At 41.3% G+C, this 144,179-nt stretch overlaps 1 protein-coding gene across 5 annotated transcripts; it reads right to left on the reverse strand.

Annotated features, from left to right (window-relative positions):
- Positions 1-7,961: 7,961 nt before the first annotated feature.
- On the reverse strand, positions 7,962-84,538 carry TAB2 (TGF-beta activated kinase 1 (MAP3K7) binding protein 2). 5 transcript variants are annotated; one of them, XM_056125978.1, is made up of 9 exons: positions 84,146-84,538; positions 61,961-62,109; positions 47,761-47,859; positions 41,471-41,661; positions 33,790-35,284; positions 16,326-16,486; positions 16,060-16,153; positions 14,415-14,495; positions 7,962-9,980 (listed from the first exon to the last, which is right to left on the reverse strand). In XM_056125978.1, exons 4-9 carry the CDS (start codon positions 41,570-41,572, stop codon positions 9,838-9,840), a joined length of 2,076 nt encoding a protein of 691 aa, XP_055981953.1. In that variant the 5' UTR covers positions 41,573-41,661; positions 47,761-47,859; positions 61,961-62,109; positions 84,146-84,538; the 3' UTR covers positions 7,962-9,837. The 5 variants fall into 5 exon arrangements, with proteins under 5 accessions (XP_055981953.1, XP_055981952.1, XP_055981955.1 ...); XM_056125977.1 differs by lacking the exon at positions 47,761-47,859; XM_056125980.1 differs by lacking the exons at positions 47,761-47,859; positions 61,961-62,109.
- Positions 84,539-144,179: the final 59,641 nt, after the last annotated feature.

Consider the following 144,179-nt stretch of genomic DNA (forward strand, 5'->3'; position numbering starts at 1 on the left):
CCTGGCGCCATGTAATCCCATCAACAGCCAAGACCCAGAGACTATAAAAACCAGCTCCCGGAACTGCGCGACCGCATTTGAGGCCACGCAACATCTTATTATGACATCTTATTATCTCATTCCTACTTTGGACAAACTGGCAGGCTATCGAATGTAGCCTGCCCACACGGCAGAGTCTGGCAAACTCCCCGTGACGTACCCAATATGCCAAATACCAGTAACAATGATGGGTCTCATTCTCCTAAAGAGCCTTGAATATAATCTCAGGGCTAGGATGAAGGAGATGTTACTGGGGCCTGCTCGAGGCAATCGACGAATAACAGGATGATTTGTGATTTGTGAATCAGGAGCATTGTCTGCCGGGGCTGGAGCATGGTTCTGCCAACATTGCCCATCTTTCGTCTCCAACTTAACAGGCACACCCAGCTCTGGCTCCCTTGGGTCTCCTCCAGAGCCCTCGTGGTTGTCTGCTTCTGGAACACGCTGATCACTTCCAGCCTCCCCTTAGAACTGAAGGGTATTATTATTATCATTATTATTTAAAATTTCCATATAGCCTGCCCCACCAAGACCACGAGTTGTCCCCCACTAGCAGCTCTCCAGCATGGCCATGGCCTCAGAGGCACACGGACCTAATTCGGAACCCAGCAGCTTTTGGCAGAAATGTGAATGGACTATGCATTAAGCTATGGTGCCGTGCCGCCCCCCACCCCCGCCCCCGGGAGGGAGAGGGTGTTTGTCTCTTCTGCCTATTTCCCCCCTGTCGGCACAGTGGCCACTGCCTCAGAGCTTACTGAACAGCCAGATATGAGCCGGTGCTGAGAGGACAACTTCGGCCTCATGGGATGGAGACGGCGGAACCAGCACATCCTTCCTGCCCTGCTGAGACCACGAGTTGTACCCCACGACCCCACGAGTGGCTCTCCGGCACGGCCAAGGACCCAAAAGCACACAAACCAATCTCAGAACTATGTGGTTTTTGGCAGAAATCCCTCCAGACTTAACTAGTAAAATATCTGAAATCCAAAATCGTGCGGCCGCAATAGCGACTGTGCGACATCATATGGTCTTCATAACCAGCAATAGAAAACAAATTATTTCTTGATGCCTTTTCAGCAGGTCTGATTGTTGGGGTAAAATTCCAAATAATAATGGTGCATCTTTTGTCGAAATAATGAATGTAATCAAAGTAGAGAGAGTTAAGTGGAAATCATCTGCCACACAGGCATGGGGAGGGGTGAGATGGGGGGTATTTTGGGGTTCTTGGTGGTGGAAAATATGCACTGGTGAAGGGATGGGTGTTTGATCATTGTATGACCGAGACTTAAATCTGAGAGCTTTGTAACTGTTCTCATGGTGATTCAATAAATAAATTTAAAAAAGTACTCATTTAACAACAACAACAACAACAAAAAAGAAAATATCAGAAATAGCTGTAAGCAAAATCGAGCTAATCAAAATCTAAAGGCAATAAATTCTTGATTGTTCTGAAAAAAATTTTTTTCCATATAAGTTTATCTTTTATGGAGAGCTAAGGGTATTATTCAGCACCACCTTGGAGCCGGCTCACTGTTGAATTCTGGCCCAGGGTCTGGTTCCTCCATGACCAGGGTGAGTCAGAAACTCTCTGGGCCTCCGTTTCTGGCCTGTAAAAATGGGGCTAGATCACTGACCTCTGGGGCTGGCTATGGCGGGTCACGTGACTTTGTGCTCGGGAAACACTGAAGCACCCACTCAGGAATCCCACATGCCAAACCTATTTCAGAAGCCTCACAGCAGCCATTGATCTGCCTAGAAAATGCATCTTGGGAAACGATGTCGATTGTTTTGAGAGGTGCTGGCAGGTGCTGCCTTTCCTTCCGGCCAGGTCGGTGTGGCCCCGGCCATGTAGGTGAATGCTCCCGGTGTGGATGCCCCAAGACCTTGTGCTTTGTTGTTTGGTTTTCTGTTCTTTTTGTTTGCGGGCCCCACCCAACGGTGTTCAGGGATTACTCCTGGCTCTTTGCTCAGGAGTCACTCCTAGTGGTGCTTGAGAGACTGATCCTCTGCAGTGCTGGGCAACGAACCTGGGTTGAGCACATCAAGGCAAGAGCCTCACCCTTTGCTCTATCTCTGGTCCCATTGATTCGTTTTCACAACAGGAATAAAACATGCAGGCTGCGTTCTCGGGGACCCATATCCTGCCCTCTGACCCCCCGGGCCCACGGGACTGATTCACAGTTGACTCTGAGGCTGTGAAGCAACCCCCACCCTTCAGTTCTCTCCATGAGTCACATACAACCTACAGAGAAATCCTGACACCTAGCGAGTTTGGGCTGCTAAGGTGGGGAAAGGCAGGTCCGAGTACCTGAGAAGATGCAGAACACTGCTGCAAATGCAGCATGAGCCCAATAGCTCTGAGTCAAAGCGTGGGTGGGCTGAAGACCACCAGAGCAAGCTCAGAGGAACAGGCCTTGTGGGGCCCGGGAGGCTCCTCTGAAAAACGCAGGTGAAGTACTGGACCTGAATGTCAAGGGGGGAACTGCCACTGTGTTCCCAGCACCTAACTGGACACACAGACATGGGAGCACCCGAGGAGAGGCACTTAGCCCCGTTGCTCAGTGGCCCGGGACGCTGAAGATCATGCACGGGTCCTGTGGTAATTCTCCGGGGGGAGGAGCCTAGATCGTAGGTGGACAGACAGACACCACGTCTAGAGGATAGGAATCAGCCATTGCGTTCCTTGAGGGTGAGAGTCAAGTTCCTTTTTCTGGATGGGTGCGTAGGAAACTCTGATTTGTTAGAGTAATGAAACCCTGTGAGGAGAAGCAGAAAGCCTTATACAAGTTGGAAGATCCTCAAAGATTTCCGCCCTGAACCAAATGAAGAAGTTAGAGCACATTGTCTCTGAAAGACAAACAAAAACCCTACAGAAACAACAGTTGGGGGCTGGAGCAATAGCACAGCGGGTAGGGCATTTGCCTTGCACGAGGCTGACAGGGTTCGATTCCCATATGGTCCCCTGAGCACCGCCAGGAGTAATTCCTGAGTGCAGAGCCAGGAGTAACCCCTGAGCATTGCTGGGTAGCACTGTCCTTCCGTTGCTCATCGATTTGCTGGAGCGGGCCCAGTAACGTCTCCATTTTGAAACTTGTTGTTACTGTGTTTGGCATATTGAATACGTCACGGGTAGCTTGCAGGCTTGCCGTGCGGGTGAGCTACCTTTTGGCAGCTTGCCGGGCTCTCCGAGAGGGGTGGAGGAATCGAACCTGGCTCAGTGGGGCCAGCCGGGCGCAAGGCAAATGCCCTACTGCTGTGCTATTGCTCCAGCCCAGCTGGGTGTGACTCAAAAAGAAAAAAAAAGAGAGAGCAACAAGAGTTGAGTTTTTAAACGAGGCCTGCTTATTTGTCTTTGAGTGTGTGTGTACAGTTCTCAGGCGATGTGGAACCAGGGAAGTGAACTGTAGACTAGGAAAGACCATGCCCAGTAGAGATGGTGATAATGATAACGGAGGGTGAAGATGGGTGCAGCTGGACAGCTATAAAAACTGCTGCCGCCATTTAACAGCAGTCAGATTACTTTGGAATACCGCACAATCATACCCGAACTTGGCTCTTCTCTCCGGGATGAGCCTACACACAGGCTTCCCTGGTCTTAAGCTCAACAAAGCTTGCTGGCCTGGACAAGTGAATGAAGTGTTCTAAGAATGCTCATATTCTATTGTTAAAAGAACCTGGCTAAGGTGTTTGTGAAATAATCCTATTAAAAACCAAAAGATGTCAAGCCAAGTCACACAAGAAAATCCAGCCTAGCTTCAAGGCACCCATCCTATGGCAGTTCCTGGTTCTCTCCCATCCCAGTACTAACCAGGTCTGACCCTGCTCAGTTTCCAAGATGAGACGAGAACGGGCGCGTTCAGGCTGGAACGGCCATGAACAGTTCCTGGTTCGCTCACTTAATTCGTGGCACTTAATTCATGGACACGCTCCCACTTTCTGCTGTTACTGCTTTGGTGCCTTTCTCCTTGGGAAATGGGAGGAAAGTTGTTACACATTTGCCTTTTTTTTTTCCTCTTGACTAGTTTTCTCAAGAAAAATGATCTTCCCACAGTCCTTCTCTATTTCATTTAGCTGAAAAATGAGTTTCCGCATGTAAGAACTAGAAGCCAAACACCAGCTAAGAAAATGAACATTTTAAGCTTTGAAAACTGGAAATAGGGCCAGAGTCATAGCGCAGAGGGTGAGGTATTTGCTTTGCATGCCAGGTTTGTCCTCCGGCTCCCAGTGTGATGCCGAGTGCAGACAGGAGTTAAGACCTGGGGGCCAGAGCAATAGTACAGCGGGTAGGGCATTTGCCTTGCCAACCCAGGTTCGATCCCCAGCATCCCACATTGTCCTCTGAGCACCACCAGGAGTACTTACTGAGTGCAGAGCCAGGAGTAACCCCTGATCATCCAAAAAGCAAAAACAAACAAAAAACCAAGACCTGAGTACCTCTGGGCATGCCCCCCCCCCCCCCCCCAAAAGGGATCAAACCAGGGATCTCAATTTCAACTGCCCATTTATTTTTATTTTTTGGGCCATGCAGGGTGATGCTCAGGGTTCCTCCTGGCTCTGCACTCAGGAGTTACTCCTGACTGTGCTCGAGGAACCACAAGGGATGACGGGGATTGAAGCTGGGCCGGTCATGTATAAGGCTAATGCCCCACCCACTGTACTATCGCTCTGGCCCCACAAGTGCCAATTTCTGAATTTTCTAGAATATCCAAAGATCTCTAGCTTTTTCATTTTCTTCCTGAATCATACAACAGAACTGAAACATTCTTAATTATTTACAAATTCCAAAGGACTTTTAAATGAAAAGCAGAGGACTTAATACAGAAACCCAGTAGCTTGGAGCAGAAAAGCGAATGGACTATGCATTAATCCGCGCCATCTTGCCTGCTCGGAGGGGAAAGGGTGTTGCTCCCTTCCGCCTTCTCCTCTCTGGAAAGAAAGATGGCGGCCGCATGGGAGCCTGGTGGAGAGCAGGTCTGAGCCGGGGGTGGGGGCGCGATGGGTACGTCATGGGACGGGGGGGGGCGCTCCGGCCCGTCCTTCATGCCCGACCGAGGTCACCAGTTGCCCCCCACGAGCGGCTCTCCGGCATGGCCACGGCCCCAGAAGCACAGAGACCAATCTCTTATTTTTCTGACTCTCAGTAGAAATACTTGCAGGGTTAATAAATAAAATAGCAGAAATCCAAAACCAAGACATCATTCAGTTCTTGAACCCAGCTGTAGAAAGCAGATCATTTCACAATGCTTTTACAGCATGGCTGAGTTTGGGGGGGGGGGGTAAAGTCTAAATAATAATGGTGCAACTTTTATCAAAACAATGAAGCTAGTCAAAGTAGACAGAGTGTTAACTAGAATTCATCCACCCCACAGACATTGGGGAGGGGCTGAGGGGTGGGGGTTTATTGGGGTTCTTCGTGGTGAAAAATAAGTATTGGTAAAGGGAATTGTGATTGATATTTGCATGACTGAGACCTAAACTTGAAAGCTTTGTAATTTTTCCCACAGCGATTCAATAAATAAATAAATAAATAAATAAAAAAGAAAAGCAGAGGAAGCTAATTAGCAGGCTAGCCTGAGAACTAGTCCAGTGGGAACAGATGAAATTCAAACTTTTGTCTCCACTGCTTAGATTGGAATTGGTACAAATTCGGCCATCACATCTTCAGCAATAACTCGGGGGCCAACCTATCAATAAATAAATGGAGATCAAAGTAGTCATGAATGCCAAGTGGGCAGCAAACATAGCAAGTATTCAGAGGTGCAATTTGGGAAGACTTTTTATTACCTTGAACATTTACCTTGAATGTTTAAACACTTCAGAGATGAAGTGTTTAACCTACGTAGGAGGGGAAATGAGATGGACAAAAACATATTAGTGCCGAAGTACAAGATCTGTAAAGGAAATACTGCAGTATTTGCTCACTGTGCTGATTAATAGGGTCTTTTTGGGGAGGCGTAGACTAGCTGCTTTCAACCTTTTTATGCTTGTGAACTAGCGTTATTCTGTAGTTTTCAACCATCAACACAGAGCTTTAAAATAGATCTTTATGGCTTAGTTATCACTGGAGGGGGAGGATGTACTCCTGGTCCATGGCGGGAGAAGAGCGGGGTCGAGAGGTTGGGAGTGGGATTAAAAAATAAGGGGATCTGTATACAGAGGCCAGGATGCAGTGTATCTTGCATCGATTTTAGGCTTAAAACATCAATATCCATGTGCACACCAGTCATTTGAAGATGTGTTAATTGTCCTGGAGAGATGTTAGACTTCATCATAAAATGTACTTTCTTTAGGACATGCAACAGAAATATCAACACACTTGATCTTCAGGTCAGCCTTTGGTAAGCTTACAATCGTTATATGAAGAATTTGTCACTAAAAAGGATTAAGAATTACAGGGATTGAAATGGCAAATTCTGATCAACCTTGATGTCCCTAGATGAATTCAGAGAAACCGCAAACTTCCTTCTGCCCATTATCATCGTAGAAAAAAAGAAGCACTCGTAGAAAAATGTCCCAGTGTTTTTAATTTGGGGGTCAGAGTATGGTGGTTAGGGTACTTGACTTGCGTGTGGTCAACCCGGGTTCAGTCTCCGGCCTGGCACTACATATGGTTCCTTGAGCACCACACGAGTGGTCCCCGAGTGCAGAGCCAGGAGTAAGTCTTGAGCATCAGAACTCACACTCCTAACCATAGATGCACCTAGTGAAGGACGAGTAAATTACTTAAAACAATTGATAATATACTTGAAGAAATGGAAGAGTGGGGTTTAGTTATATATACGTAATGGCTCTTCGTCCCCCTAAAGCAGAATACACATTTCTTATCGAATGCACATGGGACATTCTCCAAGATAGATTCCATGCTGGAACATATCTCACAAAGATGATAAAAATCATATCAACTATCTTCTCAAACGTGAGGCATTAAAAGTTGAACAAACAGAAATGGAGAAATAACTCAAACACCATTGTTTTTCAGGGTCAGAGAGAAAATAAATAAAAGACTCCGGGAAATAAATAGGAATGAGGACGCTGCTTACCAGAACATGTGGGACACAGCAGAAGCTGTGCTGAGAGGAAAATCGATAGCGATGCATGCATTCATGAGGAAGGAAGGGTCCAACTTAAGAAACTGGAAAATGACCAACAAAAGGAGCCCAAAGCAGGCAAAAAGAAGGAAATACATAAAACAAAAGAGCAAAAATTAATGAACTAGAATGGAAATAAACAAAAAACCCCGAAAGATCAATGAAACCAAGAGCGGATCCTTTGAAAAACTAAACAATATTGAAAAACCATGAGCAAGCGGGTGACATCCTCAGCACATTCCAGCATGGTGCAGAGCCGAACATATTTAACTTCATGACTGCTCAGACTAATGATCTAAGGAATTTGTATTTCAGACAATGGCATAAAAGTTAAAAAAACAAAAACAAAAAAATAACACTGTCCTCCTGTTGTTCACCAAATTGCTCGAGTGGGCCCAGTAACGTCTCCATTTTGAGACTTGTTGTTACTGTTTTTGGCATATTGAATACGTCATGGGTAGCTTGCCAAGCTTTGCCATGCGGGCGAGATACTCTAGGTAGCTTGCCGGGCTCTCCAAGAGGGGCGGAAGAATCGAACCCGGCTTGGCGGGGCTGGCTGTGCGCAAGGCAAACGTCCTACCGCAACCCACCAAAATAAATACAAGGAAAAAGTATTTTTGAAAAACAGAAATACTCATTTTCTGGCTTTCTACTTAAACGTAGCTTAGGGAAATTTATAAACAATAGATGAAGAAAGCAGTTGGATGTAACACCGTGAAAAAAAAAATAAAAAGAGAATGAGTTTCGTCTGATCTCAATTAACCACTATATGAGCTACTGGAATATAAATAATCTCCTGTCCCACATATTTAAAAATAAGTCACAAAATCCAAATTAGAATATAAGTTTTTTAATTTTTATAAATAACTTATCTGTTACAAAGATAGTTTACCCAGCTAAAATCACAAAACCATCAACTCAAGATATCCAAATTACGTTTTATTAATAAAACAAGTAAAAACTGATTTATCAATCTTCACATAGAACTGCAGATGAAGCTGAAAAACAAGGCCTATTTTTTAAAACAAAATGCATCGAATGTAAGGGCTCTGGGTCTAATGTCTAATTAACTAGGATTGTCATATTTCTTCTCATATACAAAATACAAAGCCAGAAGTCAAGGCTTTGATATTCATCTAAATCACCTGTAATAATCCCTGTTTATTTAAAAAATATCCATTTGCAAACATTTACAGTGGGTGACAGTCTACATTCTCTTCCATCTTTTGCTACACGTCAGCACTTCCCTTCGCCCCATTCTAGGCACTGATAGAGTTTCACAATTTTGTCTTTTATTTTCCTTGATTTCATTTAGTTATATACATTCCTGATCATCTGAATATTTCATTTCCTTATAAAAATATATCATCAAAATACAGAGATGCTTGAGGTTGCTTCAGTGTTCAAGTTTACTTGCTTTTCTTTTTTTCCCCTGCTTTTCTTCAGTTGCCCTAAATATGACTAGCCTTGTTTTATAAACACCAATGATACTGCCACCCAGTCAGGTTTAGAGACAGACGGATTGCCCCGACAGTGAAGCACTTAAACTTCTTTCCAAAAAAAAGGGCTGCAGGTTCTGCTGCTGTTGCTGGTTTGGAAACTGCACTTTCCCCGTAGCAAGCTCTGGCGACAGTCCTGCGGGACAGCAGGCAGACGAAGCGAGCCTGATCTGCTCTGTCTGCGAGTTACAGCTACCTGATGTTCAAACCTTGCCTGCTGAAAACACTGTTTTCTGTCACCCACTGCTTAAGTCAGTACATAGTGTGACCTATCGACACAGGGCTGGAAATCTCTCTGCAATCTCATGAAGCATCTGTATGTCTTCACATAACCTTGGCACTCATGAGGGCAAAGTACAGAGTAAGTAGATGAAAGTTATTTGTGCATAGTTTCATTAATGCTCTTTTTTTTTTTCATTTTAAGGCATTGCTTCGCTCAGATAAGGCTTAAAAAGGCACATGACCGTGCTTAATCACTAAAAGGAAAAAAGAAAATTAGTTAACAAAAAGACTATTACACTATACATATAGAAATATAAGAAAATAATAAAGCAGAGAAATCACTTAAGCAGACTTGAGAGATCTGTACAGGAGGAGAAGCGCTGGGATATTTCACTGCGTGTGTGTACAGACGAGGATGCTGCTTTCCTTTGCTTGAGACCCGAGATGCTGGCTTCACAGAATGGAGACATTTTCAGGGAAGACAAAGACAAGGTCAAGAGTACCACAGACGTGTGACGTTCTTCCCCTACCCATTGGCACTATGCGGCAGCAAACACTTTTTAAATAGTTAAACCTTGTTCCTTTTCTTCATGTTCGTAGTGTTTCACCGAAAGCTTAAAAGAAAAAAAAAGCCATCGTTTTATTCCTTCCTCCTGTCAAAATTCAGTAGTGACACGAGGGGAAAAAGGTACTGGGAACACCTCGATAGATGAGTTATCCGCAACGGGCTCCTGGTAACACTGTACACGGTCAGGCAGCGGGCAACCGAGTCTCTCTGCAGATTACCTTCCGCACGACGAATTTCAACTGCCCAGGATATGAGACTGAGGTAATACTAGCTCTGCGGTTGATACTTAGCATTAGTACACCACCATCTTGTCACGCCTTCGATCTGACAAAATTCTATGTAGCAGTGAAACTTTTCCCTTGACGACAGACTCGATCTGGAACTTCAGATGGGGCCTTCGAGAAGACAGAGGGCCTCTGGCTCAGAAATGCCTTGGCATCTCACACTGTTCACAGCGGATTAAGGCTGGATGGTTCAAGAAAGTACAGGCAGTACAGTTCCACTGAGCCCCCTCATCATCTTCCGTGTCCTGAGTCTTTGGTGTTTTGATGGCGGACCTTTGATCTGTAAGGAGGAAGCAGAAAAATTCTTTGAAGAAAAATTATAGTCATAAGTTGTTGTCGACTGGAATACTACTTGTCCCTAACAGCATGAAACGCCTTGCTAATTTGATCACATGAAGCGTCTAACTGAAACCAACACACGTGCTTGGTCCACATCAAACGATCAAGCTGGAACTTCTCTGCTGGGGAACAGCAACACAGACACAATAGAATCACTCAGAAATCTAAAACGTTGGGCCTGGAGTGTTAACGTGTCAATGTACTAGAGTGCATGTGTTCATGCAGGAGGCCTGGATTCGAACCCTGGCACTACTCCTAAGCACCAAGTCCTAAGCAGTTTCTGAGCCCTGCTGGGTGTGGCCCAATGATCCTCCCCCCAAGCCCCCCCATCTCCTTAAATGGGAAATAGCATAATTTTCTACAACAGCAGGAAAAAAACAGAAATCAATTCACCAGGTAACTAATGCAGAGACTTCTACAATGGCACCTAACTCAGGAACAAGGTATCCCTCTACAATATACTACTGACTAATTTTATTGCTATTTTAGAAGACAAATTAAAGAGGCTGGAGAGATAGTGTACAGAGTGAGGGTAAGGTGCTTGCCTGGCAGATTTGATTCCTGGCATCCCATATGGTCCCTTGAGCACTGCCAGGAGTAATTCCTGAGTGCAGAGTCAGAAACAAACCCAAAATGACAAATTATCATAAGTAATAATAAAAACACAGGAAGTTAATTTTGTAAACAAACTTAAAAAAATTAAATGCTCTCTGGCACCCTGTACCTTCTTACTAGCACTTTATTTCTTGATTTGTCTCCAAAGAACAGCTTATCAGAAAATTTACAACAGTTACTTGCTGAAACTTTTAGCTTTTGTTAACTGCTGACACATGCATGAGCAACTTGAGATTATCTCCAGCAATTCCCTTAAATTTAAAAATAAGTATATAATCAAACCTTTATTTAACTACAAAAAATGAAAATATTCAAGGTCTGCCAATCTTAGTAAACTTCCCAATACTTTAAATATAATTAGAAAAAATATGGCTTTTTAAGTAGCACTGTAGCACTGTCTCACTGTCCTCCCCTTGTTCATAGATTTGTTCGAGTGGGCACCAGTAACGTCTCCATTTTGAGACCCGAGTCATTGTTTTTGGCAGATGAATACGCCTCTGGGAGTTTGCCAGGCTCTGTCATGTGGGCGGGATACTCTCGGTAGTTTGCTGGGCTCTCTGAGAGGGACAGAGGAATTGAACCCAGGTCGGCCTCGTGCAAGGCAAACGCCCTACCAGCGGTGCTATCGTTCCAGCCCAGCTTTTTCCTTTTTTTTTTTTTTAATGTAGGAGTATTGCTAATTATTCAGCCACTGATTAGGCTGGTTGAACTGGGCATGAACTCCACCAGCCCAGCTTTTTAAGTAGCACTGTACTGCACCCGTCGTTCATCGATTTGCTCGAGCGAGCACCAGTAACGTCTCCAGTGTGAGACTTGTTGTTACTGTTTTTGGCATATCGAATACATCATGGGGAGCTTGCTGGGCTCTGCTGTGCGGGCGGGATACTCTCAGTAGCTTGCCGGACTCTCCGTGAGGTACGGAGGAATTAAACCCGGGTTGGCATCGTGCAAGGCAAACGCCCTACTCACTGCAACAGCTTTTTAAGTAGCACTGTAGCACTGTCCTCCCACTGTTCATCGATTTGCTTGAGCGGGCACCAGTAACGTCTCACAACAAATGGTGAGACTTGTTGTTACTGTGTTTGCCATATCGAATATATCATGGGGAGCTTGCCAGGCTTTGCCATGCAGGTGAGATATTTCATTACTTGGGAAACTTTTAATAGAATGGTTGTTTTAATCATAAAATCCATCCTATTTATTAGAATTTTAGTCTTAATGTAGATATTAGAAAATATTCCCACTTGGTACATTTTTAGTAAAACACCATTATTTATTTCTTTATTTGCTTTTTGGGTCACACCCGGCGATGCTCAGGGGTTACTCCTGGCTTTGCACTCAGAAATCACTCCTGGTGGTGCTTGGGGGACCATATGGGATGCTGGGAATCGAATCCGTGTCAGCCATGTGCAAGGCAAATGCCCTACCCGCTGTGCTATTGCTCCAGCCCCTAAAACACCATTCTTTAAATTAAATTCCAAAGCTGTTTTTTAGGAAGGTTAAACCATCCATTTTTTATTACTACCTCAATTTATTATTAAATGCCAGCATCTTCATCACTTCAGCAACATCTAAAGTAGTCAATAGGAAACTTACAATTTCTAGAAAAAGAAAAATCTGCAATGCTTTTCTTATATCTGTACAATTTTATTTGGTATCCGGAGTTACATTTTTATTAGCTCTGATTTCACCAGAATTGATGAAATAGGAAACCAGACTGCAAAGTACAACTTGTAATTTCCACATTTAATTTTCAGATGCAGTGCGGGGCTGGGGCATGTGCCTTATACACGGGAGGCCTGGGTTTTGATCCCCTGAACCGCACGACGCCTAGAGAATCATTGGGAGTGGCCCCCAGTTTAAAACCTGTGTGCAATTCCTAGCTAGTGAACAACAAAAAAAGGGGAGGAAAGGGGGAAAAAAAGAGATCAAAGTAAATCTCTGTAAACTGAAACTCCCCATTTTTTTTTTTTTAGCCTTAGCACAAAGAAGATCATTTCTCCGAAAGTCACTACACAAGCTCTAGCTTTTGTGAAAAGACTTTCGGTCTGTTTTTGGTGTGGGGATTTAATCCGTGCTCTCATAGACATAAGGGATACTTTCTATACCACCGAGTTACAACCCTTGGCCATAAAAAAGTTTTAAACAATGCATTTACTTTCTGTTCATCCTGGAAAATTTAAAACAAAGATAAAAAGAGAAAACAGTAATAAAAATTCTCAAGTACTTATTCTGCTTCAACAATTATTATAGTCAACCTTATCTACATTCCACCTTCCGCCTACGCCTAAAAAATGGGATCATGCCGAAACTGAACAGGAATCTTTCCATAAGAAAACTCTAGGTTTTGAAAGATAGTAAAGAAAGATTAGGGCGGTTCACCCAGTCGAAAATCCCCTTGCTTTGCTCATTTCAATCACGCCGATGTTACACCCAAATAGCACTGGCATCTTAACACTCGCTTCCTTGTCAATCCCCCTACTCCCATTTTCGCTTCTCCGTAATAACAGTTGCTTTTATTTCAGCAAACTGTTTAAAAACACTTAAAATATACAGCTGTGCCTCATTAAATCACACTTGACGACAGAATATAGAGTAGAAAGGAAGAAAACACTGAATAAAAACATAAAAATTCTTCAAACTTATTCAAGAACCGAAAGAGCAATATGTTCTTTCTTATTCCTGTTTCTGTATCTATGTTAATGACTAGAGTAAAAAAGTCACATGCATAGTTTCATCTCCTAGTTTGTGTACCATTTAGTCTGTGAGAATCAATGGTATAAATGATATGTACGATTGTCAAAAACCATTCAATTCGAATTCAAAGTTTTTGATGCTATAAACAACAAAATGAATAGATGGCGTTGTACAATGTTCTTCCCATTCTACAATGTTGTTCATCGATTTGCTCAAGCAGGCACCAGTAACGTCTCCACTGTGAGACTTATCACTGTTCTTGGCATTCGAATATGCCACGGGAAGCTTGCCAGGCTCTGCCGTGCGGGCGGTAGCTTGCCTGGCTCTCTGAGAGGGACGAAGGAATCGAACCCGGGCCAGCCGCGTGTAAGGCGTGTAACGCCCTACCCACTGTTCTACTGCTCCAGCCTAACTGAGTAGATATCCATGAAAAATAAACTTCTCTAATATGTCTGTATTCCTGAACTGGTCTAAAATTTTAAACACGATTTTAACTTTTTCCTCAAGCTTTTTATTTCCTTCTTGAGTATATATGAAACTTAATGATGAGTACTTTCCTTTTATTCTTTGGGGGGTGGGTGGGAAGCGTGTTTGGGCAACACCAGACTGATGTGGATCAGGAGGTCAGATGTGGTGCTAAAGAACTGGATACAAACTATGGTCAGCAGCACGTAAGGCAAGCCCCTTACATCTGGAACTCTCCCCTGCCTCTATATGTTATTTATTTTTTTTGGTTTGTTTTTTGAGTCACCCCCAGAGTGCTCTGGGCTTACTTCTTGGCTCTGTGTTCAGGGATTACTATAGGGTTGATTGTGCTCAAGGCAAGTTCCTCTGCTGTACTACCTTTCTGGCCCTACTTTTAAAGAATTAAGAACATTACACTGTTTTGTATCCTCCTCAATCCCAAGCATGTAAGTGAAAATAGACAAAGTATCTTCTTAATGAATCAACCAAGAATGCCAAACTCTCAAACAGTTTTAGAGTGGAAGGTTTTGCTAAAAATAATATTTAAACTCTTACTTTTCAAAATATAACAATTTTCATACTTAATGGTTACACTAACCTTTGGGTTTTGGTGGCACAGGACCTACAAATCCAATATTGTCATAAAAGTTATGAATAGCGCTGGGATTAAAATGTGGTCCTGAAACATATAAAAAGTAAATATATCAATGTTTATAGCTCAAAAATATCCAAGCTTATTTTTTAAGAAAGCAAATATTTTCCTTCTAAAAAATATTAGCTTATAAATAGGAAAAATACTTTTATTTGATACCTCTATATGTAAGAAATTCCAAATAGCTAAGATTGTACTCAGAACAAAGGTCTAAGCAGTAAATTGGGAAAGAAGTAAAATTAATGCTGGTAAGACAGTAATAGAACTAGAACTAGATCTAGATCCTTGTGCCAGGAGATAAGTTAAAACAACTCAAAATTTAACAATTTAAAATATAATTGAAAAAACTATTAAAACTGCTCTTAAGTACTAAATAGCTTGGAACTAATTATAGAAACTTTGCACTGTGTATATGATGATCTAGAGTTTAAACAAAAAAAAATTCAAGGATAACAGTTTATAGACTAGTACTAATTTTCTTTTTCTCTCCAAAATTAAATTATGACATTTTCTTTTTCTTTTTTTTGCTTTTTGGGTCACACGCGGTGATGCTCAGGGGATACTCCTGGCTCTGCACTCAGGAATTACTCCTGGTGGTACTCAGGAGACCATATGGGATGCTGGGAATTGAACCTGGGTCGGCTGCATGCGAGGCAAACACCCTACCGGCTGTGCTATCGCTCCAGCCCCAATTATGACATTTTCTATGAATATTTTAAGAGAAACAGCTTGCTAACATTTTAAGAGAAAAGAAAGCAAATCATTTTTCCTTTTGATGGATTTTGGACACATTCCAAAGTGTGATTAAAGACTTCATTTGGTTTTTCCTTCCCTCTCCTGTCTTTTTTGTTTGAAATATTTCCACAATTTTCCTAATCTTGAAATCAGGTAATGATAAAATTCCCTTTTAGCCATCTATGGAGCCTAACTGTAAACTTTCACTGATTTTTTAAAATTTTATTTATTTTTTAATTTTTATTAGTGAAACACCATGAGGTACAGCTGTAGACTTACAAATTTTTGTGCTTGGTTTTTTTTTTTTAACACAGTAGCCAATTATTTTTCATCACTAATGGTTTACGTTAAAAAAAATCCTCAAATGTATAAGCCACTGTTTTTATTCTCCTGTTTAATTAAGATATTATAATATCATCATGATGATGTTGTCTTTTAAATTGTTCTCAAAAAGCAATTCTTGAACGATGAAAAGTAAAACAAAAAATGCATGCTTCTACATTAAAAAAATCTAATTAAATTTTATGTAACAGATTTTACCAATGTTTAAAAATCAACACTGACAATACAGACACACTAATGACTGTTTTCCCTAACACACAGCTAAAAGAGAATCTCAAAGTTATAACATGTATCAAACCACATTCCTCAACTAATTTTTTTCTTAAAAAAATAAAATTGGGACTGAGAAAAACCCAATAGTTTTTTTTTTTTATTTTTTAGCATTATATACAAACTCAAACAAACTCAAATCTGATACGGTAAAATAAATGATTTAAAAGATTATTTGTAGTCATAGGAAAATAATTGGCAAATTAATAAAATAAATTAGAACTGAGTATGCACTGAACTTTACCTCGGGCTTGAAAAAGATCAATTTCTTTGGTTAAGCAGTCAATGTCAATCTGGAGTTGTCTATTACAACTTCTCAGCTGTTGCATTTCTTCAAGCTGCAAAATAATGCCATGTGAGAAAAATCTACATTGAATTCTTATGCGTTAGTTAGGAAGATAAAGCTAGGAAAGCGTGTATAAAAAAAGAACACTTAAGTTTTATGCACACGAAAGATGGCATATTCTCATGTTCAAATCACAGAGGTTATGAGTTACGGATAAGACTTACTGAAGGTATTTGGGATATGGAATTTGATCTCTTTAGACGCCTTCGAGTTAGATTATTTTCCATTTCATTGACCTCAGATTTTAGTTTATCCAGCTTTTTCTTTTGAATTTCAAGTTCTCTTTGAAGTCGTTCCATTCTGGCCTTCTGGTGTACCAAGAGAGCTGCAATACATATTAGTAAACATGAGGACCCACCCACTTAAGTCAATTCACCTTTTTAAAGCAGCCTTTCCAAAACAAAACAAATACTCTGTGACAAGAGTTTGCCAAGAATTCCAAAGATAAATCGAAACGAAATACTGTGTCTAACTTTTTAAAATTACAAAATCTTTAAAAATTATTTTCATTACTTATGTAGAAAAGTGTCTCCCAATTAATTTTCCTTAGGGCCCGGATAATCCATTTAAACGCTGAAGTGACGTGTGTGTGTGTGTGTGTGTGTGTGTGCCTGCATACACGTCTGAGTGAGATATGCTCCCAAATAGTGCTCAGGGGGGTCTGACAATCACCCATAGCGATGCTGAGTTAACTGCTCAAAGACAAAGGGTGGTGGCTCAAAGACAGAGCCAGAAGATGCAGTGCCTATGGAGTGTCATAAGACATATGCTCGTGTCCTATGGTGGTGGACCACCCAGGATGACCCACATGTGGGGTGATACCTGGCAATGACCAGAAAGCCATTGCAATGCCAGGGATCGTGCCCGGATCAGGCTGATGTTAGGCATAACATCCTAACAGCTGTTCTGTTTCTTGGCTCCTAATGACAGCATTAAAGACTTCAATACAGTCCATTTTTTATACTTTTCATTTATTAATGTTTAACATTTTTAATTGAATCACCGTAAGATACAGTTACAAGGTTGATCTAGTCAATTAACCTACATACTACATTTAATTCATTTCCGAATATCTGAAAGGGACAAGTCCTTTTACTCCTGAAAATTTGACAGGCTTAGACTGTACATAAGAAATTACAATATGAACAATTTCTAAGTATTATACAAGGGAATGAGGGCAAGACCATCTCTGATATACACTGTAAATATAAAAGATTTATTTTCAGTCCACAGAGAATGCTAACACTGAATTGTTAAAATTACAAAGTAAAAATGATACTTTTTGTAAAATTATTTTACTGTTTTTCTGGGTGGAGGTTGAGCCTCCCAAGTCAGTGCTTGGGGGATGCTCTGGTCAGTGCTTAGGGGATCATGTGGTGCTAGGAACTGATTGAGGGCCAATATCACACAAAGAATACACTCCTGCCTACTGACTCATCCTGCAGTAAGAATGACTGAATGATTGGAAACTGCATGGGCATCTGCTTTCTTGACTCAGTTGCCCTTAGTTCCTAGCACCCCAAAAGCAAGGTCCCAATGAGGGACCCAGGGCAAGCTGTGAGCTACCATAGGATCAAAATGGGCCAGGCCAAGCACCCTAACACTTAACTATAAGTTAAGAGCACTTTCATGGACAAACTCTGTCATGACCCAAAAGAAGTAACTGAATAAGGACCCTGTTGTGGTTAGGAAGACTAACCTAGCCTGAGGACTGTGGGTCTGGAATATATAGTGAAATTCCTCAGGAAGAACCAAACTTTAAGCTTGATATATCTCTTACTGTGCTCATACAGAATGGCATTGCTAGAAATAGTAGAAATAAATTTACTACAACTATTTAAGTGGATTACTAGCTGAGGAAAGAAGAAAGCCACACACCCTGGATGGAATTGTGCCCTTGAGTGGATCTCCTAGTGATCCGGAGTAATCTCCTTAGATGAGATTTTGTCAGTGAGTTAATCTCCTGGAGGAGTGGCCTTACCTCTTTGTAGATCTGTTAATGTTCAACCCCACCTTTGTATCACGAACCTACATGATTGCTGTATAAACTAGACTGTAAGAGTGGAGGGGAATCCCGATCCAGTCAGGGGAAGTGGAGAAAGAGAGCCAGGAAGCAGTTGGAGCCAGAAACGAGAGAGAATCCAGAGAATTCAGACTGAGAAGCAGAGGAGAGTCAAGAGACAGAAGGAGAGACGGTTACAGAGACAGCAGTGAGAGAGAGAGAGAGGGAGGGAGGAGAGGAGAGAGATACAGCGGGAAGAAAGAATTACGCGGTCAGACAGACACACACACAGAGAGGGTTGGAGAGAGCTGGGAGAGAAAGAGAGAGATTGAATGAACGGCAACTAATCAGCAACCAGCTTGGTCCTTGTCCTTCCTCAGCTTGCCCATCGCCAAGAGCCGGTAAGACCCAGTGAAGACTCAAGAGCACCAAACAAAGGCAGTGAGAGAGAGCCGGCCCCAGAGAGCCCTCCAACATACTTTATTGTGTAATCCCCGATCGCGTGGGGATTTCACAGTCCCAAGTGGCCCCGACCGGTACTTACACAAGTTTGGATGAATAAAAGACATTTTCAGAAAAGTTTAGTGGAATTTACCAATCATCAGCCACCAACACAGGAAATATTGTTTTGTTTCTGGTAAAGGGAGACTAGTAAGGAATAAGTAAAATTATACAAGGAAAGCTGTTAGATATGTAGTTAACTTTCCTACTAGGGAATAGTTACAGACCTTGACTAGACTGTCAGCCCCTAGCATGGAATGTATGTTCTGAGATGCATTCATTGGAAAATAAATTAGAATATTCTCTCATGGTTTTTAATATGCTACAGAGTTATTTGCTAACTTTCTGCCACTTAATTTTTAAAATTAAGAACTTCTATCTCTTAGGTCGCAACAGTAGAAGATGGTCTTCAATAATATGCAAAAATAGATTAAGTAAGAATTTAGGAGAAATGCAGCCATAGTTGCTGAATTGCTATGAGGATGTTTTTGAAATTAAAGCAAAATATTGTGAATTCACTATATTCTTAAGACTTTGACATATTTATTTCCAGTGAAAACAAAATCTGAGAACAGAGTTATGATGACTATGTTTCTTAGAAATGACAAAACTAGTTAGCAGACTGGCTGGACTTTTGTGTATTTAGCTCACATTTTATTTGTGGTTTAGGATTTTGAGACGTGAATGTAAGAAAGATGAATTACAAAGAAAATAAAGGTGTCAAAATGGGCTTAAGAAAATCACTATAATATTCAACTGAATTTCTTTTCTCCAGCTGTGGGTTTTGTTTGCATCTTAATCTTCTCTGTACAAAATATTACACAACACTACCAATTAAGGCAGCTTTTCAGATTCATTATAAAGATGAGTAATCTGAGAAGTTATGCCATCACTAGATGAAAAGGGGTGGGGCATTGACTGGAGGTAGGGGGGGCATCTGGAATGATAACAAGGAAAGCTTTAACAAAGGCTGCAATGGTGGAGTGAAGTGAGAAAATTTTACCTCTGTATGGGCAATGACTGTGAATGAGAAAAATAAAACCCTAGAATGGCTTTTTAATGTTTCTTTCTTTGTTTTGGCATGTGAAGAAACTATTCTTTGTTTTGTCTTTGGGCCACAACTGGTGGTGCTCAGGGCTTACATCTGCTCTGTACTCCGAGGATCACTCCCGGCAGGTTTGGGGGAGACCATACGGTGCTGGGGGTTGAATCCAGGTCGGCTGTGTGCCGGGCAAGCACCTTACCCACTGTACTATCATCCCGGGCTTCTATCAAAGAAGAATCTATTACAAATAAAATTATACTAACCAAGATAAATTAGGCTCATGCACAATCCAGCAGTATATGCTTATACAGGAAGAGGAATGATTCATTAAAGTCTTAAGTGGGAAAATCCCCTGCATGCTTATCATTTATTTACATTATAAATTAATGAGGACTTACAAAGCCAAAGCATAAAGAAGTGATTTAAAGATAACTGGCTGAACACTGTGTACTACATAATCTTCCTCCCGAGGCTTCATAAAAAATGACTATTTTTCTGGGCTACGCCTGGCTCTGCACTCAGGGATCACTCTTGAGGGACAATACGTGCTGTTTGGAATCACAGCCAGGTTGGCCCCATGCAAGGCAAGCACCCTCCCCGCAGTACTACTGCTCTGGTCCTTAAATGACAGTATTGAAATGGCTACAATCCAACAATAATAAAGCAGGAAAAAGGAAATGAACAGATAAGAGATTTCAATAAATTTCTAAAAGACAAAGTTGATAAAATGGCACAAACCAATGAAGGAGGGTGAAGAAAACCTATCTATTGCCACACAGGCCAGAGGGCACTGCAAACAGATGCAATTAATTTGCCCCACAGAACCCAAGAAGCTTGAGAATACTGGTAACAGGAAGCAGAAGCAAAGAATGGGGCCATACGTGGCACACCCAGGGTTCACTGCTGGTGGTGCTTAGGCACCAAGTGCAGTGTCAGGGACTGAAATGGGGTTGATTGCACGAAAACCAAGTGCCTAATCCCCCTGCACTCTTTTTCCAGCCCCTTAAGGCCCTTCCAAACATGTACGGGGGCTAGAAAAATAGTGCAGGGGGTCTCAAGTTAATACCTAACCACAAGGATGGGGCGGGGGTGGGGGTGAGGGTTGAGCCTGGTACTGGCTAGCTTCTCACAAAGGAATCTGTCAAGGGAAAAGTCATTTTCTCTCTGGGGAGGAGTTTGGGGTCATACCTAGTGGTGTTTGGGGATACTCCCACCTCTGTCTGGGACTTGTGTGGCTCTAGGGGATCAAACTGGGGTTGGTTGATGCCAGATATATGACTTAGCCCCTATACGAACTCTCAGGCCTTCTACAAGTTTTGGGATGCCTTCATACCAAACAGGACTCAAAAGTCAAGGATTAACACAAGCCTGAGGAACATCTGACAAGTGAAAGATCTTACAGGTAAACAGAGAAAGACTAAACCCAGAGTTACTGGAAATAATTCAGGGGAATTTAAACTCCTAATTAACATCATTAAGAAACTCAAGACAATAAAATGCTAACAAACAACCTGTGATTTTAAAGCAATCAGAGAAAGAATTACTTATAAAAAAATCACTGCTGAATGGAAAATTTTATAATGAACAAAACTTAAAAAAATTTTTATTATATATTTAAATTTGGTCTAGGATGAAGAGCCGAGTAAGAGAAATTACAAGGAGAAATACAGAAACCGGGAATTTCTATATTAAAAGGGACTTTCAGAACTTAAGGGAGAAACTAGGGTGTTTTCTGCCATACCTGGCTATGCTCAAGGCTTACTCCTGCCTGTGCTGAGAGATCTCTCCTGGTGGGGCTCAGGGGTGTTGGGATTGAACCCAGGTCAGCCATATGCAAGGCAAATGCCCTATCCGCTTGATCTCTCTAGTCTTGTGTGAGAAACTAGTTCTAAAGCTAAAGGTTCTGGGACTGGAGGGACAATAGAGCAAACTGGGGTACAGCCTATGATCCCCGAGTGACCTGAGCTCAGAGTCAGGAGTAAGCCCTGAGACCACTCGATGGAGTCCCAAAACAAACAGCAAGAACAAAATGGGAGGCCCTACTGAATGTGAAGCTAAGATGATAAGAAAAGAGTCCTAGAATTCTGTCTACACACAGAAGCATTATATAGATTACAGATACAGAAAATATAAACATGTATGTATACAAACAAGCAAGGAACTAACCCTTATTAATAAGGCATGGGTCAAGATTGTGTGGCAGCCTGTGATATTTGCATTGGAATAGTTTATCCAGCCAAAAAAAATACATTAAACTTTTATGGCTCTGGTATCTAAGGCCACCTGAATAGTAATGGAGTGTCAATGCCTCTTTTGCAAACCACAACACCCAAAAGGAGAGAGAGAACAAAAGGGCATATCCTGCCACAGAGGTAGGGTGGGATGGGGGGGGGGGGGGGTAAGGATGGGAGGGATATTGGGACCCGTGGTGGTGGATAATGGGCACTGGTGGAGGGATGGGTGTTTGATCATTGTACAACTGAAACCCAAGCACAAAAATTTGTAAATCTACAACTGTACCTCATGGTGTTTCACTAACAAAAATTAAAAAAAAAAAGTAAATGATGGAGAATGGGTGTAAATGGTGGAGGGATGGGTACTGGATCATTGTATAACTGAAACCCAAGCACAAAAATCTGTAAGTCTACAACTGTACCTCATGGTGTTTCACTAATCACTAACAAAAAAAAAAAACACTAATAATGACACACACACAAAATAGTAATGGAGTGTAAGTTAATTTTTGTACTACCTATTCAAAGAGCATTAAATAAATTTTATACCATGAATGACACATGAATGAAGAAACAAAGGCACTTACATATTTTTGAGAGCTTATGTACTATTACTACTATATATTTATAAATCATTATTACCCTAAAGGAGAATTTTTTTTAGTTAGATAAATCCAATTCACAGTTGAACATCTTAAATAATCATTTTAGAATTTTCAAGCTCTCCACTAAATCTCAACATCTCTGAAGGCAATAATGAAAATTAATTTAGTACCACTTAGTATCTAATACCAAGAAATTTCATGAGTTTCAGTCATGAAAGTCACAGGCATTTGATACACATGTATTAGTGCAAAATGACATAAATTAGACCTCAAAAGGATATAGCAGAGCAAAACACTGATTTTAAAGTCCAAGGAACAGAAACACCAATGAAATGAAACCTTAAGCTTGACTTTATTTTTGCTTTTTTGAACTGGCAGTGCTCAGCGGTTGCCTGGGTCTGTGTTCAGGGATCATTCCTGGTGGGGATCGTGGGGCACTTGTCTCTCTCTTTTTAATTTACATTAAAGTCGGTTTGGAATGTCTAGGTTTTTTTTTTCCCCTTTGTTTGTCCTTTGCTTTGGTTTTTGTGCCATACCCAGTAGTGCGCAGGGCTTACTCCTGACGCTGCGCTCAGGAATCACTCTTGGTAGGGCTTGGAGGCTTATGGGGCAGCAGGGATTGAACCCGGATCAGTCATCTGCAAGGCAAGGGCCTGTACTCTCTGGCCTGGAATGCAATTTAATATGTTTGGAAATAAGGCAGGCCTTTAAGTTACTGTGACTGCATAGATCTCTTTTTTTATATTCTACTTCTACAAAATGTAACGACATGTTAATGACTTAATCATCTAACAACCAACACCTTTAGTTTTCTAATCTTATCGACCTTATCCTCTAAACCACAGACCAAAACTCAAAACCAACACTCCACCACCAAGAAAACAAAAACCATTCGGTACTTTTTAAAAATTCTCTTTCAGACAAATTAGTATTTTATGATCTTTTTGCAAAGCACGATAGTTTTTTTTTATTGAAACATCTGTGAGGAGAGAGAAAGGGGGAAGTGTGTGTTCAAGAGAGGACACAGGCTTCTCCAGAGCGGAACGAGGCAAGAAACAGAGACAAGCGCGAGATGTGTGTTCAAGGGAGAACACGAGCAAATCAAAATTGTAATGGCGAAGGTAATCTAAGCATGCAACTCCCTCTTGTGGTTGATAAAATAACTATTATGGAATTTAAATCGGGAGCTTAAACTTCAAGAGGCATTCTAGAAGTTTATTGTAGCAATTTCAGGAGCAGTCTTTACCCAATTATTATTTTCAGTGAGTAATAGAAAACAACTAGCCAACTTTGCATTAGGAAAACACATTTGAAGTTCCAGGTGATATAAGTGATACCAATTCTTGGTTTTCTATAATGTAAATTAACGTACAGCTTTTTCATGAGTTAAAAAAGTGGAATAGATGCATATTAAAAATACTACTGGGCCCGCTCGAGCAAATCGATGATCAACGGGAGGGCCTTTACCTTTTACCTTATTGCTGGAAAATATTATCATGTATTTTTAATACTTTTTATTTTAATAAATCACTGTGAGATAATGTTTTTATTAATAGATACAGAAATCTTCGGCTTAAAGAGAAATTTTTCCACTAAAATAGTTATTTCTAGTATTTTTTAATATTTTTTGTATATCATGACTATTTAAATTTTTTTTTTTTTTTGAGCTTCCTGAGGTGCTGGAGGCCAGTGACCCCTCAGGCCCTCCACATGAAAGGAGGTATCTGGCTCTGCCACTAAACCCACATCCTTGGTCCTCATGATAATTTCATAAGCCTAAATCACTATACTTAAGAAGTGGTATCTAAAACATCTAAAACAGCATCTAAAATAAGGTTTTTCTGTTTACTGTTCATAACCAGTGTCTTATAAACCCTGTGTGATTAAAGTCACCTATTTGGTGATCTAGACACAAAAGATTCAGATGCCAATTATTACTATTATTTTGTTTTGGGGACAACACGTGGCAGTGCTCCGGGCTTTCTCCTGGTGGGCTCAAAGGGGTCATATGTGGTGCTGGGAATTGAACCCAGGTCAGCTGTGTGCAAGGCAAGTGCCTTCCCCACTATATTAATCCTTCAGCCCTATCATGACACTTTAAAGACAGTTTAAAATCAGATCTTCCAGGGGCTGGAGTGATAGCGCAGAGGGTAGGGTGTTTGCCTTGCACGTGGCCGACCTGGGTTTGATTCCCAACATCTCATATGGTCCCCTGAGCACTGCCAGGAGTAACTCCTGAGTGCAGAGACAGGAGTAAATCCCCGTGCATTGCCAGGTGTGACCCAAAAAGAAAAAAAAAAATCAGATCTTCCAACTGTGTTGTAACTAACCCATTAATTTGGGCAACAGATATAATAGATGTGATCGGTCTCTGCTAGATAACACTTCACTGACATTTATTTATATCTAAGATCCTGTACTTAATCTTATGTTACTAACATAGGCATTGTCTAAAATTTTTTGCTTAAGAGAAAAAGAAAACTGATCGAGGAACACTGAAAAAGCCGCAAATAACACTGGATAAAACATTATACGTACTGGGGATATTTACATAAGTTAGAACAAGTTATGCTTTGAAAGGGGGGATGTCAGCTACTTTCAAGTCTTTGAAGAGATACCATGAGAGAACTGTGCAGTATAAAAAAATCTCTAAGGAAATGTTACTTTTTTTTTTCTCCCTAAATCTTGAAATGAAGAACTTTCTAGATATGACAAAACACAGAAAGGGGTGGGGGTTGGTGAAAAGACTGGTGAGTTTAAATATATAAAAGTTAAAAAATTTGTACACGAAACAAAATTTACTGACCAAATTCAAAGTTAGAAAAGACCAGATGGGGCATCTTATAAAAATAAGTCCAGTGGTCAAAGAACTCCACCGCCTGAGTATACGCCCTGTTAGTAGGAGGCCTGGGTTTCAGACCCATTATCATTAGGTGTGACGCAAAAAAAAAAAATACCCCAAACAAACCGCACCATGAAACTACAGCACAAAGTAAGAAACACAAATAGCTTGAAGATACTGAACCTCACTCATATTTAAAGAAGTAAATTGAAAACAAAACAAAACAAAAAACAACCCACATTTTTCTACCAAACTGACAAAGATGTACCCACCCCCCCCACCCCAATCACCTACATATGGGTGGAGGGGAAAAAAGAGCATTTATAAAATACTGCTTACAATGTTACCCATCTGTAAATATGGGGTTCTAAACTGGCAGAACCTGCTTAATAGTCTCAAAACTGAAACTGATAATGTATGCTGTGGCAGGTATCAGCACCCTTAAAATATTTTTGACTCTGCCTTTCAGGTATATGGCAGTATTCTACCTTGATTGAGATGTGGCTCTGTGACCTATTTTAGCTAATAAGTAACATGCTTCAAGGTAAACGCTTCAGAGTTGGTGCTGGTTCGTATACTTCCACGGACTTGCAGGAATAATCATGGATACATAAAAATGAGGTCTTTCCTCTGGGGCTATGAATGACAATGCAGAACCAAGCCTACCACCTTATCTATTACAGCAAAGTAGTACGAACTATAAATTAAAAACATTATTTGTTTGCCTGTTTACTTGGTTACCAAGAGCTGGGGGGAATGTTGGAGTGGGGAGTCAGTGTGTAGTATTTTTGTTCTGTGGTGCTGGGGGGTGGCCGAGTGACGTAAGACATGAGCTCTACCTAGCCCCCAAGCCTTTGTTGTTCTGTAGATAACTAGTCTAGCACTGTCAAAGCTAGATGATACATCCATCAATAGTAACACATGTCCTCAGAAAGAGCAATCTCTTAGTAATCGAGCAGCACGTATTTGCACACAAACACACAATGTACTTATTAAAGATCAGCAACTACTTTAAGATACATTAAAAAGGACTAGTTATATTGTAATCCATGTAGTCATTGGAATAAAACAAAACAAAACATCCACCCAGATCTGTACTTGCTGATAATGAATACGCTCAAAGGAATAAAGAAAAAAACGATAGTCAAAAAGCACAGCACTACCTTCCATTTGTATTAAAAAAGAGGTATATATCTGAAATTGTGCTTGATACAATTGATACAATTTCATTCGCTAGGAAGAATCTAAAATGAACTCTGAAAGGGCTATACATATAAAAAAAAATCACTGGTGTTACATTTAGGAATTATTTTTCTAGATAAGTGTCTACATGACACACAGAAGGAAATCTTGGAGAAACCAAAACTGTATGCTTAATGGAATAAATTATTTGAAATTCAAAAAAAAAATAAAATGAACTCTGGACTCTTGTCTAACAGAGCTACTTGTCTGGTTGGTGAATTTTTTATTACATACTTTTTCAAATCGTTTTTTTGTGTGTTGGGGGTTATAAAAGCAATCTTTCTCTAAGGAGAAGAGAAACAGAAACTAAACCAGCAAAATTAAAAAAATATGTTTCAAAGGATACTATCAAGAAAGTGAAAAAACTCAGAATGGGAAAAAAAAAAGGTGTCAGCTAAGGGATTTAAATCCAAAATATACAAGGAATTCATATTACACAGTAATAAAAGACAAAAGAATCCTATTCTTAAAGGGAAATAAAAATAAGTAAAAGGAGATCAGCCATCCCCCATGCCGTGGGTTAGCAGCCATCTCCATATCACTGTATCACAATAAAACGAAATAGTCAAAAGACACACATAAAAGACATACACACACACACACACACACACACACACACAAAATACACACACATTTATCACAATAAAACGAAATAGTCAAAAGACACACATAGGCATTTCTCCAAAGAAAATATGCAAATGGAAAACAATCAAGTGAAATGATCCTTGATATCATTAGTCACCAGAGAAATGCAAATAAAATCACAATGCATCCTCAGAGCCACTAGGATGCCAAGAATCAGCCTGTCTGGGGGCCTTTTGGGAATGGGAAGCGGATTCTCCTCCCTTCAGAGTCCCGGCAGCCTCCGTGCATGTCGCCTGGCCACCTTGGCAGGTCCACACCCACAACTCAGACCCTCTGCTTGCGCACTACACGTTCCAGGCCCAGGTCCACACCCTGCGTCCATAACTGCTGGCTCTCGCTTGTACCCTGAACTCCCCTGTACCCTGAACTGCGTAAGCGGCCATGTGACGGCTCTAATCACTGCACATCAAACTGTAAATAATTATACCTCCTGTCACTGGGTAAGGACCAGCAGGGATGCAAAGTCCAATCTCTGACTCACAGTGAGTCTCTCAGGGCAAGGGAGTCAATGGGGAAGCTGCGAGAGCCCACAAAGCCCAGTGGAGATAATGGCACAAAGGCTCTTTCACACACTACCGAGAGACTCAGCGAGCTCTCAGAGAAACACGGTCTTCAGAGAACCATGCTGAGGATGCTTAACTCAAAAAAGGATGGTACAGGTAGTCGGCAATGCACAGGCATGAGACAAACAAGAAAACAAGCAGCCACGTGCAAGACAAGCATCTTACCTGCTGTACTCTCACTCTGGCCACACAATCAGCATTTTTATTACATCTCATTATAGAAAAATATTAGGATGGTAAATGCTTATGAAAAAAATTAAGAACTGAGAAAACAAAGTTCAAGTAGTTGCTATCATTTTATACTTCTTATTTGCTGTTCTATTTTAGATTATTTTAGACTCAAAGACCTATTGCCTTTTTAAATACTTCACTTAAATACTAATGCTGAACAATAGATGTGATCAAAAAATACAACTGGAAAAGTAAGTACTAAAGTATTAAAAATGTTTGTCTTTACATTTATGCTTAAAAACAGAGCAATTAAATGGCTACATCAAGACCAAATATGGACTTTTACAGAGATAATAAAGAGGACTCAACTTTTATATTAGTTGGCAATTAAATTTGGTGAGTGCCTCTGGTTACTGCAACGAAATACCTGCCCACTTTACCAGGATAACTGGTTTGAATGACAGATGTTTTCATTCTCCTTATAAATTCTCCTATACAAGTTGCCAATATTATAGACAACAGACTTCTATGAATGAGAGAGGACATCAGAAGGTCTCAAGAGTAGAGTGAATAATAAAGTATTGTTACTTTTCATAAATTAGGGTTAATTTGACCAGAAACCTCATGCAGGTAAAGTAAGAATCCTTCATAGCTGCAGACTTTAAATAGACATTTCCCCCTAACCTATCCCCTGCCACATACAACACATACACACACACACACAATCTGACACTTTTTTGTCTCTTATGCCTGTAATTCTTTTTGCAAAATAGTCAAAAGCAACATACATCACACACACACACACACACACACACACACACACACACACACACACACATACACACACAGTGGTCCCCCCATTTATTTCTGGCTTTGTGATCAGTGATCACTCCCAGCATGTGCCTTGCCTGCTGTTTAATTTCTTCTGCCCAATGCCTGTAATTCTTCAAGGATTCAATATTATTTCTTTTAGGGACGAGAGTGGAGCTGGTGCTGAGATGAGTAGGGTCCTGATAGAAGTTCATTAATTTACCACTTTTTATCTTTTAGTTTTTTTTGGGCCCATGCCTTGTGGTGCTGGGTAGGTGGTGGTAGGGATCATGAAGGGCTGGGGACTGAGTCTCACTCAATGCAAAGCCTGGCAAGCTACCCGTGATGTACTGGATATGCCAAACACAGTAAGAAGTATCACAATGTTACTGGGCCCGCTCGAGCAAATCGATGGAACAACGGGAGGACAGTGACGGTGACCATGTATGTACGTATGTTTAAAAAACATATTATGGATGTCAAAGAGGCTGAAAACTGTCAGGGGAGAGAGGTCATCTGAGTGGCAACTGGAAAACTGCTTTTTTGGTAAGGGTATTCACTTAATTGGCATTTAACAACAACAACAAAAAAACACCCTTGAGGGTGCCTTCAGGAAATGTTTCCTATACCTTCCACTTTTTGTTTCAAGTTATTTCTTACAGCTACATATTTTTTTCTTTCTTTCATATCATAGACTTAGTTCTTTTGTGTGATCTCTAAGCTATAAACTTCTCACTAGGCACATGTGACTTCCACAGTGGAGTATTAGGGCACATTTTATGGTGCTAGAAGATAAAGTTGAAACACCTTCCCAGGTTTAAGTGTCGAAAGAAATGAGTGTCATGGTTAGAATGTGGGCTCTTGGGGCCGAAGTGAAGAGCTAGTCCAGCTAGCCCAAGTTAGCTCCCCGACACTCCACATGATTCCCTGAGCACCCACAGGAGTGATTCCTGAACACAGAGCCAGCAGGAAGTCCCGAGAATAGCTGGGTGTGGCCCCCAAACCAAAACATAAAAAGAAAAAAGAAATATGGGTTTTGTTGTTAGAATCTTGACCTGCCATCTGTGCGTGGACAATGAATTAACCTACTCGCTCCTAATACAGAGTGATACAGTGCACACTTTATCACTCGTTATGAGAAATAAATTGGCAGTTAGAATCGTGCCCAGCACATAGTATACCTTCTGCAGTCATATTATATATTTAACATTAGATCATGCATTCTTCCCCCTAATGAATACAAATGAAAAGGAGAGAAAAAAAATGCTAGTGAAGGGCAAGAGCAAGGGCCTTGGGTCAGACCAAGGACAGTGTTATTGAAGAAGTGTTTGGGGAGGGGAGCTGTACTACAGTTAGCGGTACTCAGAAGTTCCTTGTAGCTCTGTGCTCAGTGAACCTGGGGGGGACCAGGTTCAGTTAGGGAGAACCAACCAGGGTTAGCTGAAGCACCTGACGGCAAGGCCTTAACCTCCTGTGTTATTTCTCTGGCTCTGAAAAAGTGATTTAAAAGCCAAGACTCAAGGAATACCAAGAGGTTAGTCGACTGGAACAGAGCAAATGAGGCTGTGATGGAGAGAGATGGGAGGGGCAGCGGCTCATGTAAAGCGCTGCAGCTTTTCCTTGAATAAGGGACAGCCATGATACTCAGAGGAGTGACAGAACCTGCCGTTTTTTACTTTTTTTGGCAATGCGGGCAGTGCCTGGGACCCAGGGCCTCACACATGCAAGGCAAGTGCTCTCCCACAGGCCTACCTCGGCCCAGGCTTATGTTTTTGGAACGACCTTTCTGGCAGCTGAGTGGAAAGACTATTCGGAGGTAAATATGAACATGACAGAATAGAGCAATATTCCACTGAGAGTTGGTAGCTCAGACCCCAGAGATGACAATGGGGATGGTAAGAAGAGATAGATTCTTGATACCCTTTAAAAGTTAGCATTAATAATATTTAGTTAATAGACACAGCATATAAAAGGAAGCAATCAAAGGTGTTCATGAAATTTCTACCCTAATCATTGAAAAAGGAACTCACGGGGTCAGAGAAAGAGTACAGTGGGTAGGGTGCTTGCTTTGCACCCAGCAGACCCAGGTTTGATCCTCAGCACCCCATGTGGTCCTCTGAATACAAAAGATCCCTGAGTACAGAGCTAGGAATAAGTCCTGCACACCACCAGGTATGGCTCAAACTGCTCCCCCCAATAAAATAACATCAACAACAAAAATCCCAAAACAAAATAACAACAACAAAAAAAAGTCATCCAGCTACATGCAAAAAAAATGGCCTCAGACCTCTGCCTAACACCATGCACAAAAAATCAGATAAAAATGGATTAAAGACCTCAACATCAGACCAGAATCCATCAGATACATTGAAGACAAGGTCGGCAAAACCCTCCATGACACTGAAGCTAAAGGTATCTTTAAAGGTGACATGGGGCTGGAGTGATAGCACAGCGGGTAGGGCGTTTGCCTTGCATGCAGCCAACATGGCTGACCTGAGTTCGATTCCTCTGCCCCTCTGGGAGAGCCCAGCAAGCTACTGAGAGTATCTCGCCCGCAAGGCAAAGCCTGGCAAGCTACCCGCTACGTATTCAATATACCAAACACAGTAACAACACGGTAACAAGTCTCACAATGTTACTGGGCCCACTAGAGCAAAATCGATGAACAACGGGAGGACAGTTACAGAGACAGTGAAAGGTGACACACCATTGGCCAAGCAAATGGAAACAAAGATAAACAAATGGGACTACCTTAAACTGAGAAGCTTCTGCACCTCAAAAGATAGTGACCAAAATACAAAGACAGTCTACAGAATGGGAACGGATATTCACCCAATACTCATCTGATAAGGAGTTGATATCAAGGATTTACAAGGCACTGGTTGAACTCCACAAAAAGAAAACATCCAACCCCATCAGAAAATGGGGTGATGAAATGAACAGAAACTTTCTCAAAGAAGAAATCCAAATGGCCAAACGACACATGAAAAAATGCTCCTTATCACTAAATATCAGGAAGATGTAGATCAAAACAATAATGAGATACCATCTCACACCACAGAGACTGACCCATATCCAAAAGAATAAAAGCAACTGGGATTCTCTCTTTTACTGCTAGTGGGAATGCCGACTGGTTCAGCCCTTTTGGAAAACAGTATGGACACTTCTCAAAAAAATCAGAAATTGAGCTCCCATTTGACCCAGCAATACCACAGCAATATCCCAGCAGTTCTGCGAATATATCCCGGAGATGCAAAAATGTATAGTAGAAAAGACGTCTGCACTTATATGTTCATTGCAGCACTGTTTACAATAGCCAGAATCTGGAAAAAACCCAAGTGCCCGAGAACAGATGACTGGTTAAAGAAACTTTGGTACATCTACACAATGGAACAGTATGCAACTGTTAGAAAAGATGAAGCCATGAAATTTGCACATAGATAGGTCAACCTGGAAAGTATCATGTTAAGTGAAATGAGTCAGAAAGAGAGGGACAGACAAAGAAAGACTGCACTGATCTGTGGAATATAAAGTAACAGAATGGGAGACTAACACTCAAGAACAGTAGAGATAAGTACCAGGAGGATTACTCCACAGCTTAGAAGCCGGCCTCGCATACTGGGGGGAAAAGACAGTTCAGATAGAGAAGGGACCACCAAAAGAGTGCTAGGAGGGCCTGCTCGGCATGGGAGATGTGGACTGAAAGTAGACTATAGACCGAGCATGATGGTCACTTAATACCTCTACTGCAAACCACAACACCCAAAAGGAAAGAGAGAACAAAAGGGAATGCCCTGCCACAGAGGTTGGAGGGGATGGGGCGGGGGTAGTGGGAGGGATCCTGGAACCATTGGTGGTGAAGAATGGACACTGGTGGAGGAATGGGTACTCAACCATTGTACGACTGAAGCGCAAGCATGAAAGTCTGTAAGTCTGTAACTGTACCCCACGGTGATTCACTAATAAAGAATTTAAAAAAAAGAAGAAAAACGTTATTAATTGAGATGGGAAGGAAGATTGATCTGAGGAAGAGTAAGTTGGGGGGAACTTTCTAAACCTTTTTCAGACAAACCTGATGTATCAATTAAACACTAATTTGTGGTGATGCTGAAAGCAATACTAGCAAAAACCCAGAGAGAGAGAGAGAGAGAGAGAGAGAGAGAGAGAGAGAGAGAGAGAGAGAGAGGACTGGTTTTTACCCTTCAGATTCTATTAGAGCAAGTTTGGACTGAGCCCTGGACATTCTTTAATCAACTAATCAGATTTATTCTTACTGAATGCTTATTTTTAAAACAAAAATTTTTTTTGGCTTTTTGGGTCACACCTGGTGATACACAGGGGTTCCTCCTCGCTCTGCACTCAGGAATTATCCCTGGTGGTGCTCAGGGGACCATATGGGATGCTGGGAATCAAACCCGGGTTGGCCGCGTGCAAGGCAGATGCCCTACCTGCTGTGCTATTGCTCCAGCCCCTAAATGCTTATTTTTAATAAATCTTTATCTGCAAAAATTTACTGTAAAAGGTTTAAAAAAATTTGTGGGTTTGGGCTACACCTAGCTGTGCTCAGGGGTCACACCTAGCATGCTCAGGGGACTATTATGTGGGATCAAATCCGGGTTGCAAGAGCCTTACCTGTCATACTGTCTCTCTAGCCTCTATTTGCAAAAATTTTACAGGGAAATTCAGCATCACCACAGATTAAGAATGACTGGGAAGTGTTATGAAATTAGGAAAACAAATTAGCAAACAAACCACAGTTGATTATTCTAAAAATCTGGTGACTCATTCAAACTCTATGTAATAAAATTAAAATTCAGAACTTAGATGAATCATCAGAGTCTAAGAAAGTGTTATTCGCGGCAACATTTGAAAGGTGACGTAGTAACGGCCACTACCCTCTTCTGGAGTGAAATCAAATATATGTCATATACCAAGCACAGAAAATGACTCCATATTTGCTATTATTACCTTGTGTGTAGGCAGCATCGTCAGATCCCATACTCAACTTTCGTCCTTCACTTATTCTATCCACGTGTGCTAAAGCAGGGTCCGTGAGGTGCTGAATGTTCTCTGTTTCTACATAATGGTCAGGATGGTTTAGAATATTTGTAAGTTCAAAGGTAGGGGACACCACCCCGGGTGAAACTGCAGGGGGCTTATTGGGAGAAACTGTAATTTTGAAAGTATATTTTGTATTGGGTTGAGTAACCACAACTCGAGGAGAAGTTGCAGAGTTATTGCCGATGGCTCGACTTTTGGGAGGGTGGTGATGAATGAAGGCAGGACCCATGCTCACTTGCCCAGACATGTTCCTGGAGGCAGCAGATGCACCCGAGTTCGTGGAAATGAAGAGGGTAGGCTGGTTCCTCATGATCTGCTCATCTCCTGTGGCATTAGCGGAAATATAGACTTTCGGTTGGCTACGGGACATCACCTCATCAGTATTTGGGGGACTGGCAGCTATGTAAACAGTGGGCTGGTTTCTATTTAAGGTCTGGCTATTGACTGAAGAGGAGGTGCTGGGGGTCCGAGTTCCAGAAGAACGCAGTTTTGAAGAGCTGTTTCTTTGTGGGGGTTCAAGTTTGATTTCGATCTGGTTTTTCCGCGGTCCTGTTGAAATATTCTGAATGTTATATTGGCTATGGGCAGAAGACTGTGAGCTCCCAGATGAATGGATTGTTGGTGGCTGTGGAGTAGTAGGCGAACTGATAGGCATGTAGACATGAGAGGTCTGGTGGCCTTGCTGATTTGGCTGCTGGGCTGAGGTATGTGACAGAGGATTAGATGTAGGATAAGTAGTCCAGGGACCAGGTTGTGAAGGTTGATAGACTTGTTGAGGGTTCATGGGATTAAACTGAGATACCCAGCCAGAATGTTGCTGTGTCTGTCGAGTTGTACCACTAGGAGTTGTAATGTAAGGCCTAATATAGATAGAATTTCCCTGTGGACTATTAAGTACTGGTGGAGGTACACCATGTATGTGCAAAGATGTAGGAGTATTACGACCAGTCTGGATATTTGGGGCTAAGGTTACCATAATGGGATTAAATCTGGGAGTCTGAGAAAGGTTAGATGTTCCTTTGCTGCCTAAGTGAAATCCAAGATGCGGTGTTGAATTTGAAGCACCCGATGTACTGGATATTCCAAAAACATTAAAGCCTTGAGGAACTTGAGCTGGTGCTGTCTGTGGTTCCTGCTGGAACAGTTCATTACTGGACTGACCACCTTGAAGCTGTCCATCACTAATACTGTGCATCAGAGTCCTACTTCCATTCATTCTATTTCCTTCTCTTCCATGGTGGTAAACATTCTGCGACTGTAAGTCCAAGTTGAGAGAAGTCATGTGATTGCGTAGACCAGAAATTCCAGAATCATCCGAAAAATTCAAGTCTCCTTCACCATAAAGATACCTTGTACTCTCTTGAGAGAGAACTGCACAGCACGCATCCAGGTTATTATTATTCTATAAAAAATAAAGACAGGTTCATGTCAGTAGTCAGAAGACAATTCTCAATCACTTCCAAATTAGTGATTAGCACTTGATTAAAAAATACAAGACATAGTTGAAACTTTCTGAGAGCTATTTTTGTGCAAATGGTTCAATTAAAAACCCTCTATGACTAATGTAAAAATTTCATTCTCTAAAACTAGTTATATCTAAAAGTGACCCAAAGACATTGTTCTGTAAACAATGATTGCATTTTGAAACTAATTTTAAAAAGACAATTTTAAAAAGTCTGTACCTATTCAGTACAGATGCAATTGGTGTATGCATACCTACACAGTACATTTCTGTTTGTTTTGGGTTCACACTCAGCAGTGCTTAGGGCTTACTTACTCCTGGCTCTGGGCTCAGGAATCACTCCTGATGGGGCTTGGGGGACGATATCAGGGCTGGGGATCGAACTCAGTGGGCCGTGTGCTAGGCAAGAACCATACCACTGTACTATCGCTCTGGCCTCTGTAGTACGTTATTTTTCAGCATCGGAACCCATAGGTATTTATTTAATTCTGACACTGTATAATTATTCAGTACATCTAAGTGCTAGGCACCTTTTCAAAACCAAAGACCTTAAAAAATTATATTTGAGGCATTTAAACAAAAGTTTGTTATTCTCTTTTTTTAAATTATTTATTTATTTTCTTTTTATATTTATTTATTGAATCACTGTGGGAAAAGTTACTAAGCTTTCAGGTTTAAGTCTCGGTCATACAATGATCAAACACCTTTCCCTTCACCAATACTCATTTTTCACCACCAAGAACCCCAGTATACCCCCCCTCCCACCTCTAAGTTTGTTATTCTTGTTGCTTGCATTTGGGTCATATCATAGGGAATACTCAGAGCTTACTCCTGGGAAACACTGCTATACTACCTACCTATCCTATCTACCTGCTATGCTATCTCTCTAGCCCTAAAAAGTTTGAAAATTCTTCTCAAATGCTTGCATGCTCCCTGTTAGTTACACATATCAAATATAAATATGACATATAAAATATAAATTCATAGCAGCCTTCAGAGTAATCTCTGCCTTTTGATAATACCATATCTACCTATTCCTATCAAGGTCCTATCTCTGCCTTTATATAAATTGTTCGATTTTTGCACACTCAGGGATTGCTCCTGACACCATCCAGTAATTACCCCTGGCAGTGCTTAGGGGACCATATGGGGTGCCAGGGACTGAACCCAGGTTGGCCCTGTGTAAGACAAGCTGTACTATTGTTCCAGCTCCTGTCTTTATGTAAAGTTTTCATATCAAGATTTTTCAAGTAGCTAATCAAGTTTCCCCACCAAACTTTTTATATCAAGTTCCTACATCCTTGCTTTTGGGTAACTCCATATGTAACTATCCCTGAAAAATACAAATGATAAAAACCAACCTAAACCAACCAGATTGCTTGAACCAGACCAATTAACCATTACTCATAAATATTTCATTAAAAAACCATACCGAGTTCTTACATATGCACAACACTGAGACTGGAACTCACCTATATATAAACCCGAACTATTCACACTCAGCGATGCACAGGGGTTACTCCTGGCTCTGAACTCAGGAATTACTCCTGGTGGTGCTTGGGAGACCATATGGGATACTGGGAATCGAACCCGGGTTGGCCATATTCAAGGCAAACGTCCTACCTGCTGTGCTATCACTCCAGCCCCAAACCCAAACTATTCTTAAAGGAGATCTTAACTCAATTAGAATTTTTGAAAAGCTAGTTTGAGTAAAGCACATAAGCATGTGTTAAGTAATAGATAGGTGTCAAATATTAAGTAGTAGTGAAATCCAACAGGCTACTGTAGAATTGTGTTCACGTGGGTGATAAAATCTGAAGGATTCTCTAGAAAATATATATAGGACAACTTGGTTTAATAAAAAATTTCTGGTTAGGGAAATGCTATAAATAAAGCAAACACAATGTGATATTAACAATATGACCTAAACATGGTGTCCGAGGCAGACATGGCTAGAGATATTCTGTATTGGAAATGTTGTAAACTTACTTAAAAAGCATATTAAATCTATCGACATTTCATATAAAAATCAGCAAGAGCTTTCTGACAAGAAGAAAAATTAGAATATAAGAAATAACTGTGAGGGCCTGGAGCGATAGCACAGCCTTTGCCTTGCACTCTGCACTCAGCCGACCCAGGTTCGATTCCCAGCATCCCATATGGTCCCCTTAGCACTGCCCGGAGTGATTTCTGAGTGCAGAGCCAGGAGTAACCCCTGTGCATCGCCAGGTATGACCCAAAAAACAAAATAACTGTGAAAGTGGAAATAAATGCGGAAAAGCCATATACTATTACTTGATACAGTCTGGCTACAAATCAGAAAGAAGTTTTACACAGAAAAGAAGAGTAAGTTAAAATGTTTATACACAGTTTGATGAACTGAATCTTATTCAAAGAATATGAAACTGAAAAGGCAATATATATTTTTTTTGGTATGTGTGTGGGGGGTGGGGGAGGGGTGGGAGTGGAGCACGCCAGCAATGCTCAGCTCAGGAGTTCCTCCCGGCTCTGCACCTCTGCACTCAGGAGTTATTTCTACTAGGGGCCCATATGGGAGGCTGGAGATCAATCTTGGGTTGGTCACGTGCAAGGCAAGCACACTACCCATTGTACTCTCTCTCCAAGATCAGAAACGGCAGGCAATCTTGAAGTATTGTTAAGAAATGACAATGGACAGTCTGAATAGGTAATATAAAAAAGGAAAGGTCTGCAAGGTAGATTTGCTTGGCTGTTCTTTCTTCCCCCGTAAAGTTCAAATCTCTCATACTATAAAAAGCCTATACATAATGGAATGTTAAGTTTCCAAATAAAACTTTAAATTCATCACAATCTTTATCAACTAATTGCTCTGTATTATGGCAATATGACCTTATTTTTCATCAAACCTAGCTGGGTACTTTTTTGTTTTGAGTCAACTTGACATCTATAAGTTGACATCTATAACCGCTACATATTTTAAAGGTCTTATCTTCCTATCTCCTTGGCCAAACTAAATTATATATTCCTTACCAAACTCAATTTTGTACCTTTTCCCTTTTTTCAAGCTGGTACATGTATTTGGAAACTCTTTCCAGAAATATCACTTGTAGGCATTTATTCGGAAGATAAGAAAATAGGAAATCAGAAGGCTATTTGCACCCCTGTGTTCAATAGCAATTTTCCTAATAGCCCAAACACACTGGTACACTCAGTAGAATATACTGGCTTTGACAATGAAAAAGGTGAAGTGTCTTTAAGGATAAAATGAATGAAATTTGAACTTCTTTGATAAATGAAATAAATATGAAGTAAAAGACTAGTATTAATTAGATTGATTCATTGATACTCAAAAAGCCCTGGTTGCTTTTACTGGGAAAATATATTAGTCTCCTGTAAGTACATCAAAAGAGGCAGAATGAGTTTTTGCAAAGTTGAGAATTACTGATTTTAAGCTGCAGTCTCTTTAAAGCTGAAAGATTCTGAATCCTATTTTCAGTTCCTCTTTCAACTTTCCTCGACTTTCTGTAGAAACAGATGAAAAAAAAAAAAACCAAAACAAAACCATTCTCAGATCGTATAATCATCTTTCTCAAATTCTGATTTATTTACTCTTTCATGTGATATTTACTAACTGTCCACTAGGCAAATAGAAAGGATCATAATCACTCTCTCTCTCTCTCTCTCTTTTTTTTTCTTTTTTTGGGTCACACCTGGTGATGCACAGGGGTTAATCCTGGCTCTTCACTCAGGAATTACTCCTGGCGGTGCTCAGGGGACCATATGGGATGCTGGGAATTGAACCCGGGTCGGCAGCATGCAAGGCAAATGCCCTACCTGCTGTGCTATCCTCCAGCCCCCATAATCACTCTCTTAAGTAACTCCCAATCTGTGCACACACATTCAATACAGACTCAGAGGTTTCTTAATAGAAATATGGAAAAGGACTATGAGGAAGTCATCTGAGAAGGTTTCAACTAAGGACAGAGAACACAAAAACTGAAGAAACAGCATTTGAGATTTAAAACAGTGAAAAATTTGGTTAAAAATGGCTAGTCAACACTTTCACACTACTCTAAGACTTAATTACAAAGAGAAATAAATGTTAAGGGTATAACTCCATTTTTTGATACATGGAGAATCCACAGCTCAAGGAAACTATGTGAGTCATTTCAAACAAGGTATCTGAATAGTAAATAAAATCAAGAAGAGAACAGATGACAGATACTGCTGTTGTTTTTCTATAAAGTGAGAATGCTTTTCTAGAAGCATTTACAAGAACATATATAGAGGCAGTGTGATGTGATCCTTTAACTGTCAATTTCATAATTTATATACCATGCTTTTCAATTTAGCTAAGTTTTGAAATAGCATAAATTCCAATTGACAAAGGAGAAAGGAGTTAGTTCCCAAAAAAGAAAGGGTGAGCTGCCCCAAGAGGCTTTACAAAGAGATGTTTAACAGTTGAGAGTTTCATTTACTTTTACATTGTAAAAATACTTCACTAAGAACTGGGTATGTGACTCAGTGCTAACATACATGTCTTGCATCTCGTATGCAGACCTGGATTCAATCCCCAGCACACACACTCACCTCTGCGTGTACATGGCCACACACACACACACACACACACACACACACACACACACACACACACACATACAACTTTAGTTACCAACCCAGTTTATAGAGAATGGTCTCTTTAGGAGAAATATGCAAGCAAAAACATTTCTTTAATTGTCACTAGGTGCTGGGAAACATGTTGCAGGAAGATTTCTTTTCATAAAACCAGAATGACATAGTCAAGGCCCTATTACTAAATGCCCAAAAGAAATGCAATATAATTTATTTTCTGGTGGTTTTTGCAACAGCAAAATTATGTTTTATTATTATCATGTCCCCCCTGCCCCTGCTGCCAGTAGTGTCTGGGGGCTCAGGGGACACTTCCTCTGATACTTGGCCTGATGATTTAGTGCTGTTAACATGGTGGTAAGTATTATGCAGGCTCAATGGTGCTGAGGCCTGGAGGGACACACTTAGGGAGCTTGGCGCGGTGGGAAATGGTACATGCAATGCTGGGGAACAAGCATAGGCCTTTTGCATGCTAGGCATGAGCTGGAAATTTCTGAGCAATCTGTCAAAACATAATTTTATTTTTCTCCAATATTTATTGACGAATACCTGACAAAAGCTGTACACAATTACAAAATGCAACTCTTAAAAAGGTATACACTGAATAAATAGCAGTACTCCTACATAAAAAAACAAAAAAGGTATACAATGTGGTGATCACCTCCTAGTCAGTATTTATTTTGTGGGGTAAGAATACTTTGTATCTTCTACTCCAGCAAATTTCCAGCATACAATACAGTGTTACTAAGTCAAAACCTATATTACAGAAAGAGCCAGGCATGTTCTGGTCATTGTGGGATGACTACAGCAGTATGGGGTATGAGGAGGAAGAACTGGGTAAAGATAGGCTACAGGGAAAGGCCACAGCCAAATCATACGTGGATGTCCCGGTCAAGATACACAAGCTGTATTCTGAAGGGTGCTGGGCATAGTCAGGTTTGAAGCAAGCAAATACATGATGAACTGTGCATCTAGAAAAGCACCACCAAACCAAACCCACTTGTTAAGAGCAGACATGTCTGAACCCAAATGTCCTTTTCTGTCTTTTACTAGGGCCTATAGTTTTTTGATGAAGATTTCTAAGTTGAGGTGGCATAAATATTACTAAATACAAGAGCATAGTACTGGCCATTATACTTTGGGTGACCACTTAGGACCAGAACCCAAGTTTCCTGATTTCTTATTTCATGATTTTCTACTTTTCTATGAAGAACCGAAATTTTGAAATGTTCTTCTGGCAAAATATGAAGAAGTAAAGCAAGGTATCAAGTATGGACCATATATATCCATGTTTTATATTGATATTTTTAAAAAATCCTCATCGTACATACAGGGTTACGGAGAATCTAGCTAATCTGTCAAAGGTCACAAGACTTGCAGAAACCAGAGTTTATCTCTTTTCATCACAGCACATTAATGCCAACAAGAAGATAATCTGAAAGGGTTTTCTTCCAAAGTTTGAAAAAACCACCACCCGGGTTTGTATTAATAATTTCAGAAATCACATTGAACACTGACCTGTAACATGCACCTGGATACAACAACTTCAGGTACTTCAGGAAATTTTTGTCGCAGGTCATGTAAAACCTGAAAATCAATTTGGTGGCTTCCTTGGGCCATTCGTATATTGCCTGATCAAGACTATTTATACAGTAGGCAATTCTAGGCCTTAGTGGAAATAGTACTCATCTCTTCTGTCCAAGCATTTTCTGTGAAAGAAAGAAAAAAAAATTTAATGAGAACTGATTAAAGAATGAGTATGTTTTTTCGGATTTAAAATTCGGATACAAATGGGTAATATAAACTGAAAATATTTAGTCCGGCAATGCTCTCATATAGTAAATTCCTTTTCCTCCTTTATATCTTCCAATAGGTAAATGTTTAGATTAATTTTTACACAGACTTTATAAAGTGAGTTCTAGAAGAAAAGAGGACAAATATTGAAGATTACAAATGATAGTTAAAAATAACGTATGCTACATTACTGATCACTATGAGAAAGCCACCCCTGACTGAAGTTCATTTTTCTACTTCTTTCCTCTTTTGGGTTAAAACTCCTAGAAAGGGGCTGGATAGACAAGTATAATTTGAGAGGCACTTGTCTTGCATGCAGCCCACTAGCCTTGCTTGCCGCTGACTTGGGCTCAATCCCAGGCACTGGACGGATATGCAAACCTTGGCCTCTCCCCCCCTCAATCCAAACACACCCACACCACCAGGCCAGGCACAGACGGAGCCAGGAGTTAGCCCTGAGCACCATGACATACACCCCAGCAAATAAAACTCCTTGAAAGTGTTGCTGTTTTTACATCCTTATTGTCTCCCTCTTAATCTCTTACAACTGTCCCCACCAGATTTTTCTCCATTGAAATTACATTTTTTGGTCTTTTTTGTTTGGTTTGTTTTTGAATCGTTCCTGGCTATGCTCAGGGCTTACTCTAGGCTCTGTGCTCAGGGATCACTCCTGGCCATAGTTGGGGGATCATACAGGGTGCCGAGGCTTGAACCTGAGTTAGCCGTGCTCAAGGCAAGTGCCCAAACCTGCTGTACTTTCTGATCCCTGAAGTAACCTTTTTCAAGCCTCAAAGCTATCACAAATCTTCATGTCATTAAACTATTTATCCCTTCTCAGACTTCATCCGATGAGATGTGTCTGCATTTACGACTTAGTCAACCTCCCTCATTCTTTCGCAGCTTGGTGCTGTCCCAGACCCTGGAGCACCGGGCACTGGTGCTTCACACTTGGACGTGGCTTGACACAAATTGCAGTGCTGGAGTCAACATGGGAAGCAATTTTTCCACCTGGCTTCTGAAGATGACTCTCTTCTGGTTTTCCTCCTACCCACTGGCACCCCCCTGTTAGTTTTGCCAGATCCTCTTCCTTGTATGGATTTTGAGACACTGGTGGGCTGTGGAGTTCAGGTGTCGAGTGAAGCCCTTTTTAATACTGCCCACATTCCTCTTCAAACACACTTATTAAACAGAGGCTTTTGTAAATTTCTATCTTGAATCTCATTCTCTCCCATGTTCCAGACTAATCGACCAGGTGCTGACTTGTTACCTCCTCCTGGTAATCTAAAATTGTCCAAAACGGAATTCTTTACTTCTTTTTCCTTTTTTGCTTTTTTGGGTCACACCTGGCATTGCACAGGGGCTACTCCTGGCATATTCACTCAGGAATTACTCCTGGCGATGCTCGGGGACCATATGGGATGCTGGGAATCGAACCCAGGTGAGCCGTGTGCAAGGACGCCCTACCCGCTGTGCGATCGCTCCAGCCTCCTGAACTCTTTATTTCCACCCAACACTTTCTCAGTCTTTTTTCCATCTCAGAAAATGATGCCATTGTTCATCCAGGTGATCCTCTCTCACATCCAAACCATGATGTCTTACTGATTTTATCTGTAAAAATTCTCGAATTTGACGCCTTGCGCTCTTACCCAAAGCAGTAGCACACCTGACTAGACTTCTGCAATGCTCTCTGCACTTCCCCACTTACTGCTCCCAGGATATCTGACACCAAAAAGGAAAGCCATCTTCGTGAAAAATAAATCAGAACAAGGATCCCCCTAATCAATATCCTACACAACAAGGTCCTTGGATAACTACCACTCTTTGAATTTCACACTCAAACTGATCTAACTTGGTTTCCCTGGTTCTGGTTATTTCACAGAAAAGCCAACCACATTTCTCCATTAGGATTCTGGACTTGCTGCTCTTGAAATGCTTTTCCCTGTAGAGTATTTTGTATTACACCCCCTCTTCTTTAAGATCACTGACCAAATGTCACTTAGAAACAGCTTCCCAAACTAATCACATTTGCTGTATGATGCCAAACATCTGTCTAACCCCAACCCAATACAATACTCTCTTTCTTCACAGCCTTTATTAGTAGTGTTTATCAATGCCTGAGATACAATTTTGTGTCTATCTCAAAGTACACTGCTGTATCCTCAGGATTGAGGTCAAAGGTGAGAGAAGAAATATAGATGCACTGTATAGTTTCTTCATATTAAACTGTTTCCAGCACTCATTTCAAAGTGTGCAAATTTGGGGAAAAAATCAATTTATATTCAAGTGAGCAAGCAAATTCTCAGTCTAATACAGGACTACCTTTCATTACTTAAAAGACAAATTATAACTACAACTTTCAGCTTACTGCATCACTAAAACACACAGAAGTCTCTAAGGATTTCTGAAGAACTCTTATCACACTATTTGTTTTCTAATAAAAACTACCAAAAATGGGAACACTGTTCAAGTGTACAACTGTATTCAGGGGCTCCACTTCCAGTGATGACTAAATAGTTCCAAGTGGAATGAAATTCTCACAAATAACCAGAAGCATTCGACAAAATAAAAATGACAACTATTTAATGGCAGAAACAGTTACTGAACAGTGTATACTGAGGGCAGGAGTGAAAAGAGGTATTTATAACATGCACAGAGAAGGAAACAACATGGGATACATTTCTATTTTTTAAAAAGACTGTTAGCAAGAAGGGTCCCTGCACGTTTTGTAGCTAAAATCCCTCCAGAAAACCAGCAGTCTTACTTGTTTATAGAACCAAAGAACAGACTTCAGCATAACCACGACAGCTGAAAACCTGGTGACTAAGTCCTGAGAGAAAAGATGCCCCCAGTATTTGTATAAATTTTGCACATATCTCCGATTGCCAAGCTACAGTCACAAGTTATTTTACAATGGAGACACCATCTAAGAAATGTGTTATTAGGTGGTCTTGTTGACACTGTGCAAACGTCATGGTAGAGCACTTAATGTATCATTTGAAATGTTCAGCACACAATCTAAAATGATCTCAAGTAAGAGGAAAAACCAAGCCACACTCAATATAGAAGACAACAAAGACAGCCCAAGCCGAAGATGACCCCAACGTTAGAATTAGCACATATGGATTTATTTTTGCTTTTTGGTCCCCCCGGAGGTGCTCACGGGGACCTGCCAGGTGTCCTGCTGTACCCTACACAAAATGAGCAGATATTTCTGGACAAAGGAAAGAGGAAGGAGGTCAAGAAGAAAGAAGGGAAGGAAAGATATAAAGAAAGCAAGCAAGCAAACAAGCTGGAGGAGAAACACATGCAACAGGGCTGAAGAGAGTTAGGAAGGGACTTGTCTTGCATGCAGCAGACCTTGGTTTGACCCTGGCACCAAGTAAGGCACCCCAAGCTCCAGGAATAGCCCCTAAGCACTGCCGTGACTCCCAAACCACCCCTTCCATCCACACCAAATGCGTCAAAAATAAAGTGTTTGAAAGAAAAAATTTACTGGATGGACTTAGCTATGAGTTGGGAATGACCAAGAGTCAGTAAACTTGAAGGAAAAAACAATAAATGAATCTGACCAAAAGATGATGGGAAAAAAAATGTCTGAAGCAGGGCAGAGAGAGACAAAATTTCAGGGCCCTGTAGCAAAGTATTAAAATATATAACATGCCTGGAACTAGAAATTCAGAAAGAAAAGGAATGGAGTAGAAAATGGTATTGAAAAAATCACAAAGAAAAATTAAAGTTTTAAAATTACTAAGATGTATCATAATAGTAAAGTAACATGAATAAATGTGACTTGTTAGAAAAATGCAGGCCAGAAGATAAATGATATTCATATAAGCAATCAATGGGAAAAATAACTAACCAACTCACATTCTATATTCAGCAAGAGTAAACGTTAAAGACAAAGCAACAGAACTATTTTTAAAAATACAGCTTTTGTGGACTAAAGTTTTGTATTAAAAACATAGCCAAACAATCAGGAATTTACTCAATTTCAAAAGAAAGCCAAGAAATACCTTGTAACTCAGTCTCTAAAATTATTTTTAATATAAGTGTAAATGCAAATTTTATGTTAAGAGGCAAAATAACTTCTAAGAAAGTAATAATCAAGTCATACTTTGTAGGATAACACTGTTTTGTCCTTCCTCAGGTAGGTTAGGTTTATCAGGTCACACCCATCTAAGGACACTTAACTTGTACTGTAAGCAATGTCCTTTCTGTACGGACAAAGGAAGACAGTTAATATTATGCTTTGTAACTTGGGAGTTGATTGACTCCGAATAATATTTACTCCTGGGCATCTGCTTTCTTGACTCAGTTGCCCTTAGTTCCTAGCACCCCCAAAGCAGGGTCCCGACGATGGACTTAATGGACGCAGGGCAAGCTATGAGCTACCCTGGCATCGAAATGGGCCAGGCCAAAGCACCACAATATTCAACTACAAGTTGAGGACATGATCATGGACAAATGCTGTCATGATCCAAAAGTAATGATGAGAGTAGGACCCTGCTGGGGCTAGGAAGACTAACCTGGCCTGAGGACTGCAGAATGTATAGTGAGATGTTCTCACGAAGAACCAAACTAAGTTTATATCTCTTACTGTGCTCATACAGAATGACATTGCTAGAAATGTTAGAAGTAGATTTATTACAACTATTTAAGTAGATTACTAACTGATGAGGGAAGATCCCTTGTTGGGATCCCACCCTTGTGCAGATCTCCTAGTAATCTGGAGTAATCTCTTTAGATGAGATTTTATCCTTGAGTTAAACTTCTGGAGGAGTGGTCTTACCTCTCTTTGTTGATTTGTCAATATTCAACCCACCTTTATGTCACCGCCTTATGTGACTACTATATAAACTAAGACTGTAAGCTTGGAGAGGGGGAGTCAGAAGTGAGAAGGCTCGGGCTCCAGAGATCAGAGTCAGAGCCAGAAGGAGAAAGGTTTCAGATTGGTGCCCAGGAGAGGAGGCAGAGGAGAGACAGGAGCAAAGAGGATTGAATAAACTACTATTGATATCGACCAGCTTGGCCCTCTTTTCTTCTTCCGTCTGCCCTTGGCCAACAGCCGTCTGGATCCAGGCCACACACAATGGCTCAAGAACACCGAACTCGGGCGGTAAGACAGTGCCATCCAGTGAGCCCACGAACACACAACCTTCGGCGTGTTAAGATTTTACCATACTTCACAGAAATATATTTCTAGCACTAGGTGTACAGTTTCGCTCCTTAACTGTCATCAGTTGAAATGATCTGCATGGATTCATTCCTAAAGGATTTTAAGGTAGTAGAGAGAGAGTGTGTGTGTGTGTGTGTGTGTGTGTGTGTGTGTGTGTGTAAATATATCTATATCTATCTCTCTCTCTATACAGACATGTTACAATAAAAATTAGGACAATTCAGAGCACGAAGTATCAGTTAAAGGCTGACTCAAACTTTAAACTATGCTATAGATAGCAAATCTTTACGTTCACCATCTTTTTGTCATGTTGCATTTTTCCAGGATTCTAGGATTTTAACACCGCTGTTTAAATGCACTGAGAGACTAGTTTCTCCAAATTAAAAAACAACAACAACAAAAGGAACTACATTTACAGGTCTGATCAAAATCAGGGGATTTATGGCTAAAGTAGTTAAGGTACGTAAAACCGAAGCTTGCCACCAACCATACGCACTTTTCAGGAGTGCCGCGCACTAGCAGATACAGTGCTGGAACTATAGGTGTCACAGAAAATGGCCGTGCAGCCGTGCAGGTCACAGAAATTCCTGGATGAGAGGTGCATCAAGGCAGGGCAGAATTCAGAAAACTATTCTAATGTCGCCACATGTCTTCCTTGTTCTGCTACCAAATCGACTGCTGGCCATTTTTCTAACTTTCATCATGATCATCATCCCCCATCTTTTAAATTTATCCTATCCTTCAAAAACAGAGACTGGAAGGAAGCACAGTACTTAAGAAAAATTGCAGATAGCAAAAGGTAAGACAAAAACAGGGCCCAAATCATGTATTGACTTACAGGCCATTAGAATTTGGAGGTCTTTATCTTCAGAGCAACAGAAGCCACTCGAGTATTTAAGCTCAGGGCAGGGAAGGTGACATAATCAGGTAATCATGCCTATATAAAACAATGGCTGGAGTATGAAGAAGGCAAAAGAATACATGAAAAAATCAGTTAGAAACTACTAATGCAGTCTAGCCAGGAAATGGTAATACTTTATCCTGTAATTGCAGAGATAGAAATGAAGAAAGAAGAATTGCGGTGTATTCAGGAAGTGAAAATTAGCGATTTGGTGATGGATTAGAAATAGCTGGAAGAAGGTGGTGTTCAAGTTAATGTCTTATTTGCTCAGCTGGACAATAATCCCATCTATAAACTTAGAACAATGGAAAAGGTCCAAGGGAACAAAAGGGGTAGATTTTAGGTTTGGTTTTGAACGTCACAAGTCTAGTTTATCTTTAAAACATCAAATGAACTATCACAGAGGGAATGAGAATGTATGTCTGGAGAGTTCTGAGCGCAGCAGCTAAGGATTTTTGATACTTAGTCTAGTCACTAGAAGAACACTTAAAGAAATATATCTTATATGCAGTCATTATTAACTTTTGTTTCGAACAGATCTAAAAGCAAACAGCACGTGTTTGCATGTATTCAGAAAATATTTTAACTTTTAAATAGCATTTAAATCACATAACCCGTAATAAAAGCATAAAATACAAACTTAAAGAAGAAAACAAATGCATAGTATAAAAAGACATAGAGTAGTACAAAGTTTATCAGGAAAACCAGCAATTTCCTGGCTTCATTTCTCTCTCTTCATAATAGGAGTTTGCAGAAATAACATAGTCACACTCAGCTTTCTCCAAATATTACACAAAGTCATATGAGGGTTATTTTTTCAATTTTATTGACTATCTATGGATTTTCTATAGATACCTATAGAAAATGAAGATTGAGCTTAGTAATTCAGGTCTTATTTCTTATACATACCATGTTTCTCCATTCCCATGCCTGTGTGCCTGATTATTTACCTCACAATTCTTTATTAAATATTCTATGTACTACCCTTTCTCCCCTCTGAGGCATGAACTATATATCCAAGTCTCATCTCATACTAGTGTTTTTTTTTTTTTTGTGAAGTGTATTCTTCTTTTTATCCTTCATTTTTAAAAACCAAGGTGTAATTAACAAAATGCGTTCTTTAATGAAAAAACGAAACAGTAATTGGATAACCAAAACCCGTTTTATCAAATCTAACAAAATGATACAGCTCTTACAATTCAAAGGAGGGGAACAAAGAACACCACTGCTCTCCACTGAGGTAACAGATTCAGATGAGAAGAGACAACATGTAAAATAAATGATGGGGCGGGAGGTAGCATAGCAGGTAAGGAGCTTGCCTGGCAAGCAGCCAACCAGGTTGATGCCCAGCACTGCATATAGTTGCCCAAACACCACCAGGAATAATCCCGGAGAGCAGAGAGAGCCAGAGTAAGTCCCGAGCTCTAAACTTGTGGCCCTAAACATCCCCCTCAAAAAAAAAAAAAAAAAAACCACCACCACCACCACCAACAACAACAACAAAAAAACCCAAAAAACAAAACCCAAACCCACAAATAAATGATGGAACAAAGCTAAATTCCCAATTCCTACAGTAAACTTTTAAATTAAAGGAAAAAAATAACTGGTAATAAATCTTACATGAACATCGGACTTACATTTACATAAACTATAAATATGACAGAGTACTTGACCTTACGACTAACGTTTTATAAAGAACAAACAAGTAATCAATGAAAACACTGTTACTTTGAGACTGGCTGAAACTTTGTGAAGAAACTTTTCTACGTAGAATTTAAAGAAAGTCAGTTGTAAAATTTTTTTGGTGGAAAGAACATGTTAATAAGTAAAAGCAGATTAACAACACTAAATATCTTACTTCTGTAGTAGAGGGCACTGTCTCAAATGAGATGAGATATAATAAATGAGTTGAAATAGACTGTACTATAAGTGTAACAGTATTTGATATAGGAGTGTATGAGTATGTACACACTTAGAATATAAAGCTACTTACTTGCAGTGTCTTCTTGGGTTAATCATTTAACTTCAGTGTGCCCCAGTTTTCTCATCTACAAAATGGTAATGATAGAGTACTACCTCAGATGACTACATTTAAGTAAGATAAATAGCATATTTATATAAGATAAGAGCACACAAGCAAAACATATGCAAAAATAAATGTTATACATTAATACTATAATTTCTCCTTTGATAATAAAGGAACAAAGTACTTTAAGTATTAGTGATAAAAACGGTGTATGTTAACTGTACTGCACCTGTAGAATGGCCTGTAGCAAAAAATACAAACACTGGCAGTAAAAATTATTTGTTCAAAATGTAATTTTCACAAAATACAAGAGAGTGATATCTTAGCAAAGACGGCTGCATGCCACCCTGAACAGAGAAATACTGAAGGCACTGACTCAATCACTGAGGCCTTCCTTTTCTGTGTGTGTACATGAGACAATTAACTATGCAACTGGAGACTGACAAAACTGCCTCCCAAACCAAATAATATTAGAGTCAACGACATAAACTGTGTAAACTGTGCTAGAAGTGTTCAAAGGGCTCTCTGAACCTACGGAGGTTGCAAAGCAAGGTACCTATTAAGTAAGAAGTTCATGTTTAAAGCAATCAAATAGCAGGCTGCGTGTACAGACCCTGCATCAATCACCTGTCTGGCTACAAGACCAGAGGAACTGGAACAGCGGAGCAGCAGGGAGTAGTTCTCATCTGCTCATCAAGTGAGAAAGGACAATGAAGGCTGCAAGTAAACAACCACCTTCATTACATTAGACAGATATACTAACATAAAAATTTGAATGTATTGTCAAGTGACCATCCTACCCAAAGTGTTACATAGATTTGATACAATACTCATTAAAATTCTAATGATGCCTTGGAACAAACTCCACTAAAATTTGTATGGAACCATAAAACTCCCCACACAGTCAAAGTTATGCTAAGAAAGCAAAAGAAGATGGAAGGTATTGCATTTCCCAATTCTGAATTATACTGCAAAGCTATAATAAAACTGCATGGGGCTGGAATAAAGATAGATCTGCAAACAAATGGAACTGAACTGAGGGCCTCAGTGAAGCCCCTGAACTTGTAGGCAGTTAATTTGTGACAAAAGAGCTAAATGTATGAAGTAAATAAAATCTCTTCAACAAATGGTGCTGGGAAAACTGGATAGCCATATGCTAAAAAAAAAAAAAAAAAAAAAGAAGAAGAAGAAGCATACCTTACACCATTCACAAAAGTAAACTCTAAGCGGTTTAGAGACCTTAAGACTGGAACAGAATCCATAAAATCCTGAAAACTGACTGCTGGCTGAGGTGTCTTCGATTGAGATGACCACAGAGGCAAAGACAACAAAATAAACAAATGGGACCACAAAAAAATGAAAAGGGTTCTGCACAGAAAAAAAAATCTGTAATAAAAAGATCCCAACTGAATAGGAGAAAATATTAGCGCACAATACAGCAGATAAAGGGCTGATATCCAAGATCTATAAAGTACTCACAAAACAACAAAAAAATTCAACAATTCCATTCAAAAATGGGGGGGGGGGGAGAACAGATACTTCCAAAGATCACATACAGATAGCCAATAGGAGTATGAAAAAGTGCTTATCCTCATTCACAATTACGATTATGGAAATGCAAATCAAAACAACAATGAGGTACTATTTCATGCTGGTGAGAATGGAATGTATTAAAAACTCTGGCAACAGCAGGGGTTCTGATGAAAAAGGAGCCCTCATCCACTTATGGTCGTGGATGTCATCTGTTCAGCCTCTATGACAAGCAATATGGAGATCTCTGAAAACAAAAACCAAAAAACCAGGAACAGGACTCCCATATAACCCAGCTGGACGTTTATCACCAAAATACAAAAACCGTGAATTTGAATGCATTATCTGTGCTCACTGCAGCACTGAGAACTATACACCAAGTATGGAAACAATTCAAATGTCCAACTACAGATGAACGAATCAAGTAGTTGTGTATATACAAAAGGAAATACTATGCAGCTCTAAGAACAAAATCATGCCATTTGCTGAGACATGGATGAACTGTCTCAGCATATCAAATGATATGCTGAGCGAAGTCAGTCAGAAGGAAAGGGACACAGGATGATGTCTCTCATATATGGGGCTTAAATATACACTGCAGGTAATAACAAAGTGTTGAAGGCAACACAACAAGAGAACTGATCTACACAACTGGGTGAAAGGGAAGAGTGTTGGGGTCCTTGGGTAAGGAGGTAGTATACTGGTGATGGTGTGGTGTTGGAATTATGTACAAGGGATGTTGCAATCAACAGTACTGTAAGTTACAGAACCTCAATAATAAAGTAAAAAAAAATTATATTAAACTATCAGTGTCACTGTCCTCCCGTTGTTCACTGATTTGCTTGAGTGGGCCCAGTAACACTGTGAGACTTGTTACTGTGTTTGGCATATCGAATACGTCACGGGTAGCTTGCCAAGCTTTGCTGTGCGGGCAAGATACTCTCAGTAGCTTGCCTGGCTCTTCGAGAGGGGCAGAGGAAACGAACTCGGGTTGGCCATGTCGGCCATGTGCAAGGCAAATGACCTACCCACTGTGCTATCGCTCCAGCCCTATTAAACTATATATATTTTTATATTTGCTAGTTCCCAGATGCCTGAATTTTACCGGAACAAATTTAAATTGCTTGAGCAAAGAAAAATATAGTTCATGCTGAATGTCAAAGATGAACTATATAAAACTAAAATTCATTTTTTCAAGTGCATTAGGCTTCACCTTTAGTATATGAACAAAAAGGTAAAAGTTTTGACATTTTAACATATAACCTGCTATACTCAAATTTGGTTTCCTCTATAAAGTAGATCTTTTTTCAGCTTCTGTGAAACAATGGAATCTTAAGATGAACATATGTAGCTTGCATGTGGAGGACATGGAATTCAATGGCTCGCATGCACACACATGCACGCGTGCACACGCAAACACACACACACACACACAATGAACAGGACCTTAAGAAATTATCTTGTAAAAAAACATAAAATTGAGGAGGTATGAGTTACAGAAATAGGGAATAATGAGCGCTTTAAATGACTTTTCCTGTCATTTTACCTTGAGAAATTATTATAGAAACCATAGCAGAAACCTACACACAGATGCACAAATGTAAATATGAACACACCTCAAACATCTACCCCAGCTCAAGGGCTGCTAAATCCTCAATCACCCCTGTATACACTAATGTGTATGTGTTATTAACCCGGCTTCTGAAAAACGGCTTCACAAAAAACAAAACCTGCCACATGTAAGCTTATTTTCATAACCAAACTTCAAAATTGCTTCACTGTTTCTCTTAAGGCGGAGTATTGACGTGAAATTGTGTAAGTTATGTATTTAGCCTTTTAACATATGACTATAAAGGCATTTCAGTCTCTCATTACTGAAAAATAAAAGTCCAAGGCTGGAGAAATAGTACAGTGGTTAACATGCACGCTGGCCTTGCACACTGCCAACCTGCGTTCAATCCTCAGTACCCCATATAGACCTGTGGACACGGCCAGGAGTGATTGCTGAGTGCAGACAGGAATAAACCCTGAACAATGCCAGGTGTGAACCCCCAAACAAACAGTCAAAGAAAAAAAAAGTCCAGGTTCTAGGGATATAGTACAAAGGATCAACTTTGTTAAGTACAATGGCACTTGCATTGCATGAGGCACACCCCAGGTCAAACCCTGGCATTGCCCCTGAGGTCCAAGCAGGGAGGAGCCCTCAGCACTGTCCTATGTGACCCAACCTTTCCCCAACCTCACAAATGAATTTAAGTGCTGAATTTCAAATTCTACTTTTTTTTTTTTAAATAATCCGTGGCATTTTGTGTGTGCATAAACCGCTTGGTAAGTTTTTAGAAATAAATATACTGTAATTCTTTGAAGTAAAAACATTTTATTTGGAGGTTTTTTAGGAGGGAGAGAAAGTGGGAGAGAGTAACGCGCGTAAGAGAGAGCCCGGGCTTTTCCAAAGGCGGAGAGAGCCCTAGACACATCCCAGCATTAGATATGAAAGCATGAAATACACATCTCAAAAGGCGAGATGCAGGCGACACATGTGCTCGGGTGTCACATGTGTGTGGCCACGTAGGCACAAGCAGCACAGGTACCCATATATCATAATTTAACATAGTTGTTTCTCACCCCAGCGACTATTAATAGTGATTTCTCTAGGAATGCCTACAAGGAAAGCAGAACAGTTCCATTATCTCATAGGTTGTCAAAGGACAAGTTTCTTATTTCCTATTATAATTTGTCTCTTGGATGGGCTGGCCGACTTTATCAGACTGTACAGTGAGTTATTCTTAGAAATCTCTGTACCACAAAAAGTAGTGTTAGATAACTGAAGGATGCTATAATTTCAAATACTAAAATTATTTGCTCGAGCGGGCCCAGTAACATCTCCATTGGAGACTTTGTTGTTACTGTGTCTGGCATATCGAATACTCTCAGTAGCTTGCCGGGCTCTCTGAGAGGGGCGGAGGAATCGAACTATAGCACATTTTGAAATCCTTTGGCCTCAGTTCTAAATTTCAAAACTAAATTTCAGAATTAAACAAAAAACTAAAACTAAATTGTATCACTTGTCTAACCAGATATGCTACTTTAAATCTTTTACATTACTGATATATAATGCAAGTAACTCATTATATGCCAGTTAAATAATAGTTGGCACATTCCCTATTTGGTAAACATTAAAAGCCTTGCAAAAGTCAGCAACATGAACAATTAAAATTATTTTCAACAGAAAATTACTGAAATTGGATTTCTTAGAGCATGATGTTAGAATTCACAAAAGCAGAATCTTCCAATTCATATCACTCTTCATATCACTCTTTAGAAAAAAAGTAAGTTATTAACCTCCCAACCACCACTCTTCAAGTGAACAGAAAATGCCAAACCCCTCCAACTGCCCCCCCCCCCACACACCCTTATTTGTATCTCAGGCAACAATTGCTTCCAGGATAGTTTCAGTGGACCACTTTGGGAAAAAAAATATGCAACTTTGGGAAACACTTTGGGAAATATTTTGGGAAACAAGGGGGGAAATAAGGCAAGTTTCCTGCTCAAAAATAATATAAAAAAATAATATCAAAACCTTCTCTTTTCCTTTTTGGGTCACACCGGCAATGCTCAGGGGTTACTCCTGTCTCTGCACTTAGATTTACTCCTGGTAGTGTGTGGGGGACCATATGGAATGCTGGGGATTGAACCCGGGTCAGGAATGTGCAAGGCATACGCCCTACCCATTGTACTATCTCTCCGGCCCCTCAAATTATTTTCTTATAGCTAAAATGCAAAAGTTAGAGCTATGCAAATAGAAAATTCAAATACTACCATTTAAGATATGAAGGTTCATTAAAAAATAAATCATCTCAGCATAAACTTAAGCATGTAACAGCTGTAATTTTCACTTTACAAAGATAATCATTATTTGCATAAATAATCAAACATCTAGGATACTTAAGTATGTTTTCATGTTCATAGTGTTACTTAAGTTAAAAGAAGCAAATAACTTACTAGAAAATGAATTTCTCACCTTTATCATCTACAATAATCTTTTGAACAATATTAGAAGTAACATAATAAAGTAATATAAACTATTGCCTCTTAAAAAGAAAAATTCCTAATTTTCTCATCTAATGTGCTGTCTCAAGCCCATGAATGCTGATCATTTCTGGGCTGACCAGTTATAACTTTGTCTAAAGGAATGTGCAAGTCAGCCACACTTGGCAATTTATGTACTGTGGTTTTGCGGCGAGTGCTACCATTTTTTAAGGATCAAGAAAAGTGCAATAAATCTAAGACAGGATTGTTAAAATTCATCAAAACACATTATATAACTACCTAGTGTATTTTTTGATTCATATCACATTATTATTTTCCAATGTATTTGGGGTTTAAGACGCAAACAAAGTAACGTTTTAGTGTCCTTCTGTACTTAACTTTTCGATAATCTACCCTATGAAAAGAATAAATAAAATCTTTAAAAGAAAACAGGAACTACATACTATAAACTCCCATTTATGGATAAATGGGGGGAGAGAGGAGAAAATAAATTTTTGAAAACACTTCAAAAATTAGATTTTATCTCATATTGAAAATAAAACTTTGTAATGAATCAATGAGTTCATGTGAAAGTGACAATTTGGTTAAAATAATATTCTACACTGGCATCTTAATATGAAGGTTCAGAGAAAGTCACATAGCATTTTATTGATTCCCACTCAGTTTCACTTCCTTATCTGACCCCATGTTTTTTCTGCTAATCTCCTATAACTCAGTCTATACTCTTTCTAAAGTCATGCTCCTTAGTTAACTTTTCCCTAGTTTACTGCTGTGCAGCTGTTAGGGGTGGGACTGAATTGGAAGTGTGACTTTTTAAATTAGTGTAAATAGTTGCTATTACTATCCTTGAAACCTTTAATATGAAATACTTAAACTGGCAATTTTAGAACTCGATATGTATGCTCCATCGGAAATTTGACAACTGTAGTGAATCATGAGTTAACTGAGCATACTAATGAAAAAAATATATAATCTCTGTGCAAAGAAAAATAAATAAACCAAAGATTCCACTGTGGTAATAGTATTCAGAATCCTAAACAAATTGAAAGGACTCAAAAGGAACAAATTTAAAACTGGAAACACAGTATTAATTCACTCAACTCTATAAATATAACACAGTGCAGTACAGTAAAATACAGTATAATACTTTTCCTATACGGCCAGTCTTCTTGGGCCTGCAGATGTGCAAAGGAAAATATATAAACCAAAGATTTCTACTGCTTTTCCAGAGGCCTCAGGCTACACCTGCTCAGGGAACGATGCAGTCTCGGGGTCTGAACTCGAGTTCCTGCCCAGGAAGAATCAATAATCAGGCGCTCCTGATTGCCTAACTATCCCCCTGTTCCAGAGGAAGATTTTTAATTGTATAATATAACTGAAGACCAGAGACCTCCTCCTGTCATACTCATTCATAAACCTGGACTTTCCGAATGAAACAAGAAATACGAACTAAATAAGTGAAAGTAGTCTTCTACTTAACATTCTGGTTTATGAAATGACATTTTAAAATGTTATTACTTTAATACATTTTCACATATACATATTACTCAATAAGTATTTGCTAAGTGCTTACTACTTGCTCTTTATTATAATTGGTGCTATTAACATTTTGGGTGCTAAAAAGTTCTTACTAAAAAATAACATTAAAACAAAATTTTTCTGCATTTAAGAATTTTTTTTCCTTTTTTTTTTTTTTTTTGTTTCACACCCAGCAATGCATAGGGTTTACTCCTGGCTCATGCACTCAGGAATTACTCCTGACAGTACTTGGGGGACCCTATGGGATGCTGGGAATCAAACCTGGGTTGGCTGCGTGCAAGGCAAACACCCTACCCTCTCTGTTATCGCTCCAGCCCTTACATTTAAGAATTTTTTATTTTGTAAGAGAAGACAAACTTGCAAATAGATGTTAATGACTATTATTACAAATATAAAGTGCTTAAGAGAAACAAAGGAGTGGGGGAACCACTCAGCAAGGGGGAAGCTATTATATAGGTAACACCTAAGCAGGGCTTTGGAATATAAAAATGTGTCCCCTAGCTGGATAGGTGAGAAGGAAAGAATTCTTCACACAAAAGTAGTTGCCTTGGTAAAGACTCATAGGCGTGAAACAAGACGATTAATTTAACGTCAAAGTGCAGAATCAGACTAAAAGGCAGAAAATGTGATAGAAAATGAAGCTAAAGAAGGGGGTAGACAAAGGTACATAACCAAAGACCCCAATCTCCTTCCATTATGTGAAAATCCCACGAAGTGACAAAAACAATATCCCTCTCCTATGCTCACTTCAAACTGTTCATCAGTACTATTCCAGGCCCCACTAGGTGACAGTGTGTCAGGTATTTTAAAAGTAATTTTGGCTGATAATGGTGGTCTGATTAAAATTATTTAGATTTGAAATCTAAGGATATCCTTACATAATTTCTGTACTAGTCGTAACTTTAGTTATAAATAATGGTTTGCGAATGTTATTCAGGGTTATCTGTTATACCATATCATTTTAGGTCCTAATACAGGAGAGTTTTAGTTTTCTAATCTTGCAGCAAAGGGCAATTTTTCAATTTTTTTCAAACCTTTTTTTTAAAGGTGAGACTGGTGAGCTGGGCCACGAGTCTCTCTGAGTATACCTGGTGGGTGAAAAACAACTGAAACAAAATAGGATGGAAATGCTGGTTAGTTCCATTATTGAGTTTGTGAAAGCACTTAGCAGCTAACTTTTTTCAGGTTCTTATATTGCCGCCCTGACACATGATCTGAAAATGAGGATGTGATACTAGCTTGAATACCCCCTCCAGCTGCGTGTCAAGACTTTCCACATAGCTGCAAGACAACAATAAATTGAGACAAAAAGAAAGACGCTATGAAATCTTTAAAAATCAAAGCCAGGGTCAGGGAGAACGCCTAGAGGGCTGGAGCAACCGAGCCCTCGACTGGATTTCCAGCACCACTGAACAGCAAAAGGGACCCCGGGCACTGTTGGGAGGCGCCTCTCCCCGCCAAAACCAAAGCCAACCAAATTCTATCAAATGAGAGAGAAAGAGAGTAAGTGAAAAACTAGAGGGGCTGGGTAGATCATATAACAGGTATTTGACTATTGGTAAATCTGGTAATTTTTATAGAAAAATCAAGTAAACCAGAATTGCAGAAAATGGTTCAATGACATTCCACTAGGTCCCAGAGGTGGGCAGGAGTTCACCCACCAACAATCACTCAAAGATGGTGACACGGAAGAGGTGTGGGCTGGAGAGACAAGGTAAGGTGCCTTGCCTTGCTCGCTGGCAGTTTTCGTGGTCCATCCCAGCACCACACGCGGCCTTCGGAGCAGAGCCAGAAAGAGCTAGATAGCATCGCTTGCCATGCCCCAAACCTCCCTCTCTGCCTCTGCCCCCAATCCTTTCTCCCCCCCACCCCCGCACCTCACCACAAAGGCAAGATGTGCCTAGAACTCAGAACAGAACACCAGAATCACTTCACACAGGGCTTGAAGCTTGAGATGAAGCCACTGAGTTGCAAGAGTCTGCAGCACATCACTGACTCATGATCACTTTGGGAAAAGGTCATGGAAGTACGTAAAAAATATGATGAATTCTGGCTGTATGCAGCACGGAGGGAAGTAAGGTTAAAAAGATGAAAATCTCAGCTAAAATATCTATTTTTCAGACTCTGTGGAAGGATGAAAGAAAAATTCTATTGGTTGTCTGGAACTTTTTGATAGCTATGGTTCCCTTTTCTGGCTGGCCCTTTCTGGGACCCATTCCACACACACACACTGCCCACTATGTGGCAAGCTATGAACTCTAAATATGCAAAAGATGAATAAAATATAGCCCATGGTTTTGAGAAGTTGCATAACTTAATAGAAGTCAGATTTATACTGGATTTCTTATGATACATCATCTGTTACTTCACTGTGAAGGATCCCACATGTGAAGCAGGGCAGACAACTGTTGTACCCTTTTATAACTGAGAAGAATCATGCAGAGACATCTACAGTTCCAACCAAGCTCATTACTATAATCAAATGTTTAATCTCTCTCTATAAATGAAAGTACCTAGAGAAAAACATGTTTTAAAAGGTATAAAAAGAAACAGTATACATTTCTAAAGACAACCTGAGTGTCCACTGGGGCCTCAAACCTAATTCAGCTGCCCTTAAACTGAGCAAGCAGTACTCATAGTGGCCTCAAAGGAGGTGGGAGGGACACTCAACAGGCTGAGTGCATGCTCTGTCTGAGGATGCCTGGTACCTCAAAGTCCCTTGAGCACACTGGGAGCACTCCTGGGTGTGCTCACACACCCCAGCAACAAACAAGACAAAAGGAGGAGGTAGGCAGGGCATAATAAAAAAAGAAGTTTATAAGCTTACGGGTCTCCCAATAAACGCAATACCCTTACAGAAAGTTATCATACATCCAAGTGGGCAAGAAAAACTTTCCTTTGAGCCTATATACTATAATCACTTTGGTTCAGCCTTTAGTATGGGCCAGATAGTATAATAAATGTCTACTATTATTTCAGTTACTTCTCATAACATTCCTAGAGTAAGGATTAAATAACGAAACTGCAGGTGAAACATGAAATTCTTGACACAACACCTGACACATACTGTAACTGAATTCATTATTAGTATCTCTAACTTCAAGTCAACTCTAACTCTATTGTCTTTAAAAGTCACAGTGATTTAAGTGAGCCCATGCTAAAAACTCTTCAGTGACCTCACTATATAAAGATTACCTCCAACCCCTTTAACCTGATTTTTGAAAGGATGTATGATACACCTCTATCTTTGAGGTACCCAAATTTATTTGGCTACTGCTCCCTTTTAAGAAGAAAACAAAACCCACCACTTGTGGTCCTCTGGAAATCTAGCTTCTTTTAAGGAATACACAGAAAGTGACCCCCGACTGGGGGGCTACTACTGCTCTCCACGACTGTTCCAGCACCTGAAGGAGGGGCACAGATTATCACCCACGTTGGAAACAACGCTCTCTCTCTCTCTCTCTCTCTCTCTCCCCATATATTCCTCTGGACGCTGCCAATCCTTCAGGTTCAATAGGCTGCTCACAATTTCTAGAACATACTATATCCTTTTAAATCCCAATCTTACAAACACTTCTGTATCTGAAGCTTTAATGCTCAGGGGTTATTCCTGGCTCTCCACGCAGGGGAACATATGTGATGCCCGGGAACAAACACAGGTTGGCCACATGCAAGGTAAACACCCTACTAGCTATACTGCTGTCCGGCCCCTGTTTTTGAAGAATTCTGTCTTCAAGAATTCTTCAAGGCTTGGAAGAAAGTGTTACATATCCCACAAAGCTAATTCTCTATAGTACTCTCAAATACGGCTTGCCTCTGTATTACGAGATTTTGTGTTTCTTGTCTGTAAATTACTGCAGGCATGACTGATTCATTTCTACATCTCTGTGCACAGCACAATGGTTTATACAAATTTTGCACTTTAATAGAGTAGCAAAATGCATTATTAATACCTCAATGGCAATTAATCGACTTAAAGTCAATGTGAGGGTAAAAAAATCCAGATGATACTTTACTTTCGCTTTCAATTCACTTAACAGTGGTACTGGTCTGCTAAATGTGCTAATAGCTCCCTTTTTAGTACTTACAACTTTTCTAATACCACATGGTGTAACATATGGTCTATGTTCTGCGCCTTAATGTTGCTTAATGTGGACTAGATTGCTGACATTAAATTCATATGCATTAATTTTGGAGGAAGGGTTAAAACATAAGTTGGAATATTAGACTTAATCTTTCTTTGAAAGATACCTATAGTTATCAACCTATTTATTAAGTTAACTTTTGTGAATTCATTAATTCTAAATGAATACTAAAAGGATACAAACTGGTAAAAATAAACATCCCTAAAAGCTTTAAAATCTTACTAATTGTCCCCAGCCCTGTAACACATAATTTCATTTTGGGGGGGTTAAAATCTTAGGTAGGAAACCTTGATTTTCAGTTTTTATATTAAAAAAAAATTCTGTTTATAACTTTGTTGTCTGGTTCCTTACAAGCTATTAAGTAAAACATATAAGAAACATTAGTCATATTTATACTTTAATTACATTTGTATCTTAAAGTATAATATTATTGATATAAACAGGTATTTGGTTCTATGAAGAAATCTTACAGCTTCCGACTACTGAAGAACATATTACATGAAGACATGCAGAGCACAGAATGAATAGTTCAGTATCTTAGAACGGAGAATTAACTTCATTTAATTCCCTATACTACCCTTTACTTATAGGGCTTAACAGTCTTTCAAATGTAACTGTCTTAAATTATTTTTGCATTAGTTTGCCACAACTAGCAAACAAGTTAAACGAGAAATGTTCAGGCAAAAAGATATGTTAAAGTCAGTACTAGGCGCATGTTACCTGTTAGGGAGGTTACTATAATTTAAAGCAAGATGACCAAAGTTTTGAAAGTTTCAGTTACTTAAGATTTCATAGTAAGGCAAGTTATAGAGGCTAAGCTTGACTAGTGCCATGGACTTGAGCATACCTGGAAATAGAAAATTTCAAACTGTGGCTGTTCTTGATTGGCCCAGTGCCATTTTTGCAGCTTACAAATTTTTAATTAAGTAACTGCAGTGAGCTCATCTCTACTGGATACTTCTTTTCCAGGGCAGGTCCAGGAACTGGGTCTGGAGCCTTGAAAGCAGAAGAGAAACTAGAGTAAACTACAGGTAGGCAGAACAAGAAACTTGACCAGATAACATTATGAGATCTAACAGCAGTGAGGCAGTCCCCAAAGTCGCTTATATAAAATATTCTGAAGTAGAAAAAAAAAGGTTTCCAGTTACCAGAGGATACTCCCTCCCTACATTAAGACAGTGTCTTAATCTACCCAACACTACTGAATTTCCAATTCAGAATTCTTGATAAATTCTCTAGTGGCTTTTACAACAGACTGGCCAACATTGGACCACAGAGTATAACAGAAAGCGAAGAAAACAACAATAAATCAGTTTTTATGGGTAAAACTGGAATAGTAAAGTCCTTATTTAGGGTAATTTTGCCTTTTTTCTTTTGCTATCTTACTTCCAAATGATGTTAAACTGCTCCCGTAATTTCCTACAATTTTTAGAACTTTCTTAAGAAATGCTTTAGATTCATCTGAGCAATGATTCGAATTCTGAGTTCCAATTTTAAAAAATACTTGGTAATTCTTAAAGAGGGAGGCAAAGAACAGCTCATAAGATGTGGTTCTTAACCACACTGGAAATTCTTTTTTTCCATTACCAAAATAGATTCAAATCATTCTTAAAACTTTGTTAGGTTCATATTAAAAGCAAAACAAACTTGCAACTACAAAGGTTGCAAAATGGCAGGACATTAAGCTTGGTACAGACTGCTGTGCTAATTGGATTACCAAGGCCTGGACACCCTTACAAGCTTTTCTAAGAAATGACTCTCACAGCAGTCAAAATGTAATAGGATGTAAAACATAGTGATGACAGAATTCAAGGACGAGAGCTGTCTGAATTTCTAATAACACATCAAAGCTAAACAGAATAAATGTAGTTATGAAAAATGTGAATTTTTTATCTTTTGTGAAAGCATATTATAAGGACAGAAATCCTGGAGAGACATCTCTATTCCAGTTTGGCTTCAGTTATGACCTTGGTCTAACTCTTCTATTGAATGGAACTGGATTGCCCTGAAAACAGAAACTATATAAAATACTTAACTGCACTGCACTCAGTAGTTAAGTCTGTACATTTTTCTGATTAAAAAAAGAGAATGAAACATATTTGCCCTAAACACATGGCCTAACAAGAATTAGATGGGGGCTGGAGTGATAGCACAGCAGGTAGGGCGTTTGCCTTGCACGCGGCCGACCTTGGTTCGATTCCCAGCAGCCCATATGGTCCCCTGAGCACCGCCAGGGGTAATTCCTGAGTGCAGAGCCAGAAGTAACCCCTAGGATCGCCGGGTGTGACCCCCCCCCCCAAAATATAACAAAATATAACAAGAATTAGAGAGCAATTCTCCCTTCAAGTACTTTTTCAATACACATCTTGTTGATAGGTTGTTTGTACTGCAGAACTTAAAAAAAAAATAGAGGAATCCGTGCACCAGAGAATTTAAGGCAAAGAATAGTAATTTTAATCTGTTAGAATAGGGGCTCTAAATAATTATCAAATAGGTCTCAAAGATCAGATCACTAAGTAACAGTAACTGTTCACAAGCCTGAAGAAATTAGGGGGAGTGGGAAAAGTCATAAAAAAGGGGAGGGGTTTACACTTAGCTTTTTGTCTTATTTTTGGGGGGGGCCTTCCAAACAATGTTCAGGAGCCCCACGGGTCACAAATGGAGACGCTCAATTTACTGGGTTCAAGGGTTAAATGCTCTGACACAGCAATGCTAGAGACCATCAGAGATACCATGGTGGTACTGGGAGGCCCAGGGTTCTACCGCATGGTGGTGAGAATGGGGGTACACAGTGCCACTCAGGCACACGCTCCAGTCCTTTGAACTATTTCACCAGCTCCTCAAAATAGCTTTAAACACAACACGGGAAGGCCTTATTCAACTCAGACTGCAATTTAAAGATTAAAAATTGCATATTCCCCAGAAAAGGTTGGTGGTGGGGGGGAGGGGAATGAGAATCGCATTCATTAATCAACATGGATAAGATTTCAGTTTAAAGACCATCAAGAATAACATTAAATAAACCATTATTTTTTTTCTAAATTGCTTTGGGTACCACACATGTAGCACTCAGGGGAACTCAGGGTTTGAACCCAGGGCCCAGCTCTCATACTGAGATCTCATTACTCATAGAAATAATTCACTTGATTCTTTGGCTTGTCCAGGCATACAGGCATCTACAAGTAATAAATTTGTCCCCTGACTTTTAATAATTATACTTCCAAATGGTCTAATTACATTGGACAGTATTTCTGAGACAATGTAACAGTAATACAGGCCAGACCTTTTTTGATTCATGGCTTTTAAAAAGGAATTTTGGGCCCTGGGGATGTGGATCAGTGGTAGAGTGCCTGTCTTGCACACATGAGGCCTCAAGTCTGATCCTGGCTCTGCCCGCAAGATCCTCAGTGCTACAACTAACCAAGTGTGCAAGCTCCAGTCATGACATCAACAGCAAAGAAATTAAAAAAAATTAACATTTACTAAATACTAAAATAAGAATTCTCTTAGCCTGCAACTTCTAGAAATAAAGTTCTGGCTTCTGGTCTGAGATATATTTAAAATGATGGCTGGAGGAATTGATCGGGATGGGAGATGTATGCAAAGAGTTGATAAAGGACCAAACATGATGGCCTCTCGGTGTCTGTATTGCAAACCATAATGCCCAAAAGTAGAGAGAGATTATGGGGAATCATGTCTGCCATGGAGGGATGGGTGTTTGATCACTGTGTGATTGTAACCCAAACATAAAAGCTTGTAACTATCTCACGGTGATTCAATAAAATTAAAAAAAAAAAAGATATCTATGGTCCGAATATCTAAGCCATTCCTGTTTCACTAAGAATTCTGTTTTATTACGGAGGCACAACAGCAGAGTTCAGGGCTTACTTCTGGCTCTGTGCTCTGGGGTCACCCCTGGGGACCATATGTGGTGCTGGACCATATGGGATCCAACTGGGGCTGGCGCATGCAAGGCAAGCGCCTTCACCCCTGTACTATTTCTCCACTCCCCCCTTCATTTTTTTTTCTAAAGAACTATAAGCCTTCCACTTGTAAGAAATGTTATGCATATGATAGCATTAAGTGTTTGTGTTTATATCTAAATATTTGGGATGGGGGGCATCACAGCATGGCAATAAAACCCCCACCCCCAAACTTACTCAATACTGCCATGCCAACAGAGTCCATAGATTTAAAGTAAATCTGGACTCAAAATCATGTCATTATTTATGCCAATGTTTCCTACTGAAGTTGATTTCATGATCCAGTCAGACTGTGTTAACACTCAACACAAATAAATCTAGTGGGACTCTAATAATATGACAATTTTGAAGTAAGTAGGTAGTATAAATCCAGATATATCCATAATCACAGAGTTATATGAAATCATCTGTGCTTTTTTTCTATTAGTAAGAGTAACCAGAACTTCTAATACTACTGGGCTTTACTGCTTAACAACATTAGAGACATTTAGAAGTTGTTATTAGTGAAAATATAAGGATGTGCTCATTTTTTTCCAACTGAAAACTAGAGTAAAACCGTATAAACCCAAACACTTTTTATTTCTACTAGTCTTCACACTAATCTCTTAGTAATTTCAGAAACCCAGTCAGGTTTGTCTGAAAATGCTCACCTACTTTCTTTTCCAATTATGCCACTGTCCTTGCTGTACCTGCCATTTCTCCACATTGATGCTTATCAAAATCTTAAGTTCCTTTTCAAAACAAGTTCCATCTCTCTTTCTTCTTTAGCGGGGGAAGGGGCACACCTGGTGGTACTCAGGGCTTACTCCTGCAGGGTGGGGGTGGGGGAGGGAGAGATAAGACCATATGGGATGTTGGGAATCAAATCAAAGCAAATGCCTTAGCGCTGTACTTTTACTCTGGCCCCTTCATCTCCTTTTTGACTACTTCAGACCACGTGTATCCCTGTATTCCTAGAACTCCTTTGGGTTCATGGGTGAACCCTGGGAAATGGGCAATTTTGCTTATAAAATACTAACAGAACACAGTCAATAAAGAAACTAGTTTCAATAGATCAACTGTTAGAACAATCGGTTTAGAAACTTTATCAGAAAATACATCAAGAGAAGGATAGATTTCACTAAAAACTAAAATTCTTTACAAATAAGTTCACTTGGAACCTAGAAGCGTATATCCTAGGCAGTACTGCATTACATTCCAAGTCATATATCACGAAAGGAGTGCTACAGTAGACATGAAACAATGATTGGTGCCAAAAAACATTTCCGAAGCACCAACAATATACACCAGACCCTATTTCAAATCACCAATTCAGTGAAAACAAAACATGTCACACAGGAATGAATGTACTGTCTGAATCTGAACTAGAGCCTAGGGTGCCGGACTCTCATTTTGAACCCACGAAACAAAAAGCTCTACCCATGTTAAGTGAAAGAGCTGGGTGGAGAATATGCCCTATTTCAGAATATAGAAAATCATAGAAAATGTTAAATACATTTAAGTCAATTAAAAATATGTATATAAATAAAATGTCATATAGAAAAATCTGTAAAATCCGACAAATAGATCTGGGGTATAAGTTTCAATTATCTATGTAATTATTAACTAATGATACCAGATGAATGAATTACTCTACTCATTAATATTTTACTTTTAATTGAACCACCATGAGATAGTTATTTTAATCACGCATTTCACAAAGCTTTGCTTCTCTTCAATGAGCTCAGCCTGGTAGCCTTATTATTTTTTTTTTACATAAAAATACAAACACTTAAGATTCAGTAACAGAACATCTGCCTTGCAGGGTTTGATCTTTGGCACTGCCTCACATACTGAGTGTGATCCTTGGTGCCACAACAAAGTGTGTGAACCACCAGTGGATTGTGTGTGACCCGAGGTCAGTAAAAATATACAAATGCTTGTACTAAAATTACATGTATCTCTAAACTTTATCCTGGAGATAGGGTATGGTGACATATTATTCTAAGCAATTTATTTTTTCCACTGAAAAAATGGGTTCAGAAGAGGAAAATGGAAACATGGGTAAGAAACAAGAAACTTCTTTTTAAACATCTGAATCTCAAAAAAAAAAAAAACCCCACCTGAATCTCTACTATTGATTATGACTGAAAGGAAATTACTTTTCCTAAAGAGAAACTCAAAATTCAAATTACAAAGGAATTCAGAGAGTGAATGTGAGAGAGAATGGGGACTGGGGTGAGTGGAACAAGTAAACCAAGAGCCTGACACTGCCACGCTAGCACCTTAAAGTTCTCTTGCCCTAAAATTCAACTCACTGCCTTTACCCAAAAGAGTATCTCTCTGTTAATTATTAGTAATAGAGCATGATTTTGAAGCCAGAAATCTCAAGGTCATCAATTCTACTTTTCCTTGCCGTATATAATCAGCAAAGTTCCACCGACTACTCCCACAAATGTTTCTTGCACTCACTCCCTTCTCTATTTCTACCCAACAACGTCTTTACTGAAGGGTCTGTTTCCTGGGGGGGGGGGGGGGGGGGGGCAAGGGGGGGAGGAGGAAGAATCACAGGAATATAACAATTTTTTTTTTTTACCCAAGCCTCAACTTGATCCACTCCTAAGCCTGTTAGAGATATACTTCACAGTAATCACAAATTAGTTCTCAAAACAGCTTGTTTCTATTACATACCTCCCCCCCCCAAAAATGCAGACTTCATAGAGTATGAACTTTTGGAAGAGGGTGGTGACACTGGCCTATGAAATAATAATGAGAGGCAAGGCAAGGCGAGAGAGTTGAAGACCAAGAACTCAGAAAATAAAAGAAAAGTAATTAAGTGTAGGAAAGAATGGTCTCATGAAAGACAAATGAAAAGAGATATAACTATCATAAAATCTGAGTTGTAATAATTTTAAAGAAAGTCTTTTTTGCTTATCTAACACTTATTAAATAATTCTATGTGCCAGCTAGCCCCTGTGCCAAACAACACATTCACCCATTTAAATCTCCCCAAAATGTGAGAAAATAACCACTGTATCAAGACTCAGTTTACACAATAGAAGAGATGGTGGCATTAAAAAAAATCCTAGTATATCTTAATATGAAGTAAACATACCTGGATATAAGTTAGATTTGTCTGTCTACTAATTCTAAAGGAGTCTTATCTTTTCCCTTTACCAATTTATTTCTGGGTCTAAGTCAGAAATTTAAGTCTCTTCTTATGAGCTATTTTGCAAAACTGGTTTTAACTTGCAGCCAGAGCAACAGTATTGGGTAGGGCATTTGCTTTGCACCAGGAGATCTGAGTTTGATCCCTGGCATTCCAAATGGTCCCCTGAGCACTGCCAAGAGTAATTTCTGAGTGCAGAGCCAGTAGTAACTCCTGACAATCACTGGTGTGACCCAAAAAGCAAAAATAACCCCCTTAAAAAGCCAGCAACAAAAACTGGGTTTAACTTTTATTGTGTCATATTATCCATGATATTTTCTTACTGATAATCTATAGACTTCAAGCACTTTATTTTTATTTCCCTACTGCATGATTTATATCCCATTTGTTAAAATATTGGGATTTTGGGGGAGGGGGGGAATATTCAATGATGCTCAGGACTTACTCCTGGCTTTGCTCTCAGGAGTTACTCCCAGCTGTACTCAGGGGACCATATGGGGTACTGGGGATTGAACCTGGGTTGGTCACATTAAAGGCCTTGCCTGCCGAACTCTCTCTCTCTCTGGCCCCAAATTATTTACTTTTTGTTTCTCCCATTAAATATATGTTTTGCATTCCTGATGCAGCACCTTGGCACTAAAACCCTGTGAATATTTATAGATGAATGAGTGGACATACACTACTGAAGTTTAAAGCTAGTCAACATTTGTTTTTGAAAGTAAAGAAGTTTGGGGGATGGGCCAAGTCCCTGCCCTGCCCAAGGCTGCACCCATACCCCACAGCTGCCGTCATGAAACTTATCTGCTCGGTTCCATAGATCCTGGAGCCCCAGAGCCTGCAACACCTCCAAATTCCACAGTACTGACACCCCAACGGGCTGGATCGATGGCACCAAGGGTAGGGCGTTTGCCTTACACGCGGCCCACTTGGCCGACCCGGGTTCGATTCCTCCGCCCCTCTCGGAGAGCCCGTCAAGCTACCGAGAGTATCTCGCCCGCATGGCAAAGCCTGGCACGCTACCCGTGACATAATCGATCTGCCAAACACAGTAACAATTGTCACAATGGAGAGACTACAAGGCCCGCTTGAGCAAATCAATGAACAACGGGAGGACAGTGACAGTGACAGCCCACCAGGAGCACACCAGATTGGAAGGGAAAGTAACACAGAAGCAAACTGAGCTCAATGAGCAAGAACAGTATCACAGGACACTCTTCTAGCAACAAACAGCTTAGTAAACCCCCAATGAGGACTTAATGATCCCTTGTGAGATTTGACAAATTTTCTTTTACTGAATTTTTAAAAAAATGATTTCACCAGTCATTTAGTTGTAACAAACAACATAAAATTATTTGTGTGTGCTAAGGGGGCAGGCTTGGGAAGTGGTCAGGAAAATGGGGACAACGGTAGAGGGAAAGTGGTGGTGGAATTGGTGTTGGAACACTGAATGCCTGTAACAAAAGCAATTTGAACAACTTTGTAAACCTCAGAGTTTAAATAAAGTAAAAAAAAAAAGGAAGAAAGTAAATGAGCTTTTGAGGTACATGAAGGCAATGGTCAAAGGCCTATTCTAAGTAATCCCTTGAGCTTCCAACTCTACTCTCACATAACACCAATGCAAAGCAACATTACTGACCCCAGGTCAGTGAGGGACACATTTTGTGCATTTTCCCTCCCCATAATAGGAATAAACTTATGTAAAAATCACCTGAACTTTAACACAGACCTTGTATTTAAGTGCAGACCTTGTATTATGAAGAGTAAGCTTGACTGCAGTCAATAATGTAATGACCCAGTGGCAGGCAATTCCCTGACACTCAGAGAAATGTCACCTCTTTATCTGCTCCTACCTAGTCCTGCATGCTTGCTGTGGTGGTCCAGCGCTGACAGTGGATCTTTTTGTGTAGTGTCTTAATGCTGCAGTAGGGCAGATTTAGATTTTGTTCTAGATTTATTTTTGGTATTCATACTAGGTATGCTGTAATTTTTTAACATGTAGATTCTTAGAGCCATCAGTCAGGAGATAGGACACATAGAAATTTCTTTGTGTTACCCCTTCTCCAGTCATACCTTTTCCCTTTTACCCCATTACTGTTACCGCTGAAAGTGGTCCTAATAAATTTTGTCCCTTCATATAATTTGCATCAGGTGTGGTGTTATCTTTTTGATATTGTAGCTTTTCCACTTAGCCCTGCACCCTTGAGATCCATGCAAGTTGCTGTAACAGTAGTTCATTTCCTTTTAATGCCAAGGGGTGTATATCGTATATGCCATTGTATGGATGTATCACCGGCTGGATGTATCATACTTTGGATTTCCAGTTTGGAGCTCTAAAAAGTTTTGTATAGGTTTATATACTTTACATCTCTAGAATAAGCTTGTCTATTCTAGAGTGCAATTATTAAATTAATTGCTAGTTAAATATAGATTTCGCTTTGTAAGAACGAAGTGATGTTCTCTTCCTCTCTCTATAGAAGAAACTCACTATCTCACGCACCTTCTTATCTGGTACTACCGGATGAACTTGCAAATGTCTTTAAAATTTTTATTTTAGCAATGAGGTTTAATGATTGAATAAAGAAACTATGGTACATATGCACAACGGAATACTTCTCAATAGTTTTAAGGTCAGTCCTTCTTCCTAAATCTAATTCTTTTCTACACATCCTCTAAAACAGAGCCACAGATTTTCTAGAATGTTAGTGTTCAGCATCCGTTGTATTTAGGATGAAGTAAAAAATTAGAGCATATAAATATCTTCATGCTCTACCTTGTAATTTTCTACCTCACTTTCCACTAACCCACCTCAGGAGCCTCCTGCACTGTGAACTAAATCCACCCCTTACCCATGTTGTTCATATCATGGCCCCTCTTTCCCTGATGAGTGGTGAGTTTTTCTCTTCCATGTCTATCAGACATGCCACCTCTTCTGTAACAACATCCCTTCCATATTCCCTTGTTCCCCACGGAATCAGAAACTTTCTACTGCAGATTCCAAAAGTGTTTTAAGTCTGCCAGTATGTCTGTTATAGCCTGGCACTTATTATGCCTAACCTTGCCCGAGTACTAATCTTTATCTATCTCATCTTTCCAACCCCTTCACCTACCCAAGTACCTAGCATATAACAGGAGCGCGAAACTAAGATCTATCAAAAAAGTGAATCAGATCAACTTAGAAAAAATGCAGAGGAAAGACAACAGAAGAATGACTCATGCCAAGTGTCTTGGGTTAACTAGTATTCAGCACAGGTGTGTCATGGAAGGCAAATGTCACAAACTCTAGGGAATTTCTGTCTCCTGATCACGTGGCTATCTCATAAAGGCTTAAGTATTTGTGGCTTGTGTTGAGAAAATTGCCAGCTCAATTTTCCCATGAATCTTCCCTCACCAAAAGCACTTCTTGTTCCACTAGAAGAACTGCAGCAAAGACTCCAGACAGTATCCTGTAAGTTCACGTCACTGTTCAGGAGGGGAAAATCTCCTGAAGAGAATGAGGATGGCTCAGTCAGGCCAACCCATCACCTTAGCTAAAAAATTATTTTCAAAAAAGGGAAAAAAAACTTGCACCAGTTTTACATGTTCAAAGAATAGATTATCACAGTACAAGATTATCCAGACAGAGGCCAGAGCCATAGTATTATCAGGTAGTGCGTCTGCCTTGCAGGAGTCTGACCTGGGTTCAATTCCCAACACTCCATATGGTCCCCTGAACACATCAGGAGTGATCTGTGAGCATAGAGCCAGAAATACGCCCTGAGCACCACCAGGTGTGGCCTAAAACCAAACAACAAAAAACCCCCAAACAACCACCATACAAACAAAAAAGATTATCCAGACAAATTCTCTTAAATTAAGAGAATTAAGAGCTCACAAAATTAAAAAGCAACTATCAGATGGAGGATATATGAAGCAAGTTGATTAAGTTACTAGTTTGGATTTTTTAGAAACTATTGGGGCTGGAGCGATAGCACAGCGGGTAGGGCATTTGCGTTGCGTGCGGCCAACTCAGCCGAGCTAGGTTCGATTCCTCCGCCCCTCTCAGAGAGCCCGGCAAGCTGAGACTATCTCGCCTGCACAGCAAACCCTGACAAGCTCCCCGAGACGTATTCGATATGCCAAACACAATAACAACAAGTCTCACAATAGAGATGTTAGTGGGCCCGCTTGAGCAAATCGATGAACAATAGGAACAATGGGAAGACAGTGCTACTGTGCAGTGCTATTGTGAATAAAATAACCATTTTAATGTGGGCTGATATAAACTGCTGTTTTGCAATGCTTTTCTAGTTTTTGTAGAGTACTGTTTCAGACGTTTCTTAGGGTAGCCTCATTAAAACTACCCTAAGTTCTTTAGGGCAGTCCAATAAAACTCTCCTCTCACCTTTGCTCTTCCTCCAAGGGTTCTTACTACTTAAACTAAGCAGTTCTTTCATCATACTGCCAATCTGCTTGTTTTGACACCACTTCCAATATTATTTTGTTCACAACTTCATCCCTCTGACATTTAGTCAAGTACCTTAAAAAAATTGTCAACGTCATGAGCATCACTTATCAAGAACTATGTACTTATTCACAGCAACAAATCTCATTTGTTTTCATTAAACAAAGCATTTGAGAAAATAATTTGAGGGGTGCAGAGGGGGAAGGAGGTGGGTTAAAGAAAAAATTAATTTCCAAAGGTGCAATAAAATCAAGTCTAATATAGGAAATTCTGACATAACTAAATAAAATATTCAACATGTTACAGATATTAATGATGCATTAATTATGGAGTCAGGCCTGCATTCCTTCTAAAATGCAAGTTTTCTCGATCATGCTATCTTCTCTTTAACTATCTTCTAGGGAGGATTAGAACCATTAAAAACCCATCATCTCTGAGCTGGAGAAAAAGCTTGCTTGGCTGAGTGCATGCTTGGCATGCAGTATTCAATCCTGGGTACATGGTTTCTGAGCATGCTGGGAGCAACTCTGCAGCACTCAGTTGCTAGTAGCCCAGAAGCACTGACCGGTGTGGTCCACCAACCAACCAGCCTAGAAAACTCAGAAATCAGGGACAGAACGATAGTATAGCATGTACGGAGCTTTCTCTGCAAGTGACTGACTAGGTTTAATCCCATATGGTACCCAGAGCTAGCCAGGAATGAACCCGGAGTGCAGAGCCAGGAGTAAGCCCTGAGCATCACTGGGTGTGGCCCCAAAAGCAAAACAAAACAAAACAACAACAATAACAACAACAACAAAATAAAAGGAAAATCCAGAACAGACCAGAAAATGTCAAATATGAAAGCTATCTTAATCCTGCATTATACTATAAACCGGAGTATTAATTTTTAAATTTAACTAAACTATTTGTTGATTCACTTATTGCCTATATTTTGTTATTCACGAAATTAAAAAAAAAAAACTTCTGACCTAAGTTGCATTACTTGATCCATATGAAAACGTCTAAAAATGTTAGATTTTCAAAAGATATTTGATGAGAACAAAAATCAATTTTTTGCACATATTCATATAAATAATCCTTTACATTATATGTTGATTTGCTAACAGCAAAACAACTTATAAAAACAAGACCAAAGGGCCTGAGAGGTACTATTGTAGGTAAGGTGTTCACCTTGGATGGGTTGGACCTGGTTCAACCACCAGCCTCAAAATGGTCCTCTGAGCCCTGCTGGGAATGATCCCTGAGCACAGAGCCAGGAGTAAGCTCCCGACCATAGCTTGGTGTGGCCCCCAAACCAAATAAATTATTATTTTGTTTCAGGTAGTGAGAAGTCTATTCATTAATGACTGGATCTCCAACACTACTTGTGCTTTGAATTTTATTTTACAAACTGTATAAAAACTGCACACGTGGGGCTGAAGGGATAGTACAGCGGGGAGGGTGCTTGACAAGCACACAGCTGGTGCGGGTTCAATCCCTGACATTCCATATGGTCTTGAGCACAGAACCAAGAGTAACTCCTGAGACCACCGGGTGTGGCCCCAAAGCAAAAAACCAAAACAACAACAAAACCCAAATCAAACCAAAGACCCCTAACTGCACCATGGACTACAGTATTTTCTCTAGGATTAGATTTCATATAAATCCCAGGAGGGCAGATACATGTTGAAAGTAGACTATGGACTGAACATGATTGCCACTCAATGCCTCTTCTGCAGAACAAAACACCCAAAAGGAGAGAGAGAACAAAAGGGAATGCCCTGCTACAGAGGCAGGGTGGGATTGGGGGACGGGGAGGTGGGAGGGATACTGGGATCAGTGGCGGTGGAGAATGGGCACTGGTGGAGGGATGGGTACTTGATCAGTGTATAATCGAAACCCAAGCACAAAAATTTGCAAAGCTACAACTGTACCTCATGGTGTTTCACTAATAAAAATTTAAAAAAAAATTTCATATACAAACTAGAAACTATTTTCCTGACCCCAGGTAGCACTGTAGCACTGTCCTCCTGTTGTTCATCGATTTGCTCCAGCCAGCGGGCCAGTAACTAAGCACATTTATTATTTAACAACTAATTAAGTAACTATTACATTAAGTTACATTTCTAATGTAGCACTGCTCAATCTGGGAACACAAGTGAGATTGTTGCTGTTTTTGGCATATTGAATAGCCACGGGAGCTTGCCAGGCTCTGCCGTGAGGGGATACTCTGAGTAGCTTGCCGGGCTCTCTGAGACGGAGGAATTGAACCCAGCTCGGCTGTGTGCAAGGCAAATGCCCTACCCGCTGTGCTATCGCTCCAGCCCATTTCTAATGTAACTAAAACAAACATTTGCCTCGTTGTATTGGAAAGCTTAATCTTCAAAACATTAAAAACTTCACTAAAAACCCTAAAAACTAAGCTAATCTAGAAGTTGGGGGGGTGGGGGATGGAGTGCTAGAATACATGCCTTGTGCCTGCAAGGCACTGAGTTCTCTCCCTGACAACATATGCCCCTCACCATGACCCCAAGCACCAACAGTTGCAGTGGTCTGGTCTAAGCACATAACTCTCTCAGGCTCTGTTCTGAAGATAGTGACCTGCCCAAAGAGGAGTGACACGGCCATCCCGGCTGAGCACAGGGGAAATCTCCTTACCCCAAGAAAGTTAAAGGGAAGAAACCCCGTCTTTTTTTTTTTTTTATAATTTATTTATTTATTGAATCACTGGGAAAAGTTACAAAGCTTTCAGGTTTAGGTCTCAGTCATGCAAATATCAAACACATTTCCCTTTACCAATACTTATTTTTCACCACGAAGAACCCCAATAAACCCCCAACCCCCACCACTCCCAATGCCTGTGAGGCAGATGAATTCTAGTTAACTATCTACTTTGACTAGATTCATCGTTTCGATAAAAGATGCACCATTATTATTTAGAGTTTACCCCCCCAAATCAGACCTGCTGAAAAAGCATTGTGAAATGATTTGCTTTCTACAGCTGGAAACCCCCGTCTTTTTAAAGCCCAGGATAAGAGGCAGAGAGACAACAGACTTAAGTATATGCTTTGCAGGCAGGAAACCCAGGTTTGATTCCCATTCGATTCCCAGCGCTGCAATCTTCAATGCACTGTTGGGAGTAGACTGAGCACATCTGGGTGTTGCAAAACAGTAAGCAGAAGCGCTTCATAGGACATGTCTTACATCTTCACGATTACTGATAATTACCTGATTCCAGGTAGTTACTGTGCTGTGCTACATCAAAAAAATACAAAACAGAAAACCAAGCTAAAACCACTATACAAGGTGGATATTCTTACACCTATGTACACGTTAAAAGGGGGGCTGAAGGGGCTGGAGCAAGCAGGGCGCTTGCTTTGCACATGGCCGACCTGGGTCCAGCATCCCATATGGTTCCCCATGTCCTGCCAGGAGTGATCTCTGAGTGCAGAGCCTGGAGTGACCCCCCGAGCACTGCCAAGTATGGACCAAAACCCAAAAACAAAGTGGGGGTGGGGGGGCGGCTAGAGAGAGTGCAGGAGGTAGGGCACTTGTCTTCTGATTTTACATCCCAAGGGGAGTGTCTGGAGTGTCTGTCTGTCTGTCTCTTTCTCATGAAAGTAAGAGAAATGAGATTTCAACTCAAAATCAAAAGTGCTATCCTCTCCAGTTGCTAACTGAAATAAAGGAGGTAAATGCCCTTCTACCACGAGTTCCCGCGTCCACATCGTAATTACTGTTTTTGCTGGGTTTCGATTAAAATTTGTTTGATCTCAGAATCTCTGGGAATTAAGTTGTTGATTTTAGATTTCATTTGTGCTGGCAAGCATTTTCTCTCATTGATAAGAAACGAGAGAACCGTTCCATGGAATTGCCAATAGCTCTATACTGATGAAAGAAACAGAAATCTTTGGCTTAGCTGGCTGGCAAACTGACAGGAAACAAATTGTGATGTGTTTGATTTTGCTAGTGCTAAAAAGACTAACATTAAGATATTAAAGGTCATAGGGCTGATTGCGTGCTTGACAAGCAGGAGGCCGGGGTTTGAGTCCCAGATGCATGGTCCCCCAACCACCACTGGGATAAACCCTGAACAGAGAGCCAGGAGCAGGCCCCCACGCACTGCCAGGACTTAAGATAATAAAGGTCAAAAGAAAATTTCCTTACTTTAAATGTAAAAGAGCATTATCTAATAATTCAGATTAAATATAGTCAATAAAGCAGGCAATGAGTAGAATTCACTAATAATTACTTTTCCATTTTGGCGCATGGGGAAAGCAATGTCTTTGAGTCATTCTCCCAGAAACTGTCTTCTGCTCTGGGCCAGCCAAACCTGCCTCACTCCATCCCCCAATTTCCAAGTAAGTCTATGATGGCAGCACTAATCTCCACAATATACTAAGGAATGCGGCATTGCTTGGAATTACTGTTTTGGCAAGGTGAGGTGAGGACTAGCTGCAGGGATGACATACTTTCTTCACATGCTTTAATTTTTTTGAATAAAATTCTATTAACAATAACTAGCACACTCACATTTCTACCAAAAGCTCTGAAGAACTCTAAATTGCTTTAGTTTTGCTTTTCACCTCTGTCCTCTTTTGTAAGGCCTTTCCAGCCTTTACTTTATCACTTGGCTTCTGTCACTTGTATTTGAATTTTGTTTTGAGATAAGAATGCCATTTTATTTAACAAGGTGCTACAATGAAAGTCCATGAAATGCATAAGAGTTCTGATAATGCTCTCTTCTAGTCCACCTGGTTGCGGATAAGCCAGCCTTAAAGCAATTCCACTCACACCCTGTGTTGGTATGCCTTTCCAGTCACGCTGGTACTTTTAACTACAAGCAAGCAAGCAAAACCCACAGAGTATTAAATATTTAATTGGAGGTATTTCTAAATCCTTTCAAAATATGTTCTATCATACCAAATTTGAACACAAAGCAATTTGTTCTTACACATCTGAGTGCAATCTGTCTAAAAGCCAAGGAATAGTTTATGTACATGACTGTTCAGAACTTGAGGTAAGTCTTGAGTTTTCTGCAAGTGAAAATTATGTTAGGCAGGTCATTAGCTTGTCAAACAACAGGAAAAATGCTGAGTGTGCAAAATATTTTTTCTTTCCTGTGAAATGACCAATATTGCCCAGATCATTAGGATGTTGGAAAGTGATGGTACCACTAGGTTCTGTGATTGTTCAGAAGCCAATCTGGGGATTGGAGTGATAGCACAGTGGGTAGGGAGTTTTGCCTTGCACGCGGCCGATCCGGGTTCGATTCCTCCATCCTTCTCGGAGAGCCTGGCAAGCTACTGAGAGTATCCTCTCCGCACGGCAAAGCCTGGCAAGCTACCCATTCGATATGCCAAACACAGTAACAAGTTTCACAATGGAGATGTTACTGGTGCAAGCTTGAGCAAATTTATGAATGGGAGAACAGTGCTACAGTGCTACCATTTTATTCATAAAGCCAGTATAAATCCAGTTTCATTGAAAAGGTGTTACAAGAAATAACTTTTAACAGTTATAAACAGATCATGATATCCAAATTACTTTTTTCTATCCTACTTTTAAAAAGTGCTCATTTTTCACTGTAATGCCAATAACTTTAAAGAAAAAAACCTTAGATTAATGAATACTAATTTAGCTGCAAATAATTTACTTCCTTTTAATTTCCAGAATATTTTTCCAATTTTTGGCTAATTTTAAAAATGGCATTCAGAAAACTTTGTATGACATCTTAAATTCAAAGACTTATGTTCACTGCAGTTATTTATCAGACTCAGAAGATGCCTTACACTAAGAAGAATTGTGATACAAAGAAAAAACTATCCCTCAGATCCATTCAACATTCGACAGTAGTTAAGTTCCTAACTACATGCCAGACACTGATGAAGACACTTCTCCCTAAGAAGCCAACACGGAAATGAAAAGAAGACAGTCTGCCCTTGAGCAGTGCAGGTTAGTGATCTCCCAATCTAAAGAATTAAAAACAAGTTCTGGATTTCTACTTTGATCAGAAAATTCACTCATAATTTGATCTCTGTAAAGCTTTTATTACTATTTTGTATATTATTTGAATTACCCTTCACACAATACAGAAGTAGCAAATGAAGACAAAAGTACAAAACATTTATTGAATAGTTACAATATGGCAAGCACTGTACTAAATGTTTTACAAGTACTTCAATAAACTGGAAACTTCTACAGTCTTTGTATCTACTTATTAAAATGTGGAGACCAGGGGCCAGAGATTACAGTGGGTAAGGAGCTTGCCTTGCTCACAGCCAACCCAAGCTTATTCCCTGGCACCCCATACGGTCCCCTGAGCAACACCAGGAGTGCTCCCTAAACAGAGCCAGGAGTAAGCCTGAGAGCAGCTGGGTATGGTCCCCACACAAAAGCAAATGAACAAAAACTGAGATCAGCTCTCCAAACTACATGATAAAGTATGTCACAAATTTCCTCATCCAGAAAAAGGGGGAATGCTTACCCACATACCACAATGAAGAGATAACAAGTATAACCCCCCCCCCCAACAAAGTACTTGTGACTATAAATTACAGTTGCAGTATTTTTTTCCCCCTAGTATGGAGTGCAGGGTGGTAGTGGGCGTTAACGACACAGAGACACAGAGCACTCAGGGACTATTCCTGCCTTTGTGCTCCTGGGTCATTTCTGGCGGAGCTCAGGAGACCATATGAGGTGCTGGGATTGAACCAGGTCAGCCACAGGCAAGGCAAGTGCCATAACCCCTGTACAATCTCTCTTGCCCTTACAATTAGGCTTTAATTAACCTTATGCTATCATACAAGACTGTTCATATGTATGTCCACATTAACACTATGAGAGTTCTTGGAAGGATCACCAACTCATCTGTTTGTCTTCTAAAACTCCAGACAGCACTAAAAACAACAACAAAAAAGGCAATTTATTGACCCCCTTCTGTTTTCCAGAAAATTTACAAACAAGGTCTATTTTGTCATCACAATGACCTTACAAATATTATTCTCATTCTGAAAACAAGAGATGCTAAGGAATCATTACCAGCAGATCTATACTTTCACAAAGTTCACATATAATAAAGTCAGGATTCACACCAGGATAGCAAGATTCCAAATTTTCTACCAAGCCACAAAGGAATTTTTAGAAACATTACCTAGAGAAATCACTATTAACTGAAACTCTATGATCCTCAAGTAATAAAACATTATGGTATTCCTAAGTTATGAATTACATTCTTATTCAAAGAAAACTATTGTGTATGGGATAACTTTTGGTTTTGAAAGTAAGGATATGCTTCATTACTTATTTTTCAAAAGAGCCAAATAAGCAATGATGATTCCTCTCTACTTTTCTGTCTTATTTTGCTCCGTGGGACCTTTTTCTCTTAGACACACTGCATTTTATTCATTCATTATGGATTCTACCAGTAAAGCACAAAGTGTATGAAAAGAATAACTTAACATTATTCACTGCTGTACCACACGCATCAGGAAAGTACGTGTCACATAGTAAGTGTTCAATAAATATTTGTGGACCAAAATAAAGCTTGATGCCCAGTAGGCATTCAACAAATACTAATTTCTTTCCTCTTTACTATACAAGGACATTAAAAAGGCGAACACACACAAACACATATATATGTTAAAGGTCAAAAGAAAGTCATCACCCCTTTGATATACCAAATGTTGAACTGAAATAGATTAGGCATGTAACAGAAATTTTTATTAAGTTTTTACATTAAAGTATTGAGGCCGATTTAAAAAACTCATTGAGTAAAGCCCCATTTATCAAGCATCCTCAGGAAATAGGATACACATATATAAAATTTTGCATCCATACACTTTTAAGCATCTGCATTTTAATTTTCATAGAAGCCTTTTTTTTAGCAATTCTACTTCGAGGTAATTCTGAATTTCCTTTTTGAACATTTACTGTCAGTTAACATTTCTTACTGTGTTTTTAACGGTATCCTTTTCTGAGGATCAAGAAACTTAAAACTAAGCACATTCTATAAAATGAGTCAATAAAAATTCAAGTCTCAGTGAAATGTGTAACAAACGCTAGAAGCAGCAAGCGCTACTTTTACTTAGTATTACTCATGCAGTTCTGGGAGATGGAACATTTAAAAAATGAAGAAAAAGACAGTCATTCTTATCTCTAACTATCAAGATCACATTCAAATTTGGTGGTTATTTGAAGGGAATGTAGAAAGTACAGTAGTTCTGGTTACCTCTGAGCGTACTCATTTTTCTGAGCTGACATTAAGCAACTGTCCTTACTTTTACAAGATTAGGATTTTTAAAAAAATGTCAAAATACAACTCCTTTGGAAATATGAATGAGATGAATACACACACACACTTAAATTTCAATGTCCCCAATTCCTTACAATACAGCTCAGCTCCATCATTTTCCTGTGCTTTTCCAAATCCTTACTACACTCAAGTTCAGCTCCATCCTTTTCTAACTACCACCATCCACATTTCCATGCACCTACCTAACTGCTTAAAGCTGGTCCTCAAATCAGGATCTTATCTTGTCTTATTGTTTTGCCCCAATCTTTGCATTTGCCTGTTACACCTCATCTTTTCATTTTAGAGCATCCCAAGCTTAAGTTAATCAAACAAAACTCACAAACCTCTAACAAAGAAGAGTTGTTACAGCCTGTCCAGGTAAAAATATCCACGTAGAGATATGATATTGAAGCCTTTCTGAAATTAAATTGAAAATTTATGAATTTCACATATTATAAAAAATTATCAAGAACCTCTTCTTAGAATATCCATAGCAAGGCAAATTTTAGAGCATGCTGGTAATCATTGAAAAATAAGCTTTTAATGTTGATCAATTATTTTTGTTGTGGAACAAAAAAAGCTGGTTTTGAAAATTCAGGCATTCCCTAGGACAGTGGGGTGGAGTGAGAGGGCATGAAATTCATGGTGTTTCGTGGTAAATGTTGTCTGCATTATTCAAAACATAGTATGGTCATAAAGGCATGGGTACATTAGTTCACTCAAACAGTCTTATTTTTGAAAAGAGTTCTCCTTACAGGGTAAGTTTCAGAAGTAGAATAAATTAGTCTGTATTTCTGTCAAGACTAATTAAGTTATTCTGAAGGCAGGTGTTACAAAAAAGGCAAGAAGTCGTGGTAATCAGGATCTTGGGCCGTGCCTATTTAATCCTGATGCTTACATGCCTCCATATTTCATTCGATGTCATTACAGGCAAGTCTCAGAAACTGTATTCTCAGCTGAAGAAGACTCCTTTCTATTAAAGAACCAAACATTGGTGATATTTAAATTAAACAGAATCGATGTTATTTTTTAAAGATATTGGTATTAGAGGAGATTGTAATTATTTACTCATTTAATGAATTGCAAAAGTACAGGTTTTTATTTATTTTTTTAAAGTACAGGTTTTATTATGTGACAGTTCACTTGAGTTTGAAAGGCTGCATTTCATTAGTGTCCTCTGAGAATACTGTAAAACTCAGGAAAAATTACTCCAGTCATCCAAGGAAAAAAAAAATGAAATGATGGAGTACAGTCAGTGGATGATTTACTCATTTAATTAACACATTAAAATTCAGTTTTATAGATCCTTTATAGAAATCTTAGGCCTTTTCTAAACTAATTAGATTTAGAAAGGGAAGGGGAGAAGAGACCCCAAACAAGTTCTGAATCACTGGAATGTTTGTTCTATTTCCAGTTTACACACTGATCAGACCATCGTTCAAAATATTCATTTCACGCACCTTTTAAAAAAAGTCATTGATTGGATCCTTCAAGAACTAGGCTGACCCTAACTTAAGCTCCTTTTTTCTGACAGTTCAGTGTATTCTAACTTAAGTGCAGTGGTTCCCAAATCTAAAGTTTCCAACTGTCAGAGTTCAAAATCAGTCACGATTTCACTGCTACAACTGAGAAACAAACTTGAAAGCTGTCAATAATCTGCTACTAGGACGAGTGTGGTAAGCAGTAGTAGTAGTCTAAAAACTGAAAGCAAAAAATCCTACTCCAAGTCCACCAAAATCCCCGGCCAATTCTGAAATTGCACAATGAGCAACATATTCTGTCGAGTGCGCACGGGCACGGACGACTTTCTTTTCTTTAAAACGGGCATCAGCCTGGCACCTCCCAAACGCACAGCTAAATCCGACAAGATGGATGCAAAACGTCAACTGCCTCCCCGTGGCCTCGCAGACAGGACCTGAACCTGAACGTGGGCAAAAACAAAAACAAACAAACAAACAAACAAAAAGCCTCCAAATACGTGCCCGTGCCTAATAAAGAAAAAAAAAGCCCTGAAACCGGCCTCGCCCGGGGTAGAAGAGACCTACACTTCCCCGGAGCAACTGAGATGAGACACCCTGCAGATGCCCGCTCGCTGCTGCTCTCCTGGAAGCCCCTCTCTCTTATCAGAAACATTTGGAGAATTTCGCCACCGCAACAACCAACGCGGGCTGGAAAGGATGGAACCCGAACCTCGGGAAATAGACTATATAAGGCATGCCCCGCGGCCAAACCCATCAAATGTACCAAACCCAGGCCCCCCTCCCTCCCCCCGGGACACCTCGGCGCGCACCTTCCGGCCCCGGCCGGGCCCGCGGCCGCAGCATCAGCACCGGGGCCCGAGACACATCCACCTGTCACCTGTTGGCCGCCACCACCCGACCCGGGACCCTCGCGGCCTGCGGGGCGCCCCGCGGGATCGCTGGCTGGCGAAGCGGACCGGCATCCAGAAGGAGCTCTGGGGAGGAGGTGGGGGTGGGTGGGAGTGGGGTGGGGTGGGGTAGGGGGGACGCAACGGGCAGAGATTCCCAGCCACACTTGCTCCCCATTTCCAGAGAAGCTGCAGTTTTTTTCCCAGCACCCCGCAAGGCCAAGGGAATGAGGTGGTGCCCGCCGTCCCTCCCCCCGCAAGCCCCCCTCGCGCCCCGAAATCATCTTTTACACACACACACACACACACACACACACACACACACACACACACCCCGATCAAGATTCCCCACCCCACCCCAAAGGCGTTTTCCGTCCTCCACCCCCACCTCACGGACGCCCGAGGGGCGGACCGGCGTGGGGGTGGGGGGGCCCCACCGGCTTGCAGGCAAGGGCCCTCCCCCACCCCGGGGCTCGCCGGCCGCTCCCCCTCCTCCTCCCAACACACACACACACACACACACACACGCACACTCTCTCCCCGGAGCCCAGGCCCGGCCCGAGGCTCCCCGCCCCCACCCGGGCTGGAGGACTCGGGGTTGGTGGGGGGGGGGGCTCCCTCTCCTCCGCCGGGCCCCGGGGAGGAGGAGGAGGCGGAGGGAGGGAGGGAAGGAGGGAGGAAGAGAGCCGCGAGGAAGGCGCGGACGCCCCGCGAGGGCCCGGAGCCGAGCCCCGTCCGGACCCGGGGAGCACAGGGGTGGGGGTGGGGGTGGGGTGGGGGGCGCCCGGCGCGGCCCCGGGCGGCGCTGTCCGCTTACCCTTCGCCGCCGCTTCCCCCTCCTCGTCCTCCTCCTCTTCTTCCTCCTCCTCCTCCTCCTCCTCGGCCGCCGCCGCCGCCGCCTCTCCCACTAGGGCAGCCGTCTCCGTCTCCGCCGCCGCCGCCGCCGCCTCCGCCACCACCACGGCCGCCGCCAGCGCCGCCGCCGCCTCCGATTCCGCCCGGCAGGGGGGACACCTCAGCCCTCCCTCCCCTCCCCGCTCAGCCCCAGCGATCGGCCGCCGCCGCCGCCGCCGCCAACTCCCTCCGGCCGCCGCCGCCGCCGCCGCTCGTGGCTGAGGGGGAGGGGACGGGGGTCGGGCTGGGTCGCCCCGCCGGCGGCGGCTGCTGCGGCTGCGGCTGCTGCAAGCGGGCTCAAAAACGCGGGCTGGGTGGCGTCGCCGCGGCCCGCGCCTCGGCTCCGGCTCGCTCGCTCGGCCTCCCTCCCTCCCTCCCTCCCTCCCCACCGGCCCCCACGCCCCCCCCTCCTCCTCGCGCGCGCGCTCGCCCAGGCCCTCCCCCCACCCCCCTCCCGAGCTCTCGCTCCCAGCTCTCGCCGCGGCTCGGCCAGCCCCACACGGCGCAGAATCAAAATACTGTCCCCAATATGGCGGCGCCCCCGCCGCCGCCAGGCAAACACCGCGAGATCTGCGGCCCGCTGGCTGGAGGCGGCGGCGGCGGCGGCTGTGACGAGGCCTCGGCGGCGGGTCGGGAGCTGGGGGGAAGCGGGCGGCGGCGGCGGCGGCGGCGCGGGGGATGCTCTGCTCCCCTCCCCCTCCCTCCCGCTCTCCCTCCCCCGCCCCCACCACGGCCCCGGGCACGCGCCGCCTCCACACGCCGCTCGGGCCGGGGCTGCGGGGTGGACGGACGCGGCCGGCGGGGCGCGGGCGCAGACGGACCCCCGAATCCGCGCCGGGAGGAGGAGAAGGAGGAGGAGGAGGAGGACGAGCAGGCGGGGTGGGGGGGCTGTGCGTGAGGAGAAAGTGCCGGGTGGGGGGTCCCCCGCTGTCGCTCGTCGGGTTCCACGGGGAACGGGACGGGGTGGAGGGGCTCCCGGGGGCGGTGGGGGATGGGGAGGGGAGGGAGGCCGGGGGCGGACCCGGGCCGCCGCGCGGGGCAGCAGGTGGGTCGGCGGCCGGGCCACACCCCCTCGGAGCCGGGCGGACGCGGCGCCGCCGCCGACAGGGAGCGCGGCGGGAGCCCCGGGTCACCGCGGGGGGGAACCTTCCTGGGCGCCTCGGGGTTCGCCGACGCCCCCAGATTCGGGAGCCTCCCCGAGGGTCCGGCTCTTCCAAGCGTTTTCTCGCGCGTTTCGAGGGGCTGCGAGACAGCTGTTGTATTGTTCGGATTTTGTTTTGAACGTTGCACGTTCCTAGAAGTCCTGGCAGCGGAGCCAAAGGCAAAGGCGCTGTTTTTGGGGTGGAGTGGGGTGGGGTGGAAGGGAAACTTAACGTATTTTGTATTTTTTTTCTTTTTTTTTCTTTTTGGATGCACAGGGGTTACTCCTGGCTTTGCACTCAGGAATTCCTCCTGGCGGTGCTCAGGGGGACCATATGGGATGCTGGGAATCGAACCCGGGTCGTTCGCATGCAAGGCAAATGCCCTACCCACTGCTATCACTCCAGCCCAACGTTTGTATTTTCTTAAAGATATAGAAGAGATAAAGATGTTTATTTAGTGGCCTCCCCCCTTCCCCAGTGGGGGTGGGGGCGTGCCAAACGCAGAGACGCATCTCAAGGTTTAAAATATTTATTTAAATATGCTGTAGCTTTCCTGATGTCCAAAAACACTGTGGCAGTTTTCTATCCCTGTCCAAAATGTCCATATGCCTGCCAGTTTCTTCCTTGAAACTGTTCTGACTGGCTTCCCTACCCACCCCACCCCAAAACCCCGCTTTGAATTTTGCAGGATCATTTTTTATTCTTCTATTTCCAGTGTGAGCGCTATAGCTACAGTGAAAGTCTATCTCCGCCCTGTCAGAAGCCAAAGTTGCTGATCAGAATTTAAGTCTCTTCTGTCCACTGTCGGTAACATTTAGAACAGTAAAAGTACATTAGGATATGAAAACTGGAAAACTGGAAACATTGTAGCTTTATTCAGGGGTAGGTAACAAATCCTTGCACCTGCGCCCTTCTGGGTAGCCTCCTCCGTGATTATTCCCATTCATAATGTTTAAGTGGTTGATGAAATGAGGTTAGAAGAACTTAATCCACAAGTGAAATTCACTTATGATTGAAAAGGCTTAAAAGCACCAATTTGAAATGGTAGGATCTCCTATCCTAGAGTACTAAGACATCTAATGAAAGATAGATGTACATAAAAATATTTAAAGCTTTATATGCTTATGAATATGACAGGAATAAGTCAAGAACCAGTGGCGGCAGAGAAAATAAACATAAAAACTGCTTACATAACATTAGATCTAATTATGAAGAGGTGTCAACCAATTTGAGGAAAAATCTATAAAATACCTGACCTATATTTTTAAAACATTGTCAGTGTCATCAAGGTAAAACAAAATAGCTGATTACAGAAAACCAAAGATGCAGTGTAGTGGGCACAAGCAGTGGGAAGGGTGTTTGCCTTGCACACCTGGGTACCCCCAGCAACGCTAGGAATAATTCCTGAGTGCAGTGCAAAGAGCCCAAAAAAAGAAAAAGGAAAAAAAAAAGACATAAGAACCTGAACTGGAGAAGAATGCTATAAAATACATGTGTATTGGGATTTTCATGCGGTGGCATGGAATATGAATTGTAGATTAGATAAAAGTATCTGTGTTAAATTTCCAGAATTTCTTATGCACAAGAATATCCTTGTTTATAAAGAAAACAGTGAAATATCAAGGGGCGAAGGAACATTATGTATACAAGTTCCAATTTATTCCAACTGCCAGTGGTTCAAGAAAGAAATTACAAGCATGCATACATAGACATATATACAGAGTTTAGTAAAAATTATTAAATGATTAGGTCTAGGTTACTGAAGAATCAATTTCATTTCTATCAAAGTTGTGATGCAAAGAGGTTACTTGACAGCTTCATTTATTTCATTCATATTTTATTTTGGGGGTCACAGCCGGCAATGCTCGTGGGTTACTCCTGGCTCAGCACTCAGGAATTACTCCTGGCAATGCTCTGGGGACCATATGAGATGCTGGGGATCGAACCTGGGTCAGCCCCACCCATGGCAAGCGCCCTACCTGCTATACTATCATTCAGGCCCCTATCTAACAATTTTAAGTGGGCCATAAAGTCTGGCTTCTAAAATACAAGAACAGATTATTAGAAGAATAATTTACAGGATTGAAGAGTGAATTAGTGGGGCTGGAGCGATAGCACAGCGGGTAGGGCATTTGCCTTATACGCGGCCGATCCGGGTTCGAATCCCAGCATCCCATATGGTCCCCTGAGCACCACCAGGAGTAATTCCTGAGCGCAGAGCCAGAAGTAACCCCTGTGCATTGCCAGGTGTGACCCCCCCCCCAAAAAAAGATAAATAGTGAATTAGTCATTAGCTGGCATATCGATATGCCAGACACAGTAACAACAAAGTCTCCAATGGAGACGTTACTGGGCCCGCTCGAGCAAATCGACGATCAACGGGAGGGCCTTTACCTTTACCTTAGTCATTAGCTATAACATTTTATTGCAGTGATATGGATTTATAACTATACATATCAGGTAGCATATTACATATAATTTGGCCTTGTGTGTGCCACATTATACCACTCTAAAGAACAGCTTCTGCCCACCACCACAACTGACCACCCATTTCCCACCTCTCTGGTAACCATTTTAATCTCTTAATCTAAGTTTGTTGTTGTTTTGTTTCTTTTTTGAAAAAATATTGCATATATACCTTTGTTTTTTAATGTTATGTGTATATCTTAATATTTAGTCTTTTTCTTTTTTGGAGTGTGGAACAATGCCTTTATTTAATGATTCTCATACTTGAAGATAGTGGAGGGTTTTTTTGTTTGTTTGTTTGCAGGGGGGGTGCATCCAGCAGTGCTCAGGGCTTACTCTTGGCTTTGTACTCAGGTATCACTTCTGACTGAACTTCAGGCACATAAAAGGTATACATGGCTCACCCAGGTTCAGTCACTGGCACTACATACATTTCCCCAACCTTGTGTCACCCCCCCCCCCCCCGCTACCCCTAGCTCCAGCTCTGCCAGGAGTGAACCTTGAACAAAGAGTCAGTAGTAAGCCCTGAGAACCACCAGATGTTCCCCTCCCCTCAAAAGAAAGAGTGTATAAGAATAAATAATCAAAGGAATATAATACAGCATCTAGAAATAGCACTTGGTTTATGACAAAGGTGGTCTGCAAGGAAAGGATAAGATTTTCAGCAGGGTAAGATGGCTACTCATGGAACAAAATGACACTTGACACCATATACAAAGATTAATCTAAGACACATCATATACCTTAGTGAGAAAGTAAAAGTCAAACCACCTACTCAAGAACTTGGATAGAGAAGAATATATAAAACTTCTACAGAGCAGTAAGAAAAACCAAACATCCCAATTTTTTTTTTAAATAGGAAAAAGTTCCAAAGTCCTTTGCAAAGATGGTTTCCAAATGGACAAGAAGGTCATGCAAAGGTGTTTAACATAATTTCTCATCGGAGAATTGCAGATGGCAAACTCAACGTTGTATGAACAAAACAAAACACTCTGATGGTGTCAAGTATTGGCAAAGAAAGAGGTCGCACAGCTTCAACTCCTATACACTGCAGAATGAGAGTCCAAACGGGTTGACCATGTTGACAAACACTGCCAGTATGCACTAAAGTTCAATACTTGATAACTGTGTTGACTTACTTTATATGTCATTTTGGACCAAACTTTATCCTAAGTATTTCTGGGTGTTTTTGTTAGATGCTGACATTCAAGTTGCTGAACTTTGAGTAAAGAAGATTTCCCTCATAATGTGGATAGGCTTTGTCTAATTACTAAAAAGGCTGCAAGGAAATAGAAGACCAACTCTGCCCCAAGTAGGAGAGTCTGGCAGATAGTTATCTAACTTGAGCTGGAACATGGCTCTTCCTGGTTCTCCAGATGAATGAACTTTGAACTAGAACATCAGATCTTGATTCTTCAGCATAATGACTTTTGAATGGAACATTGAGTCTGATTCTGTCTAGACTGACAGCTCACCCTATAGATTTTGGACTTACAAGCATCCATAATCTATGCTAATTCATTCCTTGTAGAAATTAGCATAGATTATGCTTCCTCTCCATAGATATATATAAACATATAATATTATGTATACGCTATTCATGTGTTTCTTGGGAAACACATGTGTTTCTGGCTAATACATAATTATGAGCCGAGAAAATGTGCCTCTGTTAATGAAAATGTGTACATAATATAGTATTTTCATTATAGCCCAAACTGAGTTTTCATAGCAGCTTTAATTCTGGGAGGTATTCCCAAGGAGTGCTCAAAGCGCCCAAGGGATACTCCTAGAGGTGCAATTGGCTGGCTGGCCCAGGTTCAATCCCTGGCATCCCATATGGTCCCCCAAGCACCGCCAGGAGTAATTCCTGAGTGCAAAGCCAGGAATTGTCTCTGAGCATTGCCTGGTGTGGCCCATTCCCCCTCCCCAAATCATGAATGCTAACACTATCATAACCATATTATCTAATCTACAATAAAAATTTTTAGAAAAGAAAATGTGACTGCTGGTGGAGGGGTGGGTGTTGGAACACTGTATAACTGAAACCCAATCATAAACAGCTTTATAAAGGGCTATCTCACAGAGAGTCAATTAAAAAAAGGTGAAAAAAAGAAAAATAAAATGTGACTGAAATTTTAGATTCAAGAAATTTGTGATAATGAATAATATGTTAGAAAGTAGAAAGTGATAGGCACTGTAGCACTGTCTTCCAGTTGTTCTTTGATTTGCTCCAGTGGGTCCAGTAACGTTTCCATTGTGAGACTTGTTGTTACTGTGTTTGGCATATCGAATACATCATGGGGAGCTTGCCAGAAAGTGGTAGGAATACATGAAAACTATTTGTAGGGTCAATATTTGGTACATGTAATACTCATTTATTAATATTAAATTCTTGACACTTCATTTTGTAGATTTTGTTTGTTATCTATATATATGCACTTAAATTCCAGACCTTATACTATTTGCCTATTTGTCCTTGTTTACATAATAGTTTAAAATTATAGCTCTGCACTGCACTGTCCTCCTGTTGTTCATCAATTTGCTCAAGTGGGCCCAGTAACGACTCCATTGTGAGACTTCTTGTTACCGTGTTTGGCATATCGAATATGTCACGGGCAGCTTGCCAGGCTTTGCCGTGTGGGCAGGATATTCTCAGTAGTTGCTGGGCTCTCTGAGAGGGGTGGAGGAATTGAACTCGGGTCAGCCAGGTCGGCTCTGTGCAAGGCAAACACCCTATCCACTGTGCTATCGCTCCAGCCCAGTTTAAAATTATCACTTAATCACTTAATCCCCGTTATTCATCGATTTATTCGAGCGGGTGCCAGTAACGTCTCCATTCATCCCTGTTGCGTGCTAGCGTAGCCCAATGGTATCTGTTCATTTTAGGAACATGTAGAGCCTCAAACCGATCATTTAGGGTCTTGACGAAGAAGTCTGACCATCTTATAGGTGGGCGTCCACGTGATCTTTTGATGTCTCGTGGAATCCAATCAGTAATGGCTCTAGTCCAGCGGTTGTCTGTAAACCTCATTACGTGTCCAGCCTATCTGATTTTTGATGTCTTGGCAAATGAGACAGCGTCCCTGATTCTTGAGTGTTGACGAAGATCAGAACTCCGGATTCTATCTCTCATTTGAGTGAATCGTGATATTCCAAGCATAGTTCTTTCGATTCCTCTTTGAGAGACCCGAATAGTGTTCTCATCCTGTTTTCGTAGGGTCCAGGTCTCTGAGGCATATGTTAATGCAGGAAGAATAGTGGAATCAAAGAGATGTGCTCGTAGCTGGAGGTTCTTTGTCCTTTTAGTTATTTCTTCAACGCTCTTGAAGGCATTCAAAGTCGCTCTCTTCCTCCTGCGTAACTCAGGTGCCAGGTCATTCATCATGTTGATTTCTCGACCTAGGTATATATAACTGTTGCATTCGGAGATGGTGGTTCCGTTGAGAGCGAATGGAGCGTCAGGAACAAGGCTGTTTCTCATAAACATTGTCTTCGTAAGATTCAGCTGTAGTCCGACCTTTCCACATTCACGGTCAAAGTCGGTCAGCATTTGTGCTGCTTGGTTGATGTTTGGTGTTATTAGAACGATGTCATCAGCAATATATGTGATGTGTAAGTTTATATTATGTAAAGTGCTGTCATATTTTACATAGTTTTACTCATAGCCTTTAGATATTTAGCATAGATTTTGCCTAATAAAATATTCTGGACATGTCTCTTTTAGTGTACACATTGTATGAGAAAGAGAGAGAGATAGAGAGCGATGAAAGAAAAGAAAAGAAAAGAAAAGAAACAGGCTCAATAGATTGAATATAAGCTTACCACCAGGTGTGCTCCCAAAAACCAAAGAAGGAGAAAGGAAGAAAGAGAGGAAGAAGTTTAAGGGCCAGGGATGTGGCTCAGTGGTTGAGTGCATGCCTGGCACTATTTCCTGGAGCCTATTAAGCATCCTCAAAATATAATTTCTAAAGTCCAAAGAGGTCATAGATCTGCTTAGTATTGTTGAGTCTTCCAGGTTCAAAATAGCTCGGGGTGGGGAGGGGCGTTTAATGCTGCTTTCCCATTGTGCCTATTGCAGTCTGACTGTGAGTCTTTCTGATTCACCACCAGTACCCCTTCCCTCTCTGGAGAGAGGCTGAGGGATTCAGGTGAGTGTTGCTTTCTTCCTTCCTTTTGGAACTATCCCAGGCAATTTTGTTGTTCCTAATTAGTTGTTTGGAGTATCTTATGAAGGTTCCAAGAAGACTTCCAATGACATTGTCCTTATAAAGAACAAGAAGGATGTTATTTAGCATTCTATGATTCTTACGACCCTGACTACCTTTGTGAGTTTTTGTGGGGATAAGTGGTCAGAGCTAGGATTAAGTTCATTTTAGAGTGGAATGGTTGGGGCACTGTGGAGTCTGTGAATTTACTGGACCCCAAGGCATTTTGGAGTCTGTGAATTGACTGCGGAGTCCAACTGGTCTTGTCCTGTGACATATGAAGGAGGGAAGTTCTTGGCTTCATACTTCTAGGAAACCTGAAAGATGATCCTATTCTGGGGGTGGAGCTCAGGGCTGAAAGGGCCTTAAGTGCTGGCAACTGGCTTGGATGGGAGTTTTTTCTGGTTTTGTTTTTGTTTGGGGGCCATGTCTGGCTGTGCTCAGTGATGACTTTTGGCTCTGATATCAGGGATCACTCCTGGCAGGGTCAGGGGCCACGTGGGGTGCCGGTGATGGTGATGGAACCCTGGTCTTCTGCATGCAAGGCAAGTGTCTTACCCACTCTACTATCTCTCTGGCTCTCAGGTAGGGTTTTTCTGACCTAGACAAAGGGTGACACTGGTGTGAGTCTCTGGGTGTTCTTCATCAGCTTTTTCCTTGAAAGGTCATTCCCATGGAGTCCATGTGGAAGACGGGATGGGAAGAGGGGAGCACAGATGTTTGGGACCCACCTTGACAAAGGGTGGCACCCTCCATAGATATTTTTGGAGTTTCTGCCCTGAGTTCAGCACTACACCACAGACTCTGTAGCCATCAACGAGGTAGTTTTGGTCCTATGTAAGCTATTAGTTTTTTTTTTTTGCCTAAATTAAAGGGTCATTGAAAAAACACAAATATAAAAATTCACAGATGGAAAAAAGGGCACAAATAGGTTCTCTTAAAAGGTTTTCCTAAAAAAAAAATAGTTCTCTTAAAACAGGGGCTGGAGAGATGGTACAACAGATAAACTCTGGTTCTATCCCCAGCACTGCAGATGGTTCCCTGAGCTCCACCAGCAGTGATCTCTGAGCACAGATCCAGGAGAAATCCTTGAGCACTGTGGGGTGTGATTTCACCCCCCCCAAAAACCCCAAAAGAACACCCTAATGCATTTTCATAGGTAGCACTGTCGCACTGTCCCCTCATTGTTCATCAGTTTGTTCGAGTGGGCACCAATAACGTCTCACAGCAAATTGTGAGACTTGTTGTTACTGTTTTTGGCACATTGAATACACGGGTAATTTTCATAGGTAAAGTTAAGTATTATGGTACATTGACAGAATGATGCAAAAAGGATATCCTTTAAAAAGGATAATGTAGTTCATTTACATTGACATGTAGATACCACAATATTATATCAAGAAGGTAGATACGTTGCATGACAGAATGTAAAAACTATTTTGATTACATTTGTGATTTTGTGGAAATCTGGAGTCTAATATAAGGCAGAGTCTCCTGCCCCTGCACCTGGCTGTCCTCGCTGGGGCCCCTTGGAGGGAGACAGGTTGAGTTTCCCTCCCCGCCCCGAGCAGAGCCCCGGCAGCCAAAGACCTCTAGAACCAGCCACAACCATGCTGAGACCACTCTCCACATGCATAAAGGAACTGGCAGAGGAACACAGGCATACGGTTCCTGGGGCTGAGATCTCCAAGCCTGCCGGATCGGTGCTGAGCATCCTCCACCCAGATCCTCCATCTTCCAGTAGACAGGGGTCACACCCACCAACTGCCCCCCAGCGCCAGGTAATCCCATCAACGGCCAAGACCCAGAGACTATAAAACCCAGCTCCCGGAAGCGACATCTTATTATCTCATTCTTACTTTGCACAACCTGGCAGGCTACCGAATGTAACCTGCCCACACGGCAGGGTCTGGCAAACTCCCCGTGGCGTACCCAATATCCCAAATACCAGTAACAATGTTGGGTCTCATTCTCCTAACCCTGAAAGAGTCTTGAATATGGCACTTTTTAAAATCTCAGGGCTAGGACAAAGGAGACGTTACTGGTGCCTGCTTGAGGCAATCACGAACAACAGTATGATCATGATCATGATCGTGATCTGGAGTCTAAAAGAAAACATTGGGGCAGCATTGGGAAGTAAGTAAACTTCTATTTATTCTTTCTAGTTTATGTTTTTTGCTGCACTTGTAGCAATCAATACTTTCCATGTACATCAATAAACAAAACCATTCAATAAAAATAAACAAAATTATGTTTTGAAGTGCTTTCAGAAAAAATCCTTTAAGAATGACATTTGTTTAACCATGACTGTGATAGCTGAAATTTTTGTTAGTGCTCATAGGTTTTGCATAGTGGTATTTTTCCTGTCTGAAGTCAGGAGGGAAATCTTTTGTAAATAATAAAACATTTCAAGAATTTGGAATGAAATGGCAATCACAGAGTACTGACCTCTTTTCCATGATGGTTAAAAGAATGAAGAAAAAGAAACCTTGACAGGGCAGCAGACAAGAATTCTGGGGTCACTGTGCCAGCAGGTTCTTTTGGGGTGGGATGGAAGAGTGCTAGGAGTCTGCTCCTTACGCTTTGCTACCCACATCACTCTGCCCCAATTCTGTAAAGTTCCATTTAAACAAGGCTTAAGAAATGCAGGGGAGCCACTCCCCTACCCCTGCCATTCTCCCTCATCCTTGTTGAACTTTATCTTATTTGCACAGTGAACAGGACACTAAGTCCTTGGCTCTGCAGCCTTCTGTTGAGTCTGAGAATCTCCTGGTCAACCCAGTTGAGTCTGAAAACTCCTGGTCAACCCATTCTTTTCAGGGGCAAAAGAATGCTGATTCTGTTTGCAACAGAAGCGCGCCATGACTCCCATCTCCGTCCACTTCTGAGCAGAACAGAACTGTGTCTCAGCTCAGATCTTGGGGTGGAACAAAGGACTTCTTGGGGGATAGAGTAGGGAGTATAGTGGTTACCACTACCACTAAAATCGAGGGGTGCGATTTTCATAGTCTCAAGCAACAAAATAGACACATTTAAAGGCTTTCAGATAAAAAAGGGTCTTGCTCTCAAAAGAGTTGATAAACTACAAAATGTGGGTAATGAATGCATGATTTTTTTTTAAAAAATGCCATCATATTTGTCTTCTCCTTGTCCTGGTGAATGCAGGTGTATTTAACACCAAGTAAGTTTTCAGTATGTCTCGTAGGCCCAATGTTTGTAGATCTGAATGTAGATCTCTCTTTCCTCTACCTTTTACTCCTCTTAGACAAAATTCCTATATAGATAAAAGGAAAATGAAAGCTAATGTTGACTATGTGGTGCTTGCAGCCAGATGAGATGAGAGGCATCACAAAATCTTCATGTCCTTAGATGTAATTATCGGTTTTCTTACTAGAACAATTCACAGACTTTTCTAAACATCTTTCTCCTTTTTTTTCAAAATAAATGTTAAAATGCTTGCTGCAATAAAATGGAAAACCTTGTGAATCCAGAAGAACTTTATAATAATAAGTCTATGTTTCAGAATTGCAGGAAAAAATGACATGGTAAGGAAACACGCGTAGACTCCAGTTTCAGCTATTATGGCATTTCTTTAAATAAATGTAAAAGAATGTTACCTCAGATTTTTGAATAACTGCTTTGCCTTTGTGAACTCAAACTCAACATTGTTGTAGAGCTGTTTGTTGTATTGTTTTATCCTTCCAACCACTTTTCTTTCCAAATGATAATGTCAGGATTTTCAGTTTCTAACAGCTCTTCTATAACCACAAAGAACAAGCAGTGCATTTGTGATAAGGAAATGATTAGAAGGTGCTTTTATATGCTTAATGGTTCCTGAGTCTGAACAGTCCGGAAGGATTGGGACAGAAGCTTTTAGAAAAGGGAAGTGGATTCAGAATGACAAACTATTGCAGTATTTGAATTTTAAGCTTGTGGGGAGCCAAGTCACATTATGGCTTCATAAGGCTGGATTGGATATTAGATTATTTTCATGATGTACAGTTCCTCCCTCTTGATCATGCGCCTCCCTTGCTTGTCTCAGTGTTTCTTTGCTTGCCTACTTCTACTCTGGAGAAGCCTATGTTCTTCTTTAAACACATACTTCCCCCTTCCCTCTCTTCATATCTGTTTTAGTAACACACACTCCCATCTCAACTCTGCCCCACTTACATGAATAATCAACTACTCTGCAGATAGGTATTTGAAAAGGAGCATAGATATTCTATTCATGACAAAGTAAATTTCAACAATTTTCAATTGATGTACCTGTGAGTGTAAAGTGTAGAGCTGATATGATTGGTCATTTTGTTTAACCAATCTGATCGATTGGTCTTTCAATTCCTTGTTTATATTGAGTGAGACCAACCAGATGACAGAAACTACTAAGGGGTCACTGCTACTGTCACTGCCATCCCATTGATTGTCGAATTACTCGAGTGGGTGCCAGTAAAGTCTCTATTCCTTCCAGCCCTGAGATTTTAGCTGCCTCTTCTTACTCGTCTTTTCCCAACGATTGGAGGCTCTTTCAGGGTCAGGGGAATGAGACCTATTGTCGTTACTGTATTTGGCATATCGAATATGCCACGGGGAGCTTGCCAGGCTCTGCCCGTGTGGGCGGGATACTCTTGGTAGCTTGCCAGGCTCTTCGAGATATACTAAGGGATATACATAAAGTAAAGCACAAGTCATGAGTGCTGGGGGAAGCCACTGTGGGAAACAGCTGCTAGAGGGAAGCTGTTCCTGGACACAGAGGTTGCTGCGAAGTCTTGCAGGCTGTAAATGAAGAGCTATAACACCAAAGATAGTCAATGGGAATCAGAGCTAATCTTTTCCACCATTCCCGCTATAGCAATTTCACATGTGGGAAGACTGCAGTACTAGGTTACTTTTAAACAAATGTCTAGTTATTTAGGCCAAATGGTAGAGAACTTCTGATGGTTTTCATCGATAAATCTGGTGGTGTTATGTATGCATCTTTAACTTGAGCTGCTTTGTGAATTGAAGGTAGAGTAGCTTTTACTACAGTTCTTGTCTTTTTTTATCGATACCTGTGCACATGTGACTGTCCTGTAGTATGGTTTTTTTTTTTTCTGGTGAGTCTGAACAAAATCAATCTGAAACTCCAGAAAGAGAGTTGATGCGACTTAAAACACTCTTTCCGTAATTGTCATTACAGGTTAGGTAGTATAATTACAATAGTGTTCACGTTTATTTTACTGTTGTACAAAGTTACTATATCCCTCTCACCAACCAAAGTGCCCAAGACCATTGGGCATTGTATATATGTCAACTGTATCTGCCGTTGTATATATATATGTCACCTCTAGTCCACATTCCTTCCCACCTCTTTCTCACCAGGACCAAGTATTTACCATCATATGATAGTCTCTCTTCCCCTGTTTTGTCTTTAAATTCCACAAATGAGATCATCCGTTATTGTCTTCCCTCAGACTTATTTTATGTAACATGATATTCTCCAGTCCCATTCACATTGCCCTAAACAGCAAGATTTCATCTTATAACCCAGTAGTATTCCACTGTGTATCTATTCTACAATTTCTTTGTCCTTTTACATGTCATTGGACATTTGGGTTAAAATATATTTTGAAAGGCCGGAGAGATAGTACAATGGGGATGGTGCTTGGCCTGGGTTTGATTTCTGGCATCCCATCCAGTCTCCTGAGCCCACCAGGAGTGCTCCCTGGACATAGAGTCAGGAGTAAATATGAGAACATCTGGAATCTCCCTCACCCCTCCCCCCATATTTTAAATATTGAATCTCAGACTTGTGTTATTGGAAGGAGGAACTAGTCTGGAAGTTCATTGTCCAGCAAACCTCCTAGCCCATCAGTGGAAAGGCAGATATGACAAATGTGATAATCATGAAGTGCTATTTTTTGTTTTGTTTTGTTTTTTCAAAAAGAATGAGATTTCCTATAAACTGAGAGAAGATGAGGAAATTATACAAGATGTTTATAAAGCCAAGAGTACAGTAACTTTGGGTAAAGCTCCTTGATTTCAGTTCTGGAGCTGGGCACAGGAGATATTTGATGGATGGAAAAATGGGTTTGGAAAGTGCCATGAATGATGTTTCTTGCTCTGGAACACAGGAGAGGACATAAACAAAATAAGTCTCAAATGTTAAGTATTTTAAAATTGTAATCAAGATGACTGATGTGGTGTCAACATAATTCCATAGTTAAAAGTTCAGGATGGAGAGAGAGCTCAGAATGTGCTTTACATCCCGGAACCCTGGGTTCAATACTAAATACTATATGGTTCTGAAAGCACCACTGAGCACAGCCCCCCCGAGCAATGAACTATTGTACAAAGTTACAGTAATCAAACCAGTATAGTATTGGCTTGGGGATGGAGGGGGGCAATGAAACAGAACAGCTTGCATATAAGGTCAACTAATTTATAAGGCAAGAATATACTTGCTTGTCCTTTGCATTTCTATAATCTAGAATCCAGAGGAATCTAGGTATCTCACCTTTGTTTCTTTGCATTCCCTTGTCCTGTTACTCTATATACTGCAGATATATGAGATAGTTTGATATTTTTTCTTCTTCTGATTTGCTTCACTCAACATCCCCCATTTCTATTCCAGTTACAGCAAATTGTGTGATTTCATCATTCTTGCAGCTGCATAGTATTCCATTGTGTATATATGCCACACCTTATTGTCCATTCATCCATCTTTGGACAGCTAGATTGACTCTACATGCTAGCTGTTTGGCTAAGTGTGGCAGTGAGAATACTAATAAATTTACCATTTGAAAAGACATTAAGGTCTTGTCATGTATGCCTGCTTATGTCAGACTGAATATACCTGGAACATCTGTTCTTTCATTCATTAAATCCAACATTCCAGTGGAAAATGCTATTGGAATGTGCAAAGATTCAAACAGCAAGCCAGAACAGCTGCAAGTGAGACTGGTTTTATTTTGAAACCAGAAAACCCATGCAAATAAACAATAGCAACACACATAAGAAGTGAATTAATGACAGCTCACTGGAGATGACTCAAAAAAGAAGCACTTCAATTTGAGTTTGCAGCCTTCCTTCCTGAATGGGAAGAAATGGGATATACCAGTCATCCTGAGAGCGTAGATTTATATAATTTTTAAATATTGTATTACTATAAGAACACAATCAGCGAGTTTTCTAAATAAAACAATTCTATTTACAACTCACCACATATTTCTCCTCCGCCCAACCCCTCTGTCACCAATTTGAAACTCAGAGAAAGACAGTTCAAAAGTTTTCTAATGCATTATCGTTATTCAGATCTTTACTGGAGGCAGCAGCAAAGAAGCCTGGCCTGAAAAGTCAATTTCTGGAGTTCACATGGTTGTTTTCCTTGGGAAGCACAACTCACTTGGAAACTCTGAATTTGCCAGCATTTTAATCAGGGAAGCTAAGTAAGATATGTGCTTGAAAAAATTAATTTGTCTGGTTAAAAAGTTTAAATTTAATTCTCATGTATTGAGTAACAATGAAAACTTTTGTAATTAGTTTGGATTATATATTTTTATTAAAGACAAATGAGAAATTTAATTAAGACTAAGAATGTTAAGGAAATAGGTCATATGATTAGCTTTGAACAGATTTTAACTTTGGAATGAGCTCATGATTGCTTAATTAAGGTATATTAGTTTGTAGAAACCTCAGAAGTTCTTTTGTTCCAAATAGGAAATATGCTGGATTTCCTAATATATAAACTTTTGTGCTTCTTAATTTACCTACTGGAACACTGTCAGTCATACAGTTTAGTGTTTCTTTCAAAAATAAATTTAATGATTGGTTCTTTCGCTATTAAAATAATCTTTTTATTTTATGCTCTTTCATAAGTAAGCCAAAATTCCAGAAATGCTACCTGGCATAATCTCTTTGTTTAAACTTGCTACTTTATAGCCAAACCTGTATTTCCTAATCACTTTAATTGCCTCAATCATTCATTCTAATAGTGTGTGTGTGTGTGTGTGTGTGTGTGTATTTTATCTTGACCTTCCTAGTTCCTATGTATTCCTGATTATGAAACAATTTTCTGATGTCAATACAGTTAGAGTTCAATCTGTAGGCTAAGGCATGGGGAATAGAACTTAATCAGTCTCAATTGTCAATCATTCACTTGCCCTTGTATCTGCTTTTCTCCTCTGCCCTTTTACTTTTAAAATCCAATTGCTAGTCACTTCCTCCTAGCAAGATACACATCTATGCTTATTATATCATCTTAATTACTCTTAAGTTTAAGGAATAGTTATTGGTGACCTACTTCATAACTTGGTTCTAATGACTGATTTCTTATACTCTTACTTCATGGTTAGACTGTAAACTCTTGATGACAATTTTTCTTTTTCTTTTCTGTTCATTTATAGTAACAGGAACAACCAGATGAATATCTAATCATCTTGAATGTTCAAGAAATATTCCTTCTTGGGGTGGGGGCGTATGGTGCCGCCAGCATGTCAACCTGTACCTGCAGGGTGAGTGCATCAGTAGTCTGATGGCGCCCTCAGACTTCCTGATACTCCAAAATTGTCTGTGTGCCTTTGGCCAGACACAACAACTTGGGGCCAAGTGTACCAAGAATTTAAATGGCCAAAAGTTAGGTATGTGGGAGCCACACCCATAAACCACCTCCAGCTCAGCTATACAAACTCATTTATTGGCCTTGTTACAGAGACCCATAAATATCAAAAGCCTCAGTTAATCTCCAACCCGTGGATGGCTGAACAGACCTGGGTAAATCAGAGGGGGGCTTGTTAGTCTGGTGCCCACCCAAACAGAGCCCGGAAGCTGTTTACTTCCACAATCCAAAATCACTGTCATACACCCGGCCTGACACTGCTGTCTCAGGACGGACCTCACCAAGATATAATCTGCTGCAAATATGGGTATGCGGGTTTTATGACTGAAATCTTCAGGCTTTCTTGGGGTCGGGATGAGCTACCTGCCCCCATCTCCCCATACTTCCCGAAGCCTCGGCAGTCACATCCACACCCCAAAGCTGCCACCCAATTGAAAAACTACTCCAACCTTACTGTCCTGATAAAAATACTGAATTCCCCCCTTAGGGGAGGCTGAGAGTGGGGTGGTGGGGTGTTGGGGGATGGTGTGAGGGAAATGGGGACATTTGTGGTGGGAAATGTACACTGGTGGAGGGATGGGTTCAGTCATCATTGTATGACTGAAACTCAATTATGAGTAGGTTTGTAATGGTCTATCTCATGGATATCCAATTAATTTTTTTAAAGTATTGAAATTAAAAGTGTTTAAATTAATATTAAATTTGAAAGTCCAAACAAACAAACAAACACTGTCCTCCTGTTGTTCATGGATTTGCTCGAGAGGGCCCAGTAACGTCTCCATTTTGAGACTTGTTGTTACTGTGTTTGGCATATCGAATACATCACAGGGAGCTTGCCAGGGCGAGATACTCTCGGTAGCTTGCTGGGCTCTCCGAGAGGGGTGGAGGAATCGAACCTGGCTCGGCCATGTTGGCTGCACGCAAGGCAAACGCCCTACCGCTGTGCTATCATGCCAGCCCTGTGTATTTAAGTTAAATTATAAAATTTTTAAAAAAGAAAGAAATATTCCTAATGATGACATACAGCCACCGCAAAATTCTCTAGTGTGGTGTTTTCCAAGTTGAAACTCAACTTGATGCTGACTTTTAATATTTTGAGAGTGGACAGTCTCTGAAAGGTACTATCCGCAGTCTTCTCAGGCCCCAGTGTTGCTGACTGCTGTCATCATGACTAAAAAGCAGTTCATGTCTCTGTGGTATCCTGTGTGGAACAGGAACCCAGGGACTTTGTTGGTTTTAACAAAATAACCTCAGGGAAACGTTTGCTTTTGCTATGAAAGTTGAATGTATTGAGAGAGAGAGAGAGAGAGAGAGAGAGAGAGAGAGAGAGACAGAGAGAGACAGAGAGAGACAGAGAGAGACAGAGAGAGAGAGACAGAGAGAGAGAGAATGTGAGTGTGCGTGTGTAAAGAATCAAAGGCTATTTTAAATCATACCTTGCTTCAACAAGCCTTTCTTTTGCACTTTCTGAGTTTCATAGACTCACCTAGGCTTTTGGAATAGATAAGGGAAAAGAACAGACAAGTATGTCTGTGTATCTGGTGGGATATGATCCAGTGAATGACTGCATTTTCCATTCATTCTAAGGAAGAGCAGTGAACTGGAAAAAATGGAAAAGAAATAGATCTATTGGGGAGTGACAATTGCTCAGTAACACAAAAACCAGGAGGGAGAAGAGAAGAGGAAGAGGGCTGGCTGAGCCCCACAGGCAAAAGCAGAGACTGGATTATACCTGCCATTAGACCAGGGGCTGGAGGAACTTTTATATACTTTCTGCTTGTTTTCTAATTTATAAGTTATTTTTGTAGTTTAGGCAATAAGGTTATAATAGTGTTCAAGATTATAGTGTGTACAAAATTATTCCCTACCCTCCATCTCTCCACCAAAGTGCCCATGACCCTCTAGCCTTGTCCCTATGTCACTTCTGATTTGACCCTCTCTCCCCTTGCCCAGACCTCCTTTATTTGTTGACTAACAGTGATGCTTTTGGTGTATACTGTTACCTCCCTTAGCCACCACCCATGTGCTCCAGCCCCTCTACCTAAGCTCCCATGTTACTTCCTGTCAACCTCATCCTCTCCCCACCTCCCACATCCTGATATTCTCAGGTCTGTAATCCAGAAACAAGTTTTAGTGTCTGTGTCTTTGATTAGTTTTTCTCTATACCACAGATGAGTGAGATCCTTTAAAAAATATTTTTCAGGTTTCAGAGTTTGCAAAGGAGTTGAGATCAAGAAAAGGGGTAAAGACAGCCTCTTCAACAAATGGTGCCAATAAAACTGGATAATCACATGTGAAAAATTCAAACTGAATCCATTTCTCATGCGTTACACAAAAGTCGATTCAAAGTGGATCAAAGACTTGAGATCAGACCGAAATCCATACAGTACATTGAGAAAAATAAAGGCAGAATGCACCAAGATCTGGACCTGAAATGTGTCTTCAATGATACCATGTCATTGTCAAAGGAAACAAGAATAAAATAAATAAATGTGACTACATCAAGTTATAAAGTTTCTGTGTGACAAAGGAAACACAGCCTTAAACTAAAAGATAGTTAACTGAATGGGAGAAAATATTTGCATTCAACTCATCAGATAAAGAATTGGTATCCAGGATATATGAAGTAATCAGAAAAGTCAACAACAACAAATTAAAAACACCATTTAAAAATGAGTAGAGGAAAAGAACAGAGACTTCTCTAAGGAGGACAAATGGATGGCCAACAGGCACATGAAAAAAGTGCTTATTATCACTTATTATTAGGGAACTCCAAATCAAGCTGACAACAAAATATCTCACACAAGTGAGAATGGCACATATCAAAGATACTGGGAACAATCTGTGTTGGCGTGATTGTGATGGAAAAGGAACTTTTATCCACTCCTGGTGTGATTGTTGTATGGTCCAATCTTTATGGAAAGAAGTATGGAGTAAACTACTTAGAAGTAAACTAAGAATGGAGTTGCCTTATGATCCAGCATAATCCCACACAATTCCACTTCTGGATATCTACTCCAAGAATACAAAAGCATTCAAAAGAAAGAGTGCACACCATTATTTATTGCAGCACTTAGTACAATAGCTAAGATATGGAATCAACCTAGGTTTGCAATGATAGACAAATAGATCAGAAGGATGTGATATATATGCACAATGGAATACTATTCAGCTGTAAAGAGTGATGAAATCATGCAATTCACTGCCACATGGATAGAATTGGAAGATATTATGTTAAATGAAGTAAACCAGAAGAAGGACAAGCATAGGATGATCTCACTTAGTATGTGGTACATAGAATAACTGGATGAGGGAATGCCATGTTTTAAAGGGGAGGTGACTAGTTCACCCTTGACCCCAGAGTATAAAGAGAATGGAAGAAAATAAAAAGAAATCAAGGGGGAAGCAATGAGGGGCAAGGGGCAAAGGGTTTTGGGTATACTGTTAGTGTATTCGATACTGCATCTAAATATCCAGAACACAGCGGTAACAACACTGAACACATGCGATCCAAACATTGGCAATCGAACTTAAAAATGTGCCTGTCAAGGTGGCAGGTTGGGAGGGTGGGAGGGAATCTGGTACCTGGGAAGAAGACACTGATGATGGAATTGGTGCTGGAACACTGGGTATCATGGGAGTTTAATAGCACTGTAGCACTGTCCTCCCGTTGTTTATCGATTTGCTCAGGCAGACACCAGTAACATCTCACAACAAATTGTGAGACTTGTTACTGTTTTTGGCATATTGACTACATCAAGGGGAGCTTGCCAGGCTTTGCTGTGCGGGCGAGATACTCTTGGGGCTTGCCGGGTTCTCCGACAGGGGTGGAGGAATCGAACCTGGGTCGGCCATGTTGGCCGTGTGCAAGGCAAATGGCTTACCTGCTGTGCTATCGCCCCAGCCCTGGGGATTTTAATAAAAACTAAATATTAAAAATATTATTTTTTGAGAAAACACAGTTTAAGGTAGTGTTTATGATTATGCTTAAAGGCATATGAAGTTATTGCACCACACTCACAACCCAAGTACCACCCCTGTCCCTTTCATCACAACATATGCCCCCATTTGGTACCTTTAGTTTTGCTTGTTTGTTTATATTTGAACCACAAACTTGCAGTGCTCAGAACTTACTTTTTTTGTTGTTGTTGCTTTTTGGGTCACATCTGGCAATGCACAGGGGTTACTCCTGGCTCACGCACTCAGGAATTACTTCTGGCGGTGCTTGGGGCTGGGAATTGAACTCGGGTCGGCCATGTGCAAGGCAAACGTCCTACCCACTGTGCTATCACTCCAGCCCCCAGAACTTACTTCTTGCTCTATACTTAGGAATCACTCCTGTTGGTTTTGGGGAACCATGTATGGTGCTGGGTATTGAATTCAGGTCTGCAATGTGCAAGGGAAATGCTGCACCCACTGTACTATCTCTCCAGTCTGGTAACCTCAGTTCTAATGTCAGAGTCTAAGGGCTTAGTTGCATTGGTTACAGTGTGGTAAACTTTACAAACTGGCCCCCACTCAGAGACTTTGCTTTTTCAAGGCTCCTCAGGTGATCTACAAGGGTCAGTGTAAAACCTTTGTTTTGATATATATTTTTTGAGGGGGCATGAGGCAGAGGATTGGCTCTTAAGCATCTTTCAGGATCCAGGGGGCCAATCCTGGTGCTACTCACCCAATGGGCCAATGGTTCAATTCTTGGAATGGAGGATGTGATGCTGTTTGGCCCTACAAACCTGGGGACTGCTGGGGCCACTCTGGTGGTGCTTGGGGACCTCCAGGTGGTGGTCATGCAGTATAGGCATAGAACTGGGTGGAGCTCATAATAGATTATGCCCTAACAACTGTCCAATCTGCTTTTACTCTCATTTTGATTTTTTTTTTGAATTTTTATTGATAGAATTGGCAATAATTTCATTTCTGGTTCACACTGTAAGGATCTAATGTACATGCACACTGCGAAATAGTCCTTACAATAGGTTTAGAGAGACTTGATCACCTCATAATTGCAGATGTTTGCTTGTGATGAGTATTTGGGAGATTTATTCTGTTAGCACGTTTCTAATATCCAACACAGTACTGCTCGCTTAGTCGCCTTTATAGAAAGGTGACTTTCTATATGTATTACAGGCCCAGGACTTAACTTCTATCCAGAACTTTGGACTTTGTGACCTCCATCCATTTCAACATGTCACAGGACACTTAGTTTGTTTCCACCTTTGGTTTCTCACGTTGATCAAAGTAGGGGTGAGTGGATGATTTTGAGCAGAGGAAGGCAGCATTTCTCTCTTTAAAAGCATCTCTTTGGTTTCTGTAAGAGGTGCAAGGGAAAAATCATTGATTGGAAGAAAGGTGATTGTGTCCATTCTTACAATGAACTCATCTGAGTTGGAAATACCAGGGTCAAAACTTAGTCATCAGACATAAACTAGATTCCACATAGAATTATTACTTAGAATTAAGAAATAATATTGCCAGTTCCTTCATGCAAAATACAATGGTCCTGTTCTCCAAATATCTTCAAAGTCAAGTTTGCTTCCTTTGTAAAAGTTTGGGAAAGATTTACCCAAAGAGAAGAAGGCCTTATTCTTCATCTCTGGGCAGGACTATGTCCCTTCTCTTTGTTGCTCATGACTCAGGTGCTCAGGAGATGAGCAGGACTAATGGAAAAAACTGGTAGCCCTCAGCCTTCAAATGGCTAGTGTTTGCTCATGGGTAGAATTATCACATGCACAGAGCCTTGCTGTGGAGAGGCTCCTGTCATAGTCCCAGCTTTCAGCTTGGAACTGTGACTTCTCTGTTAATTTGCAGACAAATGAGTAGAAAGGAAGGGGGACAAGAGAAATGGTCACCCTATTGATCAGAGTGTGTGTGGGATTGGAAACAGCAGAGACCACTTCAGGGGGACCTTTGTGTGACCCCTGTTTCACCTCATCTCACGAATATGGCTTATAAACTGATTTTGAGATGTGTGTAGTAACTCACAGAAGGTGCTTTTCACATACAAGAACACACTAAGGTCTGACAAATATTTGCTGTCATGAAGTTATTATTTACTGCTGGTCTGTTTAAAATATTTGCATGTGGGGGGTGGTAGTGGGGGTGAGGAGTTGGGCCACACCCAGAGGTGCTCTGGGCTACTCCTATTGATGCTTGGAGGACCATATGTACTGTCCAGGACCAAACTCAGGTCAGCTGTGTGCAAGGGAAGCATTTTAACTCCTGTACTACCTCTCACTGTGGGCTGGAGCGATAGCACAGTGGTAGGGCGTTTGCCTTGCGTGCAGCCGGCCCGGCCGAGCCGGGTTCAATTCCTCCCCCCCTCTTGGAGAGCCCAGCAAGCTACCGAGAGTATCTCGCCTGCACGGCAGAGCCTGGCAAGCTACCCGTGATGTATTCAATATGCCAAACACAGTAACAACAGATCTCATGATGGAGACGTTACTGGGCCTACTCGAGCAAATCGATGAATAATGGGAGGTCTGTGACCGTGACTACCTCTCTGTGTTATAAAAACTCAACTGTTGGAGGTATGGTCCCACCAGCAGGTCAATCTGTACCTGTGAGGCGAGTGCATCAGCAGCCTGATGGCGCCTTCAGACTTCCAGATACCCCCAAATTGCTGCTGTGCCTTTGGCCAGACCCCAAAAACTTGGGGCAAAGTTTACCAAGAAAGTAAACGGCCAAAAGTTAGGTAGGTGGGAAACACACCCACAAACCACCTCTGGCTCAGCTATATAATTGGAGGCATGGCCTCTTCTGGTTCCTGATTGAACTGCTTAATGGCCATGATCCCAGAGACTCAGAAACAAATCTCGAAACCCAGCGGCTTTTGGCAGAAATGCATCTAGTCCCTGCAGTAGGTTACCGTGCTGGGCCAACCCAGGTGGGAATAGGTTTTGTGCCTTGGCCTGTTCCCCCTAATGGCCTTATGGCCGCCGTCCTCTAGAGGCCATTGGACAGTCAGGTTTGGGCCCGCAGTGACGAGACTTTTTGGGCCTCACAGGATGGGGGTGGAGCCAGTCCTGTCCTCCCCACCCCAACAAGACTCCAAGTCATCGCCCACGAATGGCCTCTCAGCTCCTGATCAAGCTACTTAACGACCATGATCCCAGAGACTCAGAAACAAACCTCGAAACCCAGTGGCTTTTGGCACAAATGTGTCCCGGACCCCACAGTAGGTTACTGTCGCTGGGCCACCCCAGGGGGGAAAGGGTGTTGTCACTCTGCCTGCTCCCCCTTGGAGGCTTGGTGGCCATCATCCTCCAGAGGATATTGGACAGTCAGGCTTGGGCCTGCAGTGATGAAACTTGTTGGGCTTCATGGAATGGGAGTGGAGCCGGTCCTGTCCTGCCCATCCTAATGAGACACCAAGTCATCGCCCACGAACAGCCTCTCTGGCTCCTGATAGAGCTGCTTAATGGCCATGATCCCAGAGACTCAGAAACAAAAATCGAAACCCAGCGGCTTTTGGCAGAAATGTGTTCGGACCATGCAGTAGGTTACTGTCACTGGGCCACCCCAGCGGGGAAAGGGTGTTGTCCCTCCGCCTGCTTCCCCCTGGTGGCTCGGTGGCCATCATTCTCCAGAGGCCATTGGACAGTCAGGCTTGGGCCCGCAATGATGAGACATGTTGGGACTCACAGGATGAGGGTAGAGCCGGTCCTGTCCTCCCCACCCCAACGAGACCCCAAGTCATCGCCCACGAATGGCCTTTCTGGCTCCTGATCAAGCTGCTTAACGGCCATGATCCCAGAGACTCAGGAGCAAATCTCGGGACCCAGCCGGTTTTGGCAGAAATCCCTCCAGATTTAAGCACTGAAATTTTGAAATTTCAAAATTTCACTACTGCAGCCACACGACATCATATTCATGAATTCATATTATTCATAACCAGCAATAGAAAACAAATTGTCTACTGTTGCCTTTTCAGCAGATCTGAGTGTTGGGGTAAAATCTCAAATAATAATGGTGGGTTTGGTGTCAAAATATTGAATGTGATCAAAGTAAAGAGAGAGTAATGTGAAAATCATCTGCCCCACAGGTAGGGGGAGGGTGTGGGATGGGGGTATACTGGGGTTTTTGGGGGTGGATAATGGGCACTGGTGAAGGTACGGGTGTTTTATTATATGACTGAGACTTAGACCCGAAAGCTTTGTAACTGCTCTCATGGTGATTCAATAAATAAAATTATAAAAAATGAAAAAAAAGTAAGGTGGAGTTCATGCACAATTCAATCAGCTAATCAGTGGCTGAATAAATAGCAGTACTCCTACATAAAGAAAACTCAGCTGCAATTTATCATAAGCATAATTTTCTTGTTTCCCCCTTTCATTCCCTTGATTGTTGCTGTGACCAGGGATACATTATGTGCCTTAACAGTGCACACTATGAGGGCCACTCCCCTTGGGTTATGCTCTAACTTATGTACTGTGATCAGGTTGGAAAGTGATAGAGCAGCAGGGATGCAGACAACAGAGCTGCCAGGATTGTCCGTGTCAAATGCAGTGACACTGGGGATTGAACTCATAACCTTATTCTTGAAATACAGGTGCTCTGAACCGCCTTGGTGCTTGCCCCCATAATTTTATTTTGTAGTTTAATCATAATTAAATATTTGATGTAACTTTTTATTAAAATTTATTTTTCCTGTGTCCTTCCCTCCCCTCCCTCCCTCCCTCCCTCCCTCCCTCCCTCCCTCCCTCCCTTCCTTCCTTCCTTCCTTCTTTCCTTCCTTCCTTCCTTCCTTCCTTCCTTCCTTCCTTCCTTCCTTCCTTCCTTCCTTCTTTCCTTCCTGCCACAGATCAATGTCAGGGACTCACACATGTGCGATATGGGCTCTACCACTGAGTTTCAGCCCCAGGTCTGAATTTAATAGGTTTTTAATGACAGTACCAACTACTGCAAATATATCGTCTAGTGACCAATTATTCTGTGGAGCTTTGCTAAATTGAGATTAATTCGTAAGACTTGGTTTGAAATAATATGCCCAATGCACAGGTTCTTGGGACTTTTATTTACTAATCCACTTTAGAAAGTGTTCAACGCTAGCCTGCCTTTTCCTGACTTGCTCTCTACAGGGAATAGTGTTATGTGGCCATGTTAGCGAGCACAATGTGTTTAACAGATAGCAAAAAATAAAACCATGCACAATACCACCTTGAAAACAAATTCAGCCAGAGACCGAGAGTGGTCCTGGGCTTTGCATGCTGGTCAGGAAGTGAACCTATACATCAACAGTTAACGTCAAATGAATGCCTTTGCAACAAATTTAGAAAAGTTATTTTATTTTCCATTAGAAAGAGTAACAATTTCTCACTATTCTTTAAAATAAAAAAATCGAACAAACCCAGAAAACAAAGTTTGCATGTTACACTCCCTCATTAGTGCAGAGGGAAACGGAGTGTCTATCTATTTTTCTAACTATTTAATATTTCTGGAAGCAGTTCCAGTTTGAGTATAAAATGGGTTTCTTCAGTTTTATTGACTTGTAATTAAAACAAACTTCTTTGTATTTGTCATTATAAAATCAAGTCTGACTTGATTCATTATGTGTAGAAACATATAATGAATAGAAGAAATAATAATCTAAAACTCCTTTATTTAGGAATACTTCTGGTTAACATTTTTTTTAATTAATTTATTTATTTATTGAATCACCATGGGAAAGGTTACAAAGCTTTCAGGTTTAGGTCTCAGTCATGCAAATATCAAGCACATTTCCCTTTACCAAAACTTATTTTTTACCATGAAGAACACCAATAAAACCCCACCCCCCACCCCTCCAGTCCCTGTGGGGCAGATGAATTCTAGTTAACACTCTATCTGCTTTGATTAGATTCATTGTTTCAATAAAAGATTCACCACTATTATTTAGAGTTTACCACCCCCCCCCCCCCCAATCAGACATGCTGACAAAGCATTGTGAAGTGATTTGCTTTCTACAGCTGGGTTCAAGAATTATATGTTGGTTATGGATTTCTGCTATTTTACTTATTGACCCTGGAAGTATTTCTACTGAAAGTCAGATAGTTAAGAAATTGGTTTCTGTGCTCTGGAGTCGTGGCCGTGCTGGAGAGCCGCTAGTGGGGGGCAACTGGTGGCCTCGGTAGGGCGTGAAGGGCGGACCGAAACGCCCCCCTTCCCATGAGGTTTTAGTCGCCCCCAGTCCCCCGGCTCATACCTGCTGTCCACAAGGCTCCCATGCGGCCGCCATCTTTCTTTCCAGAGAGGAGAAGGCGACTGGGGCTACACCCTTTCCCCTCCGGACAGACCTGATGGCCTGGATTAACGCATAGTCCGTTCACTTTTCTGCTCCAAGCTGCCGGTTCTGCATTAAGTCCTTGTGCTTCTGGGGCCGTGGCCATGCTGGAGAGCCACTTGCGGGGGGCAACTGGTGACCTCGGTAGGGCGTGAAGGACGGACCGGAACGCCCCCTTTCCCATGAGGTTTTAGTCGCCCCCACACCCCCGGCTCATACCTACTGTCCACAAGGCTCCCATGCAGCCACCATCCTTCTTTCCAGAGAGGAGAGGGCGAATGGGGCAACACCCTTTCCCCTCTGGCAGACTTGATGGCCTGGATTAACGCATGGTCCGTTCACTTTTCTGCTCCAAGCTGCTGGGTTCTGCATTAAGTCCTTGTGTTTCTGGGGCTGTGGCCGTGCTCCAAACTTAACTCTGATTTTCAGAGAGAAACGTTGGGTGGTTTACTTCCCATGGATCACTTTGTATATAGAGAGATGTCACGCGGCTGCGTGAGCGGCCGCGCGGTTTTGAGGAAAAGTCCTAGTTCCCGCATACTCGAGCTGTGGTTGTAGAGGCTTCTGGTCACCGGGGTTCCATCTGGGGGAGGCGGGATGCGGTACCTACCCCATCTGGGGCTTCCCGATGATCTCGGCTCTTTTTGGAACCTGTTTTTTTTTTTTTTCTTTCGGGATCTGTGGATCCCGCCCTCCATGTTGTTCTTCTCTTCAGCTGAATGCTGTAAATATGGCGCTGGGGGGCGGGCTGTGGGCGTGACTTCCGGAATCTGAGGTTACCTGGGAGTTGTAGTCCCGGCAGATTTGAGGAAAAGTCCAAGTTCCCGCATACTCGAGCTGTGGTTGTAGAGGCTTCTGGTCACCAGGGTTCCATCTGGGGGAGGCGGGATGCGGTACCTACCCCATCTGGGGCTTCCCGATGATCTCGGCTCTTTTTGGAACCTGTTTTTTTTTTTTTCTTTCGGGATCTGTGGATCCCGCCCTCCATGTTGTTCTTCTCTTCTTCTGGTTAACATTTTATGTTACTGGTGCCTGCTCAAGGAAATCGAAGAACAATGGGATGACAGTGATACAGTGAGTGATAACATTTTGTGTGTTACTATCAGAGCTTTAAAAACATGTTATAGTACATAGTTGTTGCTGAGCAATATAAACATTTTTAAACTTTGCATTTTTTCCTTAACATTATATCTTAAATGTCTTCCTATGCTACTAAAAATCCTTCATTTTTAAAAGACCGCCAAATATGTGGTATATGTAGGTATTATGGTTTGTTCTACTCTAACATGATAATAAAATGTCAATATTTTGCTATAATAAATGATTCATTGGTGAATATTTTATGCATACAACTTTTCAATATTTATTTATTTTTATAAAGTTGTTTGTGATGATTTATTACATTTAATGTTCCAACACCAGTCCCAACTACCATTGCACCTTTCTACCATCATTATTTCCAAGCAATCAATTTTTTTTTCAGTTTATTTCTGCAAAACTGGCTTCTGAAAGAGAAATTAATGGAAACTTCTAGGGAGTGTGATATATGCAAGCAAAGTTCAATCTTCCAGAAAGATGAAGATGGAATCAGATTTTCCCTAATGGAACTTTCTTTGCTTTTAATCTTCTTTCCTTCTTCACCCCCCCCACCCCCCATCTTTTCTTTTATTAATGAGACTGTAAAGAGAGATGTGCTTTCTGGCATTTTTTTAGAGGGAAAAAGAAGATTACTTTTATTGGATTTTAAAGTGCTTTTCATACCTTGTTTTTAAATAAGAGTATCATAAAATATTATCAATAACCTAGAAAAAGTGAACATAGGTATAATAAAACTAACGTCTTGGTGTACAGAAATAGTTCATAATAGATGTGTACAATCTAAAGTTAAGAATTGTTTTTTCGAAAATAGGAGACGAACACCCAAGAATAGCCGAGATAAGTACCAGGAGGTTCACTCCGTGGCTTGGAGGCCAGCCAAACATGCTAGGAGAAAAGGCAGCTAAGATAGAGAAGGGAGCACCAAATACAGGGTGTTGGGAGGATCCTCCCAGGATGGGAGAAGCATACTGAAAGTAGACTATAGACCAAACATGATTGCCACTCAATGCCTCTTTTGAAAACCACAGCACCCCAAAGGAGAGAGAGAACAAAAGGGAATGCCTGGCCACAGAGGCAGGGTGGACTGGCGGGAGGGGGGGTTGAGGGGGAGGGATACTGGGATCCGTGGTGGTGGAAAATGGGCACTGGTGGAGGAATGGGTACTTGATCATTTTATAGCTGAAACCCAAGCACAAAAATTTGTAAATCTACAACTGTACCTCATGGTGTTTCACTCATAAAAATTTTAAAAAAGATATTTTAATATAAAATAAAAATAAACTTTTCAACTATTAAAAAAATTGTTTTTTCATGGTCTGTACATGAGATCTAATGATAACAATTAGAATTTTTCCAAACTCTAAGCTTTGAGACCACAGTATTAGGGAAATTAATAATAGTGTGCAATTAAATTTGAGAAGCTAGTGAGACTGGAGAGCTAATACAGTGTTTAAGCCACTTGCCTTGCATTTTCACACCCTGGTTTAAATTCGTGACCCCACTTATAGTACCTTGAACACAGTCACGGTTCACTTTTGAGCACAGAGTCAGGAATTGCACAGGTTGAATATACCTCAAACAAATACTATTTTTTAAAAAAAGCAAACAATTTGAGAAACTTTATTGGGACTACTAGATTTTTAAAACATCCTTTTTGTATAATGTATATCTCATTTAAAAATAAAATGAGTCAGTCATTTCAAATATATTTATGGTTACTTTACCCTTCTCCTTGACAGAAAAACTAAAACTTACTTGTTATAAATGGTATCCCACAGTTTCAGAAAAGTGATTCTCAAAGTGGCATTCCCTTGGCAATGGCAGGATTGGTATTGGGAGTTTGCTAGAAATGCAATTTTTCAGCGACCAAGACCTGATGAATTGAAAAGTCAACTGGTGGGGCCCAGTAATCTGTTGAAGTAAACTCTTGAAACAAAATCTATCAATCTCATCCACCTTCCAGTCTGAGAACTGCTGAGCAGTGAATTCCGTGGTAGAGCACAGGCCTGGAAGGTGTAGAACCTGGATTTGATCCTTTCACTCCATCCTCCACCAGCACCACTGGGGGTGACCCTGAATTTTATCTGGGACTGGAACTTATTAAAAAAAATATAAAATAAAATTTACGTTTTAGGATTTCTCCCCTATTACTCATAAGGAAAGGTTCTTTGTTGCTCCTATGCTTCATGAAGTTAACAGGGATTCTAAGTGGAAAGGCAAAAGGAGTTCAGGAAGGAAGGTGGTGGTTCTGTTTCAAACTGTCTGCTACTACCCCTTGTATATGGCAGCTATGGTTCTGGAAGAGGATCCCAGGAAATATCCAGGATCTCAGCACAAGGCTGAAGGACTTGAGAATTACCTTCAGCTCGTCCTGATTTCCCTCCCAGGATGCTGGACTTTTAGTCTAAGCATCACAGTGCTATGGGTGATGGCTATTTGCAGAGAGCCTGTCCTGCATCCGATGGAGAGCTCACTGAGCATTCCATCATTCCGTTTCCCAACAGGAGGGGGTGCTTCCTTAAAAAACAACCAAGACTCAGGTAGAATAACCTGCTCAACCTCACAGAGACCTAAAAGCCAGAGACAAGTCAAACCAGAACTGCCTGATTGCCAAGTCTGCTGTGCCCTTCACTTCTCACACGTGCTCTAGAGGGAAAGTTCTTGAGCTATGTCCTAGATTCTAGAACAGTGCATTCCTCTAACTTTCAGCTAACTGCACGCTCTCAGGTTTGCATGCTCCTCTCTCTCTCTCTCTCTCTCTCTCTCTCTCTCTCTCTCTCTCTCTCTCTCTCTCCTACAACACACCCCACCCCCACCCCATAGGTGTAGGGAATAGCATCCAGGGATAGTGGGTATTCAGTGACCTCTTTCAGGATTTTGCATCTAAAAAGGAAGTTTGAGGAGGCAGTTCTTTTTAATGCTAGATGAATGGATAACATATTTGGGAGTGGGTTAAGGGGAACTTTCCAGCAACTTTTCAAATCATGCCCTTCAAGCAATTGTTTACACTGCCTAGAACAGATTGTTTATATGCCTCGTGGTGTGCGTGCTATGTGTCTATATGTTCATGTATGCGAGGAAAGGGATCAGATTAACCCAGAGTAAAAATTTGATGAAATTTTTTGGTTTGTTACCATTTCCAGTGCTGTTCATTCCCGTGCAGGTCTATTATTTTCCATTTGGTATCACTTAAGATGTTGTAATTGGGACTAAGTGTGTTGCAAATCATGACTTTAAAACGATCTTTAGACTGTTTGCAAGTAGAAACTATAGCAAATACTAAAATAATTAGTACCATGACTTTAATTATGACATTTCTGTTAATGATGCATCTAGAGATTGAAAAGGTAAAAAAAAGTCTACAATATGGTAAAATAAGAATTCTGTGATCAAGATTCTGACTTTTTACTTCTTATAATGTGGAGTGTTAAAGGTGATATGTTTGGAGCTCAAGAGAAAGTACAGTGGGTAGGAAGCTTGTCTAGCATCCCATAGGTTCCTCTGAGCGCACAAATGCGTCCTTGAGTCCTTGAGCAGAGAGCCAGGAATAGGTCCTGAGCACTATTAAATGTGTTCCTTCCCCCTCCCCAAAGAAAATAAAGAAAAAAGCCCCATCAAACCCCAAAACTTATATGATTTTTTGAAATAAGTATTCCGGAATTTCAATAAATATTTCCAACCCCTACCTTCTATTTGTCTCCTATTTGTCCCTTCTATTTACGTGCAGTTCATTCCTATTAGGTAATCACTGTTTTTTTTTATAATTAATCTTCTAAGGACTTTTAAAAAGTGCATTTACAAATTCATTCCTACCTCCTTTTTATGTAAATGAGATAGCTATTGTTCTACATATTTATTTATTTATTTTTAACTTTTATTAGTGAAACACTATGAGGTACAGTTGTAGACTTACAAATTTTTGTGCTTGGGTTTCAGTTATACAATGATCGAGTACCCATCCCTCCACCAGTGCCCATTCTCCACCACCAATGATCCCAGTATCCCTCCCATCCCCCCATCCTTCCCATGCCACCCCGTCTCTGTGGCAGGGCATTCCCTTTTATTCTCTCTCTCTTTTGGGTGCTGAGGTTTGCAAAAGAGGCATTGAGTGGCAATCATGTTCGGTCTATAGTCTACTTTCAGCATGCTTCTCCTATCCTGGGAGGATCCTCCCAACACCCTTTCCTTGGTGCTCCCTTCTCTATTTGAGCTGCTTTTTCCCCTTGCATGTGTAGCTGGCCTCCAAGTCATGGAGTGAACCTCCTGGAACTTATCTCAACTATTCTTGGGTGTTAGTCTCCTATTTTGTTACTTTATATACCCCAGGGCTGGAGCGATAGCACAACGGTAGGGCATTTGCCTTGTACGCAGCCAACATGGCCGACCCGAGTTTGATTCCTCCGCCCCTCTCGGAGAGCCCGGCAAGCTACCGACAGTATCTTGCCTGCATGGCAGAGCCTGGCAAGCTACCCGTGACATGTTCAATATGCCAAACACAGTAACAAGTCTCACAATGTTACTGGGCCCGCTTGAGCAAATCGATGAACAATGGGAGGACTGTGACCGTGACCATGATATTCCCCAGATGAATGCAATCTTTCTATGTCTGTCCCTCTCTTTCTGACTCATTTCACTTAGCATGGTACTTTCCATGTAGTACCACTTGTGTGTAAATTTCATGACTTTATCTTTTCTAAAAACTGCATACTACTCCATTGTGTAGATGTACCAAAGTTTCTTTAACCAGTCATCTGTTCTCAGGCACTTGGGTTTTTTTCCCCAGATTTTGGTTATTGTAAACAGTGCAGCAATGAACATAGAAGTGAAGGTGTCATTTTGACTATACTTTTTTGCCTCTCTGGGATATATTCTCAGGAGTGGGTCAAATGGGAGCTCAATTTCTAATTTTTTGAGAATCTTCCATACTGTTTTCCAAAAGGGCTGAATCAGTTGGCATTCCCACCAGCAGTGGAGGAGAGTCCCTTTCTTGCCACATCCGTGCCAACACGGATTGCTTTTGTTCTTTTGGATATGGGCCAGTCTCTGTGGTGTGAGATGATATCTCATTGTTGTTTTGATCTGCATCTCCCTGATGAATAGTGATGCAGAGCATTTTCTCATGTGCCTTTTAGCCATTTGGATTTCTTCTTTGAGAAATTTTCCGTTCATTTCATCCCCATTTTTTGATGGGGTTAGTTGTTTTCTTCTTGTGGCGTTCAACCGGTGCTTTGTATATCCTTGATATCAACCCCTTATTGGATGGGTATTGGGTGAATATCCTTTCCCATTCTGTAGATTGTCTTTGTATTCTGCTTATTGTAGCTTTTGAAGTGCAGAAGCTTCTTAATTTAAGATGGTCCCATTTGTTTGTCTCTGTTTCCAGTTGGTTGGTCAGTGGAGTGTCGTCTTTGAAGATACCGTTAGCCTCAACATCGTGGAGGGTTTTGCCGACCTTGTCTTCAATGTGCCTTATGGATTTTGGCCTCATGTTGAGATCTTTAATCCATTTTGATCTGACTTTTGTGCATGGTGTTAGGTTGAGGTCTAAGCCCATTTTTTTGCATGTGGTTGTCCAGTTATGCCAGCACCATTTGTTGAAGAGGCTTTCCTTGTTCCACTTCACATTTCTTGCTGCCTTATCAAAGATTAGATATTCATACATATGGGATTGTGTGTACGGATATTCCGCTCTGTTCCATTGGTCTGCAGCCCTGCCTTTGTTCCAGTGCCATGCTGTTTTAATTATTACGGCTTTGAAGTAGAGTTTAAAGTTGGGGAGGGTAATGCCTCCCCATGTCTATTTCCCAAGAATTGCTTTAACTATTCGTGGGAGTTTGTTGTTCCATATGAATTTCAGGAGTACTTGATCTATTTCTTTGAAGAATTTCATGCGTATCCTTATAGGGATAGCATTGAATCTGTATAATGCTTTGGGGAGTATTGCCATTTTGATAATGTTAATTCTTCCTATCCATGAGCAGGGGATATGTTTCTATTTCCTCCTATCCTCTTTTATTTCATGGAGTAGCGTTTTGTAGTTTTCATTGCAGAGGTCATTTACCTCTTTAGTTAGACTGATTACGAGGTTTTTGATTTTCTGGGGCACAAATGTGAACAGGATTTTTTCTTTCATGTTACTTTCCTCTGTCTCATTTGTGTATTGGAAGGCCATGGATTTTTGGGCATTAATTTTATAGCCTGAGATTTTATTGTACAAGTCTATTGTTTATAGGAGTTTCTTGGTAGAGGATTTAGGATTCTTGAGATATAGTATCATATAATCTGCGAATAGTGAGAGCTTGATTTCTTTCTTTCCTATCTGGATGCCTTTAGTGTCTTTTTTCTTGCCTAATCGCTATTGCAAGTACTTCCAGTATTATATTGAACAGAAGTGGTGACAGTGGGCATCCTTGTCTTGTCCCTAATCTTAGAGGAAAGACCCTTAGTTTTTCCCCATTGAGGATAATGCTTGCTACGGGTTTGTCGTAGATGGCTTTGACTATCTTGAGGAAAGTTCCTTCAAAACCCATTTTGGTGAGTTTTCATCATAAACGGGTGCTGGATTTCGTCAAAAGCTTTCTCTGGGGCTGGAAAGATAGCACAGTGGGTAGGGCGTTTGCCTTGCATGTGGCCGACCCGGGTTCGATTCCCAGCATCCCATATGGTCCCCCTGAGCACTGCCAGGAGTAACTTCTGAGTACAGAGCCAGGAGTAACCCCTGTGCATCGCCAGGCGTGACCCAAAAAGCAAAAAAAAAATCTTTAGAGAACAAAACGGAATGCCCTGCCACAGAGGCAGGGTGGGATAGGGGGTGGAGGGTGGGAGGGATACTGGGATCCGTGGTGGTGGGAAATAGGCACTGGTGGAGGGATGGGTATTTGATCATTGTATAATTAAAACCTAAGCACAAAAATTTGTAAGTCTACAACTGTACCTCATGATGTCTCACAAATAAATAAATAAATAAATAAGCTTTCTCTGTGTCTATTGATACGATCTTTATCTTTATCTTTACTTTTGTTGATATGATGGATTATGTTGATTGATTTCCGAATGTTAAACCATCCTTGTATCCCCGGGATGAATCCCACTTGGTCGTGGTGTATGATATTTTTGATGAGTTCTTGGATTCTATTTGCTAATATTTTCTTGAGGATCTTTGCATCCTCTTTCATCAGAGATATTGGCCTGTAATTTTCTTGGTTAGTGGTGTCCTTGTTTGCTTTTGGTATTAGGGAGATATGTGCCTCATAGAAACTGTTTGGATGAGTTTCTGTTTTTTCAATTTCCTAGAATAGTTTGAGGAGAACTGGCAATAGGTCTTTTTTAAATGTTTGGAAGAATTTGGTAGTAAATCCATGTGGGCCTGGGGTTCTGTTTTTGGGAAGACTTTTAATTACGGTTTCGATGTCCTTGATGTGAATGGGTCTATTCAGGTATTCCAAGTCTTCTTGGCTCAGTGTTGGTAGATTGTAGTAATCCAGGAATTTATCCATTTCTTCTTGGTTTACTTCTTTCGTGACATACAGACTCTCAAAGTAGTCTCTGATGATCTTTTAAATTTCATTGGTTTCTGTTGTGATGCTCCCTTTTTCATTTCTGATTCGGTTTATTAGGAGTTTCTCTTTCTCTTTCTTTGTGAGTCTTGCTAGTGGTTTATCAATCTTGCTTATTTTCTCAAAGAACCAGCTTTTCATTTCATTGACCTTTCGGGTTGATTTTTGGGTTTCCATGTCGTTAATTTCTGCTCTAAGTTTTATTATTTTTTTTCCTTAGGCCGGGCTTGGGTTCCTTTTGTTGGTCTTTTTCTAAGATCTTGGGCTGTGAAGTCAAGTTCTCTGTGTAGGCCCTTTCTTCCTTCCTGAGGAATGCTTGCAAGGCTATAAATTTTCCTCTTATCACGGCTTTACCTGCATTCCATAGGTTCTGGGAGCTCATGTCTTCATTCTCATTTGTTTCCAGGTATCTTTTGATTTCGTCCTTGACTTCCTTCCTGGCCCACTCATTGTTCAACATTGAGTTGTTTAATTTCCAGGTGTTTGATTTGGTTCTCTGCATCAGTGTGTGATTTGCTTCTATCTTCAGTGCATTGTGGTGTGAAAAGATAGTTGATACAATTTCTATCTTCCTGATCCTATTGAGGTATGTTTTGTGACCCAACAACGTGGTCTATTTTAGAGAATGTTCTGTGTGCACTGGAAAAGAATATGTATTCTTTCTTTTTGGGGTGTAAAGCCCTGTATAGGTCTGTTATACCTCTTTCTTCTATTTCTTCCTGCAAAGCCAGTGTTTCCTTTCTGAGTTTTGTTCTTGTTGATCTATCCAGAGGTGATAAGACAATGTTGAAGTCTCCGACCACTATTGTGGCAATGTCCTCCTTAAAATCTGTTAGCAGTTGTTTTAAGTATTTAGCTGGTCCCTCATTAGGTGCATATACATTTTTCTTTCTTTCTTTCTTTCTTTCTTTCTTTCTTTCTTTCTTTTTTTATTATTTTTTTTTTACAGTTGTAGATTTACAATTTTTTGTGCTTGGGTTTCAATTATACAATGATCAGATACCCATCCCTCCACCAGTGCCCGTTTTTCACCACCATGGATAATATCCTTCCCACCCCCATCCCCCCATCCCCCCCTGCCTCTGTGGCAGGGCAATCCCCTGTGTTCTCTCTCTCCGTTTGGGTGTTGTGGTCTGCAAAAGAGGCATTGAGTGACAAACATGTTCAGTCCATAGTCTACTTTCGACATGCATCTCCCCTCCTGGGAGGATCCTCCAAACATCCTTTATTTGGTGCTCCCTTCTCTACCTGAACTGCCCTTTCCTCTAGGATACCCGGCTGGCCTCTAAGTTATGGAGTAATCCTCCTGGTGCTGATCTCAGCTATTCTTGGGTATTAATCTCATACTTTGTTACTTTATATCCCCCAGATGAATGCAATCTTTCTATGTCTATCCCTCTCTTTCTGACTCATTTCGATTAGCATGATACTTTCCATATTGTACCACTTGTATGTAAATTTCATGACTTCATCTTTTCTAAGAGCTACATAGTACTCCATTGTGTAGATGTACCAAAGTTTCTTTAACCAGTCATCTGTTCTTGGGCATTCAGGTTTCTTCCAGTTTCTGGCTATTGTAAAGAGTGCTGCAATGAACAAACAAGTGCAGATGTCACTTCGACTATACATTTTTGCCTCTCTGGGATATATTCCCAGGAGTGGTATTGCTGGGTCAAATGGGAGCTCAATTTCTAATTTTTTAAGAATCGTCCATACTGTTTTCCAGAAGGGCTGAACCAGTGGACATTCCCACCAACAGTGAAGGAGTGTCCCTTTCTCGCCACATCCACGCCAGCATTGGTTGCTTTTGTTCTTTTGAATGTGGGCCAGTCTCTGAGGTGTGAGATGGTATCTCATTGTGGTTTTGATCTGCATCTCTCTGATGATTAATGATGTAGAGCATTTTCTCATGTGCTTTTTTGCCATTCGGATTTCTTCTTTGAGAAAGTTTCTGTTCATTTCATTGCCCCATTTTTGGATGGGGTTGGATGTTTTCTTCTTGTGGAGTTTAACCAGTATTTTGTATATCCTGGATATCAACCCCTTGTCAGATGTGTATTCGGCAAATATCCTTTCCCATTCTGTAGACTGTCTTTGTATTTTGGTCACTGTTTCTTTGGAGGTGCAGAAGCTTCTTAGTTTAAGATAGTCCCATTTATCTATCTCTGTTTTCACTTGCTTGGCCAGTGGCGTGGCATCTTTGAAGATACCATTAGCTTCAATATCATGGAGGGTTTTGCCAACTTTATCTTCAATGTACCTTATGGTTTCTGGTCTGATGTTGAGGTCTTTAATCCATTTTGATCTTACTTTTGTACATGGTGTTAGGCAGAGTTCTGAGCCTATTTTTTTTGCATGTAGCCGTCCAGTGATGCCAACACAATTTATTAAAGAGGCTTTCCTTACTCCACTTCACATTACTTGCAGGTGCATATACATTTAAGAATGTGATTTCTCCCTGTTGTACATACCCTTTGATAAATAGAAAATGGCCTTCGCTGTCCCTTCTAATCTTTTTCAATCTGAAATCTATGTTGTCTGATACTTATATGGCCACCCCAGATTTTTTGAGGGAGTTGTTTGCTTGCAGGATTGTTTTCCATCCTTTAACTTTGAGTCTGTGTTTGCTCTGACTATTCAGATGAGTTTTTTGTAAGCAGCAGAATGTTGGTTTCAGTTTCTGGATCCATTTTGCCACTCTGTGTCTCTTAATTGGTGCATTTAGACCATTGACATTGAGAGAGATTATTATCATGGGGTTTTGTGCCATCTTTCTGTAAGGGTTTGTTGTGCTTATGGATGTTTTCCTTCTTGAATTACAGGAGCCCTTTTAATCCTTCTTTTAGGTTTGGTTTTGAGTCTATGAAGTTACTGAGTTGTTGTTTATCTATAAAATAGTGTATCATTCCATTGAGTTTGAGTGAGAGTTTAGCTGGATAAAGTGTTCCTGATGAGACATTCATTTCATTGAGTTTTTCCACTATATCCCACCATTGTCTTCGGGCTTGGAGGGTTTCCTCTGATAGGTCGGCTGTAAATCTAAGGGGTGGTCCTTTGTATGTGATTTCCTTCTTTGACCTTGCTGCTTGCAGTATTGTGTCTCTATCCACGGCGTCCATCATTCTGACTATGATATGCCTTGGAGTGTTTTTATTAGGGTCTCTTTTAGCTGGTACCCTTCTGGCTCCTTGGATCTGGATGTCTGCATTCTTTAACTCTGGGAACTTTTCAGCAAAGATTTCTTTCACTGTGGCTTTTTCATTGGGGTTGCTTCCCTGTCCTTCTGGTACTCTGATGATTCTAATGTTGTTCCTCTTGGAGTCATCCCCTAGTTCTCTGATTTGCCTTAGAGTTATTTTGAGGTCATATCCCATTGTTTGTTGTTGTCTGTACGATTTCTGTTGCTCATTTTCAAGATCACTAATTATGTCTTCAGCTATAGACATTCTACTGCTGAGTTTTCAATTTCATCTACCGAATCCTTTATTTGGGACACTTCTTTTTGTAGCTTTCTTATTTCTGCTCTTATTTCTTCCTGTATTGTCTCGACTATCCATTCCACTGTTTTTTTCATTTCTTCCTTTAATTTTCTGGATGTCTGCTCCATTGATTCTTTGAGTAGTTCTTGAACATCCCCAGCATTTCATCTCGAAATTCTTTATCAGAGAGATTGTATTTGTGGGTAACCCCTGTTGAGGGTTCGGGACTCTTTTCTTCATTCTCTCCTCATAGTGGAGATTTGCACTGTTTCTTCATGCTGTTGTTGTTGTATGGAGGTAAAACCTTGAGGTTCACTAGCAGTGTTCCCTCTTATTGTCATTAAGGATTCTGAATAAGGTTGGTCAATGGTGCTCAACCTTCTCCCCTTCTAGAATGTCCTTCCTCTCAGACATTAATCTGTGGCCTATGAAAAGCATCTAGTACAGCGTTGGAGGAGGTGCTCTTTTATACTGGGCTTGAACAGCTTCTTTTGTTGGAATTGGAGTTGGCCAGTAGATCATTGTCATATTGTGTTTGAGGTGGCCAGGACTTTTTCCAAAGAATTAGGTGATATACATTGGGATCTGAGTCAAGAGTGCTGGGAGTAGGAAATATATGTGCAGCAGTGTGAGTGGCCTCCGTGTTAGAGAAGGCCAGGCATGCCTCAGAAAAGGCCACGCCCACTTTTGTGGAGGCCACACCCCCAGTCAGTACTGATGCTAATTCACAGACCTGGGCCAAAGGGCTTGTGTGAAGGAAAAGCTGGGTGGGCACGCACACCGAAGCTCTGGGGAGTTCCCTCAGGCTGCTGTCCAGGCGAGTAGGATCACGGGGCTGGATGGGACTGGGGGGTGCCCAGAAGGAAGCACCTGTGCAGAGGAAAGGCGGGGCCTGGGTGGGCACTCGCTGGAACCTATTGTTCTACATATTTAAAAATTTAATAGTTTAAATATTTCATATATTGATATAGAAAGATCTTGCTTATTCTTGATAAGAGTAGTTATCCAGGGGGCTGGAGCAGTAGCACAGCAGGTAGAGCGTTTGCCTTGGACGCGGCCAACCTGGGTTCAATTCCCAGCATCCCATATGGTCCTCTGAGCACCGCCAGGAGCAATTTTTGAGGCAGAATCAGGAGTAACCCTGGAGTATTGTTGGGTGTGACCCAAAAAGCAAGAGAAAAAAAAAAAGAATAGCTATCCATGCTATTTTCTATTGCAGGGATATATAAATAAAATAAATAAAGGCCCTCCCGTTGATCGTCGATTTGCTCGAGCGGGCCCAGTAACGTCTCCATTGGAGACTTTGTTGTTACTGTGTCTGGCATATCGAATACTCTCGGTAGCTTGCCGGGCTCTCCGAGAGGGGCGGAGGAATCGAACTCGGGTCGGCCATGTTGGCCGCGTGTAAGGCGAACGCCCTACCCGCTGTGCTATCGCTCCAGGGATATATCTTATTTTATTTGCCCAGTTCTATAAAGCTTTCAAATCTTATGCTATTTCATACAATGTGGCATTATATAAACTTGAAATTATTTAATTTGTATTTAATTTGTGTAAATATTTCTGTGGGATAAGTCATAGAAATTGGGTTATTGAATCAAGGTACAATTATTGTAATTTCAGTCTTGCCAAATGCCCTACTCTGAACTTTTACCAATTTACATTTCCATCACCATTGTATGAAGGTGCCTATCTTTCCACAGCTTTGTCAACAGTCTACTTTTAGGAAATGAGCCATTTTACAAATGTATAAATTGATAAATAATTTTTAGAGGGGATTCCCAATTTGTGCTTAGAAGGCCTCAGGTTTAGGGCCCCCTGAGGGCCTTCAGACAACAGGTTGTTTATTCGATGCAAGATCCCAGAATGCAATGCTCTTTGGGCTCTGCAGTACTGGAGGTTACTCAGGCCACCCTGGAGGAGCTAGGAGACCTCCCAGAAAGCACCTGAAGATGCTCAGGGGACAGTGTCATGATGGCGATTGCACCAGGTCAGCCACATGCAAGCACCCAGATCCTTGCACTGTCTTTCTGACCTTAAACTGACGCAGATTATTATTAACACTCTTTTCAGAGATAATAGCTTTGTGGGGGGAAAAATGTCCTAGTTTTAGCCCGTTCTTGTCATTTTTTTTTCAGAACTAACATAAATCTAAGCACTCTTTGCTTATTTTTTTATGTATTTTTAAGCCTTATTTTCTTAGAAAAGTCTTAAAATTTCATACAAATTATGAAGGATTAGAGTTTTGATCTATCAGATACCCCATCTTCTTATTTTAACATATTACATCAATATGGTGTATTTGCCACAGTGAATGAACCAACATTGACATTATTTTTATTAGCCCACATCCAAACTTTCTTTAGATTTCTTTGGTTGTACTTGACTTCCTTTTCTTGGCCTTTGTCCACCCAGGTTGCATCCAGATGTTCTATTTCCCTGGGTTCCTCATGACTGTGAGACATTCTAGACTCTTTGCTTTTGATGACCTTGAAAGGCTTGAAGAGCGCTGGTCTGTTGCTTTGTAGAATGTTTTTCTGTTGGTATTTGTCAGATATTTTTCTCATGACTAGCCTGGATTTATGGTTTGGGAGAGGATGGTCAAAGAAGCATTGTGACAGTCTCATCCCACCATATCCCACAGGTGCTGGTGGGGCCGGTCTCACATAGAGTGTGAGGACCTTAGATATTCTGGCTGTGTGTTGTACGCCATTGCCCTGGTCCTAAAACTGGAATTTTAATACATTTCTATACTGTCTTTAGTCACATACAGCCATATACAAGCAGAGAGATTACTCCTAACACTGGTGGACAAGCAAATCTCAAAAGACCTCATATCCTGTATCAATTGTTCACATTGCTGATACTAAACTTGAACATTTTGTTTTTCCTTTTTGGTCACACTCTGAGATGCGCAAGGGTTACCCCTGACTCTACACTCAGGAATTACTCCTGGCAGTACTCAGGGGACCATATGGGATGATGGGGATTGAACCGAGTTGGCCACATGCAAGGCAAATGCCATACCCTCTGTGCTATCACTCCAGCCCCTGAACTTGAACGTTTTAATTTTTATTTGATTTATTTTTGCTTTTTGGGTCACACCTGGCGATGCTCAGGGGTTACTTCTGACTTTGCACTCAGGAATCACTCCTGGCGGTGCTCGGGGGACCATATGGGATGCTGGGAATTGAACCCGGGTTGGCCGCGTGCAAGGCCCTACCCTCTGTGCTATTGCTCCAGCCCCAAGAACTTGAACTTTTTAAAGAGCCATATGGATCAGGATGAGGTTACTTCTCTGGAAAGGGACTCTGCCTTAGTGGGAGGAGGTTCTGTGTGCAGTCCGACTCAGAGAGAAGGGAACTGTGCTCCTCCTCTTTGAGAAGAGGAGACTAGGACCTAATTACTTAGAATTGTGCCCACAGGAGCTGTCTCTTCTCCCCTACTTATTAATCCAATCACTTATTTATATCAGTATGAACTCATGCACCTTCGTTTTATGCATTAGTTTACTACTATTTTGTTGGATAACATTGGTTTGTCCTTGCTCCTCCTGCAGGGAGCTTAGGCTTATTGAGTCACTCCCTCCACGGTGCTCTAAAGGCACACCCAATTTCTTCAGGTACTCCTAATCCTATATTGATTTTCTCTTTGTTTTATATCCTTTATATGGTTTAGCAATATCCTTCTTGTATGGACACAGGAAGACAGTTTATGCTATGCTTTTGTAACATGGGAGCTAATTGACTCCAAATAATATTTATTCCTGTGCATCTATCATATTTACTTGACCTAAGCCTCAGTTGCCCTTACTTCTTGACACCCCAAAAAGGAGGGTCCTGGTGAGGGGCCCAGGACAAACTGTAAGATACCCTGGTATGGGAAAGGGACAGGCTAAGTGGTCATGGGAGCAGTTTTATGGCTACCGAATATATCCGAATATATTATGACATCATATTATCTCATTCCTACTTTGGACAAACTGGCAGGCTACCGAAAGTAGTCTGCCCACACGGCAGAATCTGGCAAACTCCCCGTGGCGTACCCAATATGCCAAATACCAGTAACAATGATGGGTCTCATTCTCCTAAAGAGCCTTGAATATAATCTCAGGGCTAGGATGAAGGAGACGTTACTGGGGCCTGCTCGAGGCAATCGACGAATAACAGGATGGTCGTGATTCGTGATTCGTGAATATATCCATGCTTTGAACTCACACTATTTTATTGTTTTTGCTGCTTTGGTTGTTCCAGTTGATCATTGCTGCTGTTCCATTGGCTCCTGTGTCCTTTGAACATGCTCTCATCATTGTATGTGTGCCTCAAGAACTTCTTCCTTTCTAATCCTGCACAACGCTCTAGATTCGACTTGTGTTTTTCTGCATTGATTACAGTATAACCACTAAAACACTCTGGCTCATTTATTTGTATTCATTGATTTGTAACATTTCATGGAATTAGAAATTAATTGGTCTAGCCTTTTTGTAGAACAATATCAACACTCCTCAAAAACTAAGAAAAGGGCTACCATAAGATCCAAAAATTCTATACCTGTTTACATACCCCAAAGTCCCAAAAACACAAAGCAGAAAAGTCTGTTGTACTCTTATATTCACTGCAGCACTATTCACAATAGTCGAAATCTGGAAACACCTCAAAAAGAGATAATTATTTTTTTTGTTTTTGTTTTTTGTTTCTTGGGGGGGGGGCACACCTGGCAATACCCAGGGGTTACTCCTGGCTCTGCACTCAGGAATCAAGTACAGATGATTGGATAAAGAAACAATGGTACGTATACACAATGGAATATTACTCGGCCATAAGAAAAGATGAAGTCATGCAATTGCTGCTATGTGGACAGATCTAGATAATATCATACTGAGTGAATTTAGTCAGAGGGAGAGAGGCGGACACATAATGATGTCTCTCATAGTTGGTATAAAGAAACGTAGTATGGGAATAACAGATAACCAAAGGTAAAAGAAACTGTGAAATCTCGTCCTTAGCCCTGGGGGAGAGGGGTGAATATTGAAGAAGGAAACACTGTGTCAATGGTGGAGCAAAGTGGTCACTCTGAAGGAGGAGAAGTGATGAAAGGTGTTAAATTATTATGCAAGATGCCCTATAATATTACAGCAATAATATACTGTAAACCTTAGTGTCTTAAGAAAAAAGTGCTTATCAGGAGGGGCTTGGCAAGAAAACTCGGGACATTGATGTAGTGAAGTGGACACTGGCGAAGGATTGCACCGTAACACTGTAGCACTGTCCTCCCCTTGTTCATTGATTTGCTCGAGCGGGTCCAGTAACGTCTCCATTGTGAGACTTGTTGCTGCTCTGTTTGGCATATCGAATACGCCACGGGGAGCTTGCCAGATTTTGCTGTGTGGGTGAGATACTCTTGGTAGCTTGCCAGGCTGAGTGGTGAAGGATTAGTGTTGGAAAATTGTATGCTTGGAACTCAATCATGAATAACTTTATAATTCACAGTGATTCAATTTTTAAAATGTAGGTTAGTAGCACTGTTCTCCCATTGTTCATTGATTTGCTTGGGGGGGGGGACCAGTAACGTCTCCATTGTGAGATTTGTTGTTACTGGTCTTGGCATATCCAATACGTCATGGGTAACTTGCCAGGCTTTGCCATGCAGGCAGGATACTCTTGGTAGCTTGCTGGGCCCTCCGAGAGGGGCAGAGAAATCGAACCCGGGTTGGCCACGTGCAAGGCAAGCGCCCTACCCGCTGTACTAAAAAAATTAAAATATAAGTGCTGGCATAAGTGTTTATGTCTTTAGATCCTCTCAGGGACAGTAAAGAAATATATAAAGTTCTTGGATCCCAAGGGTTCCTGGCTTGTGCCCATCTGGAGGGAAAGTGTGTATGGGTGCCCAGCTGGGTACATATGTGATGGCTAGGTGTGGTACCTCCTGGATCTTTCATAAGCATCACTGGTCCTCATTTTTCGGGAACTCACTCTCTTCCCTTTTCCCAACAATTCTGCAATATCTACTTCCTTCCTTCCTTCCTCCCTTCCTTCCTTCCTTCCTTCCTTCCTTCCTTCCTTCCTTCCTTCCTTCCTTCCTTCCTTCTCTCCTTCCTTCCTCCCTTCCTTCCTTCCTTCCTTCCTTCCTTCCTTCCTTCCTTCCTTCCTTCCTTCCTTCCTTCTACAAAATGGAAACACTTTCTACTCCTGCAGTTTTATTTGTGAGAGCAAGTGCTTATGTTACCCCTCTGGTCACCTTTCTTTACTTTGAATGTCTGAAGGCAGGACCATGATGTAGCCAGAGCAATTCAAATGCTGGTCCCGAGTCCTGGGTCAAAGGTTTCACCATTCATTTTGAACTGAGGCCCTTTTTATTTCCAACAAGGGGACTGCTCAATGGAAATATTATACTTTCAAGACTTAAAATTAATTTATTCACAGACACTTAATCTGATGAGGCAAAAGTACAAAATTTTATTTTCTTCAATCCCTGCTTTCAATTCCTTCCATCTACTCTTCTTGTTCAACTAGGTAGCAGGTTTTTAAAAGACGCCTGGAAATGAAACCCTTGTTAGTTCAATTTCTTAAAATTAATTCAATTCAAATTCTAGTGACATAATTCATTTAAAACCTTCCCTTTTCCCTTTCCAGATCAGACTTTCAGCTTAAAGGGCTTTTCAGGAAAGAGGGAATGTGGCTTGCCTTTCTCTTTCTTTTTCTTTTCTTTTTCTTTTTCGTTCTCTTTTCTATTTCATTGTGATGGATTAGGGGCAAAGAGAACGGTGGAATCATAATTACCATTTCTTCTTCTTGGTTATTATTGCCCCTTTTTGCTAAGACAAATGGGCTGTGGGTTCTCTTTTTATAGATCTGAAGGTTGACTTTTCTCATGGAAAATATAAGTAAATTCTTTTTGGGGAATTGGTGGGAGAATTAAGCCTTATTGTACTTCGTAGTGATTGAACAGGGTCAGCTGCATGCAAAGCAAGCATCTTAACACTTGTGACATTTCTCAATTCCATATGGAATTTTTTTACAGATTCTATTGAAATGGGAGGCCCCACTGGCGGCTTAAGTGAGAAGGAGTGGAGAGAGACAATTACCTTCTCCTCATTCACCTTTGGCACCCCAAGCCATCTGAGAAAGCTAGGACTGATAACGAGTTCCTGCAGGGCACAGATCAGAAGCCCTATACCTCCATGAGGTGTCCTAATGTCTGCTTGGTATTCTCGGCATGGGAGTTGTTCCCCACCACCCGATTTCTCTGGGAGCCACAGACTCAGGTTGGAGCAAGGAATTGCTCTTTGCAGGAAAGCAAAGTCTGTCCTAGGCTTTACCCAGGATTACAGGGTTGTCTTCCTTACAGAAAAGAATTTCAAGAGTAGATGAGCAGTGAAGTGAAACAGATTTTATTTGGAGGGTTTGGAAGGAGAAAGAGAAAGCAAGAGAGAGTAATGCACTCAACAAAGAGTGTAGGCTTCTCCAAAGTTGGAGAGAGCCCCTACATGCATCCCAGCATCAGATATTAAAGCACGAAAATACACATCTCAAGAGGAGAGATTTAGGGTGACACATGTGCTTGGGTGCCACATGCACTTGCCCATGTGGGCACAAGCAGCACATGGGCTTGGGCGGCATGCCCTTTCTTTGTTTGAGGTGACTTTTATATGGTTTCTCCAAGTCACCCCACATGGGGCTTTCTATCTAGTTAAATCTTGTTGCTAAGGTGGTTGCCAAGGGGGTAGAGCTGGGAATTGTTGATGATTCTCTTTGAAAACTCCTTCTTCTTTTTTCAAAAAAAATTTTATTAGTGAAACACCGTGAGGTACAGTTGTAGACTTACAAATTTTTGTGCTTGGGTTTCAGTTATACAATGATCAAGTACCCATCCCTCCACCAGTGCCCATTCTCCACCACCACTGATTACTATCCAGTATCCCTCCCATCCCCCCATCCCCCCAATCCCACCTTGCCTCTGTGACAGGGCACTCCCTTTTGTTCTCTCTCTCTCCTTTTGGGTGCTGTGGTTTGCAAAAGAGGCATTGAGTGGCAATCATGTTTGGTCTATAGTCTACTTTCAGCATGCATCTCTCGTCTTGGAAGAATCCTCCCAACACCATTTTCTTGGTTCTCCCTTCTCTGTCTGAGCTGCCTTTTCCCCTAACATGTGCTGCTGCCCCCCAAGCCATGGAGTAAACCTCCTGGTACTTATCTTGGCTATTCTTGGGTATTAGTTTCCTATTTTGTTACTTTATGTTCCCCAGATGAATGCAATCTTTCTATGTCTGTCCCTCTCTTTCTGACTTATTTCACTTAGCATGATACTTTTTTTTAGTACCACTTGTATGTACATACAAATGAAAACTCCTTCTTGACCTTTGTTCCTGCTGGATCTTCTCTTGGAAGATGGCTCCAGTCTCATTGGGTCTGGGATAACTGACGGTTAATCAGATTAAAGGAAGGGATTGAGGGTTCTTGAGCAAATTCTTCCAGTCCCTTTCTGTAGGGAGGGGTCCAGTCTCCCCAGCATCTGTTGCTGGAGAAGGCCTGACCAGGTCTTGCTTTTTGTATCCACAAGGTGGGTCAGACTTAGGACTAATGACTGTTTACTTCCCAGAAATTTCATTGCCATGGTGGGGATGGGCTTCCCTTATCTATCTGCCTACATCACTATGATACTTTCCCATAGCATAGGTCTATTTTTGGAAGATTTTACTCTGGTGCAGTCTCCTTTTTTCCCCATAATTTAAAAATGATTAATTATTGGTTTGTAATATAACAGAATATTCAGAACTTTATATGTATGTAGAACTCACTGTAGTTACTCAAGTTCCAGTGCTTTCACACTACCAAAAAAATTCCTACCATTTCCTTTTATCCCACCCACTCTTCTCTGCTAGTAACCACCATAGTTTTCACTGAATCCAAAAGGTAGCCTTGTCATTTTTTGCCAATTAATTTAATTTAGTTGTTCATATTCTGCATATTAGTGAAACTATCCAGTAATTGTCTGGTACTTTCTTGCTTATTTTGCCTACCATCATTGCCACAAAGTTGAACTAGTTTGTCCCCAAAGGTACAAGATCATTTTTTAAATTGTAGAGTTGTATTCCATTGAGAATTTGTACTAGTTTTTTCTTTTCTTTTCTTTTCTTTTCACTTTTTGGGTCATGCCTGGCAATGTACAGGGGTCACTTCTGGCTCTGCACTCAGGATTTACTCCTGGTGGTGCTCAGGGGACCATATACCATGCTGAGAATTGAACCCGGGTCGGCTGTATGCAAGGCAAAGGCCCTACACACTGTGCTATCACTTCAACCCCAGAATTTGTACTAGTTTCTTTATCCAGTCTTCTGCAATGGGCATTTAGGTTCTATATTTTATACTTTGGCTCTGGTGAACAATGCTGCTATGAAGACCAGGGTGCAAATATCTATTCAAACTAGAGAAAATTTGAAATCTACTCAAATTTGCAAATCCTTTGGATAAATCTGGTGCAACTTCTTTATTTAAAAAAATTTTTATTAGTGAAACACCATGAGGTACAGTTGTAGACTTACAAATTTTCATGCATGGGTTTCAGTTATATACTGATCAAGTACCCATCCCTCCACCAGTGCCCATTCTCCACCACCAATGATCCCAGTATCCCTTACATTCCCCCATCCCCCCAATCCTACCCTGCCTCTGTGGCAGGGCATTTCACTTTGTTCTTTCTCTCCTTTTTGGTGCTGGTGCTGTGGTTTGCAAAAGAGACATTCAGTGGCAATCATGTTGGTCTATAGTCTACTTTCAGCATGTGTCTTCCATCCTGCAAGGATCCTCCCAACACCATTTTCTTGGTGCTCCCTTTTCTATCTGAGCTGCCTTTTCCCCTAGCATGTGCATCTGGCCTCTAAGCCATCGAGTGAACCTCCTGGTACTTATCTGGGCTATTATTGGGTGTTAGTCTCCTATTTTGTTACTTTATGTTCCTTAGATGAATGCAATCTTTCTATGCCTGTTCGTCTCTTTCTGATTCATTTTGCTTAGTATGATACTTTCCATGTAGTACAACTTGTATGTAAATTTCATGACTTAATCTTTTCTAACAGCTACATAGTACTCCATTGTGTAGATGTACCAAAGTTTCTTTAACCAGTCTGTTCTCGGACACTTGGGTTTTTTCCAGATTCTGGCTATTGTAAACAGTGCTGCAATGAACAAACAAGTGCAGATGTCATTTCAACTATACTTTTTTTGCCTCACCAGGATATATTCTCAGGAGTGGTATTGCTGGGTCAAATGGGAGCTCAATTTCTAATTTTTTGAGAATCGTCCATACTGTTTTCCAAAAGGGTTGAACCAGTCGGCATTCCCACCAGCAGTAAAGGAGGGTCCCTTTCTTGCCACATCCGTGCCAGCACCGGTTGCTTCTGTTCTTGTGGATGTGGGCCAGTCTCTGTGGTGTGAGATGATATCTCATTGTTGTTTTGATCTGCATCTCCCTGATGATTAATGATGCAGAGCATTTTCTCATGTGCCTTATAGCCATTCAGATTTCTTCTTTGAGAAAGTTTCTATTCATTTTGTTGCCCCATTTTTTTTTTGATGGGGTTGGATATTTTCTTCTTGTGGATTTCAACCAGTACTTTGTATATCCTTGATATCAACCCCTTATCGAATGGGTATTGGGAGAATATCCTTTCCCATTCTGTAGACTGTCTTTGTATTTTGGTGCAACTTCTTAAGCTTTCCTGGATACCTGCCCCTGGCACCTTGCTTGTGCTGGTTGAGTTCACTCACCTGATAGCTGTTCACTGCAAGGAAGATAGTGTTAGCAACCTTCTCGAGGGTCACTCAGTTCACAGGGAACCCAGGTATCCCTCCTGTGCCAAGAATAGAAGTCCTTTGAGAAGAACATGTTTTCACACTGTTGTGTAGTGGGTGCAGACGTTCAAGTTCTTGTCCTTGAGCAGTCAAAAATTGAAAGCAAGGGACAGGAAAGCAAAGACTTTATTTAGGGAAATGAAAGGGAAGGGAAAGTAAGGCAAGGAAGTTCCTATATTGTGGGAGGGATCTCCTCAAGCAGGATTCCAGAGAAAGACAAAAGCCCCTTTTATACCTTAACTTAAGTGGGCGAGCATTTTTTTAATTCCAAGAATGCTGGCTGTCAAAAGGGGAAGAGGGAGTGGGTGCAAGAGGATGCTGAGATGATTATCTTCAGGGTCTGCCTAGGTTATCCAGGTTATCAGGCACCACTCTGGCCCATCCTTGGAACATTCCATGCTGATAATTTTTTTGCTTAAGGCCATAACCATAATCTTGCCCAACACAATTGACTCTTATCTAAACCCTTGCTCAGGTCAACAGAAAGAAAATGATCAGTTTTACCATTTTTAAAAAACTTTATTTAAACACCATGGTTTACAAAGTTGTTCATCACTCAGTTGTTTGGGGCATCCAATGATCTAATGCCAAACTCACCAACAGCTGTGACTTTCCCTTCACCATTGTCCCCAGTTTCTCACCCACCTCTTAAGACTATACCCCCTTAGTAGGCACAAAATATTTTATATTGCTCGTTGCAATTAAGATGATAAGTGGAATTATTAAAAAAAAGTCTAATAAAAAGTTGTGAAAATTGTTATGTGGTGTTATTAAGGTTATTGTCTGAGATTTACTGAGTATCCTACCCTCACGGCAGAGCCTGGCAAGCTCCCCATGGTGTATTTGACATGCCAAAAACAGTAACAACAAGTCTCACAATGGAGACATTACTGGTGTCCACTAGAGCAAATTGATGAACAACGGGAGGACAGTGCTACCGTGCTACAGTGGATCCTAGTTATTGTTTTTGCATAATGAGCTTAGTTGATTTCCAGATTACTTTCACATCAGATTTTCTGTGCTCCTAATGTGCTGTCAGTATTGTGGAATTTGGCTATGGCTGCACGTTTCGGGAGCTCCAAAGATCTATGAACTGGGAGTTTTGTGGCCTTCGTATCTCTGCAGAGATTAGCTCTTTAGCAGTGAAACTGGGCCATATGTATGGTGGTGGTTGTGAGGTGTGGGTGCAGCTGATGGGGTGGCCCACCTGACTCCTGAAGGTGATCCCAAGTTTTCAGCCTGAAGACCAGTGTACCCCTGAGTCTCATTGACCTGGCTTGCATCTCTTCTGAGATATGGCTTAAAGCTGTGATGCTAGGGGCTGGAGCAATAGTACAGTGGGTAGGGTGCTTGCCTTGTACGCGGCAGACCCGGGTTTGATTCCCAGCATCCCATGTGCCCCCCACCCCCAGTCCCAGCACCGCCAGGAGTAATTCCTGAGTGCAAAGCCAGGAGTAACTCCTGTGCATTGCCGGGTGTGACCCAAAAAGAAAGAAAGAAAGAAAGAAAGAAAGAAAGAAAGAAAGAAAGAAAGAAAGCAAGCTGTGAAGCTATGTCTCTTACATGGTGGTGGCTCTGAGAGGTGAATGTGCCTGCCAGTTTCACCATTTTTGAATTTTATTGCTACCTCTAGTGCACAATTTCTTAAACTTGATATTTATGACAATTCTGGGATGCTTAATTCTTCATTGTGAGAAATGGTCCTATGTATTAGAGGATATTTAACAGTATCCCTTGATTCATTCACTAGATGACAGTTGTTTCAGCCTGAAGACCAGTGTACCCATAAGTCTCATTGACCTGGCTTGCATCTCTTCTGAGATTAGGCTTTAAGCTGTGATGCTAGGGGCTGAGATTAACATGCCCAGATATTGCCCAATATCTCCTGGTGATAATCACCTGCTGCCCTGAGGGTAGGGCTGAAAATCCCACATCCTGTATGATATGCGAAATATTGTTCTTCCAAAGCTCTCAAAATATAAATCTCCCAAACCTGTGGATATGTTGCTTTATATAGCAAAAGGGATTTTTTTTAGGGGAGGGGGTCACACCTGGCAATGCACAGGTTTTACTCCTGGCTCTGTACTCAGGAGTTACTCCTGGCGGTGATCAGAGGACCATATGGGATGCTGGGAATCGGACTTAGGTGGGCCACGTGCAAGGAAAATGCCCTACCCGCTGTGCTATCGCTCCAGCTCCCACAAAAGGGACATTTTCAGAAGTGACAAGTTATGTGTCTTAACACAGGAAGACTTCCTGACAGATTTGAGGTGGCAGGAGCCTGGGGATGGGGTGGGGGGCTCCCACAGTAATCACATGTCCTTAAAGGAGAAATAGCGGCAGATGTGCCAGAGTCAGAGAAGTGCTAAGATCAGAGGTCAGAGGTCAGATCAGAGCCATGGCTGGCTTTGGAGATTAAAGAGACGGTGACTCAAGCAAATGCAGTCAGTCTCTAACCTGGAAAGGCAAGAAATGCATTTTCCCTAAGACCCTCCAGAAAGAACATACCCCATGAGATTAGTTTAGGGAAACTTATGATCTCTCCGCACACCTGAAGGTACTGGCAGAGGGACAAAGCCACGCGGGTTCCGGGGCCGAGACCTCCAAGCCTACTCGAATTGGAGTCGAGCATCTTCCACCCAGATCCTCCAAATTCCAGTAGGCGGGGGTCACACCCACCACCTGGCCCCCTGGCGCCGTGTAATCCCATCAGCGGCCAAGACTCAGAGACTATAAAATCCAGATCCCGGACGAGAGCAGTGCAGTCTCTGCCCCCGCGCCTGGGTGTTCCTTCCCGGAGTCCCTTGGAGGGGAGCGGGTTGAGCTTTCCTCCCCGCCCCGGCCAGGGCTACGGCAGCCGGAGACCTCCAGGACCAGCCACCACCATGCTGAGACCACTCTCCGCACACCTGAAGGTACTGGCAGAGGGACAAAGCCACGCGGGTTCCGGGGCCGAGACCTCCAAGCCTACTCGAATTGGAGTCGAGCATCTTCCACCCAGATCCTCCAAATTCCAGTAGGCGGGGGTCACACCCACCACCTGGCCCCCTGGCGCCGTGTAATCCCATCAGCAGCCAAGACTCAGAGACTATAAAATCCAGATCCCGGACATCTTATCAGAACTTTTCTTTATGACATCTTATTATCTGATTCCTACTTTGGACAAACTTGCAGGCTATCGAATGTAGCCTGCCCACAGGGCAGAGTCTGGCAAACTCCCCGTGGCCTACCAAATATGCCAAATACCAGTAACAATGATGGGTCTCATTCTCCTAAAGAGCCGTGAATATAATCTCAGGGCTAGGATGAAAGAGACGTTACTGGGGCCTGCTCGAGGCAATCGACGATTAACAGGATGATGAAATGAAAATGAAATGAAAATGATCTCCAGAACCATGTAATAATGCATTTTCACTGTTAACCTACTGTATACAACGCTAATCATTAAGAGTATTAGGAAGCTAAGACACCCAGGGAATGCCTTAGTTCCAGTCAAAAACCAGGATTTTAGTTCATTCTATCTGGGACAGAGAATTGTCTTTGGTTGAGAAACTGCATCACACTTTAGAAGTACTTTTCTTGGGCCTGCTCACTTAGCTTTAAGGGACACATCCTTTCCTTCAATGGGAAAGGAATGATTTTTCACCACAGAAAATTACATTCCCCACAAGGCAATTACTCAACAACTTCCTCTTACCTCTCCACCAACTCAGGCTTTGGGATGTTCGGGGCAGGGTTGAAGGTATGTGGTGTTGGTTTTGTGGGGGTGTTTGACACAATTGATGTTTAGCTCTACTTTTGTCTTTAGCATCTGCCAACTCCTTTTGCTAATTCCAAGGCAAAAGGAAATCACATCCAACTTTCTATTAACCTCTGAAATGGCTTTGGGCAAAGTCTTTTGTAACTTGCAGCAGGCAACTTCTGCTTTCTGATTCTCTATGAGTTATGAATAAGAAGATCTGATTTTAGTTATGACAGCTCTATTTCTTATCTCTGCTAGACTGTCCCTCAATATATACTATTTCATAATAATTAAATTTTAAGAAGTGCATGTGACTGGTTAGTCAATGAGCACTTATTTAAGTGTTGGGGGCAGTTAACTGTGGATAAGTGATTAAGATCTGGCCTAGGATGCTAGTGACTTCTGGGTCATGTCTTAAAGAGGAAGTGGATAGCTGTTTACTTCCTCTTTCCTTTCAGTAGAAATGCAGATAAAGTGATGGTGAATTAGCTTGAAGAAAAATAATGAGAAAAACACACTGGTAGATGATGAAACAAGATTGAAGAACCTGGACCTCTGCATTACTCAGTGGAGTACTACCTACCTACTCTCCAGGAAGGCCAAGTTACAAATCATTTTGTCACTAAATCACTCACATTCCTAAAACAGAGATCCTATCCATTATTTTCTGTGTTGTACACAGTAGGAACTCCCAAACATGGAGTTCTAGCTATTTCCTCCTCTCTATCATACTTATGCTTTCTCTTCTTGGTGGCAAGTTCTTTCCTCTCTAATGAGCTCTCCACATATCCTCCTTTTCCCCGACTTCAAGTCAGGCTCTACGTGGCCCAACATGGTAGCTACCCAAAGTTTAAGCGATCCTTGACTCAGTTGTCAAGACACAGAAGACAGAATGGAACTAGCTTAGCTCCTCATGAGTCACTGCTTGCTTGCATTGCAGTCAGCCGTGACCAGAGAGTGACAGGGTTATGAAGACGAGTGATTCCAGGGCTATGGATGTACATCAGATTATCTAAGAAGGGATATGGGGCAGGCAATTGTTGGCATATCTCCTCTTATTGTATATTTCGTGAATGGGTAAAGGAAACCAGATACATTTCTGAACTTTTTTCCTGTTGACCAAAATGGGTCACAAATTGTGAGATTTGGGCTTACCAAAACTCTGATGTTTATCATATATTCAAAGGATGCAACATTTTTTACACACTATAGAAACAAATGAAAACAGCTTTTCTTTATGTATTATGACTTTGACTCAATTCTCAACCTGTCTTTAGTGAGAAGAGTGAACACTAATCACATTTTCAATAGCCCTGAGTATACATCTATACAAGGAACCTAAGACACAGAGAGGCTAATGGAATCACAAAGGTTACACAGCAAGGGACTCTTGGTGCTTTGATAAGGACTTAGAATTTTCTAGCTCTGAAACTCATGCTTTGTCTACAAGGAGCATGAAAAAAAAATTCTGACATTAATCAGATTGACTCATCCTGTAACCATGAGAATTGGAAACAACTACTGTATTGTGCTTTTTAAAAAAGTTTTTATTGAACCAACAAGACATGCTCATTATAGAGAACTTAGGAAATATGGAAAGCCAGATAGAAGAATTTGCAGACATAATGTCTTTTATTTTCAATGCAAAAAGAAAGAAGCTTTTTGAATCAAAGTGGCACATTATCCTGCCTATATTCAGCACAGCGTCAGCAAATTTGTTTTTTTAGAGACGAAGTGAACATCTTCCTTTTCTTCCCACATTACAGCCTCCCTTTTGGCCCTTCATAGAGGGAGAATCACTCTTTAGCTAGTTGGCAGCCAACATGCTTCCGGTCTAAGAGATTACCAATGTCTTCATGAAGATAAAGCAAAACCACGGCTAAATTCCAGAGGAAGCTTGGAGAAAGCACTGTGAAAAATGCACTATGTCCTTGGGAAAAAACAAAAAAGAACAAACCCCAGCACGGTTCAACACATGCATTCAAGATTCAACATACCATATGCTAGTGAATAATAATAACTACCTTACCCTGTGCCAAACACTTACCATAACAATACTATTGGAAAGACAAATCTGTTTTATTTATGAGGACACTGAAGATTTTGAGAGGTTAAGTAACTTGACTAAGGAACCACAGTTAATGATTTACACGGGCTGATTTTGAACCCAGACAAGCAGACTCTAGAGTCTACTACCTAACCAATACTATTTAAAAACACACAATTTTTGGATTTGTTTAAAAAAGATTTGGGGATGAGGAGATGGGAACTGAAATTTTTTAAAACCACAAAATGTACAAAGAAGAGATTAAGAACCATCCATCTTTCCACCCCTTAGAATGAGCCATGTACCATATTTATTTTCAGGATTATTTAAACAAGAAAAATCACATGTCCACAATAAGCAAATCAAATAATGCCAAGATATAAAAAGAAGAAAGTAAAAATAAATTATCCAATTACCATTGCATTAAAGAAACATCACTACAGACATTGGGCTGGAGAGATAGCACAGTGGGTAAGGCATTTGACTTGCAAGTGGCCAACATGGCCAACTCGAGTTCGATTCCTCTACCCCTCTCGGAGAGCTTGGCAAGCTACCAAGAGTATCTCACCCTCACGGCAAAGCCTGGCAAGCTACCCGTGATGTATTCGATATGCCAAACACAGTAACAATTGTCACAATGAAGATGTTACTGGGTCCACTCAAGCAAATCGATGAGCAACGGGAGGACAGTGACAGTGAGAGTGATTTTGAGAGGATGCAAAGACTTTTCCTTAGCTTCTAACTTCATTTGGAAGTCCATTTAAAGTAGTCAACCATCCATCCATCCATCCATCCATCCACCCATCCATCCCTCTATTCTTCTTTCCTTCCCTTCCTTCTCTTCTGCCCGTCCTGACACCTCCCTTCTCTTCTCCTATCCTCCTTTCTTCTCCCCCTCATCTCCCCTCCCCTCTCCCTACTTCTCCCCTCCTCTTCTCCTCTCTTCCCTCCTTTCCTCTTCTCTCCTGTATTCTTCTCTCATCCCTTCCTTTCCTCTTCCCTCCCCTCCCCTCTTAATCCTCTCCCCGCTCACCTCCTTTCCCTTCCCCTCCTGTCCTGTCCTGTCCTCTTCTTTCATCTCCTCCCTTTTCTTCCCTTCCTTTCTCTTTCACCCCTCCCTCCACCTCCCTCTCATCCATAATTTCAGTGGCTATAGTGTATCAGGTGTACTAGGTATTTGGGCTTGTGAAAGAAGAAAGCCTGATAGGAAATAAACAGACAATAGGGAGAAAAGTTGCAGCAACAGCATTCTAATAAAATGCAAGACACATCACAAACACAGAGGTAAAATTGGAGTAATGAAAATCTACACATAATTAAATGTGCATGGCAGGTATTACTGTAAACTACTCTAAACTTATTACGTATGCTAGTGCATTTGTACCTGGAGAAGTCAAAGAAGACTTCCTGGAGAAGGTGCCATTTAAATTGAGTCATGAGGAGTCACTTAACACAGATTCAGATGAGAAACAACCAGATGAAAACCAAAGTGTGCTTTGTGAACTGCAAGTGCTTTCCTGGAACTGTAGCAAGCTTTGGCAGCGAGGAAGTGGCAACTCATGAGACCAAATTTAGGTAGTGAGGAGGCACTTTGGAGAGTTTAAGGAACTGTATTGCAAAAGCATACATGTATATTTTAGTTTCTTTCAGTTGTTCTGTTGGGGCCATACCTGGCAGTGCTCAGGGCTTGCTCCTGACTCTGCACTCAGGAATCACTCCTGGCAGGGCTTAGGGGACCCTATGGGGTACTGGGGATCAAATTTGGGTAGGCTACATACAAGACAAATGTCCTACCTGCTGTTCTATTTATTGCCCAACCCCTATATATATATATATATATTTTTTTTTTTTTTAAGAACACCCTGTCCCTGTGTAAAAGGCATATTAAAGGACAATAAGAATGAAGGCAGAAGGACTACTGAGACAATCGTATGAAGTCTGTTCCTGAAAGTTGACAGAGGCTGAAGGAAAGTCGTGGTCATGCTCAGAGAATGGAGTTGGGAGGATGGATGGGGGTCACTGTGAGGAGGGAGATGTGTCAATGGACTTTGCAGTATGGATTTCACATTTGCTTTCGATCTTCACCTCTTGTTTTTGGTGCTGATACTAAAATCATTTGACATGATTTTTGTTGTTGTTGTTTGTCAGAGACTATTCTAGACTATGGTGAAAAACTATCCCTAATGTTGGTGTTCTTAAGGGGAGAAGACAATAAATGAATATTTATATAGATAATACAGTGTACTACTTTAGTTCCAAACAATCCTTCCACTACTGTGCTGGCCCTGAAACTCCCATGAACTACTTCTAATCTTACCCTATTGGATCCTTGTTATGGTCCACCAATAGGAGGCACCATAATGAACCTGGATACAGGAAGAGGAAGTGGGGAAGCCGGATCCTTCCTGTTTGCCTTCTGGGCCAGACCTTGTCCTATTCCTTGTCCAACAGTGGGAGGTGAGTTCTTGAGTTCTACCTTTTAAGGAAACCCCTCCTCCCAGCTTCCATAAGGACAACTTATGGATGGCTAGGATGGCCCTAACCAACACTATATGCAGATGGAATTGTGGAAACAATGGAAACTCTTTGGTTCTGGAAGCTAAAGTTCAAGATTTAGATTTTGAGGGACTATTTCTGAGTGTTCTTTACTTAGCTGGATGGTTATCTTTGCTCTGAGTTTTCACTTTATCTTCCTTTTGTACCCCTTTGTGTCCAAACCTTCTGTGGATCCAAGTTATTTAGGACCTGGACACATGCCAATAGGCCCATTTTAATATACTCTATTTAATGATGCTATGTCAAAATACAAACCCATGCTAAAGTACCAGGGGTTAGGATTTCAACATGTGAAATTTTCAAGTAGGGACAAAATTTAGCTCATAGCACTATGCTACCATTTTCAACTTTAATTATTCCCATCTTTCCCCTTGCATTCCTAAGCCCTTCGAGATTGGAACAGTTGTTATGTCAGTGAAGACCTGGTGCTATCTTTTTGCATTATTGGTTCTTCATTACCAGTTTCTTTACTCTTTAGAGAGGTGGTACGGGTTTTCACACACAACCAAATCTGACTGCAAGGTGAAATTGTGTGGCAGTTATAGGGTTGGTAGGGTGATGTTCCAAGAGTTTGGGTGAACTTCCCACACCAGACTTTCAATGGGTTCTGCCTCCCAGATTCACCATATTTGTACCCTGACTTTTTGTTTGTGAGTTTCACAACTCATTTTGGTCAGTGTGCACCAAAGTGGTTCTCAGCAATAGTTCCTGCAAAATGAACTCACCAGAGTATGATACTGATGACCGCTGTATTAGGCAGTCTAGGTTGGGGATCATCATGCTTTCTACTACGATCTGTGCTTAAAGAAAACTCCTCAGAAATCCCAATGTGGCTTGATGATCCTTGGTGAGTGTGGAACAAAGGAAAGAGTGCAGTGAGATTGTCATATGCTACACTCTTCCTCCTGATGGGGGTAGTCTCCCAGGTGGATGAAAATGCATGGGTCCATCAGTGAGAAGGCTCTCTTCAACAAAATCATATGGGCGCAGGCACTTGGACCACCTGTGGCTTCTTGGGACACTTGGGGTTCCCTTCCATTGCATTTATGGCAGGTTTATTCTTTTTTAAAATTTTTATTAGTGAAACACCATGAGGTACAGTTGTAGACTTACAAATTTTTGTGCTTGGGTTTCGATTATACAATGATCAAATACCCATCTCTCCACCAGTGCCCATTTTCCACCACCATGAATCCCAGTATCCCTCCCACCCCCATCCCCCCATCCCACCCTGCAGCTTTATTTTTTATTTTGTTCAACATCCTTTCTGGGGATGAGAGTGAGAGTACAGTGAATAGGACACTTGCCTTGCATGTAACTGACCAGGGTTGTATCCCAGGCGTCTCACTACAGTCCCCCAAACCCACCAGGAATGATTCCTAAGTGCAGGCCAGGAGTAACCTGAGCACTACACCTGAGCATCACTAGATGTGGCAAAAAAAAAAAAACCAAGCAAATAACCCCCCACTCACACACACACACAAAAACAAACAAACAAAAACCCAAGCCCAAACACCCAACATTCTCATTCTTTCTGCACAGGAATTTGACTTCTCTCACCTTTAAGATGCTATTTTTGTTTGACTTAAAGATCTCTGTCTCTTTAAAAGTGTGTGTGTGTGTGTGTGTGTGTGTGCGCGCGCGCACGCACATACGTGTATGTGTGTGTATGTGTGTGTTTATGATTCCTCTTCCCTTTGTTGTTGTCATTGTTGTGATGTGTGAAACTGTTCCTCTGTTTGGTTGGATGTGTACCTGGGGCTTGCCTACTCATCGGGGCACCCTGAATCACAGCTGCATCACTGTTGGGACCACATCTCTTTCCTACAGACTGGGCACTTTTCCCTCTAAGCCATCATTCCAGGATCCAAGCTCACTCCTTAAAGATCTGTTAGGGCAACTTTTATGGAAAGAAAATTTTGCTTAATATAGCTTAGAATTTTGTCTTTGCATTTATGGGCCATA

Source organism: Sorex fumeus, unplaced genomic scaffold, assembly GCF_029834395.1.
Source record: "Sorex fumeus unplaced genomic scaffold, SorFum_2.1 ptg000061l, whole genome shotgun sequence".
Lineage (NCBI taxonomy): Eukaryota > Metazoa > Chordata > Mammalia > Eulipotyphla > Soricidae > Sorex > Sorex fumeus.

What these genes read in the sequence shown, in the direction of transcription:
- TAB2 (XM_056125980.1), bottom strand. Translation starts at nt 41,572, where the DNA reads ATGGCCCAAGGAAGCCACCAAATTGATTTTCAGGTTTTACATGACCTG. An exon ending in TATCCAGGTGCATGTTACAG is followed by an intron (nt 35,285 to 41,470) that starts GTCAGTGTTCAA and finishes TATTTTTTATAG; the next exon opens with AATAATAATAACCTGGATGC. An exon ending in CCATATCCCAAATACCTTCA is followed by an intron (nt 16,154 to 16,325) that starts GTAAGTCTTATC and finishes ATTATTTTGCAG; the next exon opens with CTTGAAGAAATGCAACAGCT.